This window comes from Alnus glutinosa, chromosome 9 (genome assembly GCF_958979055.1).
Source record: "Alnus glutinosa chromosome 9, dhAlnGlut1.1, whole genome shotgun sequence".
In the NCBI taxonomy this organism is placed as follows: Eukaryota; Viridiplantae; Streptophyta; class Magnoliopsida; order Fagales; family Betulaceae; genus Alnus; species Alnus glutinosa.
In genome coordinates this window covers 26,598,555-26,738,835 of record NC_084894.1, presented here as the reverse complement: position 1 = coordinate 26,738,835, position 140,281 = coordinate 26,598,555, and the positions used below count along the sequence as shown (strand labels likewise).

Below are 140,281 nucleotides of genomic sequence, written 5' to 3'. Positions count from 1 at the left end.
TATTTTAATACTGGATAAATGTTGATAAGGTTCGAATTCATGACCTTTACTATGATATCATGTTAAATCGTCAATTATTTTAAAAGTTCAAGCTAATAAAAAATAGTAACCATAATAATTTAAGTAAATTTTCTAACAAGTACGGCCTAAAGCCTCACACCTTCAACGTTGTCTTAACTGGTGGCAGCACAAGAGGATTAAAGACCTCATTATCTGGATCTACATTCAACAAAAAGTCAGGTTTTTTCACATTACCGCAACCGCCATTGGCTCTGAACATTCCTTGCGTAATCCAAAGGTACTTCCCATTTACCTGTCAAGGAAAAGTGGGAAAAAGATTAATTAGTACAGAGAGCACGGCCGGCAATCGTTCCAAAATCGAATTTATCCTTGGCTTCAAGAATTAAAAATTAATAGACGTTTATAAAAAATTTTACCGTATGACAAGCGATCTTAATTAATCATTCGATCAGTACTGCACAGTAGCTAAAACTTAACCTGCATAATTGTTTTATGATATCATTTCTTCTAAAAAATTCATCTCTTTTCAGCTCAAAGGCACAAATTTACATGACTTAGATGACTACATGGTCTATATAATTCTCAATCAAGTTTCCTGCGAAGATGGTAATCGTGAGCAACTACCCTATCACGGAAAGCAAGTTCTGGTAAAAACTAGTGGCATTTAAACGGCTTATGCAGACATTTTCTGCATAATGTTAAGTGATTAATTTATATATGATGCATATATATAACTCTTTCACACATGTATTTTGTTAGAACATCCAAGCCAAAAACTTAAGCTATATATATTCCAGGAGTTGTTTTGCATACTTCTTAAAGAGACACAAAATTGTGTTTGAATTGTATTGTATTTCTTGATCATTACAGCAGTGTGTAAACACCTATATATACATGGGCGATGAGTTTATGTTACAGGAAATGATCCCACAGATTGTGGGGTAATAAATGTACAAGTTATTGTCCTGCCTTATGTGGTGTGATTCAATTGCCTTGTAGAGATGATTGCTGATGTTCAGGCTTGATGTTTGTGTCCATTTCCATGTATGCACGGTTCCATGCTGTGTACGCTTTGATTTGCAGAATCTTGCCTTGTGAGGTTGATCGGATGAGCTGGGTCATCTTCCTGTGATTTCGGGATTGGCTTGATATCATGCTGAATGTCTGCTAGTGTCTTAATATGCCCCCTCAATTGAAGCGGAATTTCAATGATGCTAAGATTGTCATGAAGAGTGGTGAAGCGGGTGGAGACAAGAGGTTTGGTGAAGATATCCGCTTTCTGATCTTTGATGGAAATAAACCGAACTTCCAGAGCTTTAGAGGCTACCTTGTCACGCACAAAATGGAAGTCGATCTCGATATGTTTAGTGCGGGCATGGAACATGGGATTGGCCGTGAGGTAGGTAGCTCCAAGGTTGTCACACCAAAGGGTAGGTGGAGTAGGGAGGAAGACTCTAAGTTCCTTGAGAAGAGATTGTAACCATTGGAGTTCAGCCGTGGTGTTGGCTAGTGACCGGTATTCAGCTTCTGTACTTGAGCGTGAGACAGTAGCTTGTTTTCGTGAGCTCCAGGAGATAAGGTTGGAACCAAGGAAAATACAGTAGCCAACGATGGATCGTCGATCATCAGGGCAGCCGGCCCAATCAGCATCGGAGTAGGCATGTAATTTTACAGGAGAGTGGCGTCGTATTAGAAGGCCATGGAAGATAGTATGCTTCAAGTACCTCAATATTCGTTTCACAGCCGTCCAGTGATGAATGGTTGGTCGTTGGAGGAATTGACACACTTTGTTGACAGCAAAGGACACGTCGGGCCTGGTGAGTGAGAGATATTGCAAGGAGCCGACAATACTTCTGTAGAGGGTCGGGTCTTGAAACGCTTCTCCATCAAATCGAGACAATGTTTTGGAGGAGGACATTGGTGAGGTCACGGGTTTGGCGGAGAGTTGGCTTTCTTGAGTAACTCCAAGATGTATTGCTTTTGTGAGAGAAATAGGCCTTGAGGGTCTTGTAGGACTTCTACACTGAGAAAGTAATTGATAGGGCCAAGGTCTTTGATTGGAAAGTCACCTTGTAGTGTTGAGATGAGGCTGTCAATGAGTGATGGAGAGGGACTGGTGACCAGTATGTCATCAACATAAATGAGGATGAAGATGGTGGAGGAATCGTGTCCATGCATGAAAAGGGAGGTATCAGCCTTTGACCCGTGAAAGCCGAGCTCAGTGAGGCGGGTGCTGAGGCGTGAGAACCAGGCTTGAGGGGCCTGCTTTAGGCCATAGAGGGACTTCCGGAGGTGACACACATGATGGGGAAAAGATGGATGTTCAAATCCAGGTGGCTGCACCATATAGACTGATTCCTGCAAAAAACCATGTAAGAAAGCATTTGTGACGTCTAGTTGTTTGATACACCAATTTGAAGAAACAGCAATTGAGAGGACGGTGCGAATTGTGGTGGGCTTCACCACTGGACTGAAGGTGTCTCCATAGTCTATTCCTGGTTGTTGGTGAAATCCTTTAGCGACCAATCGGGCTTTGTACCATTCTATGGAGCCATTAGATTTTCTCTTGAGCTTGAATATCCATTTGCACCCAACAAGGTTCATGTGAGGTTGGCGAGGGACAATTGTCCATGTCCCATTCTGGAGAAGGGCATTGAATTCTGTTGTCATGGCTGCACGCCATTCAGTCGATTTGTTTGCTGCCGTGAAGGAAGTGGGCTCAACAGGTGGTGGATCCTTTACTGTGAGAAATGTCTGTCGTGGAGGATAGATGATGGTGCCATCAGTGAATTTTCTAGGCTTGTGTATGTTTGCTTTAGAACGTGTCTGCATGGAGTGGCTGCTGGTGGGAAGTGGGGCGGCTGGGACATTGGAGCTGGCTACTGCAGGGGACGCCACATGTTGGGTAGTGGAGCAGGGGACAGCTTGTGGTTCAGGAGGTGTGGGGAAAGTTGGAGGTGAGTGGGATACAGGTGGAGGAGAGTATGTGACATGTGGAAGAGAGGTGTCACGTGGAGAGGGGAAGGCATGTGAAGTTTGCAGAGGAGTGGAATTGAGTGGGATTGATGATGAGGAAAGTGGCAGGAGAGATGGTAGTGGAATAGAATTGTGTCTGTGGAAATCTATAGACTTGGCAGAGTTATGAAACGGAAAATGTGCTTCATAAAAAATGACATTTCGAGAAATGTAAATTCGGCCGGTGGGGATATGAAGGCAACGGTATCCTTTATGTTGGAAGCTATAGCCGATGAAGACACATAACTGGGAGCGAAAAGTAAGTTTATGTTGATTATAGGGTCTGAGATGGGGCCAGCAAGCACATCCGAATACCTTCAAGAAATTGTAGTCAGGTGCATTGCGGAAGAGTATTTCAAAAGGTGATTTTTGTTGGGTAACAGGGGAGGGGAGTCTATTGATGAGGAAGGAGGCTGTGAGAAAAGCTTCTTCCCAGTACTTGAGAGGCATGGAAGCTGCTGCTAGAAGGGAGAGACCTGTTTCAACCAAATGACGGTGCTTTCTTTCCACAGACCCTTGTTGTTGGTGAGTATGAGGGCAGGATAATCGGTGGGAAATGCCTTGGCTGGCCAAGATGGGATTAAGAGCTCGGAATTCTCCTCCCCAATCAGACTGGATGGCCTTTATTTTATGGTCAAATAGTTTTTCCACATGCTTTTGGAATTGTAAGAAGATAGAAGTTACTGCAGATTTAGTGGGAATGGGAAAAAGCCATACAAATTTGCTGAAATCATAAATAAAATACACATAGTACCGATTGCCATTATTGGAAGGAAAAGGGGAAGGTCCCTATACATCGGTGAATATCAGTTCTAAAGGGAAACTAGACATAGATGGAGACAAATGAAAGGGCAGTTCATGGCTTTTGCCCATGCGACATGCAGGGCAAATAGCCGAACTTTTATTCTTCAAAACAGCAAGATTGTGAGCCCAAGTAACTTGGCTAACAACATGGAGAGAGGGATGACCGAGCCGGCAGTGCCATCGGTCCAGAGGAGCACGTTCACCCATAAATGCTAACCGAGGAGGAGGATGGCAAGTAGGGAACGTGTAGAGACCATCCTTAGTCTTGCCGCGAAGGAGGGTAGTGCCCGTGAGACGGTCCTTAACACAAAAATAGAAGGGGTGAAATTCAAAATATACATTATTGTCACGGGTGAATTGAGATACGGATAAGAGATTTTTCTTAATCCGAAGAACATGAAGCAAATGTTTCAAGAGGAAAGTAGCATGAGGAAAGGTTATTTTGGAAGTACCAGTGTGACATATGGGCAGTCCCTGTCCATTACCAACATGCAATTGGTCCGTTCCTGTGTAGCCATCTGACTGAACATTAAGGTTGGCTAGGTCGGCAGTGACATGATTTGTAGCTCCAGTGTCTGGATACCAGTTGTAGTCACTGGTGGGTGGGCAAGTAGAGGTGTTGAAGGCCTGCATGTTAGGTGAGTTCTCATACTGGAAAGAATGATCAAACCTGTGATAGCATTGAATTGCTGTGTGTCCAGGTTTGGTGCAGACTTGGCAGACACTGCGGGGGGGGGGGGGGGGGGGGGGGAACCTGTTGGATGAATGAGAGGATTGAGAGCCTCTGCCTCGAGAAAAACGGCCACGGTTTGCCTGAGATCGATTGTGATTGTTGGAACCTTTTGGATTTGAGTTTGCACGGGAAGAGCCCTTGTGTTTTGGAGAAGATGGCCGAGCAGTGGCAACATTGGCTGATGGAAAAACAGCTTCTGCAGTTGTGGAGTTGTGTTCCATGCGCATTTCGTGTGTCAGAAGATGTGCATACAATTCTTCAATAGTCATTGGGTCCACTCGGGTGGTGACAGAGGTAACAAAAGAATCAAACTCGGATCCTAAACCTGCAAGAAGAAATGAGACAAGCTCAAAGTCATTGAGCGGTTGGCCTGCAGCAGCAAGTGTATCGGCCATGGATTTGAATTTTTGAAAATATTCAGTCACAGTGGAGCCTCCCTTTTTAAAGGTGGCTAGTTGATAATGAACTTGCATGATCCGGGCTCGAGATTGGGAGGAATACATGCGTTCTAGAGCATTCCAGACTTCAAATGAGGTGGAATAGCCTATGACTTGAGAGATTAAATTCTCTGAGATTGTGGACACAAGGGTGCTGAGGACCATTTGATCGTGTTGTAGCCAGGTAAGGAAGGCTGGATTGGCAATGGTGGCAGGGGAGTCTGCGGTGGGGTTGGGATTAGGAATAGTTTGTGGGGGTGCGGAGACAGTGCCTTCAACAAAACCATAGGCATTTTGGCTTTTGAGATAGGTAACCATCTGCCATTGCCAAGTGAGGTAATTGTCTCGAGTAAGTTGGGCTGTTACTCGATGAGGAAGGTTGTTGAAAAGTGAGGCTGGAGAAATCGGGAGGTTTGGGGATGGGTTTGCAGTTGCATTAGGAGAGGCTTCGGTGGAAACAGTGGGTGAGGCAGAGGTTGCCATTTCAGGTCAGAAACTAGACAAGTGCACAGAAAAAAAAAAAAAAAAAAAAGAAAAAAAAAAAAAAGAGGAGACTTGAGTCTTAGAAGGGCTCTGATACCATAAAGATACACAAAATTGTGTTTGAATTGTATTGTATTTCTTGATCATTACAGTAGTGTGTAAACACCTATATATACATGGGCGATGAGTTTATGTTACAGGAAATGAACCCACAGATTGTGGGGTAATAAATGTACAAGTTATTGTCCTGCCTTATGTGGTGTGATTCAATTGCCTTGTAGAGATGATTGCTGATGTTCAGGCTTGATGTTTGTGTTCATTTCCATGTATGCACGGTTCCATGCTGTGTACGCTTTGATTTGCAGAATCTTGCCTTGTGAGGTTGATCGGATGAGCTGGGTCATCTTCCTGTGATTTCGGGATTGGCTTGATATCATGCTGAATGTCTGCTAGTGTCTTAATACTTCTCATTTCTTTCATGAAACTACATGCAACACTCTATGTACATCAAGCTAGCACACGTCCTACCAAGCCACACCTGCATATTAAATGCAACCATTTGAGCTCCATGCATACATCCCAGCATAGGATTGAAATTTGATGAGTCCACGCGGAAACCATTAGGGCACACCCTCAGCAAGTTTTTTTGGGTAAACCTAGAGCAGAAAGCATATATCAGATACCATTATTATTACTAAGGTTAAGTTATGGTAATGAATCATGATTCATATATATCATTAACATGGTATAAACTATAAAGTATTTATATTTTATAGGGGAAACTCAACTTACACCCTTAATTGAAGTGTCATTGTTGTTGCAATGTTAGCGTCAAAGTATCAAAAGTTGCAATGTGAGTATCCAATTTTTCAGCCCATTTCTGTTAAATCCTAACGAAGGTCTGAAGGATGCCAAAATGCACAAAATACCCCAGTTTTTTAAATTAAAACAAAAAGTTAATGTTTTTTACTCTTTTTTTTATTTTTTATTTTTTAACTTTTTTAATTAAAGGGTAAATTAAAGACATTTTACCCATTTATGGTTTGATTTAACTATAAACCTTAACGGTAGGATTAAAATTAAAAAGGGCTGAAAAATGATATATCGACATTGCAACTTTTGATAATTCAAGGTTAACATTGCAACAATGTATCATGACACTTTCGGGTAAGTGAAGTTTCCTTTATTCTATACATACTCACAGGAGAGAGAGAGGGAGAGAGAGAGAGAGAGAGAGAGAGAGAGGAGCTTGAACAAGAACAATTTAGTTACCTCAGAATATCAGTTCCATGTGTTCTTGCATCATTTTCAAGCTTTTGTTCCCTCACGCTAAGACGTCTAACTTGATTCGGATTAGTTAGCCAGATATTTAATGCACCTTTCGACTTTCCTAAATGAATGGCAATTAAATCCCTATATCCAAGGGTAGCATTTTCCTTGTCTTCATCCTCATCATCCGGCTCAACCTGCTGCCAAGTGGGTAGGCGATGTTAGAATATAAATTAAATGATTAAATTCATTTATTCTTATCATCTTAAGCTTTTGGGATATAAGTGATGATTTAATAGAAGGTAATTAAATGGTTAACTCTTCTTGCTCTTATCATAGCTAGCAACACAATGTAATCTACTTCATTTGTTGCACCTTATCATGAGTGGCTCCATGTTCCTTTTTAACATTTGTGTTCTGTGTTTCATCCTCTGCTGAATCTTTCTGCCTTTGTGGATCTTTTTCCATGCTACTCTGAACTCCAAGGTATTCCTTTGGTGGTTTAGTTGAAATCAAAATCTTTTTCTTCAATGATTCTGGTGAAGGGAATTCCTTTATGTATTCTGATTCAGGGCGATATAGCATGGCTCCAAATGTTTTAGTGACCATCTATGAGAAAATCATATTTTCTCGAGAAGTCAGTTTCTTTAAACAATATTAAGAATTAATGGTTAAAATCAATAGAAAAGCTAGACATTTTGCTCACCTTGGCTACTTTGGCTTGAAGAATTGCATTTAGGTGGTCTTCAAAAGTAATCACAACAGGGTATTCAGAAGCAGAAAATGCATTTTCCTTAATAGCTTTCAAACATTTGATGAGCTCCACCGGTCTAGTCAGAGTCCTACAGCTCTAAAGAAAATCCATCAATTGAAGTAGAACATACCTTTTGTTTATTTATTTAATTATTTATTTTTCTTCTTACTAAGATATTAACTCCTACATATAAGCCCCTTCTGTGCAGTTTTCTAGGTGATTCAGTAATATATTGTTTTAACATGTAATAGTAAAGGTCAAATTTATCTTAATTTCAATTAAATATTTTATGTATTGGGCTTCACTTATTACGTAAGGAAGAGTGTTACAATATTAATTAAACAAGTAAATTTACCATTTCCTATCGGTTTAAACTTTTGAATATTTAGAATGGATCACTATTGAATTTTGATACAACAATGATTTTGAAAGCCATATCACCTTTGAGGGATAAAAGGGAGACAAAGGTCTTACCTATAGCATTACTTTATAATATATGATATGGTTCTATATTAAAATAATTACCTTTTAGAAGATTGATTGTAATCACATTGATGGTTGATCTCATGAAAGAACTATTAAAAAGTTTGAATTAAATTTAAATTGTAAGCCACTGCATCAATGGCACCTTTTCCAAATAGATGCAACTCAATAAGGAGATGCAACCCCTCAGAAGAGTTGTCTTTATCTCTTGCCAAGGGACACCTTCCATCAGGGATGGAATTAGGATATTTTTCATTAAGAGGGGTCAAAACGTTAATAAATTAAGGGCCAAGTCTAATTTTGATAAGTGCCAAACTTAATTTTTAGGTCAAAAAATATATAAACTTAACTATGTGTAAATTTTAATTTTTTTTAGCTATATATAAATATTTTAATTATATATGAATTTATAAGTATATAAAAGGGGGAGAGGTGCCATGGCCCTTATTTTCTCCCCTCTAATTCCGTCCCTGCCTCCCATAAAAACCTATTACCCATGGGAGATTTTACATGGTTGAGACGGCAATTACACTTTATAGTGTAATCACCCTCAACACAAGCTTAGAAAATGTGCACAAAGGATTGCTTAATGCCTTTGTGTTTGACTTGGCTGTCTTGCAGTGCAAAAAGGATTCACGTATGATTCATCTATAATAATAATAATAATAAAAAAAAAGAATGCACGTATAATATTGAAGCAGAAATTAAGTAGGAGAAAGTCCACATATCGCCTTTTTAAACTATCACTCAATTAATTGATAATGTCCCCTCAAACTTTTAATTGAGATAATACCCCCTTTCCAAATTTACCAAAAGTTGTTAATGTCTCCAATAAAAAAAATACACTAAATAAAAAAAAATAAAAATTCTAAAAATTATTTAAAACAAAAAACTAGGAGTGCCCAAATTAATTTATTATTTTTTTTTTTAAAAAAATGGTTGGTTTAAAAAAAATTGTTTTTTGTTTTTCTCAAATTTATAAAGGCATTTTTGTTTTATTTAAAAAATGCTATGATACTTTTTGTCTTTTTGCTGGCATTGGAGAGACATTGAGAATTTTTTGATAGTTTGGAGAGAATATTGTCCCAATTAAAAGTTGGGTAATGCTAATCAATGATCATTTTTTTATCCTTCTAAAGTTAATGTAACATTTAAAATTATCATTGGATCAAAATTTAATAGTGATCCATTCTAAATTGACTAGTGATTTTAAAAGTTACATCATCTTTAGAAGATAAAAAAATAGTTCTTAACATTACTCATAATATTTCAGGAGGACATTATTAATTAGGTGGTACGTAGCTAGTTTGAGGAGATGACTTTTCTCAATTAAGTAATATTAATTAAGCTACCCCTTCCCCCGGTTAAAGTTAGGCTTGGCTGGGCACAAATGAAAATAATTAAACTTCATATATACCCTCCATGAAGAACTTCCACATCATCTTTCCTGGAGTTTGGCCACAAATCCAATTCGATAACTCTTACACCTCTTCGTAGTGCGTCTATAATGGGTTCCACACTGCTGTCACTGCTGACTTGATTACCAGTTAAGTAGGAGTTATGGCATGTGAATAGGAAGTAATGAGCAAGTGGAGCATTCATGTCTTGGTGCACCTGGATATATACAAATTAAAACAGCTTCTTAGATATATCTGTTTATCATGCACCAAACTTTGGTAATTTAACGTCCTACCAACGTTTGTGTTTGTGTTTGTGTAACTGTGTTTGTGTTCAAAAACTGCTTCCGAAATTCACTTCCCATTTAAGCTCCGTAAAATGTTTTTTTTGTTAAAAATTGGCGACTAACAGTAACTTCCAGTTGACAGCAACTTCTAGCAACCTCCATTGGAGGTGGAAAATGAACTGCAAGAGAGATCTAGTGCGTGCGAGAAGGGAATCGAAACTCAAACTCAAAAAAATATACACTGGTTTAAAAAAGAGAAATCATTTTACGGAAATTAAAGGAAGGTATGTTTTTCTAGTCAACTGAAAAATGTTTTTGATTAGACCACGATCTTCCTTCGTACCAAACACAAGAAAATAAGAAAAAAATTTTGCATCAAAACGAACCGACCGATTGGATTTCACTTATTTTTTTTTTTTAAAAAAAAATAATAAAAAAATAAATTAAAAATTAACTTTTTTGAAATAACTCGTAATTTTTCACTTATACAGAGGAAGATAGATATTTAAGTAGATAAGATTAATTACCCCATGAGGATGGAGAGGGAAATTAAGATCGCCAAGAAGATATTGGAAGAAAGCTTCGAGATGGAGGCCCTTCCGCTGGAAGATGTTGAGATGCTTGACGCTGTTGAAGATGGCCTGAGCATGGTCCTTGCTAGCGTTAAGATCTCCTTGAACCTGAATCAGGAACTCTTGCAGTTTATCAATGGTCATGATGCCATTCTCCGAGTATTGTTCAAATACTTTCTTTACATCTTCCGGAGGTTCAACCACCCTGAGCTTGAATATTCTCCTGAAACAGAAGCAAACCTTGTAGTGCTGCTTAGACATTATTGTTTATACGCACGTACAGGAGGACTGAAGCTTTTGATATTGGGATAGGGGAGAGAGAGTGATGGAAGCGTCCTAGCAAAGTCGTGCATGATGTATAAGAAAGGTGACCAGTCGACATAAATTAGGGGTGGGCGTCGATTCGGTAGGCGGTTAAGTCGGTTAATTCAGTCGGTTAACCGACTTTTGTCGGAATGTAGTCGGTGAATTTATTTCGGTTAAGTCGGTTAAGCGGTTAATAGGCGGTCGGTTAAGCGGTTAATAGGCGGTCGGTTTAGTCGGTAAAGCGGTTAATAGGCGGTAGGTTAAGTCGGTAAGGCGGTTAATAGGCGGTCGGTTAAGTCGGTTAAATCGGTTAACATTTGGTTAAAATGGGTAATGAAACGACGTCGTTTTGATTTTTTTAAAGGAAAAAAAAAATGATCATACGTTTTGTTCTTACTAAAACGACGTCGTTTCGTTTTATGTCGGTTCAGTTAATCGGTCGAAATAGAATTCGGTTTGGTTACCACTTAAAAGGCGGTTCGGTTTAATTCGGCTGCCGCTTAAAAGGTGGTTTGGTTCGGTTTGGCTGCCGATCCGGCTTTCGGAATAAAATTTTATACCGACTACCGAACCGAAATTAGTCGGTAGGCGGTCGATAGCGGTTCAGTTCGGTTTGGTAGGCGGTCGGTAGGCGGTAGGCGGATAATTTGCCCACCCCTAACATAAATGCGTACTACCCTACATAATTATTATATAATATTGACGTTAATTAATCTTTGAATTTTTTTTTTTATTTTAATATTACTCTTTTGCCACTATAAGAAGTTCACTTTTTGTTCAATTTCATTGGTAGAAGAGCCACGTGGTAGATATATATATTTTTTTTAATCACGTGATAGATTCGGTGTCCACAACTTTTTGCGACATCAAGCCCCTTCTGTCAAGGTTTGAATATCAGATAGCCATGCATAGAGATTACCAAAATTTCAATCGTGAAAAAGAAAAATAAAGAAGAGAAAGATATCAGGAAAGGCAGACACTAACAGACAAACATGAGACAGAGACACCCCCACAGAGTGACTCAACCAAAACATCAAGAAAAAGGTGAAAGAGATCGAGGACCTGTGTATGAAAGTGGCTGGCGTAATCAAATTATAGGCATTATTATTTATTTATTTTTTAACAAAAGAGTCATTCCTCATTAATAAATAATAGCAAAAAGCCCCAAGGGTTAAAAAAATAGGGACAACAGATGATATTGATGAATCATCATCTTTATTTACATGGGAAATGCAATTGCCAATTACAGCTTATGGCTAGGGATGTAATTGAGCCAAACCGAATATTAAATGTTAAAATTTGATTCCTTTAATTTTTTTTGAACATGAACTAAGCTCAATTTTATCATCGAGCTAGATTATCTATTCAAGCTCTGTTCATTTATTTTTCAAATAAATTCAAGCTTGTTTATGAGCTACTCAATTAACTTATTCATTCCATATAAAAAGTAAATGTTGTGATTGTTTTTTTTTTTTTTTTTTGTTTTAAATTCATACTAATTATTAGTTATTTAATTATGGTTAAGATTTATTATTTGATTAATTAAAAAAATTAACTCAAATCTTAAATAATCTAATTTTGAGTTTATATGTTTATCTTATAGTATGTATATACATTTATTACACACACACACACACATACAAACCCACCCATATACACACAAATACACATATTTTTATTCAGACTTACAATTACAATAATTCAAGTTATATGTATTACGTTAAAAAGAAAATTCATTTTTATCTTTTTAAATACTTAACATGTTCTCATTACAAAGTTAAAAATAATTTTATAAAATAATAAAAATGAAATTATACAAGCCTATACGAGTCAAGTTGAACTTATACGCGTTTAATAAATGAGCCTAAATTTTTTTTTTCAAACTCTGTTTAATAAATGAACCGAGCACGAGTCTGTTCACGAGTGACTCTGTCATTTACAGCCCTACCCTTAACCCTATTATAACACAAATCATTTTATACTTAAACCTTAACCGCCCAAATTTATCATTAAAAAAAACTAGGCACGACCAATAACCTCCACTGGCAATCTAAAAGAGTTTTTAATGCAGCAAAGACATAAACATAGAAGGTGAAGCGGTATCGCTACGACAAAACGTCTTGTTCCGTTTTGATAGGTATTTGATTTGAAAATTTAAATATATTAAGAAATAATTATTTTGTTTATTTTCTTTTGCTTATTTTTTTTTGTTAATACCGATTGAATACTAACTTTTCTTTTTAATTATTAATTTAATTTTCAATCTTAATATATTTTTTGTTCATATTATGGCTCCCTTATCTTAGCATATGTCTCATTTATGCTTTATTCCCTTTAGATAAAAATTTATGGTTCCAACCCTAATTAATTAACGATGGCTATATATTAGGGGGTTGGAGGACAAATTTGATTCATTCTCTTTGTTTTCCTCCTGAATTTCTACTGTCATGAGATTTATCCTTCCAAACACTTGCATTCTTGAAGCTTTGCTCATGATTTTTGCTATGACACAAGTAACCATATACATAATAATGAATTCCAATACATACGTCTTAGTTATTTAAACAATTAATTCAAATCGCATAAGAAGCTTTACAGATTTGAATCTGTTTCCCTTTTTATCATATAAGGGAACTGCTCGGATGCCACTTCTCAACTCTGATACAGGTAGACATGTTTGACCTCCGAAGTCATTCTTCCCTAATGTGTCATACTCGGCAACTTCAATTCGGAGAATAGCCAACTCGGGAGCCCTCAGTGGGAATTCAAACTTCTTATTCCATGCTGGTTGCCAGTCATCCTCAATTACTTGTGTGTGCTTCATATGATGTTGATCAACTGGGACTCCAGCAATTCCAATCTGAAGTATGAACTGTTTACTTAGTTACCACATACATGTATTTCATGTTCAAGTTTCAAGTAGGACCGGCAATTTTTGATCAGATTTGGGAATTCGACACGAATCAACACAAAATTAGCGAGTTAAGATTAAGGGGTATGAATCGTTTAATTAAATGAATTGGATTAAGGTTGATTTATATAATCTTATATCCATACCTTAATACAACCTGAACTCGGCACACAATAACTTCCTAGAGCATCAAGACAGTTAGATAGGGATGCATGCACACTAGTTAATGTAAGATACTTTTTAGGGATAAATATAAAATCAATCCCTGTGGTTGGCCTAAATTATAAATCGTTCCATATGCTATAGAAAATAATTCAGATGTCCTTAGGGTAGGCTAAAATAATTATTTAGTCTTTGCAATCAAACTTAGTCAAAACACTTGACGGTTCCGTTAGTGTGCCATGTTAGTATCAATAGAATGATGACACTTGTCACTTTTAATAAAAAAATATATTAATATATTAAAATATAAATACATCAAACTTAAAGTCACCCCCTTTCGTTTTTATTTCTTTCTTTTTTAAAAAAATTAATTTTTAAATATTAAGTTTTATATATTTATAATTTTTTTAAAAGAGTGACACGTGTTATAATTCTATTGGTGATGATGTGACACATTAATGAAATTTGTTAAAGTGTTTTGACGGAATTGAATTACATAGATTAAATTATTATTTTGCCTTATCACGAGAACCTCTGAATTATTTTGGTATTAAATGATGTGGATGGAGCATTCTCATGAAGAGCAAATTGATTTATCTTAGACAAAAAGAATTTTAATTTGATCAACTTACTCTGACAAAAAAGTCCGGTGGTGAATATAGATCGAAGTGTGTGCGGCTGAAATCTGAATGCCACCCTTCTCCCATGTAGACTTTTACCTATTTTTTTTAACATAAAGATAACTCAGATGAGCAAAAAGCTACTAAAGCAAATGAAAGAACGAAACACTTCCAATATTTAATTGAAATAGAAATAAATATTTTGATAGTATGTTAAATCACAAATTATTTCAAAAGTTTAATTAAATTAATAAAAAAAAATAGTGAATTTAATCATTCAAATTAATATTGTAACAAAAACAACCTAAATGAAGCCTCACACCTTCAATATTGTCTTAACCGCCGGTGGCGGCTCTAGACTGACATGATGATCAAAGACCCGAGGATCAAAGACCTCATTATTTGAATCTACCTGCAACAAAAAGTCAGGTTTTTTCACATAACCGCAACCGCCATTGGCTCTGAACATGCCTTGCATAATCCAAAGGTACTTCCCCTCTCCCTACATGTCACGGTAAAGTGGGGAAAATGATTAGCATAGAAATCATCAAGCTTGAGCAATCGTTCCTAAAAATTGAATTTATCCTTGGCTTTTCAAGATTTACAAATTAATAGAAAATTTTACCATATGATCACAAATTAATGATCTTTATATTCTTTACTCAGTTAATTATAGGTGGCCAGTGCCACCTCGATTTGGCACTACAAAAATACTGACAATTGGACGCGTGTCTACAGTACCGGTTACTGTAGACACGCGTCCAATTTGACACGTGTCTTATGAGACACGTGTCTAATTGTACAGCCGCCACAATGTCCAATTAATACACGTGTCCAATTGGACACGCGTATTATATACACGCGTCCAATTTGACACGTGTATTTAATACGCGTGTCCAATTGGACACGCTTATTAAATACACGCGTCCAATTTGACACGTGTATTTAATACGCGTGTCCAATTGGACACGTGTATAATTGGACACGCGTATTAAATACACGTGTCAAACTGTTATTTTTTTTCAAATATAATTTTTTTTTATTAAATAGAATTTCAACAATTGGACACGCGTATTTAATACGCGTGTCCAATTGGACGCGTGTATTTAATACGAGTGTCCAATTGGGCACGTGTATTAAATACACATGTCAAACTGTTATTTTTTCCCAAATATAATTTTTTTTTTAATTAAATATAATTTCAACAATTGGACACGCGTATTTAATACGCGTGTCCAATTGGACGCGTGTATTTAATACGCGTGTCCAATTGGACACGTGTATTAAATACACGTGTCAAACTGTTATTTTTTTCCAAATATAATTTTTTTTTAATTAAATAGAATTTCAACAATTGGATACGCGTATTAAATACGCGTGTCAAACTGTTATTTTTTCTCAAATATAATTTTTTTTAATTAAATAGAATTTCAACAATTGGGGACGTGTATTTAAATACACGTCCCGGATTGGGCAATTGGTGACGTGTATTTAAATACACGTCCCCAATTGTTGAAATTCTATTTAATTAAAAAAAAAATTATATATGTATATGTACCAGAGAATTGGCCACGTGGCTTTAGGCCACGTGGCCAGAATTGGTGTAGGTAGACGCGCGGGAATTATCCCCTGCCCACCTGATGACCATTCTTAATTTAAGTTTCAAAAAGAAAAAAAAAAAAATTTTATATACTCTCGCTCGCTCTCTTTCTCTGCGCGCTCTCACTGTTCTTTCTCTCTCTCTCACTGTATCGCTCTCTCTCACTCTCTCTGTACCATCGGCCAGCTTCCCGACCACCGCGTGGTCGGCCTTCCCTCTGGCCTTCCCGACGTCTCTTGCTCGCTCTCTCTCTCTCTCTGTCTCTGTCTCTGTCTTTGTCTCTCTCACTCGCTCTCTCTGTCTCTGTCTCTCTCTCTCTCTCTCTCTCTCTCTCTCTCTCTCTCTCTCTCTCTCTCTCTCTCTCTCTCTCTCTCCGTCAATACTGGATCACCGGCCAGCTTCCCGACCACCTCGTGGTCGGCCTTCCCGACGTCTCTTGCTTGCTCTCTCTGTCTCTGTCTCTCGCTCTCTGTCTCTCTCTCTCTCTCTCTCTCTCTCTCTCTCTCTCTCTCTCTCTCTCTCTCTCTCTCTCTCCGTCAACACTGGACCACCGGCCAGCTTCCCGATCACCGCGTGGTCGGCCTTCCCTCCGGCCTTCCCGACATCTCTTGCTCGCTCTCTCTCTCTCTCTCGCTCTCTCTCTCTCTGTCTCTGCCTCTCGCTCTCTCTCACTCTCTCTCTCTCTCTCTCTCTCTCTCTCTCTCCGTCAACACTGGACCACCGGCCAGCTTCCTGACCACCGCGTGGTCGGCCTTCCCTCCGGCCTTCCCGACGTCTCTTGCTCTCTCTCTCTCTCTCTCTCTCTCTCTCTTTTTCTCCGTCAATACTGGACCACCGGCCAGTTCTAAGTGGACGACGAGTTGGTTCTGCATGTGTTTCGTATAGGTATATCGTATACGTATTAGGAAGGAAAAAAACAAAAAGAAAAAAGAAAAAAAGAAGAAGAAAAGAACAGATCTATTCTTTTCTTCTTTTTTTTAAAGCAATATTTTTGATTTTGGCAACGTGTATTCTTAACACGTATCAAGAAAAATATATAATTTTTCATTTTTTTTTATTAATATATATATATATATATATATATATATATATGTACACACACACACATTTAGCCACGTGTATACATACACGTGGCTAACAATTTGGAATTTTTTTTTAAAAAAAAAATCGGTTTGACACGTGTATTGAGATACACGTGTCAAAATGTGCAGTTAATGACTTCCACATCTGACACGCGTCTCACGCGTGTTAAAATACACGTGTCAAACAGTTTGACACGTGCACGACACTGTACACGTGTCAAACTGCACGTGGCAATTTGAAGTGATTTTTGTTGTGTGGGGTGGCTCCCAGCCTTCCCCATGGGCCGGGGGTGGCCACGCAGCTCCATATATAGCCCCAGAGTAGGCTGGGGTGGTGGCGTGGCCACTTATGCTCTCTCTTCTTAACTGTACCAAGATAGCACACATCCTAACCGGTCTTACCTGCATATTAAATGCAACCATTTGAGCTCCATGCCTCCATCCCAGCATAGGATCGTAATTAGATGAGTCCAAGCGCATACCTTTAGGGTAGATCCTCAGCAAGTTTTTTTGCGTAAACCTAGAGCAGAAAGCATCAGATATATCATGTTATCATGGTAATGGATCATATCATTAACATGGTATTAATTAGTATTAAAATTCTATACATATGGATCATATGATTGATCTTATGCACCAAGCTACCATTTGAGAGAGAGAGAGAACAAGATCGAACTATTAGTTACCTGACAATATCAGTTCCATACGTACTTGCAGCATTTTCAAGCTCTTGCTCACTCAAGCATAGACGTCTAACTTTATTAGGATCAGGTTCCCAGATATTTAATGCACCTTTAGGCTTTCCTGCATGAATGGCAATTAAGCTCCTATATTGAGGAGTAGCATTTTCTTCGTCTTCATACTCGTCATTCGGCTCAATCTGCTGTCATTTGTGTAAATTAAATGATTAAATTCATCTATTTCTATTAACTTTAATTTTTAAGATCAATGGTAATTTAATAAAAAATAATTAAATAATGAACTCTTCGTGCGCTTAGCATAGCAGCAAAATGTAATCAATTTCATTTGCACCTTATCAGTGGCTCCAAGTTCCTTTTTGAAATTTGTGTTCCGAGTTTCATCCTCTGCTGAATCTTTATGCCTTTGTTGATCTTTTTCCATGGTATTCTGAACTTCAAGGCATTCTGGTGGTTTAGTTGAAATCAAAACCCTTTTCTTCAATGATTCTGGTGAAGGGAATTCCTCTATGCATTCTGATTCAGGGCTATATAGCATGGCTCCAAATGTTTTAGTGACCATCTATGAGAAAATTCATGAGAAGTCATGGAGGCAGTTTCTTTCGACATTAGGAATGGAGAAACTGTTCTAGACGAGGCTCACCTTGGCCACTTTAGCTTGAAGATCTGCATTTAGGTGGTCTTTAAAAGTAATCACCACAGGGTATTCAGAAGCAGAAAATGCATTGTCCTTAATAGCTTTCAAACATTTGATGAGTTCCACTGGACTAGTCAGAGTCCTACAACTCTAAAGAAAATCCATCAATTCCTAAGATATATTAATCCCTATTTATAAGCCCATCATGTAGAGTCTTTTGGGTGATTCAGTAATGTTTTAAAATGGTGAAGCAAAGACCTTAAATTTGAACGCATGTTGGCTCTACAATTTATATATCTTCATTTCAATTAATTAAATATTTCATGTGTTGAGCTCCACTTATTGAAGAAGAATTTGAAAACACATGTGAAAGAGAGTATTAAAATATTAATTAAATAATTAAATTCATAATTTTTTATAGTTAAGTTTAAGGTTTTCGATTTATTGGCCTTTACAGTTCTCATGATCGATCAGTGGGATTTAGTAGTATATTCATAGTTTCAACAATTATAAAGTAGCAGTAGGTAAGGCAACCATTAAAAGCTTCTAAAGATCATTGTGCTCGATTTCATCCCATTAGCAGTGCGTCAGATATTCAGAATAATTAATATTTAGCACTTTTCAAGGAAAATGAAAAGTAAACAGATGATAATTCTCGTTAGGGTATTGATCACATGCATGGAAGAACTATTGAGAAGTTTGAATTGAATTCAAATTGTAATTTATTGACGCCTTTTTCCAATAGCTGCAACTCTTGGAAGAGTTGCAACTCAATCAAGATCAGATCAGATCGATGCAACCCCTTAGAAGGGTTGTCTTGATTTATCCCTCAATTACCAAGGGACACTTTCCATGGGAACCTATCACTTATGAGAGATAATTGCATGGTTGAGGATGCATACTTTTATGGTGTGATCACCCCCAACACCAAGCTTAGAATATGCACACGAGGGATTGCTTAATGTCTTAATTAATATTAAGCTACCCCTTTCCCAAGTTAAAGTTAGGGCACAAATGCAAATAATTAAACTTCATATATACTATTATACCCTCCATGACGAACTTCCACATCGTCTTTCTTGGGGTTTGGCCACAAATCCAATTCGATAACTCTTACACCTCTTCGTAGTGCGTCTATAATGGGTTCCACACTGCTGTCGCTGCAGAGTTGATTGCCAGTTAAGTAGGAGTTATGGCCTGTGAATAGGAAGTAATGAGCAAGCGGAGCATTCATGTCTTGGTGCACCTGGGTAAGTACAAAACAGCTTCTTAGATATATCTGTTTATCATGTTTGTGTTCAAAAACAGTCTCTAATTCACTTCTTATTTAAGTTCTGTAAAATGTTTTTTTTTTGTAAAAAAAAAATTGGTGACTATATATGTATAGTAACCTTCAGCGGACAGCAACTTCCAGTAACCTCGGAGGCGGAAAATGAACTGTAAGAGAGATTTAGTGCGTGCAAGAAAGGGAAGCTCAATTAAAAAAATGGTTGATGTGGGGCTTTATAAAAGAAAAATCATTTTACAAAAATTAATGAAGTTTTCCTAGTCAACCGAAAATGTTTTGAATTAAACCATGATCTTCGATCGTACCAATCACAAGAAAATGAGAAAAACATTTTTCAAAAAACATTTTGCATCAAAACAAATGGCCGGATTGGATTTCACTTAATAAAAAAACAAAATTGAACTTTTTTGAAATAACTCGTCATTAATTTTTCACTTATACAAAGGAAGATTGATATATATATATATATATATATATATATATATATATATATATATATAAGTAGATAAGATTAATTACCCCATGAGGATGGAGAGGGAGATTAAGATCGCCTAGGAGATATCGGAAGAAAGCTTCAAGATGGAGGCCCTTCCGCTGGAAGATGTTGAGATGCTTGAGGCTGTTGAAGATGGCCTGAGCATGGTCCTTGCTAGCGTTACGATCTCCTTGAACCTGAATCAGGAACTCATGCAGTTGATCAATGCTCATGGTGCCATTCTCCGAGTATCGTTCAAAAACGTTCTTGATATCTTCCGGGGGTTCAACCACCCTGAGCTTAAATATTCTCCTGAAACAGAAGCAGACCTTGTAATGCTGCTGCTTAGACATTGTTTATACGCACAGGAGGATTGAAGCTATGATGTTCAGTTGTTTTCAGTGCTTTATATTATGTTTAAATTGGGATGGGGGGAGAGATATAGAGAGAGAGTGATTGAAGCTTGCCGTTGATATTGCTTGTTGCTTTCCTCGTATATTCTATCTATTTACATAGAATGCGTCCGACCAAAGTGAGAATCTGTTCTGAGGCATGATGTACAAGAAAGGTGTCCGGTCCACATGATCCCTACTTTTTTACCAATCTAGAAGATATTCTGTTTTAATAATCTTGCTGCAACTTTACCTTTCATACTTATTTATTATAGTCACTAACATCGATTGACGAGATCGGTGCATTTTGAGTGATTTTTTATGTTAACCACTTAAAACACGTTACGATTGTTAGTATAAAGTAGGCATGATAAATGAGTGTATAATCTTATGACGATCTTTAAGATTATGTTGTTTTATCTACATACTATTGTAAACTTTTAATGTGATGACAATTATAAATTGTTATTTGTTTTTTATGCTAATAAAAGTACGTGAATGTTTGCAGGAGATCGAAGAAACCTTAAGGCGGTTATATTTTATAATGATTTTGAAAAGTGTTTTTTGGTTTTTGTTTTAAAAAGTGTTTTGACGTAATATAAAATGGATTATTTTACCGTAGTGTTTTAAAAAAAAAAAAAAAAATACAAAACATGTTTATTTTGAAAAAACACAAGCATTTGTAAACTTAATTTTTTACAAAAGATGGTGGTTGTGTGGCCACCCTCAGTTGAGGCGAGGGGTGGCTACGTGGCCTGTAATGACCCACCCCCAATGACACAATATTGTCCGCTTTTTGGTTCCCCAAACTAGACTTCTCAGGAGGTCACCCAACCTTGGATTCCTCTCGCAGAAACACGCTTAACTGCGGAGTTCTGATAGTTTCATCGCCATCACAGCTTTAAAACACGTTGTGTCGTAAATGGTGCATTTATACATATAAGCACATCCTCATTCCCAGGCGATGTGGGACGTCACAATCACCCCCTCTTTGAACCCAACGTCCCCACTGGCGTCCCTCATTGGCTTGTGCACGCTCCCACCATCTCAGGCTGGGCAATGGCTCTGATATCATTTGTAACGACCCACACCCAATGACACAATATTGTCCGCTTTTTGGCTCCCCAAACTAGACTTCCCAGGATGTCACCCATCCTGGGATTGCTCTCGCAGAAGCACGCTTAACTGCGGAGTTCTGATAAGTTTATCGTCATCACGGCTTTAAAATGCATTGTGTCATAAATGGTGCATTCATACATATAAGCACATTCTCATTCCCAGACGATGTGGGACGTCACATGGTCATCGCCATCACGGCTTTAAAACACGTTGTGTCATAAACGGTGCATTTATACATATAAGCACATCCTCATTCCCAGGCGATGTGGGACGTCACAATCACCCCCTCTTTGGACCCAACGTCCCCACTGGCGTCCTTCATTGGCTTGTGCACGCTCCCACCATCTCAGGCTGGGCAATGGTTCTGATACCATTTGTAACGACCCACACCTAATGACACAATATTGTCCGCTTTTTGGCTCCCCAAACTAGACTTCCCAGGATGTCACCCATCCTGGGATTGCTCTCGCAGAAGCACGCTTAACTGCGGAGTTTTGATAAGTTTATCGTCATCACGACTTTAAAACGCGTTGTGTCATAAATGGTGCATTCATACATATAAGCACATTCTCATTCCCAGACGATGTGGGATGTCACATGGCCACTCTTAGCTTGTTGTGGTAACTGCACTGCCACCTTTAATTGGAGTGGCCGGGTGGTTACTACTCTCTTCCATTGGAGGCGGCTCTCTCTATTTTTCTTTTAAGTTGAGTTCCTTTATTTGAAAAACTAAGCATATGTTCTCTAAAAAGATTCTTCCAAGACGGTATTTAAGGTATTCTATATTTTAAATTATTTATTAATGATTTTGAGAGAGAAAATGTATTTTTGGTTTTGAAAATAGAAAACCATTACGAGATGAGGCCCACTTTCTAGGTGCTTTTCTTTCTTGACAGTTTCTCTCTTCTTTTTCTTCTATATTATTCAACTTTTTCATCCATATAATTTATTTTAAATAAATTAAAGTTAATTAACAGATATAAGCTTAGAAAAAAAAAAGTTAACAGATATAATAAGTAGATATACAGTTAACAATACTGATGAGAGATCTATATTAAAGTCATTACTAATAATATATCTTCTCTGTCTTTCTCTGGTACAAAGCAAGAGATTGCTTGTCTCAGGGTTGAGCTGTAAAGGAAGCAGGGAACATGTTGGGGAAAGGTGGGGCAGGTGCAGTAAACCCACCTTCATCAAGACATTCCATTTGAGAATTCAGATGGGAATGTTTAATGATCATCCTATTCTATGCCCAAGATGCTTGCCACCCAGGTTGCGAAAAGCAAGTCTCAAAAAGAGAAGAATAAAACTCCCACCATAATTCCATGTCATATATGCCCCTCAGCTTTCTTTGTCATTTCTCCCCTCATCTATGTAACCTTGACTCTAGTTGTAGACTTAGATAATTTTTTGACACGATCTGCAAATCAGATATAAATTCAACATGAAATTAATGAGTTTGAGTTGAAGAGTACGTTTGACTCGTTTAGTTAAATGGGTCGAGTTAAAATTGACTTATATAGTTTTATATTCATGTCTTGACACAATTCGAACCCGACACACTATATATTGCCACCATTCTAATGGTCCCTTTTTTTTTTTTTTTTTTTGGGATCAACAGGAATTAGTCCATAACCTCATAAAAATGCAGGACCCTCGGTGGTAAAATCAAATGAGGCAATGCTGGTACTAAATTCTGAACACCACCCCCACGTACAATTAATGATGTGGCAGTAACATCTTATTAGTGGCGGCACTGATGAGAACAGAATGAAATAAGAATACCATGTACATAATGCATGTAAACAGCATCGTGAAGTCCAATACATAGGTCTAATTTGTTTTAAACAAATTCAAATCGCATAAGAAGCCTTACAGATTTGAATCTGTCTCCCTTTCTGTCATGTAATGGAACTGCTCGGATGCCGCTTCTCAACTCTGATACAGGTAGACATGTCTGGCCTCCGAAGTCATTTTTCCCTGATGTGTCATACTCGGGAGCTTCAATCCTGAGAACAGCTAACTCGGGAACCCTCAGAGGGAATTCAAACTCCGCATTCCATTCTGGTAGCCAATCATCCTCAATTACTTGCGTGTGCTTCATAGGACCTTGATCAGCGGAGACTCCAGCAATTCCAATCTGCAGTGTAAACTGTTTTCTTAGTTACCACGTATATGTATTTTGCGTTCATGTTCCAAGAGCATCAAGACAGTCATATGATTGCCAGAGAGTGTCGACTCAAATGGTCAGTTTGTTTGGTTAATACTAAGAGATTGGTTATTTGAGTCCCCACTCAATCGATACACAGTTTTTAGTGGAGGAGTCATGTATCTGAGATTTACTTAATAGGGATCGGTCAAGAAAGTGAAAGGGGTTCCATATCATTAAAAAACAAAAGAAAAAAGGCAATCATCAGACAGTGATGCACACTGCACAATACTAGTTAATGTAAGAAGTTTATTATTTTGGCACTAAAAGCTGTTGGTATATTTTGATTTTAAACTTTTATCTCAAATGGTGCATTCATTTAGTACTAAAGAACTTATGATTGAATCTCCACAAGAGTAAAATTTTATTTTGTACAGATATTACCTATTTCTTTACAAGGAGAGGTTTTTTTTTTTTTTTTAATTTTTTTAAATCCTAACTTAAACCTTAGCCGTCTATTAAAGTTGTCTATATGTAGTATTTTCATTCAATCGGTTTAGACGAAAATTTTAAAACTCTATTTGCAAATCGCATGGAGAGATTTTTATTTTATTTTATTTCTTAAAAAATTTTATGAATGAGTAAGTCTTTGATTTATAAATGGAAAGTACAATGCACTCCAGCTCTTTTTAGCTAGAAAACTCAAGGAAACATACAAGTCTCCTAAACACTAATCTGTACAGTAAGATAATTCCCAACTATACACCACCTACGTACACAAGCCAATTTTCAACACCCTCTGGCTCTAACCTCCCTCCACACTGCTGTAACAGGAAAGTATCAATTACAAACCGGCACTATATCTAGAACCAACAAAATCCCATCGCACAAGACCATAAAGTTGGAAAACAATATCTGCATCAACATTCTGCAGCAAATAGATCCCCCCCTAATAATCTTCAGCAATCATCCAACCATTAGCCGGCCAGAGCAATCTCTAGCTAAAATACACCAGCCAACTCAAACCTTCACATATCTATCCTACTCAAACCCCTTACCAGAGAAGCACTTCACAAAATCCAGCAATCCATCCACACAAGTCTGATCAGCAACGCCATATTACTCAACACACAAGACCATAAAACTCAAGCAGCACAAGACCATAAAACTCAAGCAGTAGTCATGTAGCAATCATTCTAAAAACAAACAGAATACTGACATCCAACTGCATTTTGCAGCAAAACAACAACCATTTTATAGCAACTCAAAACAGCAACTGCATATTACTACCTCAGAACAACAAAGTTCCAACATAAGAACCAATTCAACAATCCTACTCAGATTAAGGCTTCAAAAATACTAAGATCCAAATCTCACTTGACACATAATTATTCATTTTCCCAGCTCCTTGAATCTTCCCTTAGACAAAACCCGTGTTCTGACTTCCCAGCTTATTTTCATCATAATTCTCTTCTCGGTCATCAATTTATTTCCATGTTTAATATTACATCTCTCCCTCCAACTGTTATAAACTGTAGCACTCAGCACCAATTTGCACAATACAACTTTTAAGTATTTTTCCTTCCATTTTCTAACACTCCACACTCAGCAATAGCATCCCATTCATAGGGAGGGTTATCTATTAAACACTTTCCCATATTTCCCTTCAAAAATCTTCTACAGAAATTGCAATAAAAAAACAAATGACTTCTTCCTTCAATACAACCCCTACAAAAGATACATAGGATATCATCCCCAAAACCCCATCTAAACAACCTTTCCACCGTGGATAGACTACCCCTAGCAGCAAGCCATAGAAGGAAAATTTGCCATTGGGAACCATACCAACCTCTACCAAATGACTGGATTTTGTTCTATACGAATTGTCATTGCCACAGGGTTTATGTTTTTAACTTAGGGCTGGCATAGCTAAGGTTTATTGTTTCAGGTGTTTAACAGTATCGGTCAATCTATTTAGCGACAATATCGACATAAGGGGAATCCTTCACCCTTTTTAAGTGTAATTTCATTTGATGTCTTTTTATAAATTGCTTTTACTACACTAGGAATGTATGTATATGTTATACGAATTGATATACTCACATGAATTTTTTTCACTAAAGAATTTTAAAGCAAAAAAGTTATTTTATGTCACTCAATCTTTTATGAATATAACGTTCCACTTTCAAGAATTTTTTAAATGAAAGATGTTCTATTTAAATAAAGGTTTCCATTTATGGAGATTTCTAAATATGGAAAGTATAGAGACGTAAAGCCCTCTTACGCATTGCCCTAAGACGTTCAAGATAAGTAAAGGAATGCGACAAGTTTTATAAGATGATGACACGTGTGGAGGATATAATTTTGGCCCCAAGAGAATTCCGAGAAGGCACAACACAGTACCGGTGTTGGGATGGAAGTGAAACCACTTAAGGACGTTCCGAGAAGGTGGGAATCCATCGATATGTTATGTTGCCACACTAAGTGCACATTGGTTAATTGGCATGCCAGCATGTCTGCGACCACAAGCACTCCCATAGTCATAAGGACCGTACAACCCTAATACATGGAGCGTAATAGTGTACATGGGTCCTATATCTAAGTTTTATAAAGAAAAGAAAGTGTCCAATATGGTTTCATGGAAAAAAAACCATTAGGCCAAAAGAACTTTTGATCAACTTACCCTGATAAAAAAGTCCGGTGGAGAATATTGATCAAAGTGTGTGTGGTGGAAATCTAAATGCCACCCTTCTCCCATATAGACTTTTACCTGTTTGTCACCATAAAGATAACCCAGATGAGCAAAGCTACTAAAACAAATGAAAGAAAGAAATATACAAAAAATGGTGAATTTAATCATTTAAATTAATATTTTAATACTGGATAAATGTTAATAAGGTTCGAATTCATGACTTTTACTATGATATCATGTTAAATCGTCAATTATCTTAAAAGTTCAAGCTAATAAAAAATAATAACCTTAATAAATTAAGTAAATTTTCTAACAAGTACGGCCTAAAACCTCACACCTTCAACGTTGTCTTAACCGGTGGCAGCACAAGAGGATTAAAGACCTCATTATCTGGATCTACATTCAACAAAAAGTCAGGTTTTTTCACATAACCGCAACCGCCATTGGCTCTGAACATTCCTTGCATAATCCAAAGGTACTTCCCATTTACCTGTCAAGGAAAAGTGGGAAAAAGATTAATTAGTACAGAGAGCACGGCCGGCAATCGTTCCAAAATCGAATTTATCCTTGGCTTCAAGAATTAAAAATTAATAGACGTTTATAAAAATTTTTACCGTATGACAAGCGATCTTAATTAATCATTCAGTACAGCACAGTAGCTAAAACTTAACCTGCATAATTGTTTTATGATATCATTTCTTCTAAAAAATTCATCTCTTTTCAGCTCAAAGGCACAAATTTACATGACTTAGATGACTATATGGTCTATATAATTCTCAATCAAGTTTCCTGCGCCAAGATGGTAATCGTGAGCAACTACCCTATCACGGAAAGCAAGTTCTGGTAAAAACTAGTGGCATTTAAACGGCTTATGCAGACATTTTCTGCATAATGTTAAGTGATTAATTTATATATGATACATATATATAACTCTTTCACACATGTATTTTGTTAGAACATCCAAGCCAAAAACTTAAGCTATATATATATATATATATTCCAGGAGTTGTTTTGCATACTTCTCATTTCTTTCATGAAACTACATGCAACACTCTATGTACATCAAGCAAGCACACGTCCTAACAAGCCACACCTGCATATTAAATGCAACCATTTGAGCTCCATGCATCCATCCCAGCATAGGATTGAAATTTGAAGAGTCCACGCGGAAACCATTAGGGTACACCCTCAGCAAGTTTTTTTGGGTAAACCTAGAGCAGAAAGCATATATCAGATACCATTATTATTACTGAGGTTAAGTTATGGTAATGAATCATGATTCATATATATCATTGACATGGTATAAAGTATTTATATTTTATAGGGGAAACTCAACTTACACCCTTAATTGAAGTGTCATTGTTGTTGCAATGTTAGCGTCAAAGTATCAAAAGTTGCAATGTGAGTATCTAATTTTTCAGCCCATTTCTGTTAAATCCTAACGAAGGTCCGAAGGATGCCAAAATGCACAAAATACCCCAGTTTTTTAAATTAAAACAAAAAGTTAATGTTTTTTACTTTTTTTTTTTTATTTTTTTTACTTTTTTTATTAAAGGGTAAATTCGTATTTATATAAATTTTTACAGGTGTATAAAAGACATTTCACCCATTTACGGTTTGATTTAACTATAAACCTTAACGGTAGGATTAAAATTAAAAGGGGCTGAAAAATGAGATATCGACATTGCAACTTTTGATAATTCAAGGTTAACATTGCAACAATGTATCATGACACTTCGGGGTAAGTGAAGTTTCATTTATTCTATACATACTCACAGCAGAGGGAGAGGGAGAGGGAGAGAGAGAGAGAGAGAGAGGAGCTTGTACAAGAACAATTTAGTTACCTTAGAATATCAGTTCCATGTGTTCTTGCATCATTTTCAAGCTTTTGTTCCCTCACGCTAAGACGTCTAACTTGATTCGGATTAGTTAGCCAGATATTTAATGCACCTTTCGACTTTCCTAAATGAATGGCAATTAAATCCCTATATCCAAGGGTAGCATTTTCCTTGTCTTCATCCTCATCATCCGGCTCAACCTGCTGCCAAGTGGGTAGGCGATGTTAGAATATAAATTAAATGATTAAATTCATTTATTCTTATCATCTTAAGCTTTTGGGATATAAGTGATGATTTAATAGAAGGTAATTAAATGGTTAACTCTTCTTGCTCTTATCATAGCTAGCAACACAATGTAATCTACTTCATTTGTTGCACCTTATCATGAGTGGCTCCAAGTTCCTTTTTAACATTTGTGTTCTGTGTTTCATCCTCTGCTGAATCTTTCTGCCTTTGTGGATCTTTTTCCATGCTACTCTGAACTCCAAGGTATTCCTTTGGTGGTTTAGTTGAAATCAAAATCTTTTTCTTCAATGATTCTGGTGAAGGGAATTCCTTTATGTATTCTGATTCAGCGCGATATAGCATGGCTCCAAATGTTTTAGTGACCATCTATGAGAAAATCATATTTTCTCGAGAAGTCAGTTTCTTTAAACAATATTAAGAATTAATGGTTAAAATCAATAGAAAAGTTAGACATTTTGCTCACCTTGGCTACTTTGGCTTGAAGAATTGCATTTAGGTGGTCTTCAAAAGTAATCACAACAGGGTATTCAGAAGCAGAAAATGCATTTTCCTTAATAGCTTTCAAACATTTGATGAGCTCCACCGGTCTAGTCAGAGTCCTACAGCTCTAAAGAAAATCCATCAATTGAAGTAGAACATACCTTTTGTTTATTTATTTATTTTTCTTCTTACTAAGATATTAACTCGTACATATAAGCCCCTTCTGTGCAGTTTTCTAGGTGATTCAGTAATAATAGTAAAGGTTAAATTTATCTTAATTTCAATTAAATATTTTACGTATTGAGCCTCACTTATTACGTGAGGAAGAGTGTTAGAATATTAATTAAACAAGTAAATTCACCATTTCCTATCGGTTTAAACTTTTGAATATTTTTAAGATGAATCACTATTGAATTTTAATACAACAATGATTTTAAAAGCCACATCACCTTTAAGGGATAAAAGGGGGACAAAGGTCTTACATATAGCATTACTCTATAATATATGATATGGTTCTATATTAAAATAATTACCTTTTAGAAGATTGATTGTAATCACATTGATGGTTGATCTCATGAAAGAACTATTAAAAAGTTTGAATTAAATTTAAATTGTAAGCCACTGCATCAATGGCACCTTTTCCAAATAGATGCAACTCAATAAGGAGATGCAACCCCTCAGAAGAGTTGTCTTTATCTCTTGCCAAGGGACACCTTCCATCAGGGATGGAATTAGGATATTTTTCATTAAGAGGGGTCAAAACGTTAATAAATTAAGGGCCAAGTCTAATTTTCATAAGTGCCAAACTTAATTTTTAGGTCAAAAAATATATAAACTTAACTATGTGTAAATTTTAATTTTTTTAGCTATATATAAATATTTTAATTATATATGAATTTCTAAGTATATAAAAGGGGGAGAGGTGCCATGGCCCTTATTGTCTCCCCTCTAATTCCGTCCCTGTCTCCCATAAAAACCTATTACCCATGGGAGATTTTACATGGTTGAGACTGCAATTACACTTTATAGTGTAATCACCCTCAACACAAGCTTAGAAAATGTGCACAAAGGATTGCTTAATGCCTTTGTGTTTGACTTGGCTGTCTTGCAGTGCAAAAAGGATACACGTATGATTCATCTATAAAAAAAGAAGAAAAAAAGAGGATACACGTATAATATTGAAGCAGAAATTAAGTAGGAGAAAGTCCACGTATCGCCTTTTTAAACTATCACTCAATTAATTGATAATGTCCTTTTAAACTTTCAATTAAGGTAATGTCCCCCTTTCCAAATTTACCAAAAGTTGCGAATGTCCCCAGTGAAAATAATACACTTAATAAAATAAAATAAAAAAGAAATTCTAAAAATTATTTAAAACAAAAAACCAGGAGTGCCCAAATTGGTTTTAAAAAAATTGTTTTTTATTTTTCTCAAATTTATAAGGGTATTTTTGTTTTATTGAAAAAAATGTTAAGATCATTTTTTGTCTTTTTGCTAGCAATAGGGAGACACTGAGAATTATTTGGTAGTTTGGAGGAAACATTGTCCAATTAAAAGTTGAGTAATGCTAATTAAGGATCATCTTTTTATCATTCTAAAATCACTGTTGTATCAAAATCTAATAGTGACTCATTCCAAATTAAATGATGATTTTAAAAGCCACATCATCTATGAAAGATAAAAAAAATAGTTTTGAACATTACTCTTAAAATTTCAGAAGGACATTATCAATTAAGTGGTACGTAGCTAGTTTGAGGGTATAAATGGACTTTTCTCAATTAAGTAATATTAAGCTACCCCTTCCCCAAGTTAAAGTTAGGCTAGGCCGGGCAGAAATGAAAATAATTAAACTTCATATATACCCTCCATGAAGAACTTCCACATCATCTTTCCTGGAGTTTGGCCACAAATCCAATTCGATAACTCTTACACCTCTTCGTAGTGCGTCTATAATGGGTTCCACACTGCTGTCACTGCTGACTTGATTCCCAGTTAAGTAGGAGTTATGGCCTGTGAATAGGAAGTAATGAGCAAGTGGAGCATTCATGTCTTGGTGCACCTGAATATATATGTACAAAACAGCTTCTTAGACATATATCTCTTTATCATGCTACCAAACTTTGGTAATTTAACGTCCTACCAACAAAATAATAATTAAAAAAACAGTTTGCATAAAAACAAACCGACAGATTGAATTTCACTTAATTTTTTTTTTTAAAAAATAACTTTTTTGAAATAACTCGTAATTTTTCACTTATACAAAGGAAGATTAATTATTGATATATGTTGGGGAAATATCTGTCCCCTCCAATCCGGTCAGACATGATATTAGACTTTACATGGAATATCATGCTTGACAGGGGTAAAACGGACATTTAGCATGCAGGGATATAAAAAGCAGTACAAAAAGTTATAGAGGCAGAATCAATTATTCTCTCAAACTCTCTCTCTCTCTCTGTCTCCCCTCTTCATATAAATATTAGACTGACTTGATCGTCGGAGGAGGCTCCGCCGGCCACCCCCCGGCGGGTCTTTGTTGTTTTGCAGGTCAACGCCTAGAAGAAGGGACGTCTCTGATTACACCACGTCACCCGGCTCAAAAATATCATCAACAATTGGCGCCGTCTGTGGGAACGACGTTGTTGCTCCTGCCAAAACGAGAATCTAGAATGGTGACTGGTGATCAGAACACCCTTTGTCAAAGGAGGGAGAGCGGATGGAGCAGATTTGGAGTTTTTTGTCCGACAGATCTGAACTTAAAGCAGTGTGTTTACACTCACGTTGTGGTTTTAGGAAAGCCTATCCTAGTATGGCTCTGTGACAGGTCTAAACTCAAGAGCAACGTATCTGTATTCGTATGTTGTGATGTTATGAAGATCTGAGCTGCTGTGGCCCCTTGTTAGCAACTGTGCCGGGAGCAGAGCCGACTCTCGCCAAGTATGAGGGTGTGTAGCAATGGGCTAGCAGATTTGGATTCGTCGGCATCAAGTTGGAGTCCGACCATCTAGTGCGGCTGATGTCTAGTTCCACATGTGTGAGGGAAAAAGTTCTCAGTATTAAATTCACTTTGTCTTGGAAGTGACCTTGTCAGGAGGAAAAGAGGCAAAGAGTTGGCCACGTCGTAGACTAAAGAAAAGTCATGAGTAAGGTGGGTTTTGCTTTGTTGGTATTTGTGTCATTTTCTGACAGCATCATTTATTAAGACTGAAAGGAGACAGATTATGAAGCAACGTTTCACCTCGGATATGATTCTGTAGCCAGTCATTGATTTACAAAATGGCCAGACTTGATGAGGACCTCGAGGTCGACGAGCCCCAGAGACATGGGCCCCGGGGTGAGCCCAGCCTTGGGTCCGCCAAAGTTAGTGAATCGTTCTTGCATTTTGGTCGACCGGTTCGGATTAAGAGAAGTGGAAAAGGATTTGTAATCAAAGGGCGGTCCCCACGTGTAATCATTCTGAAACACCAAACACGAGTACCATGCATGCAAAAAGGAAGTTACGCGCCTATGCTCGTCGACCTCTCTGCATGAGAGCTGAGCATCCCTGAAGGCTGCGTGACTTGAGCCATCTTCAGCCCAGATGAAGGCCGGTGCGTCAGCCTAGACGGAAGGGTAGCGGCCGACCGCAGGTTGCTTTTAAAAAGAAATCTTCAGCCAAAAGTGGGACCCTAGTACCGGTGGTACTTATCAGGTGCAAGACGATTTTGGGTCAGAGGTGATTTCCGGCACGGACCATGCGACAGGGGAATGTGCCGTTCGGATTGGTATTGATAACCTTTCAATGACTCAGTGCATATTGTTCTCGCGGAATGCATGTCCAGGGACACCTGAGCTCTACTGTAACTAATTGTCCGGTGGAGTGCCGGACGGTTTTTGGAGTCTATCACAGCTTACGTTTCTTGAAACTAGTTTCAAGCGAGCTTCCGACGTGTATAACGGGATTGAAGAAGCTATAGAAGCTTAGAATCCAGGAGAACTCATTCTCTGGGGAGATTCCGAGTTCGGTGGACTTGTAGACCGAATTGGCCGAGCTGAACCTGTCAAGAAACAAATTCTTCTGGAAGATTCCGCCGGAACTCAGTGGTTAGCCGGTGCTAACATATCTGGATCTCTCCGAAAACTCGCTTATTGGAGAACTTCCGGTAAAAATTACAGAGCTGGGTCTGAACGAATCCAACATCTCCGATAACAGACTGTGCGGTAAGGTACCTCCGGGTTCCTCAGATCCCGGTGGGAGGCCTACCTATAGATGTCCGGGCCGTGGAACCCGACCTGGTGTAAAAGTTTGGGCCATGCAGAGGAGGGTTGGTTTTAGACGTTAGACCGAATTTGATTTGAAGCACGTTGACAGCGGAGTGCTGAGTACGCAGAGAAACTCAGGTTTGAAGACCGAAGACAAGCTTCTAGGAGAGGTAGAGCTAGTAGGAGAAGAAGCTAAGCTTAATTCTAATACACTGAAGCAGCTGGAGGCCTAGCTCACCGTAAGTTGCGAGCTTCGCCGGAAGGCAGTGAAGCGAGACTTGTTGAAATGTAGCACCAAATGATACCGGGTCCGAACTTGTAGGTATTTCGATGTCCAGCCGAAGCTATCCCCGGGCAAGCTCGACCAGATCTTCAGCACATACCGGCTACGTGGTCAGATTAAGAAGTGAACGTGCATGGTAAGGATGGTTGTTGCTTTCCTGGTCAAGGAATCAAATTGTTTGGAAGCCCATGTCTGAATAAATGGGCCCACGACAACGAAATTCATGGTAGCCGGTGATGAAGGATCCTCGGACGAACATGTTTGAGGTCAGTTCCGGGATCATCCTCGGACGAACATGTCTGAGGCCAGTTCCGGGGTCATTTCCGGGGACCCTAAGCCTAATAAAAAGAAGAAAAAGGGGGCTATCTTCTACTGAAGAAGTGGCTTACTGCGGTCACTCTTGTAGCATTCGGCGATCCGAGGAGTGCAGTAACAGAGTTCAGGTAGGTACCTCGTTCGTAAAAGAAAAACAAAGCAGAACCAGAGTTCCAGATGATCCGAGATCATAAGACGTCCACGTAGACTTGCACATTACTGGATAGGGTATGAAGAAAGAAACCCCGGACTCTGTTTCAATTACTGCATTTCAAAAGGGAATTTGGGAGCATTTCTTAAGTGTTCGGAGAAGCTGGAGTCGACGTTGCTGGATCATGTTTCCTCGGAGTTTCTAGATACCTAAAGAGGATAATTTATTTAGTGCGAGAACTCACCCAGGGACCTCAACCAACTGGACTTCGGTTCAGTCCGAAGACATCAATAAACGTGACAAAATTGGCCAGGATAAGTCCAGGGAGCATTCACCAAGAGGTTGCTACTGATCGGGTTAATTACTGAGTCTGAGTAGCTTCAAGGTAGCCGAGTTCTAACGTAGACGCCATCCTTTCTTGGGTACCTGTCCTCTTCCAGAGGCACAGGGAGGCCTACAGGGAGCTGAGGGACGAAGTGAAAGAGGACCCACCTTTGGGCCATGCTTGGCCCGTCGATCCCGAGCTTGGTCTCAGTTGGGTTTGTGCTGTAGAGTGCACGAGCCAGAAAGTTAAAAGCAGCTTGATCACTGGCATCTTCGAAAGCGGCTTTTCCTTTGCTTGCAAGCCTGTTCTCAGGGCCCTCGAAGAGCTCCACATAGCGGGGATGGAACTCGGGTATGGCGTGGTCGCGGCGGGACTCGAGAAGGAAGAACAGAAGGCGCTTGAGCTTGCCGTGGCTCGGCTCTAACGGGTCGAGATATAAGAGGACTCGATAACTCCCGGCGAGCTCCGTGGATGGCATGTAACTCCCTGTAAAAAGGTCTTTCTTTTCGACGTTTGTGATGTCGAAAAGTACAGGAAAGCTCTTGCCGTTGAGTAAAACCATTACTCGTGGGTCGGAAGCTATGAAAGAACCAGGTGGCATGTTGGTTTTGAACACTGTTGACCGATGGAAGGGAACCCAAGTATGCCAAGATCCCATGGCATACGTGCACAAGTCATTTTAGAAGGTCGGTTGTCTTGGATACGAAGAAGTCAGGGATGCTAAAGAAAGTGAGTACTGTATGGTTGTCAGAAAGAGGTAAACGAGTCCGTGTCCGAGGACGCTCGACAGGCCCATTTCGGGAAGGAAGGCTTAGGACGTGTGAAGGGTCCCTCGAACCCCGACAAGATGCCCGTCATCCATCTAAGCTCACTTTTGAATTTCATTAAAAAGAAGAAATAGTTATGAAGCTACTTTTCATCCCGGACACATTTTATAGCAAGATAATGACCTATCAAAGTTCGGGCTTAAAGATTCCAATGGATGGGAAGCTATGCACACTATTCAAAGACCGGAAAGGCTGAGATAAGTTCCCTTTTCTCTTCTCATTTCATTTTATTAAATATTTAAAATTGAAATGGTCTCTCTGACGGTTAACAATGGCCAATGAATAATTGTGCCCTTGTATCCAGTGCTTCAAAACACAAATACAGAGAATTTTAATAATTTTGTAATTCCAGTAATAAGGGTTGGATATGCTCCTTTACAAATAGCCTAGAATTTACTTGCAAAAAATAAGGAACTATGGTAGCTCCAAACTTTGAGCAACAGAGGCTACTTCCATGGAACCGAATACAAGGAGCGGGTCTTTGAGCTCATGCTATTCTGTCTCCTGCTTGGATTTATTGATCTTTTTCTATAGCATTTTTGCAGGAGCCTTGTTTTTATTGCACAAATAAATAAAGCGAAAAGGAAAGCTCTTGAAGTTACATTCCGAGAGCACTGTTTGGGAGCGAGAACTGGATTAATTTTCGATGATATTTCTGAATTAGTTAAAATCCGAGGAGGTGACCTCGTTAAAAAACTATGGAAGAGGAGTAAGAACCTCGGTAAAAAATCAGGAACCCGCCCTTAACAGGGGATTACCGGGGGAATCGAGGAGGTGACCTCGTTAAAAAACTATGGAAGAGGAGTAAGAACCTCGGTAAAAAATCAGGAACCCGCCCTTAACAGGGGATTACCGGGGGAATCGAGGAGGTGACCTCGTTAAAAAACTATGGAAGAGGAGTAAGAACCTCGGTAAAAAATCAGGAACCCGCCCTTAACAGGGGATTACCGGGGGAATCGAGGAGGTGACCTCGTTAAAAAACTATGGAAGAGGAGTAAGAACCTCGGTAAAAAATCAGAAACCCGCCCTTAACAGGGGATTACCGGGGGAATCGAGGAGGTGACCTCGTTAAAAAACTATGGAAGAGGAGTAAGAACCTCGGTAAAAAATCAGGAACCCGCCCTTAACAGGGGATTACCGGGGGAATCGAGGAGGTGACCTCGTTAAAAAACTATGGAAGAGGAGTAAGAACCTCGGTAAAAAATCAGGAACCCGCCCTTAACAGGGGATTACCGGGGGAATCGAGGAGGTGACCTCGTTAAAAAACTATGGAAGAGGAGTAAGAACCTCGGTAAAAAATCAAGAACCCGCCCTTAACAGGGGATTACCGGGGGAATCGAGGAGGTGACCTCGTTAAAAAACAAAGGATTAATTTTTACAGGCTCTTGTTGCCACACAAGCTGTTCGGGCCTGTGTTCCCAAGACAAATCACTCCGGCCAGCTTTCCTTAGACCGGAGTGCTTTGGGGGGGTAAGAGCTTGGAAGATTGATTTGAAGATTAGTTGTCAAATATTTGATATGTAAAATCCCGTTAACATTTCTGATGACATTTTCGATAACTTCCGGATAAGATTAAAGGAAGAGGAGTAATAACCTCGTTAAAAAATCGGGAGAGGAGTAATAACCTCGTTAAAAAATCGGGAGAGGAGTAATAACCTCGTAAAAAGTCCAATTTTGGACAAAGAACCACCCCTCTTGGTAGAGGACAGGGGGGTGATGAGGAAAGTCCGATCTCGGACAATGGACCACCCCCCTCGGTAGAGGACAGGGGGGTGATGAAAAAAGTCCAATCTCGGACAATGGATCTCCCCTCCTGGTAGAGGACCAGGGAGGTGAGGAGAAAAGTCCAATTTTGGACAAAGGACCACCCCTCTTGGTAGAGGACAGGGGGGTGATGAAAAAGTCCGATCTCGGACAATGGACCACCCCCCTCGGTAGAGGACAGGGGGGTGATGAAAAAAGTCCAATCTCGGACAAAGGATCTCCCCTCCTGGTAGAGGACCAGGGAGGTGAGGAGAAAAGTCCAATTTTGGACAAAGAGCCACCCCCCTGGGTAGAGGACAGGGGGGTGATGAGGAAAGATTAAAGGAAGAGGAGTAATAACCTCGTTAAAAAATCGGGAGAGGAGTAATAACCTCGTTAAAAAATCGGGAGAGGAGTAATAACCTCGTTAAAAAATCGGGAGAGGAGTAATAACCTCGTAAAAAGTCCAATTTTGGACAAAGAACCACCCCTCTTGGTAGAGGACAGGGGGGTGATGAGGAAAGTCCGATCTCGGACAATGGACCACCCCCCTCGATAGAGGACAGGGGGGTGATGAAAAAAGTCCAATCTCGGACAATGGATCTCCCCTCCTGGTAGAGGACCAGGGAGGTGAGGAGAAAAGTCCAATTTTGGACAAAGGACCACCCCTCTTGGTAGAGGACAGGGGGGTGATGAAAAAGTCCGATCTCGGACAATGGACCACCCCCCTCGGTAGAGGACAGGGGGGTGATGAAAAAAGTCCAATCTCGGACAAAGGATCTCCCCTCCTGGTAGAGGACCAGGGAGGTGAGGAGAAAAGTCCAATTTTGGACAAAGAGCCACCCCCCTGGGTAGAGGACAGGGGGGTGATGAGGAAAGTCCGATCTCGGACAATGGACCACCCCTCTCGGTAGAGGACAGAGGGGTGATGAGAAAAGTCCGATCTCGGACAAAGGATCTCCCCTCCTGGTAGAGGACCAGGGAGGTGAGGAGAAAAGTCCAATTTTGGACAAAGAGCCACCCCCCTGGGTAGAGGACAGGGGGGTGATGAGGAAAGTCCGATCTCGGACAATGGACCACCCCCCTCGGTAGAGGACAGGGGGGGTGATGAAAAGAGTCCGATCTCGGACAAAGGATCTCCCCTCCTGGTAGAGGACCAGGGAGGTGAGGAGAAAAGTCCAATTTTGGACAAAGAACCACCCCTCTCGGTAGAGGACAGAGGGGTGATGAGAAAAGTCCGATCTCGGACAATGGATCTCCCCTCCTGGTAGAGGACCAGGGAGGTGATGAGAAATGTCCAATGTCTTGGACATGGGGTGATGGCAGCCGGAGTTGACACTGGTTAATTTGCCGATATTAAAGACAGAAATAATTATGGCAGCTCGTCTGTCATCGGGAGCTATCCATGCTTGGGGTTATATCAAGGACGAGAAATTTCCAGTCTAACGACTCGGAAGTCGAATGGGGAAATTGGGGTGATTACCTCTTCTTTGAAGAAATGGAAAGGGCAACTGCGCCTCTAGCAGTCCCCGAACTTCAGGCGTGCCGGTTAACGGGCATCCATCTACCAAAAGAAATTAATAGTCCGACGAAAGGTTTCCGACTTTTGGGAACGGTGGATACGTTAAAATGCCGTCGGAACCATTGTCCAGGGAAGCATAATGCTAATGCCTGGCATGATGTTGTGCGGGCATAATTTTACGATTTATGAGACATCCATTTCGGTGGTCATCCGAGGAAATTATTAGAGATTAATTTGGAATTCACGTCGTAAGTGCGTAACTTTTGTCAAAGAAGAAGATTTTATTAGATGTACTCAGAAGGCACACGTACATGAAGACGAAGAGAATAGACAACCCTGAAAGAATATTATGCGAGGTAGTCATTTGATTACAAGTAATCCTAATACAACGAAGAGGAATTGCCCGAGAATCTTGAAGGGATCATCCGCGCAAATTCCAGGCACGGCTTGAACAGTTGGGCTCCCATGAGCTGTTTGGGAAAAATTTGGGTGCTGCACAGTTCCTGTAGGCTGGACAGGAACAGGTTGGCGTAAAGCCGGGGTCGCACACCCTTGTCTGTCTAAAGCCGGAGATCACACATTCAGTAAAACCGTCGTGGAGAGTGAATACTACATGGCCATCCATGACGAATTGGTGAATATGCCCAGTCATGAGAACCGCACCAGGAATAAAAAGAAAGGAAGATCTACTCAAATGGGCACTCTCAAGGCCAATGACATTCCAGCGAAGGAAAGTGCGAATATATAGAAAAACAATAGTGATCATTGCATGCACGATTTACGGGGTGTTAGGTACGCCTAACTGATGGTGAATTTATGACGGAGATAAATTCTCAATTGCCTGCCATAAATGGCTTGGAGCCGCGTAGTGCGGCAGTAGAGGAAACGCTTGAGTTTTCCCGGGGTCCGAGGAGAGCACTACGTGGATTGGATGAAGAATGGCCGGTGGGATTGGTCGGATAATAGAGGCTCCATTGGGTAAATTCTCTCTACCTTTATAATAAAGATAGGAGAATTGGGGGGTAATTGTTGGGGAAATATCTGTCCCCTCCAATCCGGTCAGACATGATATTAGACTTTACATGGAATATCATGCTTGACAGGGGTAAAACGGACATTTAGCATGCAGAGATATAAAAAGCAGTACAAAAAGTTATAGAGGCAGAATCAATTATTCTCTCAAACTCTCTCTCTCTCTGTCTCCCCTCTTCATATAAATATTAGACTGACTTGATCGTCGGAGGAGGCTCCGCCGGCCACCCCCGGCGGGTCTTTGTTGTTTTGCAGGTCAACGCCTAGAAGAAGGGACGTCTCTGATTACACCACGTCACCCGGCTCAAAAATATCATCAACAATATATAAGTAGATAAAGATTAATTACCCCATGAGGATGGAGAGGGAAATTAAGATCGCCAAGAAGATATCGGAAGAAAGCTTCGAGATGGAGGCCCTTCCGCTGGAAGATGTTGAGATGCTTGAGGCTGTTGAAGATGGCCTGAGCATGGTCCTTGCTAGCGTTGTGATCTCCTTGAACCTGAATCAGGAACTCTTGCAATTTATCAATGGTCATGATGCCATTCTCCGAGTACTGTTCAAATACTTTCTTTACATCTTCCGGAGGTTCAACCGCCCTGAGCTTGAATATTCTCCTGAAACAGAAGCAGACCTTGTAGTGCTGCTTAGACATTTTTTTAATTGTGTATAGGCACCAGAACAGAAGGATTGAAGCTTGAATAATGGGATGGGGGAGGGAGAGTGATTGAAGTGTCCGGGTCGTGCATGATGTATAAGAAAGGTGACCTGTCGACATAAATACGTACGTACCCTACATAATTATTTTATAATATTGACGTCAATTATTAATCTTTGAATTTTTTTCTTATTTTAATATTACTCTTTTGCCACTATAGGAATTAAGAAGTTCACTTTTTGTTCAATTTCATTGGAGAGAGAGAGAGAGAGAGAGAGAGAGATTGAGAAGGCCTCGACTAAAGAATAGATTTTTATTTATTTTTAATCCACGTGATAGATTCGGTGTCCACAACTTTTGGCGACATAAAAAGATCCTGCAAGCAATCAAAGCACTTGACGTCTTGAGCCTCCCCTTCTGTCAAAAAGTTTGAATATCAGATAGAGATTACCAAAATTTCAATAGTGAAAAAGAAAAATTAAGAAGAGGAAGACACTAACAGACAAACATGAGACAGAGACACCCCCACAAAGTGACTCAACCAAAACATCAAGAAAAAGGTGAAAGAGATCGAGGACCTGCGTATGAAAGTGGCAGGCGTAATCAAATCAAATTATAGACATTATTATTTATTTATTTTATTTTTTAACAAAAGAGTCATTTCTCATTAATAATTAATAGCAAAAAGCCCCCAAGGGTTAAAAAAATAGGGACAACAGATGATATTGACGAATCATCATCTTTATTTACATTATCTTATTATTACTATTAATTACAATGATTTCTTCTGGTCACTTCATCACTCATTAGTCATTTCTATTCCACTATTCTTTGACCCCACACCCACCCTTTTTTTTTTTTTTTTTTTTTTTTTTTTTTTTTTTTTTTTATGAGGTAGGACCATAACAAATACAAAACAGGAGCACTAAACAAGCTTGTTCATGTATCTTAAGATACATAAACACACAGCCTATTATTAAAAAAGAAAAAGGGAAAAAAGAAAGAAGAGAAAAGGTCGCAAAATACCATCAAGTAGAAACTTTGTCATCGACAGTATACTAGGAAAAAATCTAACAAGCGATAGAAATTAGTGAAGAAGTTGCTAGTCGATCGGTGGTAGAAGCTTAATGAGTATTATTGTAAGCATGTTTGTTCACTCGCCAATTTTGATGATACTTTAGCTGTCAAAATAGCTGAAGAGACGAAGAATATTAGAAATAATGGGGGGTTAATTCTCCAATTATTAGTGTGTTGTGGTTTTTGTAGGCTGAAAATGATGGATAAAGAATCTCCTTTAAAGAGTTGGTGTTGACAATGTAGTGTTTGGGCGTAATGTGAGTATTTAAAGAACTCCATCTATGCACATAAGGGCTTAGGTGGCTAAATTAAATGCTCTCAAGTTTGGATTCCGAACGTTCGACCCACACAAGATGTTTTCAAAAGTTTCAAAATATCACTTTGTTCTATTTGGAACCAAAATTAACATTCTTGAATTATATTAAAACATTTTTTACTCTAATTAATATTTTGGAGTGTTTGGTGATGTCGGGAGAACGAGGGACTTTTTGAGTGCTAGCTGGATGGGCTAGCCCAAGAGGGCTAGGTTTAGAGGAGGGTTGCTCTATAGGGCAGGAGAGGGCCTAAGAGGAGGCCCGAGCTGAAAATGGAGTGGCGGAATGAGCGAGTTGAAGTGGGTTTTTATTTGCACTACTAACCTTATTAGCAGGATATCAGAATATGATTCTACTGAGATCACTTGCCATTCATAGACCGTATCATATATTGATTTACTCTCCAGTATAGTTTGATATGTATTAATTTTCTGATTTCATCAATGTTGTATTTCTTATTCGGACCGGTCTCATTCTATTATAAATATGTCCGCCTTGTGTAAAGGCGAATCATCACATAAATATACAGTTCAGTTATATATACTTTTCTTTAGTTAGTTCTTCTACAAGGTCAAATATCCTGCTTTATTTGAAGAACACAAACTCAAGTGGATCCTTGAATCCACAAATCAATTACAGCAGTAGAGAGTAACAGCTTTGTAAGCTTGAAAGTAAGACTATATTACATGGAAAGAGCAGACATTGGATAGGGATATAACCCAACCAAAATAAGTACACAAGAAGGAAACTATCTATGCTCAGACAAACTCAAATCGCAAAAGAAGCTTTACAGAGTTGTACTTCTCTCCTTTACGATCAAAAAGGGGAACTGCATGGATTCCTCGCCGCAATTCCCAAACTGGCAAACAAGTTTGGCCACCGAAATCGCCCTTCCCGGCGGACATGTCGTACTCGTACACTTCAACTCGAAGCAAAGCCAGTTCAGGAACAGTCAATGGAAATGTAAACTCTTCATCCCAAACAGGAGTCCAGTCATCCTCTATTTTCTTTGTTTCCTTCATTATGTTATCAGCTGGCACTCCTGCTATGCCAACCTGCCGTACAAATTCAAAGACAAGTTCATGCAAGAAGAATTTAGGAAAATAAAAGCCTCAGAGCTCAGACACCACAGTGCACTGTGCATGTTTGGCTGCCAACTGCAAATAGTGAGTTCCAGGCTTTGCTGGAATAATGTTTGTTAACATCAAAACATTTCTATATTCCAAAAAATCTTAGAAGTTGAAACTTGAGTGTTATATCATGAGATTAATATTTTATTACACAGCTAAGGTCCACAAACTTACCCTGGTGTAAAAATCTGGCGGCGAAAACTTATCAAAGTGTGTTTGACTAAAATCCAAATTCCATCCATCTCCCATATACACTTTCACCTGTCGGGTAAAATTAAGAGTCTTAAGAAAAAAGAAAAAGTTACCGAGAGAGTGCAGAACTGACTTTACTTTGACAATGGGCTCACCTTTAAGGTCTTCTTTACTTCCAAATTTGCTTTAGGATCAAACACCTGACTATTTGGACCCATATTCATTAGAAGATCAGGCTTTTTCACATAACCACAACCCCCGTTGGATCTAAACATCCCATGCATTAACCAAAGATGTTTACCATGTCCCTGCAATTAAAAAATACCAATGGCGGCCGGTCTTAGAAGGGCGATAGAAAATAGTTCAATTCAACAAATATTAATCTATGTTACAACTCATCCTTCGCATATTAACTTTCCTTTCAGGAATTCTTTTCTCTTAGGTGTTTTAACTACTTCAATGACTAATATATTTTTTCGGAAGAATGAGTTATTTTCATTGATCACAACAAAGAATACAGCCTCACTTCTAGCAGTACAGCTAGAACACCAGTAGAAACAACAGGAAACACCCACAATTACAAACAATCAACCTAACAACTTCCCAACTACAACCCGAAAGAAGCAAACAACCTATCTACCAAGATTAACTACTAACAATATAGCAGAAAACTCAAACTGGCTTATCAATGCAGAATGTCAAGATCAAGCCCCCAACTTTCACAAAGAGCAATATTCACATCAGACTTGCTGAATTTTCCTTTCCAACGGATTCTATGTTTGACATCCCAAACCACATCCCGCAATACAATATTTACTTCAAAGACTAAGATATGCATGCTAGTCATTATTAAAGAGACTTCTCATCCCTATATTTTAGAAAATAGAGTTCTGTATGAGTTGAGTTCAAATTTATTCACTTTATTAGGAAAACTTTATCTGTTTGTTCTGTTTTCTCTTAATTGAAACAAGAAAAACTAAGTAAATGTTAATTTCCTCTACATTATTATTATTGTTTTTTTGAAAGAAAATTTTCCTTTACATTATTGCCACTGTCATTTGCAGTTCATGAATACCATGACGAAATTAGAGACCAAATACTAGCCTATAGTGGCGACATGAGACGATCCTTAGAACGAGAGTACTGGAGAACTTTCTTTCTTTCTTTTCTGTTCTTTTCTTTTTCTTGTGTTTATCTCAATCGTTCACAGTAGGGCAATCCTGCTGTGAATAGAGGAAGTGAGGAAAACCTTAACCAACGTACTAAATGGCTAAGCGACTTCAAAATAGAAAGCTTGTAAAAGGAATACCACTTCAAGACAATACGCGATGTCTCACTTCCAATCTAACCACATGCAACTTTCTGACATTTCTTAATGCTCATTATAGGATAGCACAACATTAGCAAACAATCAATTGAGGAATGAAATAAAGTTTAAACATCTAAACACACTGGGCGAAAACGAAAAAGTAGGAAAAAAAAAACAAAAAACAAAAAAACTTTCCTGCATTAAATTACATTGTTATTTGGTCAATTAGAAAAAGATGAACTGAACCAAACCTGCATATTAAATGCAACCATTTGAGCTCCATGCGCCCAACCAATTAGGGGGTTGTAGTTGGAGGAGTTAAATCGAGTGCCCTTGGGGTAAATCCTCAAGAAATTTCTCTGTGTAAATCTATATATACATGGGAATTGCAAGCATCAGTGTTGGAAAACTTTGTAGAAACAACCAACAAAAGCAGAATTCCTCAAATATAGTTGTACTATGAGAACATTACTTCAAAGTTTCTGGCTAGAAAATTAATTAGTACCTTACAACTTCCATTCCATGAGATAAAACAGCCTTTTCAAGTGCTTGTTCACTCAAGCTAAGACGTCTAACTTTGTCAGCCTCAACTTTTAATTCCTCCTTTAGACCACCCTTGGGTTTTCCAGCATGAATGGCAATTAGACTCTTGTATGTACATGCAACTGGTGGATGTGATTCATGATCAAATTCTTCCTTATCCTCATCATCTTGATCGGGTTCACTTGAATCACTATCACTCTGCAAGAAAATAGACCAAAATTTATAAAATTAAAAAACTAAAAGGTGGGATATCAGGTAGAAATAAATTTCATATGTGGTAAATTTAGTTCTCAGTGCACCATATGATCATCGTCTTCATCAAAATCCTTTTCCTTCAGTGAATTATCTCTGTTTCCCTTCTTACTTTTAGCTGTAAGGTATTCCTTTGGAGGTTTGGTGGAAATAATAATCCGATACATCAATTCTTCTGGTGAAGGGACCACTTTTAAACCTTCAGATTCAGGATGAAACAACATATCTTCAAATGTTTGAGTGATCATCTAAAAAATAAGAATGCAATTGTTAGATAATTCTAAACAAGAATGGTGGCTAATTGGTTCTACTAAATAGAAGATATTGAAAAATCACCTGGGCTACTTTAGCCTGGAGATCTGGGGTAAGGTGGTCTTCAAGAGTTATTATGACAGGGTATGGTGATGCAGAAAAGGCATGCTCTCTAATGGATTTTAAGCATTCAATAAGTTCCACTGGGGTTGTCAGTGTCCTACATTAATAAATGCAAGCTTTAGACAAAATCCAGGCATGATTTGAAAAAAAAAATAAAAAAGAAAAAAGAAATCCAGGAATAAGAACAATGAGCAGAGTTTAGTCAAATTTCCAGTAACTACAGTTTACCAAAAAATAAAAAGACCCAAAAAGAAAATGGTCAGATGTTCATTGATTCTCTCCACTGCACATAATCTTATTATTATTGCCAGAAAGCTATGACCATAACCAGCTATTACTGGTCCCAAGTCCAGTTAGCAGTGGTATCTGATCTTTAAATAGCATATAAGAATTATATGGACAATAAATTAAGAAAAAGGATATTCCTTTCTATGATGATAATGTACTAAATGCATTAGTATAAAGCTTAATACTCAAAGATAAAGTTTGTTGCAGGGTCAACAACGAATTTCTTCGCTAATTACAGTTTCTTAAAACAGAAGTTTACTATCATGCATAAAAGTATTTACGATAGCACCTTTGGAGTTGATCAAGGTAGGAATCAATGAAACCAGGACACTTACAAGTATTTACAACCCATTTCACAAAACATGGAAGATATCTGTAAGTTTCCATGGACTTAGAGTCCCCTCTAACCCATCTTAATGATGATAAAGCTGTCACCTTCCATTTGAATACTGACAAGTTACTCCTTTCTGAGTCCTTTAGTCCCAAAAAAATTATTCTTACATCCATTTTCTGGGCTTCCCCCAGGATGAAATGCCTAGGACGATAACTTTTAACCACAATTACTACTTTCCCTGCACTTAATTGGCTCAGTCCATGTTAGAATATAAATTAAATGATTAAATCCATCCCTTCCTATCAATTTAAGTTTTTGGAATTAGTGGTAGTTTAACATGATATCAGAGCAAAGGTTTTGAGTTCGAACCTTGTCTTCGTCATTTACATCCTATTTCAATTAAATATTCTACGTATTGGGCTTCACTAATTAACAGGAAGTTTGAGCTTACAGGTGAAGGAGTGTTAAAGTAAAATTAAATTATTAAATTTGTCCCTCCCTATTAGCTTAAGCTTTTGGGATAAGTAACGGTTTAACTAAATGCTCAAGGAGAAAACTATAGAAATTGAAGTTGTATACATGTCAAGTCGAATTTCCAAGGACAATAGATATTCAAAAATACATAAAAAAAAAAAGAAAAAAAAAAAAGAAAAGTACATTGAATTGTCTAAACAACCAATAACAGAGCAACCTTCAAACACACCTTGCAGACTTGCAGTAGCTAACTGTTAAATCATAAATCATTCAGTTTCACAGTCAAGAAATCACCAACACAGAGAGAGAGAGAGAGAGAGAACACATAATTGACGAGAAGCTCTTGTATTACAATTGAGATTATTATCAAGTGTCATGATGGCAGAAAATCAGAGTTAGGATATAATTCACATACCATCCATGATAAACATGAACACCATCTTTTGTGTCGTTATTTGGCCACATATCAAGCTCCACCACTCTTACACCTCTCTTCAGTGCATTTATAATTGGGAGAATACTGCAGTCACTATTGAGTTGGTTACCAGTCAGGTATGAATTATGACCGGTATAGATGAAATAATGAGACGATGGAGCTGTCATATCCTGGTAAACCTGAAAAGAAATAGATATATTGAAAATATAACCAAGACCCCAACAACACCTAGAAGGGGGATTTAATAGATGTATGTTAATATAATACGGAACTTAAAAACTAGCAACCGTACAAACATGCACCAAATATAATAAAAGCAGCAAATCAATCAACACAAGTAATTTGGTGACAAAGTGGAAACTTTTTGAAGAACTCTTCAAAGGCAAAATCACCAAGGCAACCAAATCCAAGAAATCAATCCACTATAGAAGAATGAGAAATGACAAGAAGTTCACACTTACAAAACTTTTGAAGTTGATATTCTCTTGTACTAGACAAGTGACCCCACTTGCCCGATACCATAATAGTTCTCTCAAAACCTCTGAACAATGCTTCTACTTGATTTCCTTTACTGGAACTTCAATAGGTTGAAGGTTTTTATGTATGAAAAGGTGTGTGGTCTAGCTTCAACAAAACTCTAAGAGAAGGAAATACATGAATACTCTAGGTTCAATGAATCCTCTCTTAGCACACGACTCTATGGCTTAAAGTTCCTTTATCAAAATTGTGTATAAAAAGCCCTTTCATAAACTTGGAAAATTTGGTATTCAAGCAACCAATCGGATCCTTCTTTTCCTGTAGAAAATCAGGCTCAATTCGAACTGATCTAGGTTTACACGCTGAAACAAGGATTCCTCTGGCGGCGCATTCGAACTAACTTAGAACAAGCCATTATGCTAGACTAGAAATTTCTCTAAATCGGTTCCAGTTCGAACTAACTTGGAACGAGACTTGAAATGGACCATTCTGCTAGACTTGAAATTGCTCTGAATCGGTTCGAACTTAGCTTAGAACGGAACTTGGAATGGAGCTCTTGATGGTTCTTGAAAAACTCTGGAACATGTTTAGTTCAAACTTGGCTTAGAACAAAACTTGGAACGAATGGCTCTAGAATGATCTTCATGCTTCTCAGTTCGAACTAGAATTGGAACGACACTTAGGACGGATGTCGCTATGGTTCTTGAAAGTGCCCCTTATGCTATCCAGTTCAAACTGGAAAATGTTCAGTTCGAAATGAGACCTCAAAAATAAACTTTTACAAAAAATCCTAAGAACAGTTTGTCTAATTTAAATCCAAATGACATCAAAGTATTTTGGGTACCAAATTAACCATCCTAAAAACTAATATATACATATATGTATGTATGTATGTATGTATATATGTACTGTCAAACAACAATGCACTCCATGATAAGTTCAATTTGCTCTTGATCTCCTAGTAAATATCAGGGTTGACAATTTTTTATACAACCTACAAACTCGAATTAGGGTTGAGGGATCTGACCCATTTAATTAAATAGATCTAGTTAGGGTTGACCTATATATTATTGTACCCATACTTTGACAATAACATAACTCGAACCCAACACACGACATTTAAGACTGGCAAAATTTTTGACCCAACACATACCAAACACAAATTTAGCGAGGGTTATGGTTGAATGTTCTGACCCGTTTAATTAAATGGGTTGGGCTAGCTTTGACCTATATATTCTTATACTCATTACTCGACACGACCCAAACTCGATACACTACATTTAGGATTGACAATTTTTTACACGACTCACGAATCCGACACAAACTCAATACGAATTTAGCAGGTTAGGGTTGAGAGTTTGGACTTGTTTAATTAAAGAGAAATGCTATTCATACTTACAAGTGCTCACTCTCTAGCATAGTAGTGAAAATCACCATTGAATACTATATGTACTTTTATTTATTATTTCATCAAATAGTGATTTTCACTGTCACGTTAAGGAGTGAGCACTAAGGAGTATGTGTAACACTCCTCTTAATTAACTAAGTCGGGTTAGAGTTTATCTATATAGTCTCACACACATGACTCGACATGATCCATACCCGACAAGTGAACACAAATTGTCACCCCTTAGGAAATAACAAGACTAAGATAAAAAATGGAAAGAAAAACTACCATGGTATAGCTTTCATTCCTCATTATATTGTTAAAGCAAGAGAGAGGATTGCATAGAAGGTAAGATACACCGAAGTGCATCATCACAAAAATCCAAAACATCGACAACAACCTTATTTCAATTTTCGATTCTAATTTTCTAATTGACCCGTTCATTGAATTAAGGCTTTCTTTAAATGTCAAATTGGCAACTGACCTAGACAACAAAACTAAACCTTAAATCTCAAATCTTCTTATCTAATTAACTAGCCTACTCATCAAGATCCTATTATGGGCATTGCCTAGAGCTTTCTGTTACATACACCATACATTGGCAATGAATTTATTTGGTCATCGGACCATACTCAAAATCACAAATTGACTACACACTAAACAAACCAATTTAGACCCGCTTCCAGTTTGGTCACTGAGAAAACACAGGAAATTGAAACAGTGTTTGAAGTTTGTTTTTCTAAAGTGGGAAACTTCGCTAGCCCACATGATCACACGATTATAATAATCTCATTTTAAGCAAAATGACCCGTTTTCCTTTGCGTTTCCCACATTTCCTGAGCAGCCAAACAGAACCCCGAAATCCATTTCCTTTTCCCTCGACAACTAACAAAAAACCCCCCAAGAAACAAGAGCAAACAGAAACTGTACCTTATCTCCGATAGGCGGATTGAGCTCCGCAGAGAACAAGTAATGGTGAAAGTCATCAATGGTGAGAGTACGTTTCCTGGGGAACTTGCCCATATGGTGCCGCTTCTGCAAGACCTGCTCCACAGTCCGCTCCGCATCTGAGATCGACGCGCCGCCCTCACCCTGAACCTCCACCAAGAACCTTCGCAACTGCTCCGGCGTCATGTGGGTGCCACCCTCCGCGTACTTCTTAAACGTTCGCTTCACGTCCGCCGGTGGCTCCGCCTCCGTGACCTTAAACCTCCTCGTAAAGCACACGCACATCCTATACGTCCCCATGTAGCTGGAACTCCCAGACACTCAAAAAAGCTTCGAACGTAATTTCCCTTGGTGGATCAAAATCAAAGAAACAGAGGCTAAGCTTCAAATGCTTCCCTTGGTGGATCAAAATCAAAGAAACAGAGGCTCAGACTCGGTATATATAAAGAGACAGAGAAAGCAAGAGAGAAAGAGGCTGAGTATACATAAAGAAACACTTGGGTTTGAATGGAGTAGCTATAACAATCAGTTGTTTGAGTGTTTCTCGTACTTACTTTATTGTTTGTGTTGGTTGTTAAAACTTAAATAGATTTTTATATGTTTCATTGATCTTTCACACTGCCTTTACAGTCAATGACATAGTTTGAGCGCGTCTTTGGCGCGTCCATGTTAATTCCCCACGTGTTGAATCGTTGAGCGCTATGGGTGATGAATCCGTGGCGTTCTTATTGGTATAGCAAATTATGGCAAGAAACTGTGATGGCGATGCAGTCAATCTTCTTAGTCAACGTAAACTTGTTTACATGTACTCGCTATCCTCGTCAACGGATGTTTAGCACATGAAAATTCTTGCAATTGTATGTTCAAATTGCAGCCGATAAAAGCAGTTGCTTCCATCACCTCCATCTCTTGCATCCAATCCATAACCTGTGTTTGTCTTTTTATCTTGAATCAATGCCTCGACAATAAAAGCATAAGAAATCAAAAAAGAACTTGAAAAAAAAAAAAAAAAAAAGAAGAAGAAGAGAGAGAAAGAAGAAAAAGGAAGAAGAAAGAAAGCAATAAAGAAAGACCGTATCTTTTACAATATTTAAAGCTTCACATGAATCACATGGGACCCCTTCCCTTTTTGTCACATATCTTTTTTAGTGGTTGCCACTCCGGATGGAGTTGGAGGAGAATAGATTTTTTTAACAATATATATTATTTGTGCTTATCTAGCCAAACAGTTCTTAAGCATACCGTTCATATTCACAGTTTGAATTGTTAACAATTTGATTAATAAATTGTTGAAAATCCATATGAGTATGAGTATAATGGGTTGTTCGTATCGCTTGCAATACAAACATTTCATGTGAAGAAGGCATTGGGCCCTTTTTGGACGTCGAACAAGGAGTTTGAGCACCTATTGAAACTGTTCGAATACATGTGCTATCAAGTTATCAACTAGGGCTCAAACTCGTTGCACCCAATTTTCATCCACGACCGAACAACCTATGCACCTGAATTGCACCACCGGATCTAAAGTTAAAAAATGAAAGAATTTATTATCTTTAATTTTAGTGGTTTAAGTCGCATCATATTCTAATGTTCCAGTTGGGTTTACATATTCGAAGTTTTGTGGCAATCAATGAGTGAGGCATCTTCGGGGTAGGTCTATTTTGATGTACCAAAAAATTAATTGAATTGGTATCTAGTGAAAGTTGTTTTTTTTTTTTTTTTTAATAAAAAAAAAAAAATCAAAATTTCATTCATAATTAATAGAGAAATAATTTTTACACATTTTTTTGTACATTATTTTTTAAAAATTAGTCATTAAATTTGTAGGATTTGCATGATAGATCGACCACATACAATAAATAGTATGTTAATAAAAAAATATATAGTACATATATAGTGTCAATGATATATATAGTGAATAATGTCTGAGAAGTGTTTGTGTGTGGGTGTGATGGATAAAGTTGGGAATGAGTTTGAAACGTATGCCTCCTGGTAGGACCACCGACAGGCGACAACTCAAGTAGTTTTGGGTGTTTTTCAGGGGAGGAAGCATGTTATGATTGGCCCAGGTTACGGGATGGGCAGAGATTTAATGATCCAAATGCACGTGCGTAACTGCACGCTTATTTTCACGCACCAAACCAAACTCAGCTTTTGAAGGTTTTGTTTTTTTTTCGTTTTTTTTTTTTTTGTTTTTGTTTTTTTGTTTTTTTTTTTTTTAAGTGTTTCTGAAAAAGATTTCACTTCCCCGTTTGTTTGAGAAAATATTTTTAGTTGAAAATATTTTTTTGTTTAAAAATAAAATATTTTTTTGTTTTAAAAATAAAAAAATTGATTTTTTTCACTATTTGTTTGGAACCTAAAAATGGTTTGAAAAACATGTATCAGCATTTGGCTTGTATATTAAATTGTCAATGAACTGTTTGGCATTAGAAATGAAATTTTATTCCATCCGGGTTTTTTCTAAAACCCACCCACTCGCCCAAAAACCCGGATTTTGACCCGAATTTTGAAATTACTGGTGGGACCCAGCGCAGAAAAAGCTGACTAAAAATATATTAATATTAATAATTTAAATCAATATAAAATAAAAAAAATTAATATTAATAATTTAAATTAAAAAAAATAAAAGAAATTAAAAAAAAAAAACAGAGGGGTGGCTGCCGGCTGGCAGCCACCCCCTTGGGTCGGGGGTGGCCGCGCGGCCACCCCTGACCCTTGGGGGTGGCCGCGAGGCCACCCCCGACCTCCTCTGGGGGTGGCGCGCGCGCGGCACCCCCAAAGGTTGGCAGCCACCCTTGCTTCATTTTTTTTTTTTTTTTTTTTTTTTTTTTAATTTTTAATTTTGATTTCAATTATTTTTTTAAAAAAAAATTATTTATTTATTTTTAATTAAATAATCAATATATAATAAATTATTATTATTTAAATTATTATTTTACACAACTTTTCAAAATACCAATCATTATACACAACTTTTTAAACTATCAATCATTTCTTACCATTAAAATATAATATTTTTCAATCTCAAAATTCAACACCCAAACACAATTTCTTACCTCGATATTTGTAAATAGAATTAGAATTCAATTCTAATTCTCAAAATTCAATACCCAAACGCACCACAAATATTTTTTCTATTTTCATATAATCTGAAGAGTTAAGAGAAAAAGAGAGACACTGAAGAGGCGTTGCAAAAAAATCTCATGTGTGAAAATAAAAGGCTTTTGAGTGTCAAATCGAGATTCTATGCAACTTTGTGTCCATATTGCATGCAATATGGGCATGCAATTGTAAAAAGGCCCTAGTGGGCCCACCTGACCGGGAACATATTGGAAAAACTCGAGATATGCTTGAACATGTAGGCGCCATAAGGGGCACTCGCACAATTGCTTGTCCGATGGGAGAGCAGCTAAAAATGATTTATGCAAATTAAATGAGAAATGTAAACTATTTTACGTATTGTAAATGTTTTTTTTTATTTTTGAACAAATATTGATAATCTTATAAATAGAAAAATCAAGATGATCCTATATCAGGATCTAGGGACAACAAGTTCTCTAATTATAATTCCACAGATATTATCTGGAATATCTTCTAACCAGACAGAATTTAAAACTTCTTTTGATGCTGCTTTTGCCAATGTATGGGCAGCTGAATTCGCTTCTCGCTTCACATGAGTGACATAATAAGATTGAAAGCCGTCCAATTCTTGCTTAACCCCTTCTATGAAATGTCCACAATTACTAAAAGAGGGAAGTACCGTATTAATTTCTTGAACTATTTGCAAAGCATCACCTTAAAAAATAACATCGAAAAAACTCACCTCTTTACTTAACAACACCGCTGCTAGTGCTGCTATAGCTTCTGCTGCTCCTTGTGGGTCAATCAATATTTTTTGGGTAAAAAATCGTGCTCCCAAAAAGCAACCTTGATAATCTCGTGCTACCACACCAATACCAATCCAGCCCATAGATCCAATTTATTTTAGTAACACCTACAGGTGGAGGTTGCCAAGCAATGATATATACTACCATTAGAACTCGGTTCCTCTCTAGCAACACTATACAGATTCTCCAAAGCACATATTTTATATTCCTCACTTTCCACAACCGCATCTCTTAGCACCTGATTTGGATGTGTAAAAGTTCCTGCATGGATACCAGAATTTCGTCTAAACCATATTTTTCGAGCAATACCTGGAGTAAGTGCTGCCTCTTCCAGATTGCATAAGCTGAAAATATTAGAGACCATCTGCACAAAACAATCTCCCCAAGAACACCTCTTTTGGAGAAAAAATTGGCCACAACTCCACACATCTTGTGCTGCATGACAACTCCATAAAGCATGTATAACAATCTCTTCATCCACACCACAAAGCGGACACACCTTATCAGACACCACCCTTCTATGAAATAAATTAACCTTTGTAGGCAAAAGGTTATTACATGCTCTCCACATAAATACTTTTATCACATTTGGGGTTTTAAGACCCCACAGAATAGGCCATAAATCCTCCCCAGTATCCGAATTAGAACTCCCCCCTTTCCCACGAGCTTGTATTTCCATTCTTAAATGATAAGCACTTATAATAGAAAAAATACCATTAGAAGTCCCTTTCCAAATCATACAATAAGGGGGTAAAAGAGGGCTTAAAGGAATATTGGCAATGACATGGCATGGGCTTCGTCTTCTAGAAATACTTCTTTGATGAAATCAGTCTTCCACTCCTTAGTATTCGGATCTGTAAGATTGGACACCAACGCATCTTCGCCTAAAAGTCTCTTAGGCGATTGGACCATGAATGTGTTAGGTGTGGGCAACCAACGATCTTGCCAAACCCGAATGCTATGCCCATCTCCCACTCTCCATACCATCCCTTGTTGTAAAAGGGGAAGAGATGAAATAATACTCCTCCAAGCAAAGGAGGGTCTGGTCCCTTCCATTACAGAAGAGTATGGGTAATACTTAGCCTTCAAAATTCTCGCCATCAATGATGAAGGACTTTTATATAACCGCCAAACTTGCTTGGCTAACAAGGCTTGATTAAAAATGATAAGATCTCTAAAACCCATCCCACCTTCTTTATTCGATCTTCCCATTCTCTCCCAGCTTATCCAATGTATCTTGGAATTGTTTTCCATATGTCCCCATCAGAACCTTTGCATCATACCATTGATTTCTTTGCACAAGGAGACCGGTAGAAGGAACACACTCATTCTATACGTGGGGATTACTTGGATGACTGCTTTCAACAAAACTTCTTTTGCCGCTTGAGACAAAAACTTCACTTTCCAATTGTTCAACCGATTGGCCACTCTATCTTTGATACCCTGGAAAGATTGAGATCTAGATTTGCCAACCAAAGAAGGTAAACCTAGATAAGTATCATACCAAACAGCCTCTTGGAAACCTGACAGACGAAGTATTTTTAATCTCTTTTCCTGATTGGCATTGCGGCCGAAGAAAATTGAAGTTTTCTGTAAATTGAGTTTTTGCCCCGACACTCCTTCATAGATACCTAATATACGCATCAACCACCGCTATTCAACAGAGTTAGCTTTGCAGAAAAGTAAACTATCATCTGCAAAGAAAAGATGACTCAGTTTTGGTCCATTTTTTGACGTTGGAACCCCCGTGATGCTCCCATTATTGTAAATGTTATTTTCTTTGGTGAACTGAAAATATTTTTAGATTAACTAATATTTTATGTTGCGCCAATTAAACACTAAAAAATAAAGAACATATTTTGTAGATGATGTTTTACATTCCAAAACAAACGGGGCCAAGTTAAATGGTTTCACTTAATAAATTTTCACTTCATCATGCAAAAATCAGCGTGATTGGAAGTGTAGTACCCTAACCCGTTAGGGTTACGTTAATTAATAGGACAAAGGTACTTAATTATTAGGACAATCAGAATATTAACTAAACATAATAAACGCATGAATTAAAAACCTTTATTGCAGACGTAAGATCATAAAATTGAAATTCAACAAAGAGTTTCTAAAACATCTCTTGTGCTCTAATTAAATAACTTATTGAAAATAAAATGCAATTAAAACATAACTCATTGTTTGTCTCATCCTGACCTAAAAAACGAAGGATTTGGGTTAGGTGCTATAAACATTTGAAGCATGTGTTATAGTTTTTTTAATGGTTCAGATTTAATTATAAATTTTTTATGAGAAAGAGAGAAATTAAGTACAATTAAATTTAGACAATGTTTATTATTATTATTTTTTTAAAGCCAAATTCAAATCCAAACCTAAAAAGAAAAACAAAATGGGTAAGTGAGAGGCTGAGTAAGCAATATTTCCAACCAAATTGAAACGATTTGATTAAAAATGATTTCCTTAAAAGCCTTTTAATTCCGCATAGGAGGACCAAAGAAATAAGATTTAATTTAACTCTATATAAAACTAACTTTGAAAATCTTTCCTTCATCTTATACTACATCCTTTGCATACCATAACGTCCTGTATGCATATGATTGCACGTAACCTTGAATGACCCGTTCTCGACTTGTGGCCATGCCCCATGTAAACAGTCAATTTAGGCCACCTGATCAATTTTAGTACACTCCACATGACAAAACATAATGATGGTCACACTTTCAGGTAATCGTCCTGATGTGCCAAGTAAACATATCTCCAAGGTCCAAAGTTCCAAACAGCATTATTGCTTGTGGGCTCTGTTGCCTAATGTCATATGACCACCATATTTTTTGAGGAATATATATATATATATATATATTATGACCACTAAATTTGAACGTTGATATCAATGATCCGACGAAAACAGCTTCAGTGAACATCACCGAGGCAGAAGATCACAGAGAGTCATGTGGGCGAAGTTTGGAGTCCGCAAAGGTGACGATTGCGTTGGCCTAAAAATGAACTACAGCAGTCGAAGAGGGTATTACTTTCCAGGAGCTAAATTTAACGGGAAGATTTAAGGGTTGCTGCGAAAGAGCGTAGACTCTGGCTCATGACCTTAGGCAATGCCTCTTGCCTGAGGCAAAGATTCAACCTTTGCCCCAGACTTGTTAACCCAAAACGCTACCCTACGTTCTCAGAGGTCCAGAAGCTTGTTTCTCTTTTGAAATCTTGCAAGAGAACCTCAGAAACCTCTCAAGTCCATGGCTTTATGGTCAAGACTGGCCTTGACCATGTCCCCTTCACTCTGAGCAAGCTTCTTGCGTGTTCCATCCAAGACATGGAATACGCAGCCTCCATTTTCAATTATATACAAAACCCCAATTTGTACATGTTCAATACCATGCTCAGAGGCTATTCCATTGGTGATGACCCAAAGCAAGCTTTTGGTATTTTCAGTCATTTGAGGGCTCAAGGAATTACGCTAGACCAGTTTTCTTTTATGGCTACTCTTAAAGCCTGTGCTCGTGTATTGGCCATTGGAACTGGGCAAGGGATTCATGGGGTGGTTGTGAGGTCTGGGCATGGGCTGTTTATCGATGTAAAGAATACCCTTTTGCATTTGTATTGTGCTTGTGCGAGAATTGGGGATGCCCATAAGATGTTTGATGAGTTTCCTCAATATGATTTGGTTTCATGGAACACTTTGATGGGTGGCTATCTTCATATGTCTCAGCCTACTATTGTATTGGATTTGTTCTGGCAGATGTGTAGGAGTGGTTTGAGAGGCAGTGTCGCCACAATTTTGAGTGTTTTATCTGCTATTGGTGATTTTGAGAACTTACGTGGAGGGGAATCTCTTCATGGACATTGCATTAAAGTTGGCTTTTGTTCTGACTTAAATTTGGTTACTGCTTTGATTGATATGTACGCAAAAACTGGGAATATTGAATTAGGGCGTTGGGTTTTCAATGAAGCTGCAGAAAAGGATGTTGTTACATGGAATTGTATAATAGATAAGTATGCAAGAAGTGGCATGGTAGAAAATGCGATAGCTCTATTACTTGATATGAAACTGCATGGAGTGAAGTCGAACTCGTCTACATTGGCAGGATTGCTTTCAGCTTGTGCTGCCTCTGGAGCCATAAATGTAGGCCGCCGCATTAATGACTATGTGGAAGAGGAGGAAATGGTGCTGGATGCGGTTCTTGGAACAGCCTTAGTTGATATGTATGCTAAATGTGGGTTCTTAGAGAAGGCTATTGACATTTTTGATAGAATGGAGAGCAAAGATGTGAAATCTTGGACAGCCATGATTTCTGGTTATGGCGTTCATGGACAGGCGAGAGATGCCATTAAGCTATTCTACAGGATGGTGCAGGAGGGCTGTAGACCTAATGAAGTCACTTTCTTGGCAATTTTAAGTTCTTGTGGCCATGGAGGTCTGGTGACAGAGGGCATGAGATGTTTTGAGAGGATGGTTTGTGAGTATGGCCTATCACCAAAGGTTGAACATTACGGATGTATGATTGATCTTTTAGGTCGTGCTGGATTGCTGGAGGAAGCACATAAGTTAATCAAGAGCTTGCCCATTAGGGGTGATGCTACTGCATGGCGTTCACTGCTTGCAGCTTGTAGAGTCTATGGGAATGTTAAATTGGGGGAATGTGTGAAGAGGGTGTTAGTAAACATATATCATGAACACCCCACTGATTCAATCCTTCTCTCTAGCACTTATGCCATTGCTGGCAGGTTGCCAGAAGAAAGAAGAATGGAGGAAATGAAGGAAGGAAAGATAATGAAAGAAGTGAAGTGTAAGTCAGTTGGAACAGAGGAAGAAAGGGTGACGAAGGAAGCTGGATGTAGCATAATTGAGATGGATTCTCACTGGTGGCCTGTTGAGCACCTAGTTGGGGAAATGAGATCAAATCACTGACAGGTACTCATTCCCTGCCTAGAAGAACATTAGCACTTTTTCCCTGTATGACAATTTTTTTTTGACAAACTGACCCAATAAGAATGCATGTTATTTTCTCTAGTTGGAATAAGAGAAACGACCATTCTAGATCTTGCAAATTCAAGTTCTTTTAGGTTACTAACTCTATCCTAACACAAAGGAAAATGATAGGGCTATTACAACTTAAGTATAAACCTCTTACAAATTAACAAGACAGTCCACATGACACTTATCACGTCAACCACGCTAGCCCCAGATTCAACTACACAGCCACTTCTCCAAGATCCACAGCTAGGCCGTGGGTCTCAATGTTCAGAGACTACGGCTAGAGACCCATGACCAAGCTGAAAATGGTGCCTAAACGAAGAGGAAGAGACGAGATAGTTGGTGTCATCAATGTGGAGGCAGCGAAATAAGAGACGAGCCAAGGAGGCAGAGTGGAAACCCTAGTGCCACATGGATTGCCATGGCAAGTGTAATGTCAGTTTGTAAGGGATTTGTAATAAAAGTTGTAGTTGAAGACATTTAATTCAATTCTTACTATAGATTAAAAAAGAAGTCAAGAAATAAAAATCTTTTATGCTTCTCTTCAGATTGTTTTATTTGTCCTAACTTTTCCTTGTTGAAAATTTAACATATTGGTCTGCAACCTAGGACACTTGAGAACCTTTCTGTTGAATTTCATTCAAAAAGTGGTTTTAAATTATTCAGCTGAAAGACAAATAGAGAGATTGGAGAATTTTTTTTTTTTTTTTTTTTTGATAAGTAATGAAAGTTTTATTAAAATAAAAACGTAAGGCACCCTTTAAGTACACAAGGGGAATACAAAGAAACAACCAAAGCTAACCGACAAAGAAAAACAACAAGGCCACCAAAAGGAACACCCAAGAAGCAGCCCACAAAAACCCAATGAAACCCCAACAAAACCAGCCCACAAAACTCAGAAACTAAAACAACAAAAACAACACGCCCCGACTAGAACCAAAACCACTGGCTTCAAATGCCTCGCCTCTTGAGGGTGCACCGCATCAATTTGGGCCCCTTATGCTTCCGGGAGTATCTAACCATCCGCACCTGCTGAAGACCTGAAGAGCAGTCACGCTCCGGCAAGGCAAGCTGGTCATGCTGACCAGGTCTGGCGGACTTCCGGGCAGCACCCATCTTCAGCAAAATTTCACTTCTTGCATATATTTTCTTGTTTTCCCATATAAGCTATTCAACGTAAATTGGAGCACGCATTCTACAACTCAACCTATATCAGGGTCACCAATAGACTCGACATAGCTTACAAATTGTGCAACATGTGAATGGTTCTTTATGAATAACCAATTCTTATTAATAAAATTTGAATCCAATTGCCCTTTTATTAACTTAATTGGGATCTAAGGCTAAAATAATCAATTGTGTATATATATCTGTTGATCCCAACTCACAACATATGCACTATGTTAACCCCCACAACCCCACCTTCCCTTTTTTTTAAAAATAAAAATAAAAAATAAAAATAAAAATTTCTAATCAATTCAAAAGGAAAAGGGAAGGGAAAGATTACATAAAATAAAATACAAAGGAGGCAAACCCAACATATTTTAAACTCGGGAGATTGGTTCAAGTGGTAAGGGCATTGCTTTTTGTGATAGTCCTATGATGTCAAAAGTTCGAATTCTCTTGAGTGCAAACAATTAATTGGGGCCAGCTCGTCGTTGGAGTATTACCTGATCCGTGTAGAGGGGACGCTTTACATGGATCTGCAGTTAACCTGATAAGGGTGGGTACACGAAGTGGCCATGCATTAGAGAGGTTCCTCGTTATCAAAAAAAAAAAAAAAGAAAAAAAAAAAAACGGGGGGGTGGGGGAGGGGGGGAGGGGGAACCCAACAAAAGCCCCAAAACAACCGGAAGGAGTGTAATAAAACTTAAAACTACTAAATGTTTGGGTGTCACCAAAATTCGTACTATATTTTATTATTTTTCAAAAACATGTTTGGGTTGTTTTTTATAATTCAAATTCTACTCATATTTTATCCAACTTTTTCTAATTTTGTCTCGGGCTTTTTACATTATCCAAACATAATTTCAAAAAATATATTCTCTCAGTATTTACAATTTTGAATATAGTAAAATATAATATAAAAAAATTTGAACACCCAAACTTACCCTAAGAATTGGTCAAATAAATGGTCCAGCCCATTAGACTGGCTGGCACAAGAGGCAAGTTGAAGCGGTCTTGAAGCAGGACTAACTAAACAACATCTACTATAGCAACCGAAGAGAAGCACCACAGCAAGGGAAGGGGCACTGAAGTTGGCTGGAAAAGCATTAACTACGGAAATCCAGTATGGAAGTGGAGAAACCCACGATATGATGCATGAACAAAAAAGAAGTGGTGAAAGCGGCAACACTGCTGAGTACACGCATGGGCGGGTGGTGTTGACGAAAGTTGTGGAGTGGCGCATGGGCAGCATGGAGGAGCGAAGCTAAATAGATCTGGCTTCCAACTTGACAAAAGAGGAAGAAAGGGAAAGAGGAGGAAGGTGGCCTCCTGGTTGGCATTGAGCAAAGAAAGACGGGAAAGGAGGAAGGGAAACTCACTAGGAAGGAGAAATTGTCACAGCCATTCGTAGAGAGAGAAAATGAGTAAAGTCTGAAGCTTGAAAGAGGAGAGAGACGAGTGGCTAAAGGAAGTGTTGAGTTTGGAAGTGAGGTCTAGCTGGAGTATTCTAGAAGGAAGTAAAACGGTGCGTGGGAAGCAGATTGAACGGTGCGTTTTGGAAGGGTACTGTGCGTTTTAATTAAAAAGAGGTCTGTCGTTTAGTTCCTAAGCTAGCCGTTTTGGGTTTCCTAAAGTGGCGTCGTCTTGAGTAGGGTTAGGAGATATTTGTAAAGAGACAGTATATAAGTCTCGTATTTTGGACTGTGCAGCTTAGCTTTTGGAATTGTGAGAATTATCTCTGGAGGCTAGCAACTTCGAATTGTGCCAATCTTATGTTTTCTCAGTTTAATTAATATATCTATTGCAATTTATCCCCAATTTCTCTCTAAAGTCTCCATCAAAATCCCTAAAAATCCCAAACAGCAATCTATGTGTTACAAATTGGTATCGGAGCACTGATCCTTAGCCTATGAAAACACGTTCTGCAACCATGGCAGAGGACGCCTAGCAGTTGCGTGAATTAAAAGACCATGTCACTCAGCTCCAGGCAGAAATGGCCACTAGAGCGAACCTTGCTAATTTAAGGGCGGAGCATAAGGCGAATATACAGGAGGCATTGCACAGGAATCAGGTGGAAATGAGACAGATGATGTAGGCTCTACTGAGCAGTCATGCAGGTTCCAGTGGAGCTGGAGGAGTACACCGCGAGCAGGACCACATGGTCGGGCAGCTTCATGCGGGAGGCTATTTTCACTAGGAGGGACCGCACAACACTGACGGGCTTAAGCCTAAAACGATTTGTTGGGAGTTTCTCGGTTTTGAAGGCGAAGACCCGAAGACATGGAGTTGCAAGGCTGAGCAGTATTTGGATTACTATGGCACTCCACCCTCAACGCCTCAACATTGCCTCTTTCCACATGGAAGGGAGAGCTATGGTGTGGTTCCAGGAGCTCAAGGCCAGTAACAATATGGGTTCATGGGAGGAGTTTGTCCGGGCTCTACAAATTAGGTTTGGCAAAGGCGCGTATGAAGACCCTATGGAATCCCTTTCCAATTTGAAACAGGATGGATCCCTGGAAGAACACAAGGATCGATTTGATACCTTGGCCCTAAAAATCCATGGGCTTCCCGAAGCACACAAATTAAGCTGCTTCATGGTGGGTTGAAGGAGGAGATCCACCTCCCGGTCAGGATGTTTAATCCTAAAAACTTCGTGGATGCATTCTCACTTGCCCGGATTCAGGAAGAGTGTATTATGAATGTCACTAAGGGAATTTGGTCCAGCTGGAGATCTCTACAAGTGACCTAGTCTCACCGAGGCTTGACCACTGAGCTCCCAGTTGGAGTGGCCAAGGGGAGTAGCTTCACTCCCACTAAAAGCCATCTGTCATTTCAACCCTGGCAGCAATACTTGCCTCCACTTGAAGGAGGAGGCCAAGCCAAGGCCGAACCCGTCAATCCCAGCAGCGCCCCAGTGCTGGTCCAGAAGATCACCCAGGCCTAGATGGAAGACCACCAACGTAAGGGGTTATGCTACTCGTGCAATGCCAAGTGGACTAGGGGACACATATGCCAGGTCCCAAAACTTTTTCTCATCGAGGCATTTGACAATGGGGAGGACGAGGGAGCGAAGGCTACAGCCCAGCCTGATGAAGACCCTGGGGATTTTTTTTTGGAGGAGTTCCTCGAAATTTCATTGAATGCTATCACTGGGTCTCCCAGTCCTAAGACTGAGGATAGTGGGCCTTATTCGATTTTACAAAGCTGTTATCCTAATTGATTCTGGTAGTACCCACAATTTTGTGGATACCAAATTGGCTTCTGCACTGGGAATTTGGCCAACTGGACAGGACGGAATCAAGGTCAAAATTGCAAATAGGCAAGAGGTTGCAAGCGCAGGAAAAAGTAGGGAAGTGGAGGTTAGGATGCAAGGGTTCACCTTTCGAATTGAGTTTTTTATTCTACATTTGGCCGGCTGTGAGGCTGTATTGGGTATTCAGTGGCTCAGGACTCTTGGCCCCGTTTTGTGGGATTTCACCAAGTTAACAATGGAGTTTGTTTTTACGAGGGTTACCTGCACCTTACATGGGCTTAAGCAGGGTGTCAAGTTAAGTTGGGAAGGAGGGGACTCCTTTAAGCTCTCTAAGCATGAGAAAAAGGGCCTCCTACTGCAAGTACTGGGCCAGCCTACTAATGAACCATTGGGGCACAGCCAGTCCACTTTAGTTTCCAAACAGCCACCACTGCCTGGGCTAGTGGCTGCCATGCTCCAAGAGTTTCAAGACATCTTCCAAGAGCCCAATGGACTACCCCCTCATCGGGCTCATGACCACTCGATCACACTTCAAGATGGAGCACAACTGGTTTCCGTTCAACCTTACCGGTATCCGTTTTATCAAAAGGAAGATAGAGCGGATCGTTCAAGAGTTGCTGGACTCAGGGGTTATCCGACCCAGCCACAACCCCTTTTCTTCTCCGGTGTTGCTAGTGTGGAAGGCAGATGGCACATAGAGAATGTGCATGGACTTCTGAGCCTTAAACAAGGTAACCGTAAAGGATAAATTCCCAATTCTTGTGGTCGATGAGTTATGGGGGGCAAAATTTTTTTTCTAAATTGGACTTAAGGTCCGGATACCACCAGATACAAGTGGTTGAGGCTAACATACCGAAGACTGCCTTCTGAACTCATGTTGGACACTATGAGTTATTGGTTATGCCCTTTGGGCTAACCAATGCCCCCTCCACTTTTCCAGAGCCTTATGAACCACATTTTCCAGCCCTTTTTACGGAAATTCATTCTCGTTTTCTTTGATGATATATTGATCTACAGCCCCAATATGGAAACCCATCTTACTCATCTAAAGACAGCCTTGGACCTCTTAAGGCAACACCAATTATTTGCTAAGTTGTCTAAGTGTAAGTTTGCATGCTTGGAAGTAGAATATTTTGGTCATGTGGTCTCGGCTCAAAGGGTATGTGTAGATCTCGAGAAGATTCAAGATATGGTTGACTGGCCACACCCTAAATCCATTAAAGCCTTGAGGGGTTTTCTGGGTTTGATAGGGTACTACAGAAAATTCATAAGGGGATATGGGTCGATCGCAGCCCCATTGACAATCATGCTCAAGAAAAACTCCTTTACTTGGACAGAACCTTCTCAAGCGGCTTTCTTGGCTCTAAAAACTGCAGTGACTCAAGCTCCGGTCCTAGCCCTACCTAACTTTGCCCAACCCTTCGTCATAGAGTGTGACGCGAGTGGAGTGCGTATAGGGGCAGTCCTAATGTAGGGCAGTAGACCTATTGCCTTCCTTACTAAAGCTCTCAAAGGAAAGGCACTTCACATGTCAACCTATGAGAAAGAATTGTTTGCCCTTGTAACTGCGACATAAAAGTAGAGGCCATACCTACTGGGATAGCCCTTTGTGGTCAAAACTGACCAGCAAAGCCTTAAATTTTTACTAGAGCAGAAAGTCGGGACCCCATTTCAGCAGAAATGGATCATGAAGCTATTGGGTTATGATTTCGTGGTAGAGTATAAGAAGGGGGTTGAGAATAGAGTGGTTGATGCACTCTCAAGGAAAAATGGTTGGGAGGAAGAAATAACCCTGTCCTTACTGTCCATTCCTACTGCCAGCTGGGTTGATGAACTTAAACAACAATATCTAGAGGATGGGGAACTTCAACAATTGATTGAAAGGTGGCACAAGAATGACATCGATACCCGCAAGTTCTCTCTTAGAGATGGGCTTTTGTTGTACAAGCAGAAAATCCTGTTGGGAAGCTCCTCTACAATTAAGGGTCAGGTGTTACTCTATGTACACAGTGACCCAGCAGCAGAGCACTCGAGCTATGACAAAACATTATAAAGGGCTAAACGGGATTTTTATTGGCAGGGCATGAGGAAAGATATCAAAAACTTCATAAGGGAATGTGATGTATGCCAACAGAACAAGGGTGAAAACATCTTCCCGGGACGGTTACTACAACCCCTTCCTATTTCGAACCAGGTCTGGACAGACATATCCTTAGACTTTGTCGAAGGACTACCCATTTCCCAAGGTCACTCAGTCATCCTGGTGGTGGTGGACCGACTCTCCAAATACAACCACTTCATTTCCCTCTCTCACCCCTACACATTAGCTAAGGTGGCCCAACTCTTTATTCAAAATATCCTCAAGCTACATGGAATGCCCCAATCCATCATCTCTGACCGCGACCCTATATTCACTAGTGCCTTCTGGGCCGAATTGTTCCGATTACAGGGCACCTCACTCAAACTCAGCACTAGCTACCACCCGCAAACAAATGGCCAAACAGAGATTGTGAACAAGTGCTTGGAGACCTACCTACGCTGCTTCACACAGGACAGTCCTAAGCAATGGACCTATTGGTTGCCTTGGGTTGAGTACTCTTACAACACAACTTGGCACTCTGCCATTCGGATGACCCCATATGAAGCAGTTTATGGGGTACCCCCTCCTAGGCTTCTAAGCTATGTTCCGGGCCTACCCGAGTGGAGGCGGTGGATGAAGTGCTTCGCAACTGAGAGCAAATTCTCACCCTCCTCAAGCAAAATATGCAGCATGCCTAGCAAAGAATGAAAAAATATGCTGACCTATGGCATACTGAGAGGGAATTTAAACTAGAGCAAATGGTGTACCTGCGCCTCTAGCCGTACAGACAGTCCACGGTGGCGTACCGCCGTGCCTTGAAGCTCTCACCTAACTTCTACGGCCCCTTCCGCATCACCCGCCGTGTTGGCAAGGTGGCTTATGAACTGGATCTACCGGAGGACGCCCATATTCACCCGGTCTTCCATGTATCCTAACTTAAACCCAAGTTGGGATCTTCCACCTCGCCTCTGCCCAAACTACCACTGGTTGACTCCAACAGCATCCTCCGCCCCGAGCTAGCCGAGATTCTTGACCGTCGCTCCAGACCCAAGGATTATCGGCCCATCATTGAATTGCTGGTCCGTTGGGAGGGCCAAGATGTTGATGATGCAGCCTAGGGAGAACTCAACAACTTCCGGGGTGCCTACCCAAACCTTGTGGGCAAGGTGTTTTGAGGGAGAGGGTATTGTCACAGCCATTCGTAGAGAGAGAAAATGAGTAAAGTCTGAAGCTTGAAAGAGGAGAGAGGCGAGTGGTTGAAGGAAGTGTTGAGTTCGAAAGTGAGGTCCAGCTGGAGTATTCTAGAAGGAAGTAAACGGTGCGTAGGAAGTAGATTGAACGGTACATTTTGGAAGGGTACTGTGCGTTTTAATTAAAAAGAGGTCTGTCGTTTAGTTCCTAAGCTAGCCGTTTTGGGTTTCCTAAAGTGGCATCGTCTTAAGTAGGGTTGGGAGATATTTGTAAAGAGACAGTATATAAGCCTCGTATTCTGGACTGTGCAGCTTAGCTTTTGGAATTGTGAGAATTATCTCCGGAGGCTAGCAACCTCAAATTGTGCCAATCTTATGTTTTCTCAGTTTAATTAATATATCTATTGCAATTTATCCCCAATTTCTCTTTAAATTCTCCATCAAAATCCCTGAAAATCCAAAACAGCAATCTGTGTGTTACAGAAAAGGAGAGACGAGCTCTTGATAAGTGCTGAATGTTACACATTCAAGCCCCTTAATTTACATATGTTATGCTCTTAGTTTTGTTATAATTTGATGTTTTGTGTTGTTTTTGTGTTTTCTTGTATTTTTCAGGTTTTAGAAGAAAAACCAATCAAATTCCAAGATTATAGTGAAGTCAGCAAACTCACTTTTGGATAGATTCAAACTCCAAATCAATTTTGAATTTAAGAAAAGAGAAGTTGGCAAAAATTCGTTATCTTTGGAAAGAATCCAGAATGAGCATGTATCAGTAATTTAATCATAACTTTCGTCTCAAGTATTAGATTGCAACAAAATTGGTGGCGTTGGAAAGCTAATAAGAAAGGCAACAAGTATGTCAGAAATAGGTTTTTCCTAATTCGGACGTTTTCCATGCCAAAATCGCCCCGCAATAAAAGACCGCAAATCTGTACGGATTTTGGAATCCTTTTCCTACTTGGATAGAAATTTCAGAAAATGAGAAGACTTGTAATTATTCTTTTTGGACTAGAAAACCTACTTAGAATTGTAATAGGAATTCTAGAGCTTCTAAAGCTTCTCTAATCCCTATAAATAGGACTCTAGCCTTTGAAGAAAGACACAGAAGCTTTGAGAAAGAATCAAAGACTACATCAAGGAGGTTCTTTCTAGTTTTTATTTTCTTCCTTTATTTATTTTCTGTATGTATATAATTTTAGTTTATATTAGTTGTAACTAATACTTTAGTTAGGGCTCGATTGAAGCCCTAATCATGTCTTTTTAAGTTTTTCAATTTGCCTTGCTACAATTTATATATTGATGCTTAACTTGATTAATTCTAGTTTCTTAAATTCCTCGCATATTTATGTTTAGCTAGCATATTTTTGTGGTATGGATTTGTTATTTATGTCAATTTGGATGACCGAGTCCTGGGCATAATAGAGTAACGGAAGAACCCCGACACAGGTTCTTGGATTAATCAACATAAAGACAACTGGAATAGATACCATATTTCAATCTGAGTGTGTTTACCGATTTCCATAGATTTATGCTTTCTTGAAGAACAACTTAGTAGATACCATGCTAAATCCTTCAAGGAAGAAAAGAGTTAGAGTAGATACCATGCCTAACTCGTTGTTTAGGGAAATCAATAGCTTTAGGAGAAGATACCATTCCCTTGTGGCTGGTAAGCATTAAGCATCATGTTATGATTGTAGTATTGTGTATATTGCAAATCTTATTTGAGTATGATTAACGGTGGATATCGAAGCCCTACCTTTTCTTCATAGTATTTTTAATTCAATCTTTTATCCTGTCTTATTCAACATATCGCTTTTAGGAATTTCTCTTTAAATACAATTTATACCAATCCTCGTGGGAATGATCTCGTATTTGCCTGCTATACTATTGTTTTGATCTTGTGCACTTGCGAGTAAAACATACAAGTATTTGCCTATTTATTTAGGTAGATATTTGCACAACAGCTCTCCAATTTTTTTCTTAAAAGAAAAACATAGTTGATGTATAAATGAGGTGAGGGCTTATTTAAATCTGATTTTTCTGCGACAAAATGAATGAACCGCCTCCTGATCCTACTCAGAAAGCATCCCCACCTCCTCCATGCTTCGTTTATCAATTAGGCTAGATGGTAAAAAAGACCCCTTGTTGATTTCTTTTTGTTCTATGTTCTCTGTTCTTTTGTACTCTTGCCCAAAAATAAAAAAGTACAGCGAACAACAAAACATGGCTACACGAGTAAGCTTCACATATTTGTTATCCTCCTGTGTACTGGGCGCCTCACGAAAGGGACCACCGCCCTCAGTTAATTGAATTGAAGAACACAAAACGTGGATAGCAAATAAGCTTCACATATATACGTCTTAATAAGAGAAGGTGGAGAAACAAGAAAACAAAAACAGAACAAGAAAACCATGTTGATGTGTCATTTTCTCATTAAAGGGTACAGGATTTAGTTTATACAAAATCCTTACAGAAGTTATTCTTGTAGGTAATTATAGGCTGACATGGAGTAGTAACCCATGATTCATCAGGAACCTAAACTCTGCAAACACATAATTTAAAAATGCATTGTATATAAAGCAACCACAAGAAATTTGAACCATATCAATGCACACATAGGAGGGCCATCAGCATTAACTTCAAAAACACCGCCAACAATAGTGGAGACTATAATAAAAAGGGACAAAGACTAGAGAATATGCAAAAGGCAAGCTTCTGGTTCACATCTAGTCTTAACTCAACAAGAAAGGTACCACAAGAGACAAGCTTCAAGTCAATCAAATTAGCTAACATGCAAAACCCATAAGCATGATCGCCTAATTCAACCAATAAATATCTCATGTATGCTAAAACTAGCTTGTAACATAAGCCCGCCGCCATCTTTACAAACTGACGTAACAGATCACGTGACATTGTTATATTACATCAATTAAATTTAATTATTTAGTAGTTAACAACGGGCGGGACTGTCAATTCGGAGTAGCCGAATTTGAGTGCACCACAGCATCATTGCCTACATAAAAACGTCGCCAACTGCCATAAGAATTGCTCAAAAGACAACAGGAAGACAACCATTTCCAGAATTGCAATAAGCTTATACCAAAACCATCCATTCACAGAGACCAAAAAAATATTTAGTTCTTCCAATTAAGCTACCAACAATTATAGTTGAAAATAACATAAGCATTTCCAGAATTACAGAACAAGTAAACAGCTACGACCCCATGAGCCCCAAATCGTCTTCAACCCAGAAACACATCTATTACAAAGCAAAACTAGTTTCATTTTTGTAGGCATATTGTTTAATCTTCCAAGAGAAGCCAATGATTTTCCTTTTCTTCTACTCAGACCGATTCGCGTACCTCTCAACCTTAGCATCATTGAGATTAATCCCAACCATAGCCTCACCCAACCCACAACTCACCTCCGCAAGCATGTCCGGGTCGCTATAATGGGTCACGGCCTGAACGATCGCCCGGGCACGCCTCGCCGGGTCGCCGCTCTTGAACACGCCAGAGCCGACGAACACGCCGTCGCAGCCGAGCTGCATCATCAGCGCGGCGTCTGCTGGTGTCGCGACACCGCCGGCGGCGAACTGCACGACGGGTAGCCTCCCAAGCTGCTTGGTCTGCATGACCAGATCGTAGGGCGCTGATATTTTCTTCGCGAACGCGAAGACCTCGTCGTCGTCCATGTTCCTCAGCACCCTGATGTCTCCCATCACGGAGCGCACGTGCCGGACGGCCTCGATGACGTTGCCAGTGCCGGCCTCGCCCTTGGTGCGTATCATCGCCGCGCCCTCGCGGATACGCCGGAGAGCCTCGCCGAGGTTCCGGCAGCCACAGACAAATGGAACCCGGAAATTGTGCTTGTTGATGTGGTTATCCTCGTCGGCGACGGTGAGCACCTCCGACTCGTCCACATAATCGACCCCAATGGCCTCGAGGATCTGGGCCTCCACGAAGTGACCGATGCGAGCCTTGGCCATGACTGGAATGGTCACGGCCTGCTTGATCTCCTTGATGAGTTGCGGGTCGCTCATGCGGGCCACGCCGCCCTGGGCCCGGATGTCGGCGGGAACGCGCTCCAGCGCCATCACAGCGCACGCACCCGCCTCCTCGGCCACCCTGGCCTGTTCGGCGTTCACCACGTCCATGATAACCCCGCCGCGGAGCATCTGGGCCAGACCCACCTTCACCGAGAACGGCGATGTCTTCGCCGTTGTCTCGTATATCGCGCCGTTCCCGTACACGGTAACTACTCCGGTGTCAGCCATTCTTTGAGATAGAGAGAGAGAGAGAGAGAGAGAGAGAGCGCTTTGTGTTTGCGTTTATGTTTGATAGAATGAGAGGTCGCGAATGGAATATATAGGAAGAGTCGAGAGTCGAGAGTCGAGAGGGTAGGGATTTCGGTGGCCAAATGTGTATTTAATCTTCAAAGGCTTTTATGGTATGCAATACAAAGACGTGTCCGCACTGGCCGAAACTGAATTTTGCCGTTATTTTTGTCGCCAAGTGAGCCTAAAGTTTTCGCATTACGAGAACAAAAGATTTGCTTAATTGCTTTGCACCCCTAGATAATCATGTTTTCCTAATAATTAGAACTTTGATTTGGCATCAAATCTTAGTGATTAATGTTTAATATATTAGAGTAATACTATATATAAGACTTTTATTACTTTTTTTTATTATTCTTTTAAATATAATGTGATTTTTAAAAAATTATTCTTTAATTTAAAATTAATTACTATTAAATTTTGAGTCGATTTTACTCTAAAAATCTTAATTTTTCTTCCATACATTGCTTCTTTAGATGATAAGTTGTTAAATCGATAAAATTACAACTGATTAATTTAAAAATAATAAGTACGAATCTGAATTCTTTTTTATCTATATATTGATTTTAACCTTTAATGTTTTCATTTATTAAATCCTTAAATTTAAGTCAAATATTTGCAAACAAGGATAGGCCAGGGTACATTAATTTTAGAGTAAAGTATTGCTAGGAGTATTATACCTTTTTTATTACAAACTAATTCCTCAGTTTACGTAGTACTTATTACATTTATAAAATTGGTGCAACAGTCCTTAAGGGATAGTTCAATCGGTTAGAGACCACTTCTTATAAAACAGAAATCTCTAGTTCGAACTTCCATCTTCTACCTCTTGTGTGAACATGTTAAAAAAAAATAAATAAATAAATAAAACTTATGTGGCATTTAACATGTTAATTATTAATTATGGACCATTACATAGCAATATACGTTATACTCATTTTTATAATACATGACTAACATGTGAATTTGTAAATAGATTAAATCACAAATACAAACAGTAAAATCAATTTAGGTGAAAAAAGAAGAACTGTTTTCAGTGCAGCAAAAGAAAATTAGGCTTTGATCTCTTATTAGAAAAGGGTGAAAAATTGCATATTATAATGATAAATGGGAAGGGCGGAAAGCCGCTCGTTCCCGATTACCACTGGCTTCCACACAAAAAGTTTGCCAAATTAAAATAACCAAAAAAAAAAAAAAAAAGAAGAAGAAAGAGAAAAAAGAGTGATTTGTCCACCTTTCAACCCCACTAGGCTGCCACTTACAAAAAAAATATATTAAAAAAAAAAAAAAAAAAACTAGGCTGCCACACATTTTGTAGTTTTTGTATTTGGCCACTGAAAACAATCCCGTGCGTTGATTTTCCACTTGTATGGAAATTGCAATGCATGGATAACCAATAAATATGAGGCCTTCATCCACGTAACAGTCTATTGCCACTTCCATCACTTTCTTAAACCTTTTATTATTTTATATTATCTTTTTTCCTTCGTCTTAAAATAACTGCAAAACTCAGTTTCTGGCAGTGCTTGGGTGTTATAAGGAATAGCAATGCTGAAGTACACCTTCGACACAAAACACACAAAATGTCACCAATTCTCTTTGACTTAATTAGCCATTGAAGGTATTCGATCTCACCGGCCAATCGGAACCCTGCCGATCAGTAATGAAATCTCGTCACCGGTAATTTTTATATTATTTTACATTAATATTTATATGTTGTAAATAAAAATTAATTTTTTTAAGATAGTATGATTGAATGAAAATATAAAAAAATATTTGTGATTTTCTGTACACGCCAAACACGAAAAACATTTTCCTGAAAAATGACATCCCTAAAATCATTTTACGACGGAATCCATTTTACGTCAAAACAAACGGAGCATAAAATACATTTTCAAACGAAAAACAGAAAACACCCTCCAAAACAATTAACATACCCCGCTTAAGCGTTTGAGTAAATGTGAAGGCGAGACATGGTTGGGAAGTTTTCAAATTTTGTGGAGTTCGATATTAAGAAAATTTAAGGTCCTCAAAAAGATGATACCAGAATAAAAAACGAGTAAAAGGCCAGTATTGCAAATTTAATTTTACTTTATATATCCACAATGAGAGGCATGCTAATATGATCGTCTCTGCGCTTTCAACTTCTCCATATCTTCCACATCCTTCATGTTTTTCTCTTTCTGTTGTATTAATTCCTTGATGAGATTGCTATTGGCAGGCTGGAGGGTGCATGGTGGTGCTTGTGAAGTGAAGGCAGTTGATTTTTCCAGGAATTGCCTCTGCTTGTCATCAGCTAAGCAAAGCAGGGATTCTGGACACACTTCTAGAGCAGAAGATGGTGGAACTGGCTTGAATTTCTGCAGCTTCGAGTACTCCGTGATGAGGTGAAACATGTAATCATAGACCCTATCCATACTTAGGGTTTCCATTAAAGTCTGACCTTCTTTTCCTATTGCCTTAGCCTGATCAGCCATATTTTACATACAAATAAACAAACGAATTAATAAAGCATTAGATATTATGTCAATGAGCGTCAATCCGTAAGCATAAATATTATGAACAGAACGACACTAGGCAAGGCAATTAAGCAATTTAAGCCATAAAACTGATGAAAATAATAACAGAGAATTGGCGTTCAGACAGTACCTAACTGCTGAAAATAGGATGGTTCAATTTTACATTTAATGCCATCTAGTGAAGGTTTCTTTTTCTCAATCTTTAGTTCATACTTCACTAACAGCAAAAACCATCACTCTAGTTGTTAAGAATATACTGCAGTACCAAATCTTGTAGAAAAGTGAGTTGCAATGCACAAGCAAGATTGGAGTAAGAAAAGGTGATATTGCTAAAGATGGTCACCATGGTGAACAGAAAACTTCATTAATGGCATATGACGTGGTGTGATACAAACATCGGGCATAACTCACCATTGAAAACCAACTTGCTAGGGGAGGATGCCTAAGAATTTATATACACATGATTAAGATTAGACTTAACCCATTTGGGACACTTAGGATCGTATGACATTCACGGGGACCCACTATGTCGACTCGATGGTAGACTTTTTTTTTTTTTGGTAGCTTCACTCACCTATCAGTATTCAATGACAAGGGATCGAACATGGTGTTAGATGGTGTTCAAAATGCTGTAAATCAAAGTTCCATTGTGTGTTTCATGAGATTTTTACAAGTATTTTTTTTCTTGGTATGACTGTCAACATAGCCAACAGTTTTTGTACTACTAGAGGCAGTGGTACTGTTGTTCCGGTGGTCATTGTGCTGTAGTCATCATTTATTTCATTGTTGAAGCTTGAAGAAAACCACCTTGTTAAGCTGCAACAAGTACTAGTTCTTGTAGTGCTGCCACTAACTACTGCTACTATCCGTTATAACTAGTATTGCTTTTAATGCTGTTAATCTACTGGCAAAGCATGAAGCAGAATTCAAAAAAGATCGTACACATTAACAAACTCCCACGCTAGATATGCCTAAACCAGTTTTTATCAAAGCATTGAAATATCAAGAGGAGACATAATAGAAGGTTTAAGTCAAAACATACCTCAGATGGGTGTTCATTTCCCCAGTCAACAGCGTACTTTATAGAGGGACACAAATTGGTAGGAGAGACTGGCCAATAGTTTTTCTTGGGAATGAGACCACGACTGAAAAATTCTTCATAGCGTGGGGATATTATCAGAGGAAGAGAACCACATGATAGGATATACTTTAAGCTCACAGACCAAGCATAGCCTTCCGCATAGATTTTATAACTGCAGAAGAAGAGGGAGGAAAATAAGGGGGGCATAAATGACAATCTTAGTTTAAGGGTTCGTTTGGGTTTGTGATTTTAAAAAATGCGATTTGAAAAAATAATTTTTAAAAACGCAATTGAGCATTTGGTAAAATCACAGTTTCGCCTTTAAAATCACAGGTTAGCTTTTAAGATTCCGCGTTTTCAAAAAAACATCTTATTCCCTACGATTTGAAAAATCATATTTTCTGCGTTTTCAAATTGCAATTTTTTTACACAATTTTCAAACGATTCATTTTCTGCGATTCGGTTTAAAATCACACTTTTTGTTTACGAAATCGCAATCTCAAAAGCACCATAAGTCTTAAAACTTGAATGATGAATTTCGTCAATGAGTATATTTGTTATACGGTTATATCCGCAAAAGGTTAGACGCAATCTTAAGGATGAAGTTGGTCAAGGCAATAGATTTTTCCTTCTAGTGTGAATAATAAATAGGCAATAGATTTTTATTGCTTTCTCTCTCTTCCTTTCCTTCTTTCACACACTCTTTCTAACTCTAGCTTTCTTTCACACTCTCTTACACACAAAATAATATTTAAAGAAAATAAAGAGTAGAATAGAGAATCTGTTGGAGAGAGTATAGAAAAATCAGTAGCTAAAGCCTAAAGTAGATAATTGTACTTTTTCAATAACTACTTCGACAATTATTGCCGGAGACGCTATAATAATGGTTAGTCTTCTTTATGGGGGTTTTCAAAAAGTGCAAGGCTCAAGGCTAAGTGGCACGTTAGGACGTTAACCTAGGCTGTATACACAATGTTCATAAGAACAAGGGATTTTGATAGCAAATCGATAACAAGTAAAGAAGTAGAGTTTTCCTCGTCTCTTCTTATTCCAGTGGAAAATAAAAGGGATATCAGGTCAGGACTTCCCTATGCTTTTCGTCATTTTGACTTTGAAACCCTAATAAATTTGAGACCAGATTTTGGGCCCATTTTAAATTGAATACCTCCAGAAGCCTTTTCGTTAAATAGATAATAGAAATAGATGTGAAAATACAATTATGCCCTTCATATCAATTCTTTTTTTAACTAAAAAATAAAAAAAAATTGTGGCTGGACTGGGCCACACATGGCCAGCCACTTTTTTTTTTTTTAATAATTCTTTGATCTAACGGGTATAATTGTATTTGGACAGTCATTTATGTTATCTATTTGACCAAAAGGCTACAGAGTGCTTCAAATTTATAATACCTAGCACATAGCGCGGGATTCTTCATTATAATTTAATTTAAGAATTTAAATACATCTTTATCATACTTTTTATTATTAATCCATAAAAAGTAAAACTTTTTAAAATATTTGTTCACATAGGTCTAAGTTGGAACTCAGCTTTTATATATATATGATATGATATATGATAGTTAAAGGAAGAGAGAGATAGAAATTAGTGAGAATTTAATGACAATAAAATTTGACGTTTCTATTATTTTTCTATTTAATATAAGAGAGTTAATTAGGCATATTAAATACAATGGTTAAATGTTTAAAAAATATAAGTTCATGCCACGTGTCATAATTTTAAGCTGACTCTAAGTTGTAACTCGTCTTTTTATATATATATATATATATATGATATGATAGCTAAAGGAAGAGAGTGAGAGAGAGAGAGAAGTAGAAATTAGTGATAATTTAATGACAATAAAATTTGACGTTTCTATTATTTTTCTATTTAATATAAGAAAGTTAATTATGCAAATTAAATACACCGTTTATTTCAGTTTTACTTAAATGATTGATTTTCTACTTAAATAACCGGTTCAATGTTTAAAAAATATGGGTTTATGCCACGTGTCCTAATTCTAGGCTAACTCTAAGTTGGAACTCGACTTTTGTATATATATATAGGAAGAGAGACAGAGAGAGAGAGAGATAGAAATGAGTGAGAATTTAATGACAATAAAATTTGATGTTTCTATTATTTTTCTATATACTTAAATGACCGATTCAATATTTAAAAAAAATGTGTTCACGTCACGTGTCCTAATTCTAGGCTAATTCTAAGTTGGAACTCGGCTTTTATATATATATATATATATGATATGAAGTCCAAACTCAGCTTTCAAATCTATCAAATTGAAGATTGGGGTCTTAAAGTCAAAATAATCAAAAGCGCAAGGAGGTCTAAACTTGATTTCCCAAAATAAAAACCATATACAAAACTGTCTAATAATTTATTCCAGTCACTGCCCAATTATGTTCTGAAACCACCTGGATCAGTCTATGTAGTTTTTCAGACAGCCCACTATAGCACGAGGGTCTCTTTCCATATGTGAAATTACTAAGAGAAGTGCTTACCGGTAATCACACTGCTTTGACAATTTGGACTGCTCATAACCAATTCTTGCTTCTTCTGCCCAATCCTGCAATGTATAGCAACAACACAACATCAAAAATAAATCTTTCAGGTATTTAGTCCATTACTTCCATATGTTTAACTCGAGAAAAAGGTCCACATGGTAACTACAACTCCACCTGACGCATAATTTCTGATCCCCACATCCTAGAGTGATTACATTGCAGTAACTCTGTACGAACAGGAGAATAAACATCCGGATTTCCTTTCCAATATGCACGGGGCCGCTTCTTCGACCAACTTAGACTTTGAGAGCCTCGTTTAATGTCTAGAAACTCCTCATCCCAGGGCCTTATATTTGTCTCTGGCCTGCACAAGAACCAATTTCATCTAACACATTCACAACAAACCAAATCATGCCCATTTCCAAATGCATTAGCTATGATTCCCAAAAGGGTTCTCAGGCTTCTGCTTAACAAAGGAAATTAAACTAGTGGCCGTTGCACTAAGTAACAAGCAACAGATTGAGCTGCAGCATAAATGTTTCAGCATAATAATACTCTAAATTTCTTAAAATAACTCCACAATAAATTTTTTAACCCCCACAATTGTTTTTAATTAAATATTTAGACTTTAAATTTTAGTATAGTAGGGTATGTTTGCTGATATATTTTGGTGTATTTTTTTATTTTTTTGGTTTAAAAAAGTATTTTGTAGTGCCATAAAACTAAAAACTATTTTTGTGTTTTGAGATGTTTGTTAACGTAGGTGTTCTTCAGAAAACAAATATATAAACAATTCTTAATTTTTCTTTAATTCATTATCACTAACTTCAGCGCTGAGTAGTTCGAATCTGAACCTTTCAATTAAAAATAATAACTAGGATTTTAAGAAATCAACAAAATCAATAAAAACAGACAAAACTCGAGGTTTTCTTTTCTTTTCCTTTCTTTTTTCTCTCTAATACTTACCAACCCCAGAAAGACCAATCAGGAAACGGGATGTCGTAGTGATCCTCAGTGGTGCAATACCGAAACAGCGGCAACGGCATGGAGCTGTGCTCGGTCCGGTTGACAATAGGCTTATCCATGCAATCAAACATTATATCCACATCAGTTACCATCCCGGGATACCTCTTGAGAAGCTGCAACAACCCCCATATCGTTAACATCGCTCGGCTCTGCACGCACGCGTAAAACAATTCCACGTAGAGCTTTCCCGCAACGATCACGACCCGGAAAGCCGCGAATTTCTGGGCTTCCGCCAGATGGGTCGGCGAAATCCCGGTCGCAGCCCAGGGCTCGAGGTCGCGGTGGATCCACCGGAAGAAATCTGGGCATGTCTCGCTCGGTTGAGAGGGGTCATGAGAACGGTGTCGTTCGGGGATAGTGTTAGGGTTGGTGGCTGAGTGACATGCGAGGTAAGAGCAGTGTATGATTTTGTACGCTCTCAGGCGGCTTTGCTCTCCGAAGGTCTTGGGTGGGAAGGGGTGCCACGGCGTGGGGTCTAGGTTGTGGCCCGCGAGGGTCTTGGTTTGGGAAGCGACGTCGTCCACCTGTTCGATCAAAAGCCACAAAGAGATTCAGAATCAGCAAAACTTAAGAGAAAACTTTTAAAATCGATAAAGAGTAGAGCACTCGTTTGATGAAATGCTGCAACGAGAGAGAGATAGACCTTGTAGAGGAGGAGGGCGGTGACGGAGAAGGTGGCCAAGGCAATGACGCAAGGGAGGAGATAGGAGGGCGTGCGGGGTGTGTTCCTCGGGGCCAATCTCATGGCGTTTTAGCTGGCATCGCCATTTTTGCGTCTTTCCCATCTTTCTACTCGTTCTAGGTGCTGTCTTTTCGCGGATTTCGCGTTTTCTTTCTGTTACCCAAATGATTTCGGTTTAGATTCTATAATCTATTTCTACTTTTGGGACCCACCTCAATTTATGCCGTCCACGTGGCTAATTTAATCTGGAAAGGTAAAGAGAAATGATACCTTCACAACTCCTTTCACCCAACTCTCATACAACTCTCTCACATTGTGTGGGTCCCATGCATTTGAGTCTCACAACGGGGAGTGATCTTTGCACTCTTTGTGCACAACACCAAGGCACATTGGGGTGGGACCCAATGTGTGGGCCCCACCCCAATGTGCCTTGGTATTGTGCATTGTGAGAGACCCACACAAAATGAGAGGAGGGTTGTGTGAGAGTTAGGTGGGAGTTGTAAGGAAAACATTTCTCAAAGGTCAAAGGAAGAGACCTACACTAGGTATCAATTAAAGAAAGATGATCTTTTGCCATCGGTACACTCATTTTTGCTACCAGATTGATCAAGTGGGTTAAATTTGGTTAATTAACTGACTTTATACTTATATATATTAATTTTTTATTTTTGACAATTTTAGTTCGGTAAAGTCGATTAATTGTCTGTTGGTAAAGTCATCAGTTGGTTAAGTTGGTTAATTTTTATGGGCCAAATCTCTTTTTGCCCTGCCTATTTTTTCTGGGTCAAATCCCAAATTTGTTGTTTTTCGCCTTTTTTTTGGGGGAGGGGGGGGGGGGGGGGGGGGGGGTAAATAACTGTTTGTTGAACATGTTTATAAGCGCCCTTAACAAATTCATTATCTTAGATTATTACAAATTGTCACTAATATAGATGAAATTAAATGAGAACCGACTAATATTGTTAGGAAGCTGCCCTACCATACTTTGGTCTTTCTCTAAATAAAGATACTGATAACCATATGTTTAAGTCGGTTTAGTTTGGTTAATCAACAAAATTAAAACTATATTGATTAACTTAACCGAACTGACGTCGGTATAAATTTTTTATTCTAACTACCGACAACCGGAAGTCTGTAGAGGCAGTAGGCGGTTAATAGTGGTTTGGTAACAATAGGCGATAATTGAATATTTTGCCCACCCCTAGGTTGATTGGCTTCTATTTCTTTACACTAAATCACTATATATGTTAATTTACAAAATTATCAATAATTATCAAGGCAAACATTATATAGAATAAGTAAAAATGTAAAATCTTTTGGTAATATTTTGTCATATTAAAATATGGGATTGAAAGTTGAAACTCTTTTTTAGCGTGAGTTAAAAATTCTAAGCAAAAAGCTAACATTATTGGATTCCCCTACAAGGTATTTATCCGAGCAAGTATTTGGACAAATAGGCTTTGGATTCCCTACAATCACCTGCTTCGGCCCCAAGTGTTTTCGGGTATTTATCTAAGCAAATGTTTGGATAGATAGGCCTTATCGAGTCTCATAGTCCATGCCTTGATTGCAAGGACAATAAATTGTAAGAAATTCTCAATTGTAGAAGATTCTGATTCAAAGTTACCTCCTGTAAAAAAAGAAACTTTCTAATTATGATTCGGGAGAAAAATGCTTGGCTAATAAATAACTTACTTCCTGGTCTTTGACCCCATCGGCCATCAATCACTACGAATGCTCCCGAGCAGTGCAATAAGATGTGTTTATTTATCTTTCTCTTGACTCGAATGGGAGCATGTTTGATTTGAAAGAGGAAGAGTGTCTAGGGTTGGGCTAAGAAGGTCCCTTTTCTTTTATTTTTATTATTATTCATTAGAGCTACTTCACAAAGACTTGCCATGATAAGGAAGGAGGGAACAAGAACACTTGGAGAGTGCAGTACACCGGAGAGTTGTTTGCTGCCAACACTGTATGTATATTCAGCTCATGGAGTTGTACCAACAGCAGCATCTGTCTGATTATGTGTTTAGGCAGCAAGATGATATTAATAAATGAAGGCTAAAGGGGGGGGGGGGGGGGGGGGGGGGGGTATAAGAGATATATGGGTCCATTTGGTTCAATTGAAGAGGATATATTACAGGTGGGCTTTGATCAAGTCTGAAACAGAATTAGTTTTTGCATATATCGGAGAACAAAAATGTTTTGAATGTTGAAATTATTGGAGAGGGCTGAATTCATTGAGAATGAGTGTTCCTTTATTTGGTAAGGTATGGACGAAGGATAAAATGTACTAAAGGAACCATAAAAGATAATGATGTGAATCAAATACCCATTTTGTGACTAACCATGAATTTATAATTCGTTCACTTGAAAACAAAGACTGTTCACAGGCTAAATGAAAACCAGTCATGCTCAAAACATATAAAAGCCATTCAAGCCTTGTTGGGTGCTCTAAATCGAGACTAAATGTACTCGAAAGAGCAATGCTACTCTTCACGCTTATTTTTCACACCAATTTCATATCGGTTAACGTAGCGTATTTTAAGTGGTTTTTTTTTTTTTTTTTAAGTGTTTGACATAGAAAGCCATTTAAAACACGTCACATCAGCCGATATGAAATAAGTGTGAAGAATAGCATTACTCTACTCGTAATCATTGTCACCACAAGTAATCCTATTTTTCACACTAGATTTTAACACCAGCTTCACACCGATTGATGTGTCATGTTTTAAAAAACTTTTCATGTCAATCATTTGAAAAAAAAAAAAAAAATTAAAATGTTAGCCGATGTGAAAATTTAGTATGAATAGTAGCATTTATCTTGTCAACCAAATAACATAGAGACAACAAGAAAATAGTAGTCATCAGCCAACTAAGAGGGAAGAGCACATCAAACTTTCCAATCATATGAAATCAACTTTGTTTATGAACACTTACCGTATAATTCACATCAAACCAAAGTTAATTACAATGATACGCAGACAAGCAAAGCCTTTTTTGTCAACATCTTCTGAACCCTAACAACTTTTTTTTTTTCCTTTAACAGTTGCTTTCTACAAGTACATAACAACTGCATTCAAACTGCGAGTGAAAAATACTCTACAGGAGACCAAAAGTTTCACTACCAGAGAGCCTCTTCATAACATTACTCATGTACATAGCTCAAACCGTAAAAATCTTCCTCACTTTCTTCATCTTCCTTCGGCATATGGGACAAGTACCAGCCTCTTCTGCAATCCTGTAGAGTTTAAACATTTGAACAGAATTTCGACAAGTTGCACATGGTTGGAAACAAAATCATATGTGACATTAATGAGCATCAAATGCATGTACAGCTTATGTTTGAAAAATATCTGCATAGGTTGCAGTGGAGGACTCAACAATTTAATTGTAATGCTTAATAGTCTGTATGTATTATCGTTGGAAACTGAGATATAAAGTGTAGGCATTAGATGACCTAATGTGCTTTCCGCTTAATTTAGGCCTTATGGATGCAACTCAAACATAATAAGCTTTAATCCCAACAGATTGGGATTGGATCCATGAACCTTTTCCAAGTACATGGGTTTGCCTACATGTATCAACCATCTATTGCTACTCACCTCAAAACCCAAAGTCAAAAGTTCTCCTATCTAGATTCCTTAAAATAGAAAGTGTGGTTATATTTACCTTGTTGCGCAAGTAAAACAGGAAGCACAGTGCCCACATGGAAGAAAGAAGCAGTCTCTAGGGGCATCAAAGCAAATGACACAGAGACGCGGGGGATTGTTGATGTTTTCCCCTTCTGTTATTTGCTGTCCTTCAGTACTGATTGCTGCAAGGTGCTCTTCGGGATCCTCCTCATCATGTGAAACAGAATCATAAGATGAACCCCAACTTGAAACGTCATCATCTTTGTGCAAAAGCAATGGGACTCGTTCAGTTCCCACTTCCTCTGCTTGAAAATCTAATCTATCATCTTCAGCTGGAGTTTGGGACATGTTGAAGAATCTGAAGGCAAGTAAGATGAGGACAGTCATTACACCTGCATGCAGAAGAGGTGAATATGAATATGGATATTTCCTTATTTCTGCCATTAGAAGGATATAAATGCAAGTCAAAAGAACCTGATCCAACAAAATATGTGATCCATCGAGGTCCATAAGACAGTTTGACATACCACTCATCAACAGTACCCTGAGAGAACCAAAACATGTCCATATTCTCATAAAAATTAGAAAGTTTTTATGATTGGGATCCAAAGAACATATAAACTTCACAAAGCAATGGAAGTTGCATAGTACTTGTAAAATTCAGAGAGTGGGAGTCTTTTACCTCTTTAGGATGTGGAGAAGTTAAGACAGCAACATTTGTTCCTAGAAGAAAAAGCTTCAAACTACATAAATGGTTACCCAGGGAGCACTTGTAATATGCCTGAGTTGTGTTATAGAGGAAAGCATTTATGGTCACCGTCAACTCTACCTGTATGATGCAGCATTATAGCAGATAAATTATCTAATAATCTGATGATGTCTGTGTGTAAATGAAAAATGTTAAACCATAACCATCAGAAAGATGCTTAATAAACCAGAAAGAATCCATCCATTTGCTGTTTTAAACTTAAAAAATGATTACTAGCAGCAGGTGTTGAGTCTCTTTGGTTGCAGGACTCTAACAATGTACCTCTATGAATATTTTAAATAAATATACAAATAGGGAATATAGTTTTTTCATTAGGATATATGAAATGATCAATTTCACTAGGGAGTTTCAGTTATATGGCTCTGGCCAATTCTGTATCCTACCTCTCATTGTGCAATATATAGTAGACTTTTTTGGATGGATTACTGGCACAACCCAATGGTAAACTTATAATATCACAAAGGGTTTTAATCTTTCACACAGTAATCATTTGGCACAGGTGGAAATGACCAAATCAGCTGAGGGACCCCATGGAATGATATTTACAGAAGCAGCAGTCACGCCTTTTCCAGTGATTACTGTAAGGACATTTTTCCTTTCCCCCTTGGGAAAGAGGTGGGTGGGGGGAATATCTACATACTCACAGTATCCGTCTTATCCTTGACATTGATTTCTTCTGGTAACTAACTAAATGGGAGATTTGGTAAAATAAAGTTCCACAGAATCTGTCAGTACACTACATTAAAACTTGTCACCATATATATCTCGTTAGACTAACACTACTAAGCATGTGCCCTGGCCTATAATACAATCCTAAAAAAATTCATAGGCGCAGATCTTGCCATTTTGCATATACTAACAAGAAGCTAAAAAAAGTAGTAAAAGGATTTTGTAGTGATAGGGTGCAGTAAGTATTTTAACAACTACCTCGACCTCCTCGGAATTCAAGTTCCCCACTGCAATATAGTAATAGGAGGACTCTGAAATTTTCTGTTGGATCTTACCACTTCCTGCCATGTAGATGGGTTTTAAACATCTTAACTCATGCCAATGGGGGGAATAAAACTAATATTAATGAAATTTACCATATATAATATTCCAAGACAAAGTAGTATTAGGATAGGATGGGTCCTCTATCCATTCAACGAGGCTTTCTCTACCTGCAGATTTAGACAAAATTTAAGACGAGATATATAAATTAAAAAGAACATCATGTTAGTACCAATGTTTCTGTTTAACTATGCATTCCAACTACTAGTTAAGCATAAATCCAAAACCTGATTGATCATCCTATAGTAGGACATAGCTCCGCTCCAGCTTATTGTGTACTAGAAATGTAAAGTTACTTGATGTTCCACTTGTGAACTAGTTGGATCCCATCACCTGGGACATATTTTCAGCTTACTGTGTAATTATCAATGTAGAGTAACTTGATGTTCCACTTGTGAACTAGTAAGATTCTTATGTGCATTTGCTATACGTCATATAACTGTACTAGATGCAATGAAAGGTCTAAATTGAATGACAACCTTAAAACTGAAAAATTTGAAGCTGTTCCAGAAATACTTTTCCTGTTCTTCCAGCTATTTAATTTTGATTGCACTAAAGAGTCTACCGAGGTAAAAACTGGTATGTAATTAAAAGTAAGCATTTCATTCTAAACTAAAAAGAACGAACAATACTATCAAATTTAAGGATCAAGAAGTTGGAATTTGGAAACTACCTTGTGCAATCACAAGGGATAAAGGCGAGGAACCTGGAGATTTTACATTGTATAAGATATCCACTCTTGATCCTTTGTTTAGGAAGTATAACAACTCCTACAACATGAGAAGCACTCCAAATTTTACTCCATCAATCCAAACATCTAGTATGCTATCAGTGTACAGCTCATGCACATCTATTACTTAGAAGTGCAAAAGAGGAATGTGGCAAACAATTGAAATTTCAATTTAACAATGCAGAAAAAAGGATTAAGAAAGATAAAGTATAGGTAGTGGGAAATGTGCCTTGCGGAAAGTGGCCGGTACAAATGCATTATGTGTTTCAGTCCAGGTGATCTCAATATCCAGGGGAGGAGGTTTATAAAACCCATATAGCATTGGCCCAGGTTTTGGCTCATCCATTTCCTCAGCCTGTTTGCAAACAAAATGAGATCAGTGCAGAGCAACTGTGGCAGCAGAATCAAGAAAAATACTAAATGAGAATAGTATGATGAACAAATTATCTTAGTCTCATCCCCAAAAAAAAATCTGATTACCTTAATAGACTGCACAAAGAAAGGGTTAGTAGCTATTAGGCGTGAGCAATTCGGTCCCAAGTGTGTATTCACAGATCCATAAAAACCAAAAATCAGAGTCATGGATGCTGCTGGTGAGGAATACAAAAACCAAAACTGAACCAAATCAGCAAGATTCTTAAGTCATGAGAAATCAATTAATCATAAGATATGCGATAAAAAAATAAATGGAAAGGTGAAGACTCTGCTTTGTTTCTTTGAAAAATGTTGAGAAAACCATTAACACATTTGAAATCTTTAGGTATCAGACCACTTTTTTTATACAAGCAAAATTTCAACAACTGCTCTGGTATACCCAATACAACTACATTGCTAATCAAAATATTTATGTTTTTCCAGGCCAGAAAAGAACAGGTTTTTTTTTTTTTTTTTTTTTTTTCGGGTCAAAATTTCATTTCATATAGCTTTTGCTCAATTTTCCTTGCATGCAACTTAGGGGTCCATTTAGATCTTGGAAACAACGTGGGAGAGTGAAGAAAAACGATGAATAAATAATCTATAAATGGGTCAACCATTTAAGCATTCATATTTCTTGTTTTTTTTTTTTTTTTGGATGAATATTCATATTTCGTTTAGCTAGAAAGGAATCAATATTGATAACTATTTTCCTTTCATTTCCCCATTCGTCCAAGATTTAGACAGTGAAAACAAATAATAACATTGATAATTTTTATCTTTTATTTTTTTAAAAAAAGAAGAAGAAGAAGAAGAAGAAGAGAGAAAATGTAAATGAGGATGAAACTGACCAAAGAACCAAAAGGTGACAAGCACGACAAGGCAAGACCACACATCATCCCTCATCTCAGGAGACGCCGCATCAGGTATCGATGTGTTCATCCGATAGGATACAATAGAAGGCCTATGTTGTTGGCGGTTGAGAAGGAAGTGATGGTGGTGGTGGTGGTGATGATGGAGGCGATGGTGGTGGGGGTAATAGCTGTCTCCATTTTCTTGTCGTTCATTTTCTACCACTTCTTCTTCTTGAACCTGTGAAATAGAGGCCGAAGAAGAAGATTGACCATCGGTGGAAGTTGTAGCAGAAGAAGACGAAGGCCCAGGTCCAGGTTCATGTTGGCTATGTTCTGGTTCTTCCATTCTTAAAGGAATTAGATTTGGCAAATGGGGTTCCTATGAAACTGTGTATGAGAAGCCAGAGCTAAAATAGATACACGAGTTTATATGCTTAAACTCATAAGAAAGGAGAAACCCAATAACCCAACCTCTTTTTCGCTCTTTCTTACCATCAAAACTTTGGCATGAATGAGCCATTGGAAATGCAAGGGCGGTGGTGGAGTGGCGCTATGACACCCACCAATCAGTCCTCTCTCATATTCTTTCTTTTCTATTCCCAGGAATGTTAGGTTGAGTGACAGTTAGTTGGTTGTGTCCTATCCTTTTCTGCTTCAAATATAAGTTGGAACTGCTGGCCAATCAGAAGAATTCTAGGAAACTACTCCAGCCAACAATGGCCCTACTTTTGGGCACAAAGAATTAAAAAGGTGAGAGTTGAAGGAAATTGACTCAATTGAGGATGTTGATGTGTTACATACCTCTAATTTTGGAAAATGGGTCTGCCATAAAACAGAGCCCATCATTAGGGTGCCAATTAACACGAACAGCCAGCCATTGTCAATAGTGTTTTGACCAAGAAGTGAAAGTCACGAGAATATTAAAAAAGCTCAACAATATTCTTACATTACATACATATATATCTTGCTTGGAATTTAAAATTGATCTGGAAAGGGGTGTTCTTCAAAGATGCATGTCAACTTTAGCTAAAATAACGAGTAAAGACAAGAAAGTGGACCTGTTAACTTATCTGTCACAGTAAAATATACAAACACATAATGTGCATCAATCTAGAATCCAACCAATAGAGCCTAACAAATCAAGGGATAACATATACTGATACTTAATATATCTTCCAAAAGCTGTAATTTTTATTATTATCTTCTACACATGTATCTGGTTGGTTTTGAATCTACCATAGTATCTTCCACTTTGTTCTTAACGCCATTTAAAATATAGCTCATCGGTGACAGAGACATTGTCATAAATTTCTGATGTCTCATTTGACAAAGCCGGGACCAACACAATTGCCTGGCATTCTTTTGATTCTTGTTTATTTTTTGTCTAATTCTTTTTCAAATACAGTCTTACAGATTTAATGATATATTTTTAAAAAAATTGGTGTAAGTATTTTAAGTGATCTCCTGTTGCTTAAATAAATAATAATAATAATAATAAAAACCCAATTATTGCTCGTGAAGTCGACATGAAGGTAATAAATGAACAAAATGTTTCATTATTCCAACTTCCAAGGCTGGCTTCACAACAAGCAAGTACTGATTGGGAGCCCAAAATGGGCCCATTATCCAATTGGTAGGCCCAACTTCCTTTGAGTCCAAACCAACAACCTAAAAGGAAAAAGACAAAACAAGCTACGTGTCAAGCAGCACCAACCAATCGGATCGAGCTAAAACACACAACAAGCTACGTGTCAAACGCAGATTAGATCGGCATACATGTTTTAGCTCCTGTATAAGACTATAGAGGACTGACTGGCCGGCGAAACTGAGGAGTGAGATTTTGCAGCAGGGATTAAGAGATGGCGAAAACGACTGCGTTTCTTCTCTGGACTATCGTCCTCTTCGGAACCCTAGCTCTCATTCAGGTAAAAAAAAAATCTCCTCATTTCTCTTAGCCTCGATTCTGATCCGATCAGATTAATCTTAAAGCGTAAAAGAATTCCCAAAATTCTTGAACAGGCATAGGCTACGTTGAAGATCGATCTAATAAAAACACATAGAAAAGTTACTTTTCTCGTTCTATTTATGGAATTCATAAGTGATTGATGTTTCAGGCTAAGAAGTCGAAGGAAGATTTGAAGGAAGTGACTCATAAAGTTTACTTTGATATTGAGATTGCTGGAAAGCCAGCTGGTATGCTCTAAATACCATTTAGCAATTTTCGTTCAATAATTTCGTTTATTTTTTGGAATTTTTCCGATTTAATGTATGCCCGTTTAATTACAATATTTAATTTTGTTAAGTATGTAGAGTGAGATTTAGGGATCAGATCATTCATCATATAGTAGAGTTCTTGAAATTGTAGTCATTATTTTTAATTAAATGGTTCAAATTCTCTACAGGTGGCAAAATCTGAACCATTTATAATTAAAAAAAAATGGAATTGTTTTTTTTTTTTATTATTATGAGCATCTCTTTATACTCTATATAAATTCAATATTTCAAAAACATACATCATTTCTTTTTATAAGTAATCCGAATATCAATAAAAGGCGAAAAAAGTAACTCAGGTACAATACTTAGCTAGAAGGAGAAAAAAGAAGAAGAAAATCATGAAAACTAAGAAAATTAGGAAAGACAAACACAACCGTCCAAAGGTAGAGAGTATACTCTAGCACTATCTTCTCGTGGTCAACAAAACTTCTATCATTTCTTTCCCTCCAAAAAAGATATCACAAAAGCTGTCCAAAAACATGCAATATTACTCTAAGAGTATTGTAGTATTTCGCTGAAGCCATGTTGGAATTCTCTGTTTTACTTGAATACACCTTAGAGAGATGAGTGTCAAAAGTTTTTCACCCAACACCATGATAATAAACCTTTATTGAAATTTATCAAAGTGACGAAGTCAAGGACATAATATTGTTTTGATACTCTTTTATCTTTGTGATGTGTGATCTTTCAGGCCGAGTTGAGATGGGTTTGTTTGGGAAGGCGGTTCCTAAAACCGTAGGTATGGTTGCATACATCTAATTGGAAGACACTGGATTAGATATAGTACATCCTTTCAAACTTTATACATAATACAACTAGTTACTTACACCCTTCACTTTTATTTGCAGAAAACTTCCGAGCACTCTGCACAGGTGAGCTAGTGACCTTGGACTCTTTGCATTTTCTTTTTCTTTTCCCTTTTTTTTTTCGTTGTTATTTTTGCAGTTTATGTTCAGATCAAATTTCCATCTCTTACACATTTGTTTCAGCTGGAAATATGTTATGTGGTATTTTACGTTTTGGGGTTTGCCAAAGAACTTTAGCTCAAATGGTACTTCGTCCCTTTGTAGCAAGGTGGATGGTGAGGTCGTGGGTTCAAGCCCACTGAGTGCATGTGTAACTTACCAATAAAAAAAAAAACATTTTGGGGTTCATCATGTTCACGGCCAATGTGTTAAAACTATGCATAACTCAATCTTCAAAGTCAATTACAACTGAGTGTGTGCAGTTGAAGAGTGTAAAGTATTTGTGAGATAATACTGCATGTAAAAATTATACAATGCCCCATTGCCACCCTCCCCTCAAAAAAATTGAAAAAGGAAATGCAGATTTATGAGGGAAGCGGTAAGGATTCAGGATTGAATCATATCTTGATCTTGGCCTGATTGGAGCAAATGTTCGTAGAAGTTAGTTTATACCACCTTTTTTTAATCATTTCAGGGGAGAAAGGTGTTGGACAGAGTGGAAAACCTCTCCACTACAAGGGTAGTACATTCCACAGGATTATTCCCAGCTTCATGATCCAGGGAGGTGATTTTACACTGGGTGATGGAAGAGGTGGAGAATCAATCTATGGAGAGAAGTTCGGTGATGAGAACTTCAAGCTGAAGCATACTGGACCAGGTAGGATTAGCCTCCTCCTTCCAACATGCCCACTTCCTAATTCAAGTAATCCTGGAACTAATATTCCTATGTATTTTTTTTTTTTTTTTTTACTGTGTACAGGGTTTCTGTCAATGGCAAATGCTGGCCCTGACACAAACGGTTCACAATTCTTCATTACAACTGTGACAACTAGCTGGTAATTAGATTTCCACCCAGATTTGATCGGAGAACAAATAATCTAATATATGTCTTTTGTTCATATACTCTGACAGATTTTTGTCAAAATTTTCTCTTGAATATATTTGTTTGCTATTTTCTGTGGGGAGTAGAAGGCTTTTTGGAGTCATAGTTGTGTAGTGGACACGGATCAGATCAGCAGCATATCGACTTGCACTTCTAGCACCCAAGAGAAACCTTGTCCTTACCCTCACAACTTCCCACCTCCCCTCTCATTTTGTTTGTGTGCGCGCGTGCGTGTGTGTGCACGTGTGTTTGTGTGTGTGTGTGTGTGAGAGAGAGAGAGAGAGAGAGAGAGAGAGATGACATGTTTCTAAATGTCCCAACCTTTTTTTTTTTTATGATGTTGATCTCACTAAGGCCCCACTTGCCAGAACCGTAATCCAATAGAATTCTTGGTACGGAATCAAACCCAGGATGTCGAGTCTATGGCCCATCCCAAGTCTGCCCTCTGACGATTAGGCTTCACCTGACGGGTTAAATATCCCAATCGTGATATGTGTAGATATGGATTTATCAATGCCATTATGATTTTTTTTTTTTTTGGTACTAATCTTTGGATCAATTTACAGGTTGGATGGTAGACATGTTGTATTTGGAAAAGTGATATCAGGAATGGACGTAGTTTACAAGATGGAAGCCGAAGGAAAGCAGAGTGGCACACCCAAGAGCAAAGTGGTTATTGCAGACAGTGGTGAACTTCCACTATGATTGTCTTCTCTTTTATTTTCTTCGGACATATCTAGCAATATCATAGTTAACTTAATTTCCCCGTTCAGTTCCCTGTATGAGACCATTTCATATAAACCAGGTGATGTACTACTATGTATTTCATCTTAAAGTGGCTTTGCTTTTCTTTTCTTGACTGTTTTTTCCTCTCGTATTTGGTGGTAATAGCTGCTTTAGCTTGCATTTCCACTTCCTTATGAAGAAAAAAACAGGTTTTTGCACCAGCTTTTTTCACAGACCCTGTATCCAGCCTCATAGGATACGATACAACGGATTTGGCTAAAGTATAGGAATTTTTTTTTAATTTTTTCTACGATTCATATTTAATTCCAAATTTTTCATAAGAAAGAGAGTAGAATTAAATATGAATGTGGAAAAAAGTAAAAAATCATGACAAGAAAAAAGGCCTAAACCATGAGTCTCTTTCCTGAGGTTGTTTAAAGAACGATACTGATCAACCTGAGCGTTTATCGTTCTCCAGGCCCTATTATCTTTTTTCTTTCTTTCTAGAAATTTATCTTAATAATTGCTTGATATCTCTAGGATGGTGGATTTTATGTATGCAGAGAACATTGTGACTTGTAGTCACTATGCAAATCCCTTTCGTGCCCATCTTTAGAATTTTATCCCAATAATTGCTCCATATGCGTAGGATGGGGGATTTTATGCATCTTCAAAAGGACTTCTTCTTAACAGGAAAAGAAAGGGGGAATACTTTCGACACCAGGAAAAATTACTACACCACCACTAATGTCCGTTTGGTTTAGCAGTTTGGTTTAGCAGTTTTCAAACGTGCTATTTTTTCGATAAAGATAGTGTAAAGTCAGGAGTTAAGTCTTGCTTTGCTGAAAAACACAATAAAATTATAATTTGGCCTATAAAATTATGCATTTTAAAAGAAATGTACCCATTGCCTCTAGTTTGAAAACATGTTTTTTCTATGTTTTCCAAACTATGACTTTTTTAAAATGCATTCCCATACGGGATATTGTTTGTGATTTCGTTTTAAAAAAGTCGTTTGACTTGAGAAATTGTGAGTCAAACGCATTCTAAGATTGAGGTTCGTAATTCAAAGTAAGGGTTTAAATCGCACTATATAGGTGAATAATACCCTTATTTTGCATCACCATCCGCACTTTGTGGAATCCGCCCATAACTGCATATGTTCTAACGTTTTTTGTTTTTTTTTTTTTTTGTATTAATTGCCCGTGACATCCGCTTTACATTTTTGGCTTCTTTTAAGCTTTTTTATTTTTGTTCTTTTTTTTAAAAATAATAATAATAATAATTAAAAAAAGAAAAAAGAAAAAAGCTTTTTATGAGCTTTTTTAGATGGGCCCATCCAATTTTTGAACTAAACACACTTGTAAATTGTAATATGAAAATCCAAATTGAATTGTAAACATTGGGTTATACAAATATTTATAAATTGAATTCTAATTTGAAAAAAAAAATGCATCTATTTATAAACTTTGGGTAATACAAGTAATTTGAAAGAAAAAAAGAAAAAAAAACTAACAAATAAATTGACGTCAATTCCCTTGAAATAATATCCTTATCTGGATAGTGAACACACAATGTCAATTTAATGTTTTAGTGACATTTCAAACTACCCAGCCAAATTAGTTAATACCTTGAAATGAGCTTTTTGAATGTTATACGCACTTTTTAGGCCCCTTCAACGCACACCCAAATAAGCCCTAAATGCATGAAGCACGCATGCAGTAGCAACCAAATCAATAAGCAGCATTGCAACAACCAAAGCACCCATACAAGTACAAATCAATTTAAAGTAAAACATAATGACACCTATATGCCTCTATGCTGTACACATGCAGTTTCAATTTGTTAATAAAACTCAATAGTTGAAAAGGTGTTCTTAACACTTTTCAACAAGTGAAGCTTGTGTTGATGTGTGGCTTGAGTTTTGATGTGAGCATGGAGTTGCGTGAGAGATTATTTTTTATCCTCCTAAAGTTAATGTAACTTTTAAAATCATCATGAGATCAAAATTTAATAGTGGCACGGTGCTTTTTGACATTTTTTAAATGCTAGAAATCAGTGTATAAACGTCATTTTTAGGCATATCAGAAGTGACGTTATTCCGTCTGACAAGATTTGGGTTTTGCTGATATTAATAAACACCAATAAAAATTTGAAATTTATTGACGTACATTTCTCGAAACCCTAAGAAAGTTTTTAGCGTTTATAATATAAACACAAGATTGATTTAAGCATAAGAGCTATTCTGCCCACACCTACTCATGGCATACAAGTACATATTGACCCAGTACTACCGGGTGCTAGAAAACTGTCCTAACATGCATTAAATAAACATCTTGACCATTTTTTTTGCTTGTGATCTTATCCCTCTATCCCTATATTTGGAAATAAATCAAATATTCACCCTTGTGTGCTGCTAATATGGAACAAAAACTATTAATAGGGATAGACAGCAACACCAACATATGATAGACTTTTTGCTATAAATACGTATACACTGAATAACATTCCGAGCAAGACAAGAGAAGCAGGAGAGAAAGAGTAGAGGTTGTGTTATTTTCAATACAGATTTCTTCTTCTTCCTTATCCGTTCATCCAAATATTGTAAGAGTTTCGATAGATGGAACTCCAAGTCTTATCATTCCCAGTCCTTTTCTCCTTCTTGCTGTTTATGTTTATGGTACTGAAAATAGGGAAGAGATTCAATACCCACCACTCTTTAAGTCTACCCCCAGGGCCATGGCAGCTACCCATATTTGGAAACATGCACAACTTTTCTGCAGGGCGTCCACCTCATCGTGCCTTGGGAGACTTGGCCAAGAAACATGGACCTTTGATGCTACTTCGCCTTGGAGAAGTTTCCACTGTTGTGGTTTCATCTGCTGAGTATGCCAAAGAGGTGATGAAAACCCATGACGCTATCTTTGCATCAAGACCCAGTGTTCTTTCCTCAGAGATCTTGTCATATGATTGTACAAGCATTGGCTTTGCACCCTTGGGGAATTACTGGAGACAGCTACGAAAAATTTGTGTTCTTGAGCTTTTAAGTCCAAAACGTGTTGAATCTTACCGACCACTTAGAGAAGAAGAGCTATCAAATTTCATCAAGTGGATTGCTTCACAAGCTGGATCCCCTGTTAATCTTTCCAGCAAAGTGTTTTCAACAGTGTACGGTATTACTTCAAGGGCGGCCTTTGGTAAGAAATGCCCAGACCAAGAACAGTTCATACAAATTGTGAAGGATGCTATCGAGTTCGCATCAGGTTTCAATATTGCAGACTTCTTTCCTTCTATTAAACTGCTTCATGTGATCAGTGGGGTGAGGCCTAAACTTGAGAAAATGCACAAGGAAGCGGATAGGATTATGGAAAAGATCATCACTGAACATAAGGCAAAGGCAACAATAAAAGCTGCAGGAAATGATGCAACAGAAGAAGATTTGGTAGATGTTCTCCTAAAATTTCACGAGCACGGTGACAGTGAGTTTTCCTTAACTAACAACAACATCAAGGCTGTAATCCTGGTAATTATATTCACCTTCTTCGATCTGATAGTGATGGATATCATGCCTTGGTTATAACTGCTTAATTAACTCAAACTTGTTTCCATTTCAGGACATTTTTTCTGCGGGGAGTGAGACATCAGCCATAACCATAATTTGGGCAATGTCAGAAATGATGAAAAATCCAGAAGTGATGAAGAAGGCACAAGCTGAGGTGAGGGAAGTGTTTAATAGAAATGGGAGGGTTGATGAAACCGCCATTAATGAGATGAAATATTTGAAGTTACTTGTGAAGGAGACCCTGCGAGCACACCCTCCGTCTGCTCTGTTACTTCCAAGAGAATCTAAAGAGAGGTGTGAAATCAATGGGTATGAAATCCCTGCAAAAACTAAGGTAATTGTAAATTCGTGGGCAATTGCAAGAGACCCAAAATATTGGACTGAACCTGAGAGCTTTATTCCAGAGAGATTCCTAATTGATAGCTCTCTTGACTACAAGGGGACTAATTTCCAATATCTCCCATTTGGAGCTGGAAGGAGGGTATGCCCAGGCTATACATTTGGCCTTGTCATGGTTGAGTACGCAATTGCTCTGCTTTTGTACCATTTTGATTGGACTCTTCCCAATGGAATGACGTATCAAGATCTGGACATGACTGACATAGCCGGCGCTACAGTTGGAAAAAAGGAAGATCTGCTCTTGATTCCAATACTTCATGATAATCCCTTGCCGGTTGAATAAGCTCCAGCATGATTCTTCTGGTAGATATAGTTTGTATATATATGATGATTAAATAGTTGGAATAAGATCTCAACTTTGTATTTGTATTTGGGTTAAGAACTATATATCTAATGCCATGTTACATCTTCCCCATTACTCTAATCCTTTCCATCTAACTTCGCGCAACAACTGCAGCATGATGAACTGACGATCGACACAATGACTCTGTTTGTTAACATGTTTTTAAGTTTGAAAAAGTGATGTTCTTGTTTTACAAACAGAAAACAAAAAACGTTGGACAAAATATTTTAGAGAAAGAGTAATAATGTTCATTCTCACACCTATTTATTACATTCATTTACACCGTTATTGTGACGTATTTTAAGTGATTTTTTATGTCAACCACACTTTTTTTTTTTTTAAAAAAAAAAAAAAAAAAAAAAAAAGTTACTCAAAAGACACAATGTCAACCGGTGTGAAATGAATGTAATAAATTGACGTGAAAAATACCATTTCTCTTTAGATAATAGGAAAAAAAAATATGCAAAATTAGTCTTTGTGATTTGCTTGATTTGTAATTAGCTCAAAATGAACACAAGGGTCCCGGAACTATGCAAATAATAATAATAATAATAATAATAATTTACTCTGTAAGTCAAATTCCGTCCACAGACTAAACAGATTTCATTTGTATGACAATGACTTAAATAGAACACGTGACATAATTTTATTGGTTTTGATATGTCACACTATCAAAATTTGTTAATTCAGTGGATGAAATTTGGTTGTAAGAAGTAAATTGTTTTTTTGGTACATCTCGAGGAGCTCTAAGTTTATTTTGATACTACAGGAAACTAATTACAAATTAGATAAACCATATGGATTAATTTTGCAATATTGTCTGAAAATAAAGAGGAAACATTTGTTAGGCATGAAGAGCATTTTCAAACTACTAATATAAAGAGGGTGCAGAGCTGGAGAGCAGCTCTTACGGAAGCTGTGAATTGTTGCGGTTGTGATCTCAAAAGCTTTGCAAATGGATATTATGCTATTAACTCTAATGTTTTTTCATGCAGTTTTTAATTTGCTTTTGTCAGCTTCTTTTCTTTTGAATTTTAGATGACAAATGATAAAATTAAAGTACAAAGAAAATTCCTCGAGATTGCTTTAGAATCCAAAATTTATTACAAATTTTCATCGATCAAAAGAATTTCAAACTAATTTGGCATGCTTCAGTACCTATTGTGCAAAATGGAAATACATCTCTTTCTTGAACAATTGAGTAACCAAGATTGCAATAACTTTCTAATCATCATTTCTATTTAAATTTAGAGTAAATATATTATATATTTAAGAGTAAATGCGTCTTAGGTGATCTCTCTGTAAGTTTTTTTTGGACTTTTCTTAGGTTCAGGGGCGGAACTAGATTAAAGCTTGCCCCCAAAGCCATCATGTTTTTCCTAAAAAAAAATTAAAAATTACAATTTTATTCCTAATTTTTTTTTTTTTCAATTTTACCCTCTTAAATCTCAAATGTTAGCTCTGCCCCTGATTAAGTTTGTCGGTCACGGATTTGAAATAAGTAATTCCATGTATTTTCCGTCTAACAAAGCGACATCCGTTAGTGCAACGTTGGCATTTTTGCTACATCAAATTAAAATAATAATTTTTTAAAAATTTGATTCAAAAACAGAAGATAAAATAATTAAAATCTTAGAAAAAATAAATAAATAAATACAAAAGGAACCCCAAGCATTTCCTGCATTCCTCTGTTTTTTTTTTCTTTTTTCTTTTTTTCTTTTTCCTGTGTACAGGGCTTCTTTCAATGGCAAATTCTGGCCCGACACAAACGGTTCGCAATTCTTCATTACAACTGTGACAACTAGCAGGTAATTAGATGTGCACCCAGAATTGATCGGAGAAAGAAAACAAATAATCTAATCCGTGTCTTTTGTTGACAGAATTTTGTCAAAGTTTTCTCTTGAATATATTTGTTTGCTATTTTCTGTGGGGAGTGGAAGGCTTTTTGGATTCATATAATCAGTGTAGTGGAAATGGACCAGACCAGCAGCCTGCATGACTAACTTGCACCTCCCCTCTCTCAGCGCGCGCGCGATACTTCTAAATATCTCAACCGCCTTTTTTGTATGAACGCGCGACCTCGCATGGCCTTTCGGAACAATCTTTGGGAAGTAAATTCCGGATATGCGACCCCGTGTCCCGCATGTCAGAACTTAGAACCGCGTATCAAGCAATTCACGAGATTTTTTAGTGCGGAATTAAATTCAAGATGTCCGAGTCAATTCATCATATATATATATATATATATATATATATATATATATATATATATATATATATATATGATGAATTGAGCAGTCAATTGAATATACTCAGAAAATTCAAAAAAAAAAAGCCTTTCTCTCCTTTGTTTTATCCTCTAAAGTCGAAATTGAATTCTTTTCATATTTCAATTGGCAATAATTTATTTTTATCATAATTGGGCCTTAACAACCGGATATTGAATAATATTTTTACTGTAGTCAAGCGTTATTTTTATTTTTATGAAAGAGCCTTAATTGTACTTCTACTATTTACTATTTAGGGTCTTTTTCAACTATAGGCCTTAGTCACCACGTTTATTAACGTGTTTTGAAAAACTACTTTTATTTTTTTGTTTGAAAAAAATGTTCCCATATTGCATAAAAGTTGAAATAGTGTTCTTAACGTCATGTTGATGTATGAAGTTTGTAATTAGAGAAATATCAGAACTTTTTTAGTATTTTTTTAAGGTTCTCCTCTACTATACTGACATGATATTTTTTTTAAATAAAAACAGAAAAAATAAATGCATTAAATAAACATCTTGACCCCTTTTTCTTTTTTTTTGTGTGGTCTTATCCTGGCTAATAATATGGTTCACAAATTATCAATAGGCATTTTATGATAAGATTCACACATCTGTTAATGTCCCCTCCTATAGACTTTTTGCTATAAAGACGCATGCACTGCATAAGATTCCAAGCAAGACGAGAGAAGTAAGAGAGAGAATAGAGAGGTTGTGTTATTTCCTATAGAGATTTGTTCTTATGGAGCTCCAAGTCTCATCATTCCCAATCCTTCTCTCCTTCTTGCTGTTTATGTTTATGGTACTGAAAAAATTAGGGAAGAGATTCAAAACCCACCGCACTTCAAGTCTACCCCCAGGGCCATGGCAGCTACCCATCTTTGGAAACATGCACAACTTTTCTGCAGGGTGTCTACCTCATCGTGCCTTGGGAGAGTTGTCCAAGAAACATGGACCGTTGATGCTGCTTCGCCTTGGAGAAGTTTCCACTATTGTGGTTTCTTCTGCTGAGTACGCGAAAGAGGTGATGAAAACCCATGACGAAGTGTTCGCGTCAAGACCCAGTGTTCTTTCCTCAAAGATCTTGTCGTATGATTGTACAAGCATTGGGTTTGCACCCTTGGGCAACTACTGGAGAAAGCTACGAAAAATTTGTGTTCTAGAGCTTTTGAGTCAAAAACGTGTTGAATCTTTCCGAGCACTTCGAGAAGAAGAGCTATCAAATTTCATCAAATGGATTGCTTCACAAGCAGGATCTCCTGTCAATCTTTCCAGCAAAGTGCTTTCGACAGTGTATGGGATTACTTCGAGGGCGGCCTTTGGTAAGAAATGCCAAGACCAAGAACTATTCATACAAATTGTGAAGGATTTTATCGAGTTCGTATCAGGTTTCAATATGGCAGATTTCTTTCCTTCTATTAAACTGCTTCATGTGATCAGTGGGGTGAGGCCTACACTTGAGAAAATGCACAAGGAAACTGATAGGATTATGGAAAAAATCATCAGCGAGCATAAGGCAAAAGCTTCAGGAGGAGAGGCTGCAACAGAAGAAGATTTGGTAGATGTTCTCCTAAAATTTCACGAGGACGCGGTCGGTACTGACAGTGAGTTTTCCTTAACTAACGACAACATCAAGGCTGTAATCCTGGTAATTATATTCACCTTCTTCGATCTGATAGATATCATGCTTTGGTTATAACTGCTTAATTAACTCAAACTTGTTTCCATCTCAGGACATTTTTTCTGCTGGGGGTGAGACATCATCCATAACCATAATTTGGGCAATGTCAGAAATGATTAGAAATCCAGAAGTGATGAAGAAGGCACAAGCTGAGGTGAGGGAAGTGTTTGATAGAAAAGGGAGGGTTGACGAAACAGCCATTAATGAAATGAAATATTTGAAGTTACTTGTGAAGGAGACTCTGCGAGCACGCCCTCCTACTTTACTTCCTAGAGAATCTAGAGAGAGGTGTGAAATTGATGGGTATGAAATTCCTGCAAAAGCTAAAGTCATTGTTAATGCATGGGCGATTTCAAGAGATCCAAAATATTGGACTGAACCAGAAAGATTTATGCCAGAGAGATTCCTTGAGAGCTCTCTTGACTATCAGGGGACTAGTTTCAATTATCTCCCATTTGGAGCTGGAAGGAGGATATGCCCGGGCATAACATTTGGCCTTTTCATTGTTGAGTACACAATTGCTCTGCTTTTGTACCATTTTGATTGGACTCTTCCCGATGGAATGAAGCCTCAAGATCTGGACATGACTGAGACTGTCGGCGCTATAGTTGGAAAAAAAGAAGATCTGTTCTTGATTCCAACACTTCATGATAATCCCTCGCCGGTTGAATAAGCTCCAGCATGAGTCTTCTGATAGATATAGTTTATATAGATTAACTAGTTGGAATAAGATCTCAACTTTGTATCTGTATTGGGTTAAGAACTATATATCTAAGGCCATGACGGCCATGTTACATCTTTCCCATTACTCTAATTATGTAAGGCCATGGCCATGTTATCCTATATATCTAACTATATATCTTCTACACCGACACCCTCTTTTTACCCCCATTTATTTACATTCTGACTTGGCACCAATGTGGCATAAACACATCAGATTTTCTCAAAAAATAATTGCTTTAAGAAATGGACGCATTCTTTCAAGCTGTTTGTCATCTTTCTCTGGCCAGATGTGACGCCTCTGCAAAATCACATGAACCAGCTCTACATAATGGCCTTGTTTGGTAAAGGAAGAGGAATGAGAATTTTCATTCCTCACTTATCCCAAAAATAACTAACTTTAAAACATTCCAACTATATATCACATCAATAATTTTTTATTATTATTTAAATAAAAAAATTCATTACAATATAATTTTTTTTTCACTTTTCTATACAAATTCTTTTTACTTTATATCACATCTATCGATTCTAACTCCTACGACCGATTCCACTTCCCTTCCCCTTCCATTACCATACAAGCCCAATGTTGCATATATATCTTTTCAAATCTCTCAAAATAAATTTTTTTGTAGCTCTATTTTCTCCATTTCTCAAGTCAAAACAAGACCAATCTCTGCATATCTTTTTCGAAGTCCCCAGATCAAAAAAGAAAATAAAACCACCGGCGAACTTCAAAGACTCTTGCTAACCCATAGCTAATGAGCATGTCTTGAGATAGAGGATGGCAGTGAGTATATCTAAATCCAAATAACCGAATCCAAACTCCAAAAACATGGTGAATGAAGGGAGATAGGCCAAAACAAGCCTGCTGGTTGGAGGGAAGCGATATGAAAGCAGGAAATGGGAGAGATAAATCCGGTGCAAAGCCGGCTCTATGGGGGTGGAACCGATGCATAGCCAACTTGGTGGTTTGAGAGCAAACTCTCAGACTTATTTAGGTATGGGGTAGGGGGTGGTTGGGTGATTGTGAGGGGGGGGAAAGGATGGCAAAAAACGAAGGGGAGGAAAGCTTAAGGCCTCTTCTTCTTTCTTCTTTCTTCTTCTTCTTTTTTTTTCTTTTTTTTTTTTTTTTTCATTTTTTTTCATTTTTCATTTTTAATTAATTTTTAAAGATGTGAGTGATTTGGCAATTATGTGAGTGTTAACGTGTTGCAAGGGACCGGTGTCGTGTTCTTAATGGTGTTAAGTGACAGTGACGTGGCATGCCGTTAGTTTTTGGATAGAAAACTTGACTGATGTACTAATTTGGTCTTTTCCCAAAACGGAGGTACTATCTGTGATGCGAATTGAAACTCAGATACCAAAAAATAAAGTTTTCAAAACTCAGGTACTAAAAACGTATTTAACAAAAAAAAAAAAAAAAATGAAGGGAAAGAGGTTGCCAAATGGGGCCTTAGTGACACCAAGATTTTTTTTATTTTATTTTATGCAAAAATCTAATACGAAATGCCATGTCACTATGCCACATTTGGTTGTAAATAAATGAAAGTGGTGTAAATAAATGGAAGTGGGGAGTGGGTTTAGGCCTGGCATTTTCATTTTCTTTTTGTGAGAGTTGTTCAATTCAGTACAAGAAGAATATATAACGGTTAAAAAAGTCATGTCAGAAACGAGATTGCCTTACTCGTAAGGTTGCTCATAGAATAAAGTGATGGTAAAATAGTAGCATTAAATAGTAGATTTTCTTCTTATTATCATCTTATTATATTATGTGGCAGTGTCAATTCATTTTTATTAAAAAATTTTAAAAAAAAATCAATAATATCATGTCAGTATAATAGAATGCTAGTAGGACAAAAGTGAATTATATAGCATAATTCTATGATCAAAATGAGGTAGATTACGTAGACCAAAAAACATGGCCCAAAGTTGAAGGCTTGTCAATTCTCTGTCTTATTATATTATGTGACCGTGTCAATTCATCTTTATTAGAAAAAAAAAAAAATTAATAATATCATGTCATATAATAGAATGTTAGTAGGACAAAGAGTCTATTATATAGCATTATTCTATGATCAAAATGAGGTAGATTTCGTAGACCAAAAAACATGGCCCAAAGTTAAAGTCCTGTTGCATGCGTTGAACATCTTGTACACGCCTTTATCTTGGATCATGAATTAGTCTCACATGTACTTACATTCTAACTATAGTGATGCCCTTTCTGAATGGACTGCTAATGAGTCATTTTCTAAGAGAAAATAGTGATGTATATAGAACATAAAATTCTACAGATGGACCCAAAGCAAAATTCTAAGAACGTGATATCTCAAGCCCTTCTGTCCTTTTAATGGGCCAATTTCTAGAAATTTATCTTAATAATTGCTTGATATCTCTAGGATGGTGGATTTTATGGATGCAGAGAACATTGTGACTTGTAGTCACTATGCAAATCACTTTCGTGGCCATCTTTAGAATTTTATCCCAATAATTGCTCCATATACGTAGGATGGGGGATTTTATGTATCTTCAAAAGGACATCTTCTTAACAGAAAAAGAAAGGGGGAATACTTACACCAGGAAAAATTATTAAACCACCAACGATATTTGTTTGGTTTAGCAGTTTTCAAACATGCTATTTTTTCGATGAAGAAAATGTAAAGTCAAGAGTTACGTTTGGCTTTGCTGAAAAACACAATAAAATTATAATTTGGCCTATAAAATTATGCATTTTAAAAAAATGCACCCATTGCCTCTAGTTTGAAAACATGTTTTTTTCTATGTTTTCCAAACTATGACCTTTTTAAAACGCATTTGCATACGGGATATTTTTTGTGATTTCGTTTTAAAAAAGGTGTTTGACTTGAGAAATTACGGGTCAAACACATTCTAAGATTGAGGTTCGTAATTCAAAGTAAAGGTGTAAACCACATTATATAGGTGAATAATACCCTTATTTTGCATCACCATCCGCACTTTGTGGAATTCGCCCATAACCGCACATGTGCAAATGTTTTTTTTGTTTTGTAGTAATTGCCTGTGACATCAGCTTTGCATTTTGGGCTTCTTTTAGGCTCTTATTTTTTTGGGGTTTTTTTTTTTTTAAAAAAAAAGAAAAGAAAAAAAAAGAAGCTTTTATGAGCTTTTTTAGATGGGCCTATCCAATTTTTGAACTAAATACACTTGTAAATTGCAATATGAAAATTCAAAATTGAATTGTAAAGATTGGGTAATACAAATATTTATAAATTGAATTCTAATTTGAAAAAAAAAATGCATCTATTTATAAACTTTGGGTAATACAAGTAATTTGAAAAAAAAAAAAAAAACTAACAAATAAATTGACTTCAATTACCTTGAAATAATATTCTTAGCTGGATAGTGAACACACAATGTCAATTTAATGTTTTAGTGACATTTTAAACTACACAGCCAAATTAATTAATACTTCAATTACCTTGAAATGAGCTTTTTGGGTGCTATACGCACTTTTTTATGCCCCTTAAACGCACACCCAAATAAACCCTAAATGCATGAAGCATGTAGTAGCAACCAAATCAATAAGCAGCATTGCAACAACCAAAGCACCCATACAAGTACAAATCAATTTAAAGTAAAACATAATGACACCTATAAGCCTCTATGTTGTACACATACAGTTTCAATTTGTTAATAAAACTCACTAGTTGAAAAGGTATTCTTAACGTATGAACCCAAGCCACACTTTCCAACAAGTGAAGCTTGTGTTGATGTGTGGCTTGGGTTTTGATGTGAGCATGGAGTAACGTTAGAGATTATTTTTTATCATTTCAAAGTCAATGTAACTTTTAAAATCATTAGGAGATCAAAATTTAAAAGTGGCACAGTACTTTTTGACATTTTTTAAATGCTAAAAATCAGTGTATAAACACCATTTTCAGGCATATCAAAAATGTCGCTATTCTGTTTGACGAGATTTGAGTTTTATTGGTGTTTAATAAACGCCAATAAAAATTTGAAATTTGTTGATGTACATTTCTCGAAATACTAGGAAAATTTTTGGTGTTTATAATACAAATACAATATTGATTTAAGCATAGTAACTATTCTACCGATACCTACTCATGGCATACAAGAACAGATTGACCCAGTACTACCAGGTACCAGAAAACTGTCCTAACATGCATTAAATAAACATCTTGACCATTTTTTTTTTTTGTAATCTTATCCCTCTATCCCTATATTTGGAAATAAATCAAATACTCACCCTTGTGTGCCTGCTAATATGGAACAAAAACTATTAATAGGGATAGACAGCAACACCAACAAATCAAATATAGACTTTTTGCTATAAATACGTATACACTGCAAACATTCCAAGCAAGACGAGAGAAGCAGGAGAGAAAGAGTAGAGGTTGTGTTATTTTCAGTACAGATTTCTTCTTCTTGTCTTTATCCGTTCATCCAAATATTGTAAGAGTTTCGATGGAACTCCAGGTCTTATCATTCCCAATCCTTTTCTCCTTCTTGCTGTTTATGTTTATGGTACTGAAAATAGGGAAGAGATTCAAAACCCACCACTCTTTAAGTCTACCCCCAGGGCCATGGCAGCTACCCATATTTGGAAACATGCACAACTTTTCTGCAGGGTGTCCACCTCATCGTGCCTTGGGAGACTTGGCCAAGAAACATGGACCTTTGATGCTACTTCGCCTTGGAGAAGTTTCCACTGTTGTGGTTTCATCTGCTGAGTATGCCAAAGAGGTGATGAAAACCCATGACGCTATCTTTGCATCAAGACCCAGTGTTCTTTCCTCAGAGATCTTGTCATACGATTGTACAAGCATTGGCTTTGCACCCTTGGGGAATTACTGGAGACAGCTACGAAAAATTTGTGTTCTAGAGCTTTTAAGTCCAAAACGTGTTGAATCTTACCGACCACTTAGAGAAGAAGAACTATCAAATTTCATCAAGTGGATTGCTTCACAAGCTGGATCCCCTGTCAATCTTTCCAGCAAAGTGTTTTCAACAGTGTACGGTATTACTTCAAGGGCGGCCTTTGGTAAGAAATGCCCAGACCAAGAACAGTTCATACAAATTGTGAAGGATGTTATCGAGTTCGCATCAGGTTTCAATATTGCAGACTTCTTTCCTTCTATTAAACTGCTTCATGTGATCAGTGGGGTGAGGCCTAAACTTGAGAAAATGCACAAGGAAGCGGATAGGATTATGGAAAAGATCATCACTGAACATAAGGCAAAGGCAACAACAAAAGCTGCAGGAAATAATGCAACAGAAGAAGATTTGGTAGATGTTCTCCTAAAATTTCACGAGCACGGTGACAGTGAGTTTTCCTTAACTAACAACAACATCAAGGCTGTAATCCTGGTAATTATATTCACCTTCTTCGATCTGATAGTGATAGATATCATGCCTTGGTTATAACTGCTTAATTAACTCAAACTTGTTTCCATTTCAGGACATTTTTTCTGCGGGGAGTGAGACATCAGCCATAACCATAATTTGGGCAATGTCAGAAATGATGAAAAATCCAGAAGTGATGAAGAAGGCACAAGCTGAGGTGAGGGAAGTGTTTAATAGAAATGGGAGGGTTGATGAAACCGCCATTAATGAGATGAAATATTTGAAGTTACTTGTGAAGGAGACCCTGCGAGCACACCCTCCGTCTGCTCTGTTACTTCCAAGAGAATCTAAAGAGAGGTGTGAAATCAATGGGTATGAAATTCCTGCAAAAACTAAAGTAATTGTAAATTCGTGGGCAATTGCTAGAGACCCAAAATATTGGACTGAACCTGAGAGCTTTATTCCAGAGAGATTCCTAATTGATAGCTCTCTTGACTACAAGGGGACTAGTTTCCAATATCTCCCATTTGGAGCTGGAAGGAGGGTATGCCCAGGCTATACATTTGGCCTTGTCATGGTTGAGTACGCAATTGCTCTGCTTTTGTACCATTTTGATTGGACTCTTCCCAATGGAATGAAGCATCAAGATCTGGACATGACTGATATAGCCGGCGCTACAGTTGGAAAAAAGGAAGATCTGCTCTTGATTCCAACACTTCATGACAATCCCTTGCCGGTTGAATAAGCTCCTGCATGATTCTTCCGATAGATATAGTTTATATATATATATATATATATATATATATATATATGGTGATTAAATAGTTGGAATAAGATCTCAACTTTGTATTTGTATTTGGGTTAAGAACTATATATGTAATGCCATCTTACATCTTCCCCATTACTCTAATCCTTTCCATCTAACATACTAACTTCGCGCAACAACTGCAGCATGATGAACTGACGATCGACACAATGACTCTGTTTGTTAACATGTTTTGAAGTTTGAAAAAGTGATGTTCTTGTTTTACAAACAGAAAACAAAAAACGTTGGACAAAATCTTTAACGAACAGCCACACATGTACAGTATTTTAGAGAAGAGTATAGTTCATTTTCACACCTATTTATCATGTTCATTTACGCCCTTGACTTGACTTGATTTTAGTGGTTTTTCATGTCAATTCCTTTTTTTTTTTTTTTTTTTTTTTTTAAAAAAAAAAAAAAAAAAAAAAAAAGTTACTTAAAAGACACAATGTCAACAAGTGTGAAATGACTGTAATAAATTGACGTGAAAGTTACTTTTCTTTTTAGATAATAGGAAAAAAAAAAATGCAAAATTAGTCTTTTTGGTTTATCTGATTTGCAATTAGCTCAAAATGAACCCTGAGGTCCCTAAGCTATGACAAAAAAACAATTTACTCTATACAATTAAATTCTGTCTACAGACTAAACATATTTCGTAAGTGTGACAATGACTTCAATAGGACACATGACATAATTTTATTAGTTTTGATGTATCATGAAGAGTGTTGTCAAACTACTGATATAAAGAGGGTGCAAAGCTGGAGAGCAGCTCTTACGGAAGCTGCAAATTGTTGCGGTGGATCTCAAAAGCTTTGCAAATGGATATTATGCCATGAACTCTAATGCTTTTTCATGCAGTTTTTAATTTGCTTTTGTCCTTTTCTTTTCTTTTGAATTTTAGATGACAAATGATAAAACTGAAGTACAAAGAAAATTCCTCGAGATTGCTTTAGAATCCAAAATTTAATACAAATTAATTTTCATCAATCAAAAGAATTTCAAACTAATTTGGCATGTTTCATTACCCATTGTGCAAAATGGAAATACATCTCTTTCTTGAACAATTGAGTAAACAAGATTGCAATAACTTTCTATTCATCATTTCTATTTAAATTTAGAGTAAATATATGATAAATTCAGGAGTAAATGCGTCTTTTGGCGATCTCTCTCTAAGTTTTTTTGGGACTTTTCTTAGGTTCAGGGGTGAACTACATTCGAGCTTCCCTCCCCTCCCAAGCCACCAAGTTTTCCCTAAAAAAATAAAAATAAATAAATTATCCCTAAATTTTTGTTTTATTTTAGTTTTGCCCCTCCATTTTTTTTTTCTTCAATTTTGTCTTCCTAAATCTCAAATGCTAACTCTGCCCCCTGGTTAATTAAGTTTGTCTGTCGCGGATTTGAAATAAGTCATTTTGTGTATTTTTCATCTAATAAAACGACATTCGTTAGTGCAACGTAAGCATTTTTGCTACATCAGATTAAAATAATATTTTTTTCAAAAACAGAAGTAAAAATTAAAAAATTAAAATACAAAAGGAACCCCAAGCATTTCTGCATTCCTCTATTTTTTTTCCCTGTGTACAGGGCTTCTTTCAATGGCAAATGCTGGCCTGACACAAGCGGTTCGCAATTCTTCATTACAACTGTGACAACTAGCTGGTAATTAGATGTGCACCCAGAATTGATCAGAGAAAGAAAAAAAATATATATATATATATATATATTCTGACAGATTTTTGTCAAAGTTTTCTCTTGAATATATTTGTTTGCTATATTTTCTGTGGGGAGTAAAAGGCCTTTTGGATTCATATTAGTGTAGGGGAAATGGATCAGACCAGCAGCATGCATGATTACCTTGCACCTCCCCTCTCAGCGCGTGCGCGAGCGATGTTTCTAAATATCTCAATCCCTTTTTGTTTGTGTGAACGGCGCAACCTCGCATGGCCTTTTCGAGAAATCTTTGGGAAGTAAATTCCGGATATGCGACCCCGTTTCCGCCTGTTAGAACTTAGAACCGCGTATCAAGCAATTGACGAGAATTTTTAGTGCGGAATTAAATTCAAGATGTCCGAGTCTACGACTCATCCTAATTCCCAAGTCCATTCTAGCTTTGACCCTTAAGAAAGAAATATTATTTTATATTCTCTATTTCTTTATGCATACTGGCATGACATGTTTAATTTACCCTTAGATCAATCTTAATTAAAAAAAGTAATAATAATGAATTCAACACGTCAACTGAGAATCTAAAATAGCCCTTCTCTCCTTCGTTTTATCCTCTAAAGTCGAAATTGAATTCTTTTCATATTTCAACTGGCAATAATTTATTTTTAATCATAATTGGGCCTTAACAACAGATATTGACTAATATTTTTACTATAGTTACAGCGTCAAACGTTATTTTTACTTTTATGAAAGACCCTTAATTGTACTTCTATTATTTAGGGTCTTATTCAACTATAGGACCCACGTTTATTAACGTGTTTTGAAAAAACTACTTTTTATTTTTTGTTTGAAAAAAATGTTACCCATATTGCATAAGAGTTGAAAAAGTGTTCTTAACGTCATGTTGATGTATGAAGTTTTTAATTAGAAAAATATAATAACTTCTTCTAGTGTTTTTTTAGAATTTTTTTATGCTGGCATGATATTTTTTTTTTATTATTATTTTATTATTTTTTTATTTTTTTTATTTTTTTTTTTTTATTTTTTTTTGGTGTGTGGTCTTATCCCTATATATATTTGGAAACATCAAATATTCACCCTGGTGAGCCGCTAATAATATGGTACAGAAACTATCAATAGGGATAGAGGGACCTATATTTAATGGTCTTATCCCTCTAATCTTGATAAAGATTCATTTTATGATAAGAATAAAAGTTTGTACATCTAACTAACGATCTACGACACATTGTTAATGTCTTCCCCCTATAGACTTTTTGCTATAAATACGCATGCACTGCATGACATTCCAAGCAAGACGAGAGAAGTAAGAGAGAGAGAGAGAGAGAGAGAGGTTGTGTTTTTTTCTATAGAGATTTCTTCTTTATGGAGCTCCAAGTCTTATCATTCCCAATCCTTCTCTCCTTCTTGCTGTTTATGTTAATGGTACTGAAAAAATTAGGGAAGAGATTCAAAACCCACCGCACTTTAAGTCTACCCCCAGGGCCATGGCAGCTACCCATCTTTGGAAACATGCACAACTTTTCTGCAGGGTGTCCACCTCATCGTGCCTTGGGAGAGCTGTCCAAGAAACATGGACCGTTGATGCTGCTTCGCCTTGGAGAAGTTTCCACTCTTGTGGTTTCTTCTGCTGAGTACGCGAAAGAGGTGATGAAAACCCATGACGCAAACTTCGCGTCAAGACCCAGTGTTCTTTCCTCAAAGATCTTGTCGTACGATTGTACAAGCATTGGGTTTGCACCCGTGGGCAATTACTGGAGAAAGCTACGAAAAATTTGTGCTCTAGAGCTTTTGAGTCAAAAACGTGTTGAATCTTACCGAGCACTTCGAGAAGAAGAGCTATCAAATTTCATCAAATGGATTGCTTCACAAGCTGGATCTCCTGTCAATCTTTCCAGCAAAGTGTTTTCAACAGTGTATGGGATTACTTCAAGGGCGGCCTTTGGTAAGAAATGCCAAGACCAAGAACTATTCATACAAATTGTGAAGGATGTTATCGCGTTCGCATCAGGTTTCAATATGGCAGATTTCTTTCCTTCTATTAAACTGCTTCATGTGATCAGTGGGGTGAGGCCTACACTTGAGAAAATGCACAAGGAAACTGATAGGATTATGGAAAAAATCATCAGCGAGCATAAGGCAAAAGCTTCAGGAGGAGAGGCTGCAACAGAAGAAGATTTGGTAGATGTTCTCCTAAAATTTCACGAGGACGCGATCGGTACTGACAGTGAGTTTTCCTTAACTAACGACAACATCAAGGCTGTAATCCTGGTAATTATATTCACCTTCTTCGATCTGATAGATATCATGCTTTGGTTATAACTGCTTAATTAACTCAAACTTGTTTCCATCTCAGGACATTTTTTCTGCTGGGAGTGAGACATCATCCATAACCATAATTTGGGCAATGTCAGAAATGATTAGAAATCCAGAAGTGATGAAGAAGGCACAAGCTGAGGTGAGGGAAGTGTTTGATAGAAAAGGGAGAGTTGACGAAACAGCCATTAATGAAATGAAATATTTGAAGTTACTTGTGAAGGAGACTCTGCGAGCACGCCCTCCGGCTGCTACTTTACTTCCTAGAGAATCTAGAGAGAGGTGTGAAATTGATGGGTATGAAATTCCTGCAAAAGCTAAAGTCATTGTTAATGCATGGGCGATTTCAAGAGATCCAAAATATTGGACTGAACCAGAGAGATTTATGCCAGAGAGATTCCTTGAGAGCTCTCTTGACTATCAGGGGACTAGTTTCAATTATCTCCCATTTGGAGCTGGAAGGAGGATATGCCCAGGCATAACATTTGGCCTTTTCATTGTTGAGTACACAATTGCTCTGCTTTTGTACCATTTTGATTGGACTCTTCCCGATGGAATGAAGCCTCAAGATCTGGACATGACTGAGACTGTCGGCGCTACAGTTGGAAAAAAGGAAGATCTGTTCTTGATTCCAACACTTCATGATAATCCCTTGCCGGTTGAATAAGCTCCAGCATGAGTCTTCTGATAGATATAGTTTATATATATATGAAGATTAACTAGTTGGAATAAGATCTCAACTTTGTATCTGTATTGGGTTAAGAACTATATATCTAAGGCCATGACGGCCATGTTACATCTTTCGCAGCATCTCTCAATCTCTGCTTTTGTTTTGGTTTTTTTTTTTTTTCGTGCTTTGGTTGAACGTTAAAAACAGGGCTTTTCCAAACCTAGTTCTTCATATCTTTTTCGAAGCCCCCAGAAAAGCTCCCTTTTTTTTTTCATGCTTTGGTTGAACATTAAAAATAGCACTTTTTCAGAAGAAAAAAAAAAAAAAAAAAAAACCAATCATGGTAGATTTGGAACAAAGAAGAGAGATGGTAGAGAGAAAGTGAGAGAAGATTAGCTTCTTTTTTTTTTCTTTCAACTGAAAAAAACAGTGTTGTCTTTTCCCTTCATCATGTCGCTCCCATAACTTAGGCCGGTTTGGCATTCCCTCCCCTTCAAATATGTGGGGATTATTTTTTTTTTTTAAAAAAAAATAATAAAAAGTAATTAATATGATATAAAGTAAAGATAATTTATATAGAAATGTAAAAAAAAAGAAAAATTGTATTGTAATAAATTTTTTTATTTAAATAATAATAAATAATTGTTGATGTGATGTAAAAGGTTAAAATATTTTAAAGTTGATATTTTTTTGAGATAAGTGAAAAAAAATGGTTAAATACGTTTTTAGTACTTGAGTTTCAGTTCGTCATGTTACTGCCACTTATCATCACTAAGAACACGACACTTGTCCCTTACAACACGTCAGCACCCACATAATTGTCAAATCACCCACATTTTTAAAAATTAATTAAAAATAATAAAATTTTTTAAAAATAAAAAATTGAAGAGTTTTGGCCCTTGGAGGTGGCCGAATGACCCCCAAGGGCCACGGGAGTGGTTCGGCCACCCCTAGACCACCCTCATAGGCAAACCCTTTAAATTTTTTTAGAGCATTTGGCCCTTGGGAGTGGCCAAACCACCTCTATGGGCCACGAGGGTGGTTTAGCCACCCCCGGACTTGCAAGGAGTGGTTCGGCCACCCCTAAGGGTCAAAACCCTTCAATTTTTATGTTATTTATTTTCTTGTTAGAGACAACAGAAACCAATTACAAGAAAAAAAATAAAAAGCACAAACACAGTAGGACATGGGAAATCCAAAATTTAAACTATGAACGTAAGTACACGGGGGTAATACTTCCGAAAATGCAGGCCATTTGGCTCGAGGCACGGATGCCACAAAACCGAGGTCACCATTGAAGGTGATTTGACAAGTGTATTGAATTACAAGGATCCAAACACAAAGATAGGGATAAACAGGGGAAGAGAGATACAACAAATAAAGCCAATAATACAAACAAATAAACACAAAAACAGCAGCAGCAAGTCTAGCAAGGTGGGAATAGTGGGAGCCTTCCTGGGAGGTGCATGAGAACCACGCGCCGCCCAGGAATTGCCTCTCAGTTGTAGGAAACAGCGGAATCGTTCGGAACTACCGGGGGTTGGTGCGGAAAGTGGAGGAGGGTGTTGTCGAAAGCTCCACGCGCCAGTTGAGTCCATGTGCTTGCTGGAGTGTGAGGAGCACGCGCCACCTTCTAGGCAACGAAGGAGATAAAAAAACCACCGGCAAACTTCAGAGACTCTTGCTAACCCATAACTGATGAGCATGTCTTGAGAGAGAGGATGGCAGTGAGTATATCTAAATCCAAAGAACCAGAGACGGAGGGAGGGGGGGGGGCTGGCAGGGGCCATGGCCCCCCCCAATTTCCTTGAAAAAAAAAATTTCTTAGTTTAAAAAAAAAAATCTCAAAAAAAAAAAAATATATAAGCTAAAAAACTAAAAATTTAGCCTATTGGCCCCTACCAATAATTTTTTTTTACCACCGGCCCCTGCCCATAAGAACTTCTGGCTCCGTCCCTGCAAAGAACCAAATCCAAACTCCAAATACATGGTGGATGAAGGGGGATAGGCCAAAACAAGCCTGCTAGTTGGAGGGAAGCGATATGAAAGCAGGAAATGAGAGAGATAAATCTGGTGCAAAGCCAACTCTGTGGGGGTGGACTCGATGCATAGCCGACTTGGTGGTTTGAGAGAAAATTCTTAGACTTATTTAGGTATGAGGTAGGGGGTGGTTGGGTGGTTGTGAGGAGGGGGAAAGGATGGCAGAAAACGAAGGGGAGGGAAGCTTAAGGCCTCTTCTTCTTCTTCTTCTTCTTCTTCTTCTTTTTTTTCATTTTTTTAAATTTATTATTTTTAATTAATTTTTAAAGATGTGAGTGATTTTGCAATTATGTGAGTGTTAACGTGTTGCAAGGGACCGGTGTCATGTTCTTAATGGTGTTAAGTGACAGTGACGTGGCAGGCCGTTAGTTTTTGGATAGAAAACTTGATTGATGTACTAATTTGATCTTTTCTCAAAACGGAGGTACCATCTGTGATGTGAATTGAAACTCAGATACTAAAAAATAAAGTTTTTAAAACTCAACTACTAAAAACGTATTTAACCAAAAAAAAAAGGGTGGGGGGGGGGAGGGAAGAGGTTGCCAAATTGGGGCCTTAGTGACACCGAGATTTTTTTTTTTTTTTTTTTTTTTTTATGCAAAAATCTAATAGGAAATGCCATGTCACTATGCCAGATCTGGTTGTAAATAAATGAAAGTGGTGTAAATAAATGGAAGTGGGGAGTGCGTTTAAGCCTAGCATTTTCTTTTTCTTTTTGTGACAGTTGCTCAATTCAGTACAAGAAGAATATATAACGGTTAAAAAAGTCATGTCAGAAACGAGATTGCCTTGTTAGAAATAATCAACAAATTATTTAATCTAACATGCGCAGCGGAAAACGAATAAGGCAGGATTCAGGCTTACCTCTAGCCATATTTGCTCAAGCTTTTCCACGATCCATCTGAAGAACAAGAAAAAGATTATTTGAGGGATCTTCTAACCTATGCCTATTGCTTGATGGCTGTACTGATGGTGTACACAGGCGCTCTATTTATAGGCTAGGTTAGGGACCCTCAAAATGGTAAACACCGTATTTGTTTCCTTCCATCAAGGAAACAATATCGTTAATTGATTTTAAAATCAATTAACCGATTCCATATTTACGGTAATCTAAATTAATAGAAATAACCATAATACCGATTCCATATTTACGGTAATCTAAATTAATGGAAATATCCATAATGCCGTATATGTTTATTAAAAAAATAATAAACATAGTAAATACCGTAAATGTGATATAAAGGCCACAACCAAAAAGGAATAATATATTACATGCCTTACTCGTAAGGTTGCTCATAGAATAAAGTGATGGTAAAATAGTAGCATTAAACAGTAGATTTTCTTCTTATTATCATCTTATTATATTATGCGGCAGTGTCAATTCATCTTTCTTTAAAAAGGAAAAAAGAAAAATCAATAATATCATGTCAGTATAATAGAATGCTAGTAGGACAAAAGTGAATTATATAGCATTATTCTATGATCAAAATGAGATAGATTACGTAGACCAAAAAACATGGCCCAAAGTTGAAGGCTTGTTAATTCTCGTCTTATTATATTAAGTGACCGTGCCAATTCATCTTTATTAGAAAAAAAAAAAAAAAAAAAAAATTAATAATATCATGTCATATAATAGAATGCTAATTGGACAAAGAGTCTATTATATAGCATTATTCTATCATCAAAATGAGATAGATTACGTAGACCAAAAAACATGGCCCAAAGTTGAAGGCTTGTTAATTCTCGTCTTATTATATTAAGTGAACGTGCCAATTCATCTTTATTAAAAAAAAAAAAAAAAAAAAAAAAAAAAAAAAAAAAATAATAATATCATGTCATATAATAGAATGCTAATTGGACAAAGAGTCTATTATATAGCATTATTCTATCATCAAAATGAGGTAGATTTCGTAGACCAAAAAACATGGCCCAAAGTTGAAGTCCTGTTGCATGTGTTGAACATCTTGTACACGCTTCTATCATGGATCATGAATTAGTCTCACATATACTTACATTCTAACTATAGTGATGCCCTTTTCTGAATGGACTGCTAATGACTCATTTTCGAAGAGAAAATAGTGATGTAAAAAAAAAGAAGGGGTTGGTGCGGAGGTAGGAACCCCTCACCGAAACCCTAGCCCCCTCCCCCTTCCCCGATTATGTTTTCCCCTCCTCCTCCCTTTCCACGGCCATGCGTAGTCCCTGTGGTTGGCGCGTGGTCATCACGCGTTTGGGTGGTTTGTGTTCTGTGTTGCGAGTGATGACCACGAACCGCTTGTTTTTGCCGTGTATGGCGGAGATCCGAGGTTTTTGGTGGATGTTCGCTGTGGGGGGTCTTCTTGCGGTGGCGCGTGTGCCCCACGCGCCGCCTCCGGCGGCCACTCCTAGAAGGCAGCTTCTGTCTTGGGTTTTTTCTGTAATTGTGTGTTTGTGTAGATAATTTGCTTTGTGCTTATTAACTTGGTCTTTGCTTTTAGGCTAAAATGTGTGACCAACTCCCTGTTCTCTAGCAGTTTTTATGTCACCACAGAGGCATCGTTTTGGTTGGCTAAGTTTTATTTGTAGCATTCTGTCTGTAATAGTCTGAGTCGGTTGTTTGGTTCAGCTTGAGTATACACCTTTACGGTGGTGGCTTATGTACACCTCTATGGTGGTTCTTATGTACACCTTTATTGTGGCTGAATTTGTACCCTTCTCTTGATAAATGAAAATTGATCTTTTCTTTTTTTTAAAAAAAAAAAAAATAGTGATGTATATTGAACATGAAATTCTACAGACCCAAAGCAAAATTCCGTGTGGACCACCTTGTGCGTTGAATCTTCGACCGAACATGACAAAATGTTGAGACTATACATGTTTAACGATAAATGCTAAGGTCCGTCCGTACAAAGAAAATTACAAAGAGAAAAAGTTCATCATAAATGTTGATGTGATTTTTAAAATAAAAATTTGATAATAATTTGAAATATTTGAAGTTACTTGTGAAGGAGACCCTGCGAGCACACCCTCCGTCTGCTCTGTTACTTCCAAGAGAATCTAAAGAGAGGTGTGAAATCAATGGGTATGAAATTCCTGCAAAAACTAAAGTAATTGTTAATGCGTGGGCAATTGCAAGAGACCCAAAATATTGGACTGAGCCTGAGAGCTTTATTCCAGAGAGATTCCTAATTGATAGCTCTCTTGACTATAAGGGGACTAATTTCCAGTATCTCCCATCTGGATCTGGAAGGAGGGTATGCCCAGGCTATACATTTGGCCTTGTCATTGTTGAGTACGCAATTGCTCTGCTTTTATACCATTTTGATTGGACTCTTCCCAATGGAATGAAGTATCAAGATCTGGACATGACTGATATAGCCGGAGCTACAGTTGGAAGAAAGGAAGATCTGCTTTTGATTCCAACTGTTCATGCTAATCTCTTGCCGCTTGAATAAGCTCCAGCATGGACGTAGTTTCTTCTTCTGATAGATATAGTTTATATATATATGATGATTAAATAGTTGGAATAAGATCTCAACTTTGTATTTGTATTTGGGTTAAGAACTATATATATATCTAATGCCATCTTACATCTTCCCCATTACTCTAATCCTTTGCATCTAACGTAACATACTAACTTCGCGCAACAACTGCAGCATGATGTGAACTGACGATCGACACAATGACTGTTTGTTAACATGTTTTTAAGTTTGAGAAAGTGATGTTCTTGTTTTACAAACAGAAAACAAAAAACTTTGGACAAAATCTTTAACGAACAGCCACATATGTACAATATTTTAGAGAAGAGTAATGTTCATTTTCACACCTATTTATCACATTCATTTTTGCCGCTGACATGACATGTTTTAAGTGATTTTTCAAGTCAACAATTTTAAAATAAAAAAGCAAAAAAACAAAAGAAAAGTTACTTAAAAGACGCAGTGTGAAATGGATGTAATAAATTGACGTGAAAAGTATCATTTCTCTTTAGATAATAGGAAAAGGAAAATGCTGAATTAGTCCTTGTGTTTTACCTGATTTGCAATTAACTCAAAATGAACTCAAAGGTCCTTGAGCTATGCAAAAAAAAAAAAAAAAAAATTACTCTGTACAGTCAAATTCTGTCCACAAATTAAACAAATTTTGTTTGTGTGACAATGACTTAAATGGGACACGTGACATTATTTTATTGGCTTTGATGTATCACACTATCAGAACTTGTTAATTCAGTGGACGGAATTTGGCTGTAGGGAGTAAATTAATTATTTTTTGGCACATCTCGAGAACCTTTGACTCCATTTTAATACTACAGAAAACTAATTGCCAATCAGGTAAACTACATGGATTGATTTTGTAATATTATCTGAAAATAAAGAGGAAACATTTGTTAGGCATGAAGAGCGTTTTCAAACTACTAATATAAAGAGGGTGCAGAGCTGGAAAGCAGCTCTTACCGAACCTGCGAATTGTTGCGGTCGATCTCAAAAGCTTTGCAAATGGATATTATGCCATGAATTCTAATGCTTTTTCATGCAGTTTTTAATTTGCTTTTGTCCTCTTCTTTTCTTTTGAATTTTAGATGACATATGATAAAATTAAAGTACAAAGAAAATTCCTCCAGATTGCTTTAGAATCCAAAATTTAATACAAATTTTCATCGATCAAAAGAATTTCAAACTAATTTGGCATGCTTCAGTACCCATTGTGCAAATTGGAAATACATCTCTTTCTTGAACAATTGAGTAACCAAGATTGCAATAACTTTCTAATCATCATTTCTATTTAAATTTAGAGTAAATATATGATAAATTCAAGAGTAAACGCGTCTTAGGTGATCTCTCTGTTAAGTCTTTTCTGGACTTTTCTTAGGTTCAGGGGTGGAGCTACATTGGAGCTTGCCCCCTAAGTCATCATGTTTTTCCTAAAAAAAAAAATTAAAATTAAAATTTTATTCCTATTTTTTTTTTTTTCAATTTTGCCCCCTTAAATCTCAAATGCTATTTCCGTCTCTGATTAGGTTTGTCGGTCACGGAATTGAAATAAGCCATTCCGTGTATTTTCCGTCTAATAAAGCGACATCTGTTAGTGCAGCGTCTGCATTTTTGATACATCAAATTAAAATAATATTTTTTAAAGATTTTATTCAAAAACATAAGATAAAATAATTAAAATCTTAAAAAAAAAAAATTAAATACTGTTGGGGATAAAATTAATCCCGAAGACACGTGGATCCTGATCTTGAAACATCTCGGTGTTATGTCTCGGAGATTTGTTAAGAACAGTAGAAAATGTTGTTTAGGTATAATGACGCATCGGTCTTATAGAACCCAGTTACGGCAAGAAATATACCGAGACCTCCAAGTACAATTGGAGCGAACATGTCTCGGATATTTATGCCTCGGAGATTTGACAGAAACTACAAGATCATACACAAAATTTGAATTACAATCCAATATAGAAAATTGCCTCGGAGTGATAACACCTCGGATAATATCATTTCGGTATAATAACATCTTGGATCTTCCACAACCCTGTCATGGTGCGGCAATACTCCGAGATCTCCCAGTCTTTTCGGAGCGAACATGTCTCAGATATTATCACCTCGGGGGTTGCTCGAAGTGCGCCGCAATTGTATTAGAATGTGATAAGGCCAGTATCCCAGAAAATCAGGGATAGGCCTCTATTCCATAATTAGTGGGATAAAGAAGATAATGACACGGAATTAAGACTAAAAAGGTACGAATGCAATTCAATTTGAACTCTGCAGCCTCATTCGAATTCCCTGAAGATAAGGTCAGGGTTCAACCAGACTAGGACTCAAACTCCTAATCCAACTGGGCTTCAAGGATTCTAATAAGATTATAACTACCGGCCTATAAATAAGACCATCGCACCAGGTATGAAACACATGCATTCTCTGTGCTTTTGAGATTACAGATATTCTACAGAAAATCGATTTAGATCTGACTTAGGCATCGGAGTGGGCGTAGTCGGCACCCCCGACTAGTTGTTTGTTGTTTTACAGGAATCAAGGTTTGTAGGAAGTAGCGAATCAATTAGAGACACGTCACCATACCGGAAACTGTACCAACAGTTTGGCACCGTCTGTGGGAACCGACTAGCTGTTCTTACGAAAATCAAATCTGTGATGGTGACTACGAGACGTTCCAATCCGGTCCAAAACGAAACCCAAAGGGAGGTGCTACCTACTAATCGGGATGATGTCCGCGGAGAAGCAGAATCTGCTGGTCCAGAGGCCAGAATAACCCAACTAAGTCAACAGTTGGCCCAGGCACAGAAGAATGTGGAGGATTTGCTGGCTTAAAATGCTTTGCTCATAGCTGCTCAGACTCCGCCACCATTCAGTCACGACGCGGTTGAAGGAACAAATCCTAATGGAAACCCCGAGGGGTCAGGGGAGAGAGCCGTGCAACGGAACGAGGACCAGGTAGAGCCCACTAATCCAGTTCCACCCACAGACTCCGAAAAAAGGCTGCAGAAGATGGTCCTAGACTTGGGCGCAAAGTATGATGCTCTATCGAGAACTATTGATCAGAAACGTGACGGGAAGGAGTCTCTTGTTGACAACCTTTTTCAGCACAAGGAGCCCGAAAGGTTCAAGGTACCTGACATCCCTGTTTTTTCAGGTAGTGAAGATCCGATGGAGCATTTGGATAATTTTCGATCTCACTTATCCTTGCACAAGACACCTGACGTTGTGGCATGCCGAGCCTTTCCTCTCACCTTGTCAGGAAAGGCCCGAGACTGGCTCAGAAATCTTCCCCCAAGGTCGATTGATTGTTTTGACGCTCTTGGAAGGAAATTCCTGGCCAAGTTCGTGTCCGGAAGAGCCAGAAGAAAACCCAGAGGGTACCTACTCTCTGTGCGGCAGGGACCGTACGAGTCTTTAAAAGACTATTTATGCAGATTCAACCAGGAAAAGCTGGAGACAGAAAGCGCACCGGACGACTTCATTTACAGTGCAATTTTCCAAGGGTTGAAGAAAGACGGACCGCTGATGGCGGACCTGGCGTTGAAACCACCGAAAGATCTTCATACCTTTATGGTAAAGATGGACAGGTACATTAATCAGGAGGAAACACTCCGAGCCCTTCTCGATAATTCCCAGCAGCGACACCAGCCTTCTGCCGAGAAGCCCAAGAAGAAGAAGAATCCCGAGCCCATACAGGATGCCGGTCCCGAAGAGTACAAGAAGGCGAAAAAGAATTTCAGAGATTACAAGTGGACTCCATTAAATGCCTCTCTCACCGAGGTGCTTATGGAACTCAAAAAAGATCCGAATTACCAGAGGCCGAGACCCATTCCAAGAGATCCACCTCCGCGCTTGGCTCACAAATACTGTGCCTTCCATGATTCATATGGTCACCTAACCGAGCAGTGTGTGTCACTGAGGCAGTTGATTGAGAAGTTCATTGAGAATGGGAAACTAGTCCGATTCCTCGTCAACAAGAGAAATCAACAAGAGCGGGACCAATACCCGCGGCCAAGGAGAGAAGAAGATCGAAATGAAAGAAGAAACTATCAACCGAGACAAGAAGAAAGAAGAGGAAGAAGCAGAGAGCCAGCCCCTCGGCCTCGGAGGGACGAAAGAAGGGAGAGAAGCAGGAGTAGAGCTCGGGTGGAGCAGCAAGGCAACCTTCCAATAATCCACACTATCTCGGGAGGATTTGGAGGAGGAGGCGAGTCCAATTCAGCTCGCAAGGCATATGCCAGGCAGTTGGATGATTTTGAAGTATATTCGGTCCAAAAGCCCCCAAAGTCTCGGAAATATAACCCTCTGATTATAGGGTTCTCGGATGATGATTATGCTGGAGTCTCACTTCCGCACACAGACGCCTTTGTGGTTACCCTAACGATAGCCAATTATCAGACTCGACGGATCCTCATTGACACAGGGAGCTCGGCTGATATTCTGTTTAAGTCAGCCTTTGATCACATGGGAGTCCCACGAGAAAAGGTGGTCCCGGTCTCATGCCAATTACAGGGTTTCGCTGGAGAAAAGGTGCTGCCCCTTGGTGCTATCGATCTTCTTGTGACAGCGGGGACTTATCCGAGGCAAAAGGTCATCATGGTGAAGTTCTTGATAATTGACAGAGTCTCGGCCTATAATGCCATTATCGAAAGGACAGCTCTCAACGACTTAAAATCTGTGACTTCAACACCGCATCTCAGTATAAAGTTCCCGACAGAAGAAGGAGTTGGAGTGGTTAAGGGAGACCAGAGAGAGGCTAGGCGCTGTTACAACTTATCTTTGAAAGACACCCCGAGGCAGCACAATTTGGGTGAGAAAGCTAAGGAGGACGGGAAAGAAATAGGTAACTCGGGAAAGAAAGTTCATATAGGCTCACAACTCCCCCAACTCATGAAGGAAGATCTGGTGGCGTTCTTAAGGCGCAACAGTGATGTATTTGCCTGGAGCCATGAAGATATTCCAGGGATTGATCCCTCGGTCATTGTCCATAAACTAAATGTGGACCCAAATCATAGGCCTGTGAAACAGAGAAGAAGTACTTTTGCCGCCGAACGAAATCAAGCTGTTGCAGAAGAGGTAGAGAAGTTATTGAAAGCCGGATTTAGCCGAGAGGTGGATTATCCCGAGTGGTTGGCCAATGTGGTATTGGTGAAGAAGTCTAATGGCAAGTGGAGGATGTGCGTCGACTTCACTGACTTGAATAAGGCATGCCCAAAGGATAGCTTTCCTTTTCCTCGGATAGACTTGTTGGTCGACTCAACGTCCGGACACGAGCTCTTAAGCTTTATGGATGCCTTCTCGGGATACAATCAGATCTACATGGAAGAAGCAGACTAAGAAAAAACTGCTTTCATTACAGACCGAAGACTTTTTTGCTATAAGATGATGCCCTTCGATTTGAAGAATGCAAGAGCCACTTATCAGCGACTGGTGAACCGGATGTTTCGAAATCAAATTGGCAGAAACGTTGAGGTATACGAAGATGACCTGCTGGTTAAAAGTATTCAGGCAACCAAACACATAAAAGACCTCCGAGAGACTTTTCAGACTCTGAGAGATTACAACATGAAGCTTAACCCTATGAAGTGTGCCTTCGGAGTTTCTTCAGGCAAATTTCTAGGGTTCATGGTGTCACAGAGGGGCATCGAAGCAAACCCGGAGAAGGTCGGAGCTGTCCTCGAGATGGAGGCCCCGAGAACAACGAAACAACTCCAACGATTGACATGAAGGATTGCGGCCCTGAACCGTTTCATATCACGGTCAACAGATAAGTGCCTTCCCTTCTTTAAAATTTTGAGAAAAGCATTTATGTGGAGTGAGGAATGTGAGGAAGCTTTTGGGAAGTTGAAGGAATACTTAACAAACCCTCCATTGTTGAGTCACTCGACCGAAGGGGAAATACTCTATCTCTGTTTGGCAGTATCCCCCTCGGCAGTAAGCTCGGCGCTAGTCCGAGAAGATTCAGGAGTTCAGAAACCTGTTTACTTTACAAGTAAAGCATTACATGGAGCAGAAGTAAGGTATTCCCGGATCGAAAAATTGGCATTCGCTTTCATTATCTTAGCCAGGAGATTGAGACCATACTTTCAGGCTCATGCAATTAAAGTCTTGACCGAGTATCCGATGAAGAAGATTCTGCAAAAACTTGACCTCTCGGGAAGATTAGTCAACTGGGCGATGGAACTCGGACAATTTGATATCGAGTTTCATCCGCGGACGGCTATCAAGGGACAGGTTCTGGCAAATTTCCTTGTGGAATTTTGCAACATTCCCGAAGCGGAAGAACTTCCTAAAGAATTAACCTGGGTTGTGTGTGTAGATGGCTCTTCAGCACAAGGCAGAAGCGGGGTAGGTGTCCTCCTCAGAAATCCTGAAGGTCAAGAGTTCGGTTTTACTGTAAAACTGGACTTTGTCACAACAAATAATGAAGCTGAATACGAAGCTGTGATAGCGGGCTTAGCATTATCCCGAGAGATGGGAGCAACTAATGTAGAGATCCGAAGTGATTCCCAAGTGGTGGTGGGTCAAGTTCAAGGACAATTCGAAGCACAAGAAGATCGAATGGCCAAATTTTTGGAAGAGGTGCGCCGATTCCAATCTTATTTCGAAAGGGTCGTCATCACAAAGATACCTCGGAATGAAAATATCCAAGCCGATGAACTCTCGAAGATCGCGTCAGGAATAGATGAAGAGATTGAAGCATCTAACAGGCAGATTATCATTCTGACCGAGCCGTCAATAACTCCGAGGGCTGACGTCATGGAAGCAGGTCTAACACTGGATGAACCAGAATGGGCGATAGAGATTATTCAGTTCCTCAAAAATGGGTTGCTACCCGAAGACAAGATTGCGGCTCGGAGGGTAAAAATACAAGCAACACGGTTTTGCCTCCTCGGAGAAGTACTGTACAAAAGAGGATACTTTGAACCCCTTATCAAATGCCTCTCTAAGACCGAGGCGGATTATGTTCTCAGGGAAATCCATGAAGGTGTGTGAGTGCTGGCGCAAAAGACCATCCGAGCAGGTTACTATTGGCCCACGATCAAAAAGGATTCGGCTCTCTCGTCAAGACCTGTGACAAATGCCAAAGGTTCTCAAGAATTATGAAAGCAAGTCCCGAGAAGCTTAATCCCCTCACTTCTCCATGGCCATTTGCGAAATGGGGGGTGGATATAGTTGGTCCAATGCCGGTAGGGAAAAGAGGTCGGAATTTTTTAGTTGTAGCTGTAGACTATTTTACTAAATGGGCAGAAGCAGAGGCATTAGCAGCTATAACCGCAACAAATATTATAAGTTTTCTCTGAAAATCGGTGGTGTGCCGATTCGGGATCCCTCATGCTTTGGTCACAGATAATGGGAAGCAGTTTGATTGTGAACCATTCCGGAAGTGGTGTTCGTAGCTTCGTATCTGAAACTATTATGCCTCGGTACCTTACCCAAAGGAAAATGGTCAGGTAGAAGCGACAAATAAGACACTGGTGAAGACTTTGAAGAAAAAGCTTGATAACAAGAAAGGAGCATGGGTTGAATATGTTCTAGAGATGTTGTGGTCGTACCAAACCACAAAAAGAATTCCAACAGGCGAGACACTATTCTCACTTACATATGGGGCCGAGGCTGTGATACCAGTCGAAGTAAGATCTCTAAGCTTTCGTGTAGCTTACTACAATCCAGGGCTTAATGACGAAAAGACCAAGGTATATCTAGATCTTTTGCAGGAGAAAAGAGACTACGCTCAAGTCACACGAGCAGCATATCAGAAACGAACAGCTCGGTACTTCAACAAACAAGTAGTCCCTAGGAAGTTCCAACTTGGAGATTGGGTACTTAGGAAGGTGAGCTTAATGACGAAAGATCCGACGGAAGGCAAAATGGGACCCAAATGGGAAGACCCCTATAAGGTAGTAGGATGCCATTAGAAAGGGGCTTATCGCCTAATGACCGAGACAGGAAAGATACTCCCAAGATCATGGAATGCCGAGCACTTGAAGAAATATTACATGTAATTTTTTGTTTTTCTCAACAATTTTATATTCAATAAAGAAGGTTCATTTCCAATTCATATCAACAATTGTAAAAGTCTAAGAATTAGCCCGACTCCCCCCCCCCCCCCCTCGAACGACTCAAAAGAGTTATGGGGAACACTTAGAAGAGAATCCACTTACATCTTTTCCTCGGACAACCCGAGAGGGTCATGGAAAGGATGCAATGGAAGAAACCCCTCGGTTAGGGGTTATTAACGAAATAACACTAAGAAGGCCCGACTCCTTTCCTCGAATGACCTGAAAGGGTTACGAGAAAGATATTAAGGCAAGAAACTCCTCAGTTAGTCCAACACTGAGAGCAAAGAAAAGCAGACAGTCCCCTGGTATTGATTGATCTCTGCTAAGAATAAAGCAGCAGTCCGAGGCAGAATGGAAGCACTTCTTCATCAAACTTCCCCAAAGATGATCAAGCTACATCAACGTCCATCTGACTCCTCCCCTCGAACGACTCGAAAGAGTTATGGTGGGGATGCTTAGGAAAGAATCCGCCCGATTCCTTTCCTCGAACAACCTGAAAGGGTCATAGAAATGATACAAAGGGTTGAAACCCCTCGGTTGGGGGTTTCCGAAGGATAAGGCTAATGATATCCCAATAAGAATCCGCCCGCATCCTTTCCTCGAACAACCTGAAAGGGTCATGGAAAGGGTTCAATGGGTTGAAACCTCCCGGTTGGGGGTTTCCGAAGGATAAGGTTATGGATATCCCGATTAGAATCCGCCCGAATCCTTTCCTCGAACAACCCGAAAGGGTCATGAAAAGGATTCAATGGGAAGAAACCCCTCGGTTGGGGGTTTCCGAAGGGATAAGATTAAGAATTGACCCAAATCCTTTCCTCGAACAACCCGAAAGGGTCATGGAAAGGGTTCAATGAGAAGAAACCCCTCGGTTTGGGGTCTTTGAAGGGATAAGATTAAGAATTGACCCAAATCCTTTCCTCAAATGACCAGAAAGGGTTATGAAAAGGAAACTACAGCAAGATTGAAAGTTCCCGGAAGGAAAAGAACATTCAGGAAAGTCCCCGAAAAAGTTATGGGAAGAACACCAAGACAAAGACCCCTCCAAATGCTATGAGTTTGGAGTATCTGAGCTCAAAGAGGAAGAAATTGAAAGGAAAAAATTTCAATCTAGAGAATTCATTTCATTCGTATATATAAAGCCTTTTACAGGTTACAAGGAGTTAAAAAAAAAAAAAAAAGAAAAAAAAAAAAGAAAAAGAAAAGAAAAGAAAAGAGAGAGAGAAGGAAAAATTCAGGCCCGAGAACAGCTCTTAGCTTGCGGGATCGTCAAGAGGATCCTCTCGGGGATCCGGTGCGTCGTCACCCCAACTTGGAACATCTGGCATGAATTCTTTACCAAATTCTTCCATTTCTAAGATTGCTTCCTCAGGAAACCCAACCAGTTGTGGCCCAACTGTTTCGGGGTCGAACTTATAATTGGGGTTCGTTACCAAAGTTCGAAAGTTTTCGAAACCCCAATTACATCCCCGAGCCCAACTCTGGTCCCGAAGGAACGGCACATAGCTCAGTTGCTTCAGATAGCACTTTAGTTTTGCCTGGCCCGCGTCATATCTAGCCCTAAGCCTAATTAAGAGACTCTCCGAATGATCCTACGCCTTAACAGCTTTATCTCTCTCAGCCTCAAGTCTTTCAACTTCGGCCTTCAGCTTGTTCTTTTCTGCCTCAGCATTTAAGGTATTTTTGCACGCTTCGGAGCATTCGTTCTGCACTACCGACAAGCGAGAGGCTAACTGATCTGCACAATCAAGCTCGGTAGAAAGACTTGCAACAGAGCGAGTATACCGCTCATTTGCCTCCAATACTTCCTTCTTCAAACGAGCATTGGCAGAGCGCTCCTCGGATATAGTCAAGTCCCGGGCAGCAAGCTCTTCATCTCTAGATTGAAGGAGGGCCTTCAAAGCTACCACTTCCTTCTGCAGACTCGAGATTCGAGCTTGCACTTCGGGGGCTGGAGCAGTAGGTTACGTCTAACGATTTTCATACCTCTGCCAAAGGGCAGTCATTTTCACCAGAAGCTATAAGAGAAAGGTAGGCAAACTCAGGATTAAAAACTAAAAATTGGTTTAAATGAAGGCTTGTTCTCGGAAACTCACCTGATAATGAGATATAAGAATGTCTTGCGCAATTTTGTCGGGAGAGGAAACCCCTGCATTTCCTAAGAACCCTTCCGGAATCAGGTTTTTTATGGCCTCCATTGGATGACCAAGAAGGCCTCGGCCTAAGACCTCAAAAACCGCAGAAACTCTGGAAGAAGAACTGGGGCCTACAGAGGGTGCGGCTTCCGTACTCGGAGCTGCCTCAGACTCAGAAGGCCTTAATCCAGAAGTGTTGGCCTCGGTATGGGACCTGTCCCTAGCAGAAGCTTCGGGGTGCAGATCTACTTCGGGAGTGCTGGCCTCGGCATTGACCCTAGATCCTTCAGGCTCTCCGAGACTAATGCCCGGTGTATCTTGAACACCCACTCGCTGAGAAATCTCCGGTTCTTCGGTATTCCCCCCCTCGGTTGTTCCTGTTTGAGCTTCGCTAGGGTCAGGAGCTGTACATGGTTCTTAGGGGGTTTCATGCCCCATTTCACAATCACAACTGGGGGGTGGCGGAATTTCTGGACGCTCTGATGAAGGAGTCCGAGGAGTGCCTTCCTCCACAAAGTCTTCGACCGAAGCTTCATCTCGGGGAGTGCCGACATCCTCATCCCTCTCTTCAAGAGATTCACCACCCGAAGGGGCCGACTCTTGCCGTACCTCCTCGGCGTCAGAAGGCCTTATGACGGCCTTACCCCACATCCGCTTAGCCTCTGAAATTATTTAGACAAGACGATCTTGGACACTGAATTTCCGCTTCCTCGCCGGATGTTTCACCCTACGCGTGACTTGCACGTTCCGGGCCTCAGGTCTCGGTTCGTCCCCCTCTTCAGATCTCTCTGGTATCGGACTAGTTACAGTTGAAGCTTCGACATGAGTTTCCTCAAGAGGAGTATCAGGGCCCTGGTACGATGCCTTAGAGCCGAACTCATGCCTTAAGACAAAAGAGACGTAGTACCAACTTCTTGTGTACGGGAAACTTCTGGAACGAAACCCCGAAAGTTCGCTGATCCCTCTTCAGCGTTAGTCCCAGCCATGGGTACCGAAGGGGGAGTTCTCCTTACACCCGAGGCGGCCAGAGGAATGTTCCGCTTCTTTCTCAAAGGAACATCCTTAGGAACCTCTTCGGCTCCGCTAAAAGGCCTCTTCTTAGTGACAGGCTTCGGGGACGGAGGTGCATCATTTTTTTTCTTCGCAGCTCCTCTTTTAGTAACAGTTCTCTTGTCTCTTGGAATATCATATCCAAGGAATTGCCTCAAATTCTCCTCGGTCACAAGATTGTCGAAATCGACTTCCTCAAATTTCTCAGCTTTGACCCTAACTGCTGACCAGTCACTTATCTTCTTGACATCCTCCTGTTCGGATATACTAAGTGAAGGGGTCTCGCTTCGGTCAGGCCGTAGCAATTGCCAAGTCCGAGACATCCTACGGTTCTCGGGCAAAAGAGTACCTTCGGGGCATTCTCATTCCCCAGAAACTCGGAAAAACTGCTGCTCCCAGAATTTGTTATTTGTTAGTCCACTCTTGAGTTTGATGAATATAGGGGGGTGACGAACGCATAGTTCAATCATTCCCTCTGAAGTCTGCCTTGGTCTATAAATGTTGAAAAACTGCAGAATCTTCATCTCTTTCTTCAGCACGAGCCTCCAAAGGATGTATGAAGCGAACAAATATCTCCAAGCGTTAGGCATGATCTGACTAGGAGCTACCATCAGAAAGAGGACAAAATCCCGAGCAATTTCTGGAAAAGGCAACCGGAGTCCAGCAAGAAACATCCGCTCGAATAAAGTGATGTCGCCGCCGTCGATAAGCCGAGCGTCAGGTGCTTGATAAAACATCCTCACTGTTGGAAGAATGTCATAGTTCAGATGCAGAACACCTTCATGCCTTTCAAAAAGGGCGGTTTCCACCCTACTCTCCAGAGGAGAGGGGTCTACAAAGCCATCAGACCTTTTAGTTCGGGCCCGAGATGTAGCAAGAACATTCGAAGCAGCCTTCTTGGCAGCCATTTGAAAAAGAACAGGAGGAACAGAGGTTTTAGAGAAAGAAAAGAACTTAGGAAGAGGGCGACAATGGAGGATAAAGAAGGAGAATGAGAATATGTCGAAGAATGAATAGTGAAAGTATTCTGAAACATTAAATCCACTCCCCCACATGTCCAAAATACCAAAGGGCGCCATCATGTCAATATCTCCGAAAACTGAAAAGGCGCACGTTCCATATCCAGGAATTAAATGGCACTACCTCAATAATATCGCGACATGATGATAAAGGACGGCGGTACAGAGCTGACGTCGTTATTGAAAAAAGAAGCGGTAAGGTTCAAACATTTAAACTTTTGAAAAGACGCGCCTTTTACAGTAACAGGTACAGGTTGGCAGGCGACGAATAATTCTCTTATTTTAATTTATTTTTGAAATTAGAGAATTAGGGGGTAACTGTTGGGGATAAAATTAATCCCGAAGACACGTGGATCCTGATCTTGAAACATATCGGTGTTATGTCTTGGAGATTTGTTAAGAACAGTAGAAAAGATTGTTTAGGTATAATGACGCCTCGGTCTTATAGAACCCAGTTACGGCAAGAAATATACCGAGACCTCCAAGTACAATTGGAGCGAACATGTCTCGGATATTTATGCCTCGGAGATTTGACAGAAACTACAAGATCATACACGAAATTTGAATTACAACCCGATATAGAAGATTGCCTCGGAGTGATAACACCTCGGATAATATCATCTTGGTATAATAACATCTCGGATCTTCCACAACCCTGTTATGGTGCGGCAATACTTCGAGATCTCCCAGTCTTTTCGAAACGAACATGTCTCGGATATTATCACCTCGGGGGTTGCTTGAAGTGCGCTGCAGTTGTCTTAGAATGTGATAAGGCCAATATCCCAGAAAATCAGGGATAGGCCTCTATTCCATAATTAGTGGGATAAAGCAGATAATGACATGGAATTAAGACTAAAAAGGTACGAATGCAATTCAATTTGAACTCTGCAGCCTCATTCGAATTCCCTGAAGATAAGGTCAGGGTTCAACCAGACTGGGACTCAAACTCCTAATCCAACTGGGCTTCAAGGATTCTAATAAGACTACAACTACCGGCCTATAAATAAGACCATCGCACCAGGTATGAAACACATGCATTCTCTGTGCTTTTGAGATTACAGATATTCTACAGAAAATCGATTTAGATCTAACTTAGGCATCGGAGTGGGCGTAGTCAGCACCCCCGACTAGTTGTTTGTTGTTTTACAGGAATCAAGATTTGCAGGAAGCAGCGAATCAATTGGAGACACGTCATCATACCGAAAACTGTACCAACAAATACAAAAGGAACCCCAACCATTTCTGCGTTCCTCTTTTTTTTTTTTTTTTTTTTTTTCCCTGTGTAGAGGGCTTCTTTCAATGGCAAATGCTGGCCTGACACAAACGGTTCACAATTCTTCATTACAACTGTGACAACTAGCTGGTGATTAGATGTGCACCCAGAATTGATCGGAGAAAGAAAACAAATATATATATATATATATATATATATATATATATATATATATATATATATATATATATATATATATATATATATATATATTCTGATAGATATTTTCTGTGGGGAGTAAAAGGCTTTTTGGATTCATATTAGTGTAGGGGAAATGGATCAGACCAGCAGCATGCATGATTAACTTGCACCTCCCCTCTCAGCACGTTTGCGCGCGCGATGTTTCTAAATATCTCAACCCCCTTTTTTTTGTGTGAACGCCCAACCTCTCATGGCCTTTCGGAACAATCTTTTGGAAGTAAATTCCGGATATGCGACCCCGTGTCCCGCCTGTTAGAACCGCGTATCAAGCAATTCACGAGAACTTTTAGTGCGGAATTAAATTCAAGATGTCCGAGTCAAAGACTCATCCCAAGTCCATCCTAGCTTTGACCCTTAAAAGAAAGAAATATTATTTTATATTCTCTATTTTTCCGTGTATACTTAACTGTCATGACATGTTTATTTAATTTATGTTTAGATCAATCTTAACTAAAAAAATAATAATGATGAATTGAACACATCAACTGAAAATCCAAAATATCCTTTCTCTCCGTCGTTTTATCCTTTAAAGTCGAAATTGAATTCTTTTCAAATTTCAATTGGCAATAATTTATTTTTACCATAATTGGGTCTTAACAACCGATATTGACTAATTTTTACTATAGTTACAGGGTCAAACGTCATTTTTACTTTTATGAAAGACCCTTAATTGTACTTCTATTATTTAGGGTCTTATTCAACTATAGGCCTTAGTCACCACGTTTATTAACGTGTTTTGAAAAACTACTTTTTTATTTTTTGTTTGAAAAAAATGTTCCCATATTGCATAAGACTTGAAAAAGTGTTCTTAACGTCATGTTGATGTATGAAGTTTTTAATTAGAAAAATACGAGAACTTCTTCTAGTATTTTTTTTAGAGTCCTTCTATACTGATATGATACGTTTTTTCATTCCTTTTTCTTTTTCTTTTTCTTTTTTTTTTTTTTTTTTTTTTTTTGTGTTTTTTTTTTTCGTGTGTGGGGTCTTATCCCTATATATATATATTTGGAAACATCAAATATTCACCCTGGTGAGCCGCTACTAATATGGTACAGAAACTATCAATAGGGATAGAGAGACCTATATTTAAAGGTCTTATCCCTCTAATCTTGATAATGATTCATTTTATGATAAGAATAAAAGTTTGTACATCTAACAAACTACGATACATTGTTAATGTCTTTTCCCCTGTAGACTTTTTGCTATAAATACGCATGCATTGCATGACATTCCAAGCAAGACGGGAGAAATAAGAGAGAGAGAGTAGAGAGGTTGTGTCATTTTCTATAGAGATATCTTCTCATGGAGCTCCAAGTCTTATCATTCCCAATCCTTCTCTCCTTCTTGCTGTTTATGTTAATGGTACTGAAAAAATTAGGGAAGAGATTCAAAACCCACCGCACTTTAAGTCTACCTCCAGGGCCATGGCAGCTACCCATCTTTGGAAACATGCACAACTTTTCTGCAGGGTGTCCACCTCATCGTGCCTTGGGAGAGCTGTCCAAGAAACATGGACCGTTGATGCTGCTTCGCCTTGGAGAAGTTTCCACTCTTGTGGTTTCTTCTGCTGAGTACGCGAAAGAGGTGATGAAAACCCATGACGCAAACTTCGCGTCAAGACCCAGTGTTCTTTCCTCAAAGATCTTGTCGTATGATTGTACAAGCATTGGGTTTGCACCCGTGGGCAATTACTGGAGAAAGCTACGAAAAATTTGTGCTCTAGAGCTTTTGAGCCAAAAACGTGTTGAATCTTACCGAGCACTTCGAGAAGAAGAGCTATCAAATTTCGTCAAATGGATTGCTTCACAAGCTGGATCTCCTGTCAATCTTTCCAGCAAAGTGTTTTCAACAGTGTATGGGATTACTTCAAGGGCGGCCTTTGGTAAGAAATGCCAAGACCAAGAACTATTCATACAAATTGTGAAGGATGTTATCGCGTTCGCATCAGGTTTCAATATGGCAGATTTCTTTCCTTCTATTAAACTGCTTCATGTGATCAGTGGGGTGAGGCCTACACTTGAGAAAATGCACAAGGAAACTGATAGGATTATGGAAAAAATCATCAGCGAGCATAAGGCAAAAGCTTCAGGAGGAGAGGCTGCAACAGAAGAAGATTTGGTAGATGTTCTCCTAAAATTTCACGAGGACGCGATCGGTACTGACAGTGAGTTTTCCTTAACTAACGACAACATCAAGGCTGTAATCCTGGTAATTATATTCACCTTCTTCGATCTGATAGATATCATGCTTTGGTTATAACTGCTTAATTAACTCAAACTTGTTTCCATCTCAGGACATTTTTTCTGCTGGGAGTGAGACATCATCCATAACCATAATCTGGGCAATGTCAGAAATGATGAGAAATCCAGAAGTGATGAAGAAGGCACAAGCTGAGGTGAGGGAAGTGTTTGATAGAAAAGGGAGGGTTGACGAAACAGCCATTAATGAAATGAAATATTTGAAGTTACTTGTGAAGGAGACTCTGCGAGCACGCCCTCCGGCTGCTACTTTACTTCCTAGAGAATCTAGAGAGAGGTGTGAAATTGATGGGTATGAAATTCCTGCAAAAGCTAAAGTCATTGTTAATGCATGGGCGATTTCAAGAGATCCAAAATATTGGACTGAACCAGAGAGATTTATGCCAGAGAGATTCCTTGAGAGCTCTCTTGACTATCAGGGGACTAGTTTCAATTATCTCCCATTTGGAGCTGGAAGGAGGATATGCCCAGGCATAACATTTGGCCTTTTCATTGTTGAGTACACAATTGCTCTGCTTTTGTACCATTTTGATTGGACTCTTCCCGATGGAATGAAGCCTCAAGATCTGGACATGACTGAGACTGTCGGCGCTACAGTTGGAAAAAAGGAAGATCTGTTCTTGATTCCAACACTTCATGATAATCCCTTGCCGGTTGAATAAGCTCCAGCATGAGTCTTCTGATAGATATAGTTTATATAGATTAACTAGTTGGAATAAGATCTCAACTTTGTATCTGTATTGGGTTAAGAACTATATATCTAACGCCGTGACGGCCATGTTACATCTTTCCCATTACTATAATTATGTAACGCCATGGCCATGTTATATCTAACGCCATGTATTGGGTTAAGAACTATATATCTAACTATATATCTACTGCTACACTGACACCCTCGTTTTGCCCCATTTATTTACACCAATGTGGAATTATCACGTCAGATTTACCCAAAAAAATTGCTTTAAGAAATGGACACATTCTTTCAGCAAAAATGGGTGTCTGTCATCCTTCTCGGGCCAGATGTGACGCCTCCGCAAAATCACGACTCAGCTTTGCATAATGCATATCTTTTCAAATCTCTCCAAATAAAAATTTTTGCAGCTCTATTTTCTCCATCTCTCAAGTCAAAACCAGACCAACCTTTGCAATTCTTTTTCGAAGCCCCCAGATAAAATAAAATAAAATAAAATTTTGCAGCATCTCTCAAGCTCTGCTTTTTTTTTCTTTTTTTTTCGTGCTTTGGTTGAACATTAAAAAAATAGGGACTTTTTCAAAACTCATCATATCTTTTTAGAAGCCCCCAGATCAAAAACATTAGCTTCATCTCTCAAAGTTCTGTTTTTGGGTTTTTTTTTTTTTTTTTTGGTACTTTGGTTGAACATTAAAAACAAGGCATTTTCAGATATATAACTCAGAAAAGAAAGGCATGTCTTTGCAGTCATGTAGATTTGGAACAAAAAGAAGAAAGATGGTAGAGAGAAAGTTTGAGAAGATTAGCATTTTTTTTTTTTAAAAAAAAAAAAAAACCTTTGAAAAGAAAGCCATGTCTTTTCCCTTCATCACGTCACTTCCATAACCACTTCCATAACTTAGGGGGCAAAAATAATTTTTTCCTTTGCGAAAATCTAATAGAAAATGTCATGTCACTATGCCACATCATGCGTAAATAAATGGAAGGAAACTAGGTTTTCTTAATGGTCTATTTGCCAACAGAATTGAATAAAGATTATTCTTTATTCTTTTTTATTTTTTTCAAAAATAACTTCTTTAAATTTTATTTTACAAAGTCAAACTTTAAAATTCGCGCAATATATTAGAATTCAATTCTATGACGTAAAAAATGATATATATTAAATATATGACATGTTAACAAAAAAAAAAAAATTATTTCAAAATGTTTTTTCTTGACTTTTTAAAAGACGCTTCTTTTTTACTAAATCGAAAGACAATTTTTTGCTTAAAACTTTTATACGAAATAAAGTGTAAGAAAAACCCTTTTGGAATGATTTTTTTTTTTTGTTTCATTGTTAACATGTCATATATTTAATATGTAACATTTTTCACGTCATTTTGATGTAAAAAATGGCTTGATTTCAAAGAAATTTAAGAATCTCAATTTTTTTTGAAATTGTAGGTTATCCTCATCCAGTGGAGAGTGGGTTTAAGCCTAATATTTTTCATTTTCTTTTTGTGACAATTGTTCACCAATTCAGTACAAGAAGAATATCTAACGGTAAGAAAAGTCATGCTAGAAACGTGACAGCCTACCTCATAAGGTTGTTCATAAAATAAAGTTATGTCTGTATTACATTACTCTACATTAACTCTACATCAATATACATTGGGTATGAGACCCATACATATGGGACCCATATATATGAGTTTCACACCCTATGTGTCTTGATATAGAGTTGATGTAAGGTAATGTGATGTAGAAAAATTATTTCCTTAAAAGATCGAGTAGCGTTATATAGTAAACTCTCGTCTTATTATCATCTTATTATATTATGTGGCATTGCCAATTCATCTTTATTAAAAAAGAGATAAAAAAAAAATTAATAATATTATGTCAGTATAGTAAGATGCTAGTAGGACAAGAGTCTATTAGATAACATTATTCTATGATCAAAATGAGGTAAATTCCGTAGACCAAAAAAACATGTCCCAAAGTTTAAGTCCTGTTTCATGTGTTTGAACATCTTGTACACGCTTTTATAAAGCTTATGGATCATGAATTAGTCTCAAATGTATATAAATTCTAACTATAATGATGCCTTTTCTGAACCTACACGTTCAACTAATGGACTGCTAATGACTCATTTTCTAAGTGAAAAAGTGATATATATATATATATATATATATATATATATATATATATATATATATATATATATATATATATATATATATATATATATATATATAGAACATGACATTCTATAGACCCAGAGAAACGTCAAAGCAAAATTCCTTGTCGACCAACCTTGTGCGTTGAATCTTCGACCGACATGACAAAATGTTGAGACTATACATGTTTAACGATAAATGCTAATGGTGCGTTTGGGTATTGAATTTTTAGAATTAAAATTGAATTTTAATTCTATTTACAAATATCGAGGTAAAAAATTGTGTTTGGGTGTTGAATTTTGAGAATGAAAAATATTATATTTTAATAGTAAGAAATGATTGGAAGTTTAAAAAGTTGTGTATAATGATTGATATTTTGAAAAGTTGTGTGAAATAATAATTTAAATAATAATAATTTATTATATATTGATTATTTAATTAAAATAAATAAATAATATTTTTTAAAAAAAATAATTGAAATCAAAATTAAAAATTAAAAAAAAAAAAAAAAAAAAATGAAGGAAGGAGTGGCTGCCGGTTGGTAGCCACCCTTTTGGGGGTGGCCCGGCCACCCCCATGGAGGTCGGGGTGGCCGCGCGGCCACCCCCAAGGGTCGGGGGTGGCCCAGTACTCGGGGGAGGCCGCGCGGCCTCCCCCAAGGGGGGTGGCTGCCCTCTGTTTTTTTTTAATTTTTTTTTTTTTTAAATTTAAATTATTAATATTTTATTATTTAAATGTGGGACCCACGCGTTTTTTTAGTCAACTTTTCCTGCGCGTGGGTCCCACCATTAATCTGAAAAACAGCATTGAATTTTCTCAAAACTCGGGTCAAAACTCGGGTCAAAGTTCGGGTTTTATGCGGGTGGGTGGGTTTTAGAAAAAACCCGAGTGGAATAATTATTCCACTCGGTTGCCAAACAGTTCATAAGGGTCCGTCCGTACAAAGAAAATTACGAAGAGAAAAAGTTTGCATACGGACGTGACAAGTGATGTCGCGCTGCCACGTCGGGATTGGATCTTGTTCATTCATCATAAATGTGATGTGATTTTTAAGGCCTGCACCCACTCTATTGTGATTTGATGTTATGTTATTATGCGTGTTTGACAAACTCCAGAACAAAACAGCATAATGATGTTACTGTTCACCTTCTTTTTTGTTCACTTTTTTATATTTTTTATCACTAATCAACATAAAAAACATTCTCACTTTTTATATCACATCAATATTTTTTTATTATTATTCAAATAAAAAAATTTACTACAATACAAATTTTTTTTCACTTTTTTATACAAATTCTTTTTATTTTATATCACATCATTACTTTTTACTAACTCTAAAACTAATAACCCACTATTCTGTTATGTATATATTTTTGTCAAATAAGCTCATTGTTATGTAGTGTGAGTGTTTTAATCATTCTTCTTTTTCGTTATTTCCACGCGGTCGACGTCGTAGAGGATGGGTAAAGAATTCCGGATGCATCCAGAATTCAACGCAAAAAATAAAATAAAATAATAATAAATAAATAAATTGAATTCTCGCCAGGAAATAATTGAACTCAAGACTTTCCATTTTTTTTTTTTCTTCCTATTTTTCCTATTTCACGGTCTCGATTCCATTCCATGTGCATCATCCTGTCGTAAGACTTCGAACTCTCTGATCGAGTCTTCGAGTCTCCTGATCTTATTTTCAAGGAATTTTTGAAAAAAAAAAAAAAGTGTAAAGAATAAAAAAAAAAATCTTTAAAAAAGAATAATAAAATTAATGAAAAATTACTAGAGCATTTTCTGGTATTCTCCTGATATTCTATGTCATTTAGGATAGCATTAAAAAATTACACCTATGCCATTTCAGAAGAACGCCAAAGAAACTTCAGAAAATACTCTAACATTTCTCAAAATTAATAATTAAAAGGTTGAGTCCGATACTGGTGTTTAAAAAAGTAAAAAGTGAAAATAAAAAAATACGAATTTTTTTAACTAAAATAGAGAATAAATGTTAAGTCAGTAAAATAAAAAAAATGTAATTTTTTTTAAGAGAAATGTTAGAGTATTTACCGTGGTCTTTCTGTACTAATTTGACATCTCTTTTTTAATAATAATAAAAAAAAATATTAAAAAAAAAAAAAAAAAAAACTACAGTTGGTAATTGATTGTCTATCTATCCCTTTTTTGTTTTGTTCCAAATCAGCACAAAAAAATTCAAAAAAAATCACAATAAAGATTTCCCTGGAAAATCTTTCACCTAATACTACGTCTCCTCGGGACAGACTTGCGCGTCAATTTGAATTGCAACGAATAAATTAAACCCCTTCTTCCACAATTTCAAACACCACCAGAAATTTCTTGAGCAAAGTAGGCGCTTCCTTTAGAGACCAGACTCTTCTGTAATTATTCAACAAAAGTTTTGCCAAAAAAAAAAAATTAAAAACAAAAATCAAAGCTCTCCGCGATTTTTTGAGCCTGAGAGGTTGACATTTGATGAGGAGAGAATATGGAAAGTCTTAAGAGTCGGGATGAAGAAATTGTCACCAAAACCTTGACTTTGTCATGGCCATGAAAGCCCCCTTTGTGACGCTTAAAAAAGCTTGAAATTACCCAACGAAAAAAATTAATAAAAAGAGAGACTTTTCTTTTCCTTTACAAGAGGGTTATTGGGCGAGGTCATAGCTACTTTGCCAATTCCGAAAGATTATATTACTAACCCTATTGTTGTTGAAGCCGTTGCAATTTAGCAAGCCGCTTTGTTCTGTAAGAAGCTGAGGCATTAACGGGTGGAGTTGAAAGGAGATGTTCTCCAGAATCCAGATGGTGCAAGCCATACGGAAGGAAGGTTGTAATTAAAATAAATATGACCTTATAATTGGCTTATATAAATATCATGCAACTTAGAGAGAAATCTTTATTATAGAATTATGAAGTCTAGGATGAACTTTTATATAAAATGTCACATGCGAGAGGAATGATTGATATTGTAGCTACTAACCCTATAACATCACTCCAGTTTCATGTTGGAAAGATGATTAGCTGACATAAAATGAGTAAATTATAAAGGAGTTCATGGTTGTTAAGTCTCACGTTGGTTCCTTCCTAAGTGAGACTGAGCCTTATAAGCAATTCTATAGAGTTTCAATTGCAACTTAACTAGTCATTTTGGAATGATAGTGCAAATGTGACTATCACTTTCTCTATGCCATTACAAATTGTATCAGAACAACCTAGTAATGTCATTTAGTGTGTAGTCTTGACGAGGATGACTTAAAATGGGATATTGTAACACCTCACATAGGGTGGGTGGAGAGTTATAATTGTAACTTGACTAGTCTTTTTAGAATGATAGCGTAAATATGATTAACCATTTCTCTAAGTCATTACAAACTATACTTTGCATGAAATACTTAATAGCTATGTTCCCCCCCCCCCCCCCCCCCCCCCCCCAACAAAAAAAAAATTGTTAATTAATTTGATAGAATTTAATAACTGCCATAACATATTAGTCACAAATGATCGATGTGACAACATCCTTTTGATGCTAATGAGTCATAATCGTAAAAATGATTAACCATTTCTCTAAGTCATTACAAACTACCAAAAAAAAATTCTTAAATAATTTGATAGAATTTAATAACTGCCATAACATATTAGTCAGAGAGAGAAAGTCCCGAGAGTTCTAGAGAGGGGAAAAGTCGGAGTTTTAGTTTCGCCGGGGGGGTAGGCCTCACGCCTTCCCCTCCGGGCGCTGTTTCTTTGTTTTTTGCCCCTTAGCCTTGTGTGCTAAGGTTTTGTTCCCCCTAGCTTGGTTTCAGTGGTGGTTGTCTTCTCCAAGCCTTTTAGGGCTGTTGGAGTTTTTGGGTCCTCCCAGTGCTTTGTACCGGTGGTGGTTTGTTTTCTGTTTGTTTTCTTGGGCAAGCAGAGGTTTTCAGATTCTGGTTTGTGGTAAAAGGCGGGTGTTGGAGGATTTCTAGTTGAGATGTTGTTCAAAGCTAGATCTTGTAACCTTGGCTGGTTTTCCTTCAACAAGAACCCTCATGTTGCGGTCGTCGGCCTTCTCCGATCACGATGGATGCATGTTGAGTCCGTGTGGTGCTTTCCTGTTTGGCACATAACCAGCACGCGCCGAGGGTTTCTCTTTTATCTCTCGCGCTTGTGAGCCACAGCTAGCTTTTCCAACTTCGGAAGGTGCCGATCTGGTATTTGGAAGGTCGTATGTCATTTAGGGGGCTCCCGGAGAAGGCGCGTGCTCTACACGCGCCGATTCCGGCGGCTTTTTCCCAAAGCCTGTTTTCTGGGTCTCTGTTTGTGTTGTTTGTATATTCTTTCTTGTTTCACATTCTACCGTAATGGTAGCTGCTTTAAGCTAGGTTTTCTAGCTTTGTGGGTAAAGAATCTTTTTCTCTAATCACTACGATAGCCTTCGGGCTTTGTTGGATCTTCGCCAATGGGCGCTTGCAGATTATGTAATGGTGCTTTGTTTCTCTTTACTTGGTTTACTGGTTGTATTCTCCTTTGGGGTGATTTCTCAGTAATGAAGGAGGCACTATTGTTAAAAAAAAAAAAAGAACATATTAGTCACAAATGATCGATGTGACAACATCCTTTTGATGCTAATGAGTCATAATTGTCTATCTTCTTTTTCTTTCTTTATATATGCTTATTTTAGTATAATGATTAGGTATGAATCAAGCTTCATTGAGAAGATTGTTAGACAAGTTTCGTGTGAAGTTGAACGCATTGGCTTGAATGTTGCCAAACACCCAATAGGAATAAGTTATCGTGTTAGTCGAGTTAAAGATTTGTTATATCTTAGAACAAGTGATGTTGGCATTGTAAGCACTTACGGGATGGGTGGAATAGGTAAAACAACACTAGCAAAAGCTGTATATAACCAAAATGTTATGGATTTGAAGGAAGTAGTTGCTTGTTAAACATTAAAGAAATTTCAGAATAATCTAATGGTTTAGTTCTTTTGCAAGAACAACTTCTTTATGATATATTAAAATTGAAGAATTTGAAGATTGACAATGTTGATCAATGAATCAATTTGATTGAGAATAGAATTCATGGAAAAAGAGATCTTATTGTTCTTGATGATGTAGATGAGTTGGAACAATTACACGCATTAGTCACTTCACTTTTCACTTTTTTTCTCTCCTCATTTGTTAGGAGTGGTTACTTAAAACCAATCAAAAATTAGTATTTAGTTAAAACAGAGAAATATTTGAAAATTTTGATGTATGAAATTTGTTAAAAGTAGTAGTTAAAACAACAAAAGTTAATTTTTAGCTAAAATTTAGTTAAAGTTTAGAGAGCTTGTTGGGAATGATCTAAGGTTAGAGGGGGGGGGAGGGTAATGTCTTGTATAGAAAAGCAGTGTGAGTTTTTTTTTTTTTTTTTTTTTTGTCTTTTTTTTTTTTTTTACACTGACGTGACAGTGCTGCATCTTGCCACGTCACTATGTAGAATTCTCTTTATAATTTTGTTTGTACTCCTAGCATTTCTCATGTTTAAAAACATCTTGTGTCTAAAC

General features: G+C 38.1%; 16 protein-coding genes across 20 annotated transcripts in view; 9 read left to right on the top strand and 7 right to left on the bottom strand.

Annotated features, from left to right (window-relative positions):
• The window catches only part of LOC133878007 (phosphoinositide phospholipase C 2-like), a 14,010-nt gene extending 3,394 nt beyond the window's left edge, over nt 1-10,616 (bottom strand). Inside the window, exons 1-7 of one of the 2 annotated variants that reach the window (XM_062316486.1) lie at nt 10,211-10,616; nt 9,417-9,613; nt 7,469-7,604; nt 7,138-7,371; nt 6,766-6,962; nt 6,032-6,149; nt 161-313 (exon numbers count right to left, since the gene is read on the bottom strand). In XM_062316486.1, coding sequence (XP_062172470.1) covers nt 161-313; nt 6,032-6,149; nt 6,766-6,962; nt 7,138-7,371; nt 7,469-7,604; nt 9,417-9,613; nt 10,211-10,516 — 1,341 coding nt within the window. In that variant the 5' untranslated portion in view covers nt 10,517-10,616. The remainder of the gene's footprint in view (nt 1-160; nt 314-6,031; nt 6,150-6,765; nt 6,963-7,137; nt 7,372-7,468; nt 7,605-9,416; nt 9,614-10,210) is intronic. The other variant, XM_062316487.1, reaches the window with a different exon arrangement.
• Nucleotides 10,617-13,082: 2,466 nt separating this feature from the next.
• On the bottom strand, nt 13,083-20,449 carry LOC133878006 (phosphoinositide phospholipase C 2-like). Of its 2 annotated transcripts, none has more exons than XM_062316484.1 (9): nt 20,079-20,449; nt 19,321-19,517; nt 18,278-18,413; nt 17,969-18,196; nt 17,623-17,819; nt 17,339-17,456; nt 14,577-14,756; nt 14,267-14,353; nt 13,083-13,421 (listed from the first exon to the last, which is right to left on the bottom strand). In XM_062316484.1, the coding sequence occupies exons 1-9, from the start codon at nt 20,385-20,387 to the stop codon at nt 13,122-13,124; spliced, it is 1,752 nt and encodes a 583-aa protein (XP_062172468.1). In that variant the 5' UTR covers nt 20,388-20,449; the 3' UTR covers nt 13,083-13,121. The 2 variants fall into 2 exon arrangements, with proteins under 2 accessions (XP_062172468.1, XP_062172469.1); XM_062316485.1 differs by having other exon boundaries at nt 17,623-17,816; nt 20,079-20,448.
• Nucleotides 20,450-23,229: 2,780 nt separating this feature from the next.
• LOC133878667 (phosphoinositide phospholipase C 2-like) lies at nt 23,230-40,129 on the bottom strand. Of its 2 annotated transcripts, none has more exons than XM_062317249.1 (9): nt 39,740-40,129; nt 30,813-31,009; nt 28,934-29,069; nt 28,603-28,836; nt 28,231-28,427; nt 27,480-27,597; nt 26,724-26,876; nt 26,378-26,464; nt 23,230-23,685 (listed from the first exon to the last, which is right to left on the bottom strand). In XM_062317249.1, the coding sequence occupies exons 1-9, from the start codon at nt 40,043-40,045 to the stop codon at nt 23,389-23,391; spliced, it is 1,725 nt and encodes a 574-aa protein (XP_062173233.1). In that variant the 5' UTR covers nt 40,046-40,129; the 3' UTR covers nt 23,230-23,388. The 2 variants fall into 2 exon arrangements, with proteins under 2 accessions (XP_062173233.1, XP_062173234.1); XM_062317250.1 differs by having other exon boundaries at nt 28,231-28,424.
• A 1,868-nt stretch (nt 40,130-41,997) lies between these two features.
• Nucleotides 41,998-50,151, bottom strand: LOC133877476 (phosphoinositide phospholipase C 4-like). Its single transcript, XM_062315791.1, has 9 exons — nt 49,567-50,151; nt 46,752-46,951; nt 45,202-45,337; nt 44,913-45,113; nt 44,576-44,811; nt 44,322-44,439; nt 42,917-43,069; nt 42,744-42,830; nt 41,998-42,494 (listed from the first exon to the last, which is right to left on the bottom strand). Exons 1-9 carry the CDS (start codon nt 49,882-49,884, stop codon nt 42,198-42,200), a joined length of 1,746 nt encoding a protein of 581 aa, XP_062171775.1. The 5' UTR covers nt 49,885-50,151; the 3' UTR covers nt 41,998-42,197.
• A 6,110-nt stretch (nt 50,152-56,261) lies between these two features.
• LOC133878011 (pentatricopeptide repeat-containing protein At1g26900, mitochondrial) lies at nt 56,262-59,011 on the top strand. Its single transcript, XM_062316489.1, has one exon. The coding sequence runs from the start codon at nt 56,575-56,577 to the stop codon at nt 58,396-58,398; it is 1,824 nt and encodes a 607-aa protein (XP_062172473.1). The 5' UTR covers nt 56,262-56,574; the 3' UTR covers nt 58,399-59,011.
• A 4,792-nt stretch (nt 59,012-63,803) lies between these two features.
• On the top strand, nt 63,804-64,358 carry LOC133876933 (uncharacterized mitochondrial protein AtMg00860-like). Its single transcript, XM_062315157.1, has one exon. It carries the CDS (start codon nt 63,804-63,806, stop codon nt 64,356-64,358), a length of 555 nt encoding a protein of 184 aa, XP_062171141.1.
• Nucleotides 64,359-69,272: 4,914 nt separating this feature from the next.
• LOC133877866 (probable pyridoxal 5'-phosphate synthase subunit PDX1) lies at nt 69,273-70,576 on the bottom strand. The gene has a single exon (XM_062316309.1). The coding sequence runs from the start codon at nt 70,428-70,430 to the stop codon at nt 69,495-69,497; it is 936 nt and encodes a 311-aa protein (XP_062172293.1). The 5' UTR covers nt 70,431-70,576; the 3' UTR covers nt 69,273-69,494.
• Nucleotides 70,577-72,475: 1,899 nt separating this feature from the next.
• On the bottom strand, nt 72,476-78,471 carry LOC133877451 (uncharacterized). The gene is made up of 6 exons (XM_062315761.1): nt 78,276-78,471; nt 77,573-78,156; nt 76,781-76,970; nt 76,604-76,668; nt 74,052-74,262; nt 72,476-72,955 (listed from the first exon to the last, which is right to left on the bottom strand). The coding sequence occupies exons 1-6, from the start codon at nt 78,375-78,377 to the stop codon at nt 72,608-72,610; spliced, it is 1,500 nt and encodes a 499-aa protein (XP_062171745.1). The 5' UTR covers nt 78,378-78,471; the 3' UTR covers nt 72,476-72,607.
• A 2,716-nt stretch (nt 78,472-81,187) lies between these two features.
• LOC133877452 (E3 ubiquitin-protein ligase APD2-like) lies at nt 81,188-86,284 on the bottom strand. Of its 2 annotated transcripts, none has more exons than XM_062315762.1 (10): nt 85,761-86,284; nt 84,976-85,085; nt 84,725-84,850; nt 84,439-84,535; nt 83,801-83,875; nt 83,643-83,725; nt 82,629-82,775; nt 82,421-82,490; nt 81,984-82,338; nt 81,188-81,552 (listed from the first exon to the last, which is right to left on the bottom strand). In XM_062315762.1, exons 1-10 carry the CDS (start codon nt 86,107-86,109, stop codon nt 81,477-81,479), a joined length of 1,488 nt encoding a protein of 495 aa, XP_062171746.1. In that variant the 5' UTR covers nt 86,110-86,284; the 3' UTR covers nt 81,188-81,476. The 2 variants fall into 2 exon arrangements, with proteins under 2 accessions (XP_062171746.1, XP_062171747.1); XM_062315763.1 differs by having other exon boundaries at nt 84,976-85,082.
• Nucleotides 86,285-87,530: 1,246 nt separating this feature from the next.
• Nucleotides 87,531-90,739, top strand: LOC133877890 (peptidyl-prolyl cis-trans isomerase CYP20-1). Its single transcript, XM_062316340.1, has 7 exons — nt 87,531-87,688; nt 87,878-87,956; nt 88,729-88,776; nt 88,886-88,909; nt 89,478-89,660; nt 89,763-89,838; nt 90,452-90,739. The coding sequence occupies exons 1-7, from the start codon at nt 87,623-87,625 to the stop codon at nt 90,588-90,590; spliced, it is 615 nt and encodes a 204-aa protein (XP_062172324.1). The 5' UTR covers nt 87,531-87,622; the 3' UTR covers nt 90,591-90,739.
• A 2,396-nt stretch (nt 90,740-93,135) lies between these two features.
• LOC133878452 (cytochrome P450 71D9-like) lies at nt 93,136-94,996 on the top strand. Its single transcript, XM_062317011.1, has 2 exons — nt 93,136-94,134; nt 94,226-94,996. Exons 1-2 carry the CDS (start codon nt 93,232-93,234, stop codon nt 94,853-94,855), a joined length of 1,533 nt encoding a protein of 510 aa, XP_062172995.1. The 5' UTR covers nt 93,136-93,231; the 3' UTR covers nt 94,856-94,996.
• Nucleotides 94,997-97,840: 2,844 nt separating this feature from the next.
• On the top strand, nt 97,841-99,730 carry LOC133878447 (cytochrome P450 71D9-like). Its single transcript, XM_062317003.1, has 2 exons — nt 97,841-98,829; nt 98,915-99,730. Exons 1-2 carry the CDS (start codon nt 97,924-97,926, stop codon nt 99,533-99,535), a joined length of 1,527 nt encoding a protein of 508 aa, XP_062172987.1. The 5' UTR covers nt 97,841-97,923; the 3' UTR covers nt 99,536-99,730.
• Nucleotides 99,731-104,046: 4,316 nt separating this feature from the next.
• Nucleotides 104,047-105,717, top strand: LOC133878527 (cytochrome P450 71D9-like). The gene is made up of 2 exons (XM_062317086.1): nt 104,047-104,949; nt 105,041-105,717. The coding sequence occupies exons 1-2, from the start codon at nt 104,047-104,049 to the stop codon at nt 105,668-105,670; spliced, it is 1,533 nt and encodes a 510-aa protein (XP_062173070.1). The 3' UTR covers nt 105,671-105,717.
• Nucleotides 105,718-108,721: 3,004 nt separating this feature from the next.
• Nucleotides 108,722-110,529, top strand: LOC133877916 (cytochrome P450 71D9-like). Its single transcript, XM_062316370.1, has 2 exons — nt 108,722-109,684; nt 109,770-110,529. Exons 1-2 carry the CDS (start codon nt 108,779-108,781, stop codon nt 110,394-110,396), a joined length of 1,533 nt encoding a protein of 510 aa, XP_062172354.1. The 5' UTR covers nt 108,722-108,778; the 3' UTR covers nt 110,397-110,529.
• A 4,876-nt stretch (nt 110,530-115,405) lies between these two features.
• Nucleotides 115,406-115,873, top strand: LOC133876932 (cytochrome P450 71D9-like; the record flags this gene model as incomplete). Its single annotated transcript, XM_062315156.1, has 1 exon — nt 115,406-115,873. A coding segment is annotated over one exon (468 nt), but the record flags the coding sequence as incomplete, so codon positions are not given.
• A 14,905-nt stretch (nt 115,874-130,778) lies between these two features.
• On the top strand, nt 130,779-132,704 carry LOC133877932 (cytochrome P450 71D9-like). The gene is made up of 2 exons (XM_062316386.1): nt 130,779-131,857; nt 131,943-132,704. Exons 1-2 carry the CDS (start codon nt 130,952-130,954, stop codon nt 132,567-132,569), a joined length of 1,533 nt encoding a protein of 510 aa, XP_062172370.1. The 5' UTR covers nt 130,779-130,951; the 3' UTR covers nt 132,570-132,704.
• The last annotated feature ends 7,577 nt before the right edge of the window (nt 132,705-140,281 follow it).

What these genes read in the sequence shown, in the direction of transcription:
- LOC133876933 (XM_062315157.1), top strand. Translation starts at nt 63,804, where the DNA reads ATGCCCCCTCCACTTTTCCAGAGCCTTATGAACCACATTTTCCAGCCC.
- LOC133878452 (XM_062317011.1), top strand. Translation starts at nt 93,232, where the DNA reads ATGGAACTCCAAGTCTTATCATTCCCAGTCCTTTTCTCCTTCTTGCTG. An exon ending in ACATCAAGGCTGTAATCCTG is followed by an intron (nt 94,135 to 94,225) that starts GTAATTATATTC and finishes TTTCCATTTCAG; the next exon opens with GACATTTTTTCTGCGGGGAG.
- LOC133878011 (XM_062316489.1), top strand. Translation starts at nt 56,575, where the DNA reads ATGACCTTAGGCAATGCCTCTTGCCTGAGGCAAAGATTCAACCTTTGC.
- LOC133877932 (XM_062316386.1), top strand. Translation starts at nt 130,952, where the DNA reads ATGGAGCTCCAAGTCTTATCATTCCCAATCCTTCTCTCCTTCTTGCTG. An exon ending in ACATCAAGGCTGTAATCCTG is followed by an intron (nt 131,858 to 131,942) that starts GTAATTATATTC and finishes TTTCCATCTCAG; the next exon opens with GACATTTTTTCTGCTGGGAG.
- LOC133878006 (XM_062316484.1), bottom strand. Translation starts at nt 20,387, where the DNA reads ATGTCTAAGCAGCAGCATTACAAGGTCTGCTTCTGTTTCAGGAGAATA. An exon ending in TATGGAACTGATATTGTCAG is followed by an intron (nt 17,457 to 17,622) that starts GTAACTAATAGT and finishes TTTCTGCTCTAG; the next exon opens with GTTTACGCAAAAAAACTTGC. An exon ending in TGGTTGCATTTAATATGCAG is followed by an intron (nt 14,757 to 17,338) that starts GTAAGACCGGTT and finishes CGTGACATGTAG; the next exon opens with GGAGAGGGGAAGTACCTTTG.
- LOC133878667 (XM_062317249.1), bottom strand. Translation starts at nt 40,045, where the DNA reads ATGTCTAAGCAGCACTACAAGGTCTGCTTCTGTTTCAGGAGAATATTC. An exon ending in TCCCTCTCCATCCTCATGGG is followed by an intron (nt 31,010 to 39,739) that starts GTAATTAATCTT and finishes ATATATATTCAG; the next exon opens with GTGCACCAAGACATGAATGC. An exon ending in GTGGAAGTTCTTCATGGAGG is followed by an intron (nt 29,070 to 30,812) that starts GTATATATGAAG and finishes TTAGAGCTGTAG; the next exon opens with GACTCTGACTAGACCGGTGG.
- LOC133877451 (XM_062315761.1), bottom strand. Translation starts at nt 78,377, where the DNA reads ATGAGATTGGCCCCGAGGAACACACCCCGCACGCCCTCCTATCTCCTC. An exon ending in GATTGGTCTTTCTGGGGTTG is followed by an intron (nt 76,971 to 77,572) that starts GTAAGTATTAGA and finishes GTTCTTGTGCAG; the next exon opens with GCCAGAGACAAATATAAGGC. An exon ending in GATCAGAAATTATGCGTCAG is followed by an intron (nt 76,669 to 76,780) that starts GTGGAGTTGTAG and finishes TATACATTGCAG; the next exon opens with GATTGGGCAGAAGAAGCAAG.
- LOC133877890 (XM_062316340.1), top strand. Translation starts at nt 87,623, where the DNA reads ATGGCGAAAACGACTGCGTTTCTTCTCTGGACTATCGTCCTCTTCGGA. An exon ending in GAACCCTAGCTCTCATTCAG is followed by an intron (nt 87,689 to 87,877) that starts GTAAAAAAAAAA and finishes TTGATGTTTCAG; the next exon opens with GCTAAGAAGTCGAAGGAAGA. An exon ending in ACAACTGTGACAACTAGCTG is followed by an intron (nt 89,839 to 90,451) that starts GTAATTAGATTT and finishes ATCAATTTACAG; the next exon opens with GTTGGATGGTAGACATGTTG.
- LOC133878447 (XM_062317003.1), top strand. Translation starts at nt 97,924, where the DNA reads ATGGAGCTCCAAGTCTCATCATTCCCAATCCTTCTCTCCTTCTTGCTG. An exon ending in ACATCAAGGCTGTAATCCTG is followed by an intron (nt 98,830 to 98,914) that starts GTAATTATATTC and finishes TTTCCATCTCAG; the next exon opens with GACATTTTTTCTGCTGGGGG.
- LOC133877916 (XM_062316370.1), top strand. Translation starts at nt 108,779, where the DNA reads ATGGAGCTCCAAGTCTTATCATTCCCAATCCTTCTCTCCTTCTTGCTG. An exon ending in ACATCAAGGCTGTAATCCTG is followed by an intron (nt 109,685 to 109,769) that starts GTAATTATATTC and finishes TTTCCATCTCAG; the next exon opens with GACATTTTTTCTGCTGGGAG.
- LOC133877452 (XM_062315762.1), bottom strand. Translation starts at nt 86,109, where the DNA reads ATGGAAGAACCAGAACATAGCCAACATGAACCTGGACCTGGGCCTTCG. An exon ending in CTTCTCCACATCCTAAAGAG is followed by an intron (nt 82,491 to 82,628) that starts GTAAAAGACTCC and finishes TGGTTCTCTCAG; the next exon opens with GGTACTGTTGATGAGTGGTA. An exon ending in TGTTTTACTTGCGCAACAAG is followed by an intron (nt 81,553 to 81,983) that starts GTAAATATAACC and finishes TAAACTCTACAG; the next exon opens with GATTGCAGAAGAGGCTGGTA.
- LOC133878527 (XM_062317086.1), top strand. Translation starts at nt 104,047, where the DNA reads ATGGAACTCCAGGTCTTATCATTCCCAATCCTTTTCTCCTTCTTGCTG. An exon ending in ACATCAAGGCTGTAATCCTG is followed by an intron (nt 104,950 to 105,040) that starts GTAATTATATTC and finishes TTTCCATTTCAG; the next exon opens with GACATTTTTTCTGCGGGGAG.
- LOC133877866 (XM_062316309.1), bottom strand. Translation starts at nt 70,430, where the DNA reads ATGGCTGACACCGGAGTAGTTACCGTGTACGGGAACGGCGCGATATAC.
- LOC133877476 (XM_062315791.1), bottom strand. Translation starts at nt 49,884, where the DNA reads ATGGGGACGTATAGGATGTGCGTGTGCTTTACGAGGAGGTTTAAGGTC. An exon ending in GTTCATGTTTATCATGGATG is followed by an intron (nt 45,338 to 46,751) that starts GTATGTGAATTA and finishes TTATTAATGTAG; the next exon opens with GACACTGACAACCCCAGTGG. An exon ending in ATGAAGACGATGATCATATG is followed by an intron (nt 44,812 to 44,912) that starts GTGCACTGAGAA and finishes ATTTTCTTGCAG; the next exon opens with AGTGATAGTGATTCAAGTGA.